General features: G+C 45.1%; 5 protein-coding genes and 1 non-coding gene across 16 annotated transcripts in view; 1 reads left to right on the forward strand and 5 right to left on the reverse strand.

Annotated features, from left to right (window-relative positions):
• The window catches only part of ATF6 (activating transcription factor 6), a 199461-nt gene extending 174505 nt beyond the window's left edge, over positions 1 to 24956 (reverse strand). For 2 of the 4 annotated variants that reach the window (XM_047839838.1, XM_047839837.1), the window contains exons 1-7: positions 24810 to 24952; positions 24016 to 24330; positions 13835 to 13911; positions 10433 to 10520; positions 8379 to 8479; positions 5566 to 5695; positions 4067 to 4270 (exon numbers count right to left, since the gene is read on the reverse strand). In XM_047839838.1, coding sequence (XP_047695794.1) covers positions 4067 to 4270; positions 5566 to 5695; positions 8379 to 8479; positions 10433 to 10520; positions 13835 to 13911; positions 24016 to 24067 — 652 coding nt within the window. In that variant the 5' untranslated portion in view covers positions 24068 to 24330; positions 24810 to 24952. Of the gene's footprint in view, positions 1 to 4066; positions 4271 to 5565; positions 5696 to 8378; positions 8480 to 10432; positions 10521 to 13834; positions 13912 to 24015; positions 24331 to 24809 lie in introns of all 4 variants that reach the window. The other 2 variants (XM_047839839.1, XM_047839840.1) reach the window with 2 other exon arrangements.
• Positions 11266 to 11350, forward strand: TRNAQ-UUG (transfer RNA glutamine (anticodon UUG)). The gene has a single exon. It is a non-coding gene; the product is annotated as a tRNA-Gln (tRNA).
• A 7441-nt stretch (positions 24957 to 32397) lies between the features above and the next one.
• On the reverse strand, positions 32398 to 37798 carry DUSP12 (dual specificity phosphatase 12). The gene is made up of 6 exons (XM_047840405.1): positions 37428 to 37798; positions 36009 to 36122; positions 35800 to 35918; positions 35313 to 35409; positions 34460 to 34646; positions 32398 to 32789 (listed from the first exon to the last, which is right to left on the reverse strand). Exons 1-6 carry the CDS (start codon positions 37769 to 37771, stop codon positions 32628 to 32630), a joined length of 1023 nt encoding a protein of 340 aa, XP_047696361.1. The 5' UTR covers positions 37772 to 37798; the 3' UTR covers positions 32398 to 32627.
• A 19187-nt stretch (positions 37799 to 56985) lies between these two features.
• On the reverse strand, positions 56986 to 63455 carry FCRLB (Fc receptor like B). 6 transcript variants are annotated; one of them, XM_047840402.1, is made up of 7 exons: positions 63202 to 63454; positions 61622 to 61684; positions 61284 to 61304; positions 60681 to 60935; positions 59163 to 59429; positions 58344 to 58622; positions 56986 to 57549 (listed from the first exon to the last, which is right to left on the reverse strand). In XM_047840402.1, exons 2-7 carry the CDS (start codon positions 61650 to 61652, stop codon positions 57128 to 57130), a joined length of 1275 nt encoding a protein of 424 aa, XP_047696358.1. In that variant the 5' UTR covers positions 61653 to 61684; positions 63202 to 63454; the 3' UTR covers positions 56986 to 57127. The 6 variants fall into 6 exon arrangements, with proteins under 6 accessions (XP_047696358.1, XP_047696354.1, XP_047696357.1 ...); XM_047840398.1 differs by having other exon boundaries at positions 61622 to 61792; XM_047840401.1 differs by having other exon boundaries at positions 61622 to 61871.
• Positions 63456 to 69168: 5713 nt separating this feature from the next.
• On the reverse strand, positions 69169 to 76886 carry FCRLA (Fc receptor like A). Its single transcript, XM_047840404.1, has 6 exons — positions 76748 to 76886; positions 73890 to 73937; positions 73482 to 73634; positions 72444 to 72710; positions 71578 to 71862; positions 69169 to 70711 (listed from the first exon to the last, which is right to left on the reverse strand). The coding sequence occupies exons 1-6, from the start codon at positions 76824 to 76826 to the stop codon at positions 70419 to 70421; spliced, it is 1125 nt and encodes a 374-aa protein (XP_047696360.1). The 5' UTR covers positions 76827 to 76886; the 3' UTR covers positions 69169 to 70418.
• Positions 76887 to 93467: 16581 nt separating this feature from the next.
• Positions 93468 to 109267, reverse strand: LOC125155527 (low affinity immunoglobulin gamma Fc region receptor II-like). Of its 3 annotated transcripts, XM_047840948.1 has the most exons (8): positions 109034 to 109267; positions 104090 to 104110; positions 102318 to 102572; positions 98849 to 99103; positions 98022 to 98144; positions 96096 to 96143; positions 94152 to 94189; positions 93468 to 94072 (listed from the first exon to the last, which is right to left on the reverse strand). In XM_047840948.1, the coding sequence occupies exons 1-8, from the start codon at positions 109143 to 109145 to the stop codon at positions 93983 to 93985; spliced, it is 942 nt and encodes a 313-aa protein (XP_047696904.1). In that variant the 5' UTR covers positions 109146 to 109267; the 3' UTR covers positions 93468 to 93982. The 3 variants fall into 3 exon arrangements, with proteins under 3 accessions (XP_047696904.1, XP_047696905.1, XP_047696906.1); XM_047840949.1 differs by lacking the exon at positions 96096 to 96143 and having other exon boundaries at positions 109034 to 109263; XM_047840950.1 differs by lacking the exons at positions 96096 to 96143; positions 98022 to 98144 and having other exon boundaries at positions 109034 to 109266.
• Positions 109268 to 141885: the final 32618 nt, after the last annotated feature.

A 141885-nucleotide genomic window follows, 5' to 3' on the forward strand; every position in this document is an offset into this window, starting at 1 on the left:
TAAGTGTAAAGCGTTAAGTCATTTCAAAGACAGGGATCATACTTCTAGTTCCAGCTAACACATGCAGGAGGCTTCGGGATATTTCTTCAACTCAGAAGAATAACCCAAGTCTGTCCTGTCTGTGGCCTAGCTGGCAGCATCCCCTTGCTGAGAGAACCACATCATGGAGTGAGGGAGACAGAGCACCACTGAGGCAAGGTCTGTGGACCGAATGTGGCTCCGAGTCCAACCAGGCCACCGCCGCCTCCTGTTTTCTGTAACGCACGTCAAGCCCTCTCATCCCAGGGTACACAACTATCCCCAAATCAGCTAGCATCTAAACCGAGGATCCTCTAAGTACTCCAGGCCTGCTTGGGTCTCAAGACTGAATGGGGAGAAATTTCTAATACAACGTGTTCAAGAAAAACTCAGAGTGACTTGCTAAACAGGGACCCGAAGGTGCTCACAGATCGTAAAATGTAATGCAAAGAACTGTTCTGGGCCTCAGTTAGCAGCTGAACATAGTGACGGCTGTTCCTAGCGTGGAAACGGTCCAAAAGGACATACCAAAAGGCTGTTTATCCCTTTCAGCCTGCTCAAAATCCTCTTAGGCATTACACGCAAATCCCCCTTAACAGAACATGGCTAGATTCAATGCTAAATGCTTCTATGTATGACTCATCGATTGTAATAGTTCTTTCTTGTCAATCTTCTTCAAAGGCTTCAAACTATGGATCCAGCATTGCTGAATGCCTACCTTGTCTAAAATAGGACAGCTATGCGACCTGGGGTAAATAATTTCTCTGTGTCTTAATTTTCTCCTCTGTGAAATGAAGATAATAATAGTCCCTATCCTCACAGAGCTGATGTAAGGATTCAACAAGATAATGCACTGAAACACTTATAACAGTGTCTGCCACACAGAAAGAACCTCAATGTTGGCTGTTATTAACTGCCATTTCTGTATAATAATAGCTTCCACGAAGGGTACTGCATGTATTATTAATTCATTAGTTCTCATAGTGGCTGCTATTTAACTGTTTACATAAATGTGTTAACTCCCAATTAGAATTGTTGAGATCAAGGGGCACATCTCTGCGTTCTTTTAGCGGCAACAAAGTAGTATGGTGACTAATTACAGGCCGTGAGCCAGACCCCCTGGGCCCAGGTTCTGACTCTACCTCTCCTGAGCAGAATGACCTGGGGCAAGTTATATCACTTCCATCGTCCGTTTCAATGACTTGCGCTATCATCCACTCAAAAAGCCCAAGACAGGGGGTGCTTGGGTGGCTCAGTCGGTTGAGCGTCCGACTTCAGCCCACGTCATGATCTCGCAGTTCGTGGGTTCGAGCCCCGCATCGGGCTCTGCGCTGACAGCTCAGAGCCTGGAGCCTGCTTCGGATTCTGTGTCTCCCTCTCTCTCTGCGCCTCCCCTGCTTGCACTCTATCAAAAATGAATAAACATTAAAAAATTTAAAAAAAAAAAAAAAAAGCCCAAAACAGGATACATTCCGCTCTATCCTTCATTCCCCTTCCAAACCATCCAACCACCAAGCCTGTGATTCTGCACTTTTCCATACTCGCACTCTCTATCCTGGATCTCCATTCTCACTGATACAGCAGGCTTTCACCAGCCCTCACCTGCACTCCTCCTAACAGTCTTAGCGGACTTAGGGGCAGAAACTGTTCCAGGCAGACAGAACGGTCTGAGCCAAGAAACTAGGGAAAACATGAGAATTCAAGGGACAGCGGCCAGATTCATCGGGCTAGAAGAGGAAGTTGGGTTTATAAAAAGGAGTGATTATAATGTAAAGTTAGAAAACGAAACTAGAGCCAAACCATGGTGCGCTTAACTTCCAAGTGAGAGAATTTGAACTTGATCCTGTAGGAATTCCTTCTCTTTTAATAGTAAAATATTTACTGCTGATACTTATGTTGATTACCTGTAAAATGCCTTTCCTGTATCTCCCCTCTACCTATTTCAAATAAATGGAAGACATACTTAAATCTGTATGTTTTAATAATACCAACTCTCTAGACTGTACTACAAAAACAGACAAGCACCTTATATTAGCACCTGCTCCCCAAACGTAAGTACTATCTTCAGATAATGGGAAGGCACTGACATTCTGAATAATGTGTGATTCAGGTTTCTGAACCTGATAACCTGCTCAGAAAAGAACAGTTTGTCTTCTATCACTCAAGCATGATCTGCTAAGAGCAAATTCTTAGCAATACCCTTTGCTTTACACACTTGTCATAATAATGTCAAGTGTTGCTTTGTATACTTGTGTTTTAATACATTACAGGAACTATAACGAGGTTCTTCACAAGTTTAAATTCTTAGCCTTTGGGAAGATACAGACCCTTCTGAAATCCCGATAAAAGTTTTGGAGACTACTCCTTAAAAAATGCACATATACAATAAATCTTACATCTTATTTCAAGGAGTTCATGAACACTTTACATCCATTCACAGACCACAAGCACACCCATTCTGTAGGACCACTATTTTTCCCACGATAAAGGCAGCAGTTCTGACCCTGCACTGAAAGCACAGGTATCTCAGGTTTGTCGGAGGGGGGGGGGGGGGGGGGGTGGTAGAGATTGATGGATTTTTCACTGGCTTGTCCAGTCTCCCACCTGGTTCTCCTCTTTGTCAATGTCCTATTGTTCACGACCTTGGAATAGAACAAAACTAACAAATTAACTAGAAATCAAATTTATGACCTTTGCTCTCATTAAAACTTGCTCTTCTTGCTCCAAAGAAGTGAATGAACAACCCAGAACCGGGAACAGCGCCATAAAGACAAGTGTAACAATGGTGGTTTGTTTATAACCCATGCCCCATTAAGACCTAGTCCTAAATTCAGGGAAAGAACGATAAACAAGTTTTCCTTTACTCTTGTGTGCACATAGCAATATGAAGAGAGTGATAGGCAATCTGCCTAAGACATCTCCATGTGCAAATGATTCCTATATCTGCACAGTTACCAAATCCTCAAACATGAACTTCTCTCAATAACTTCTTGCAATGCTAGATGTAATTCCTGCAGAATCAAGTATGTGAGGCCATCTGGTGGATAAAATATAGAAACACACACATTCTTAACTACATGAAGACAAGCATTCAGATTCTTGTCTTTTTTTCTTATTTTATTTTATTTTTTTACATTTATTTATTTTTGATAGAGACAGAGGACAAGTGGGGGAGGGGCAGAGAGAGGAGAAGACACAGAATCCAAAGCAGGCTCCAGGCTCCAGGCTCCGAGCTGTCAGCACCGAGCCCGATGCGGGGCTCAAACTCACAAACCATGAGACCACGACCTGAGCCAAAGTCCGACACCCAAGCGACTGAGCCACCCAGGCGCCCCCAGATTCCTTTCTAATGTCCCTACTCACAATCATGTTTACCAAACCATGTTGCCTCTGCAGAGACTAAGAGCCTGATCCTTTTGCCAAAACTCACCTATTAGACCTGTAATGTTATTTTACATGCTGACCTGTTCTTAAAAACAAGAGTTCAGGGGCGTCTGGGTGGCTCAGTCGGTTAAGCATCTGACTTCATGACCTCATGGTTTGTGAGTTCAAGTCCCACATCGGGCTCTCTGCTGCCAGCGCAGAGCCTGATCTGGATCCTCTGTCCCTCTTTCTCTCTGTCCCTCCCCTGCTCGTGTGCACTTTTTCTGTCCCTCTCTCTCAAAAATAAATAAACGTTAAAAAAAAGTTTAAAACAAAAAACAAGAGTTCATAGACACAAAAACCTCAAGATGAAATGATACCAAGGAAGTTTCCCAGATCTTCTTCTTCATTACAAGTGGCTATACAAAATCACAAGCCTGACAGTTATTTTCCTAACTAAAACTGTAAGAAAAAAGACGTATCAAACATAACTCATCTGGAGAGCTATCTCCCTTGTTACGATAGGAACCACGTATTAGTTATCTCTGCGAATCCTCAAAACCAAGGACAATTCCTGGCACTCAGCGTGTGCTCAGAAATTATAACCCAAGATAAAACAAACAACATGACGCAACCTTAGTGCCCATCACTTAAACACACGCAGCCTCGGATTCTACTCAGGTACCTTTAGCGGGTGCAGGATGTATGCTGATAATTGGTTGCTGCTTTGCCAATGGCATCAGTGTTGGCAGTGTCTGAATTATGATGGTTTTTGCTGGAACGCTGGAGTTTGTCTGAGTCTTGGGTGCTGCTGGAAGTATTAAAGGCTTGGGCTGAATTGAAGGTTTTGAAGTCATCTGAATTTTTTTCTTTGGAGTCATTCCATTTGCTGGAGAAAATCCAAACAAATCACAAATCAATCTGAAAGCAATTCCCAGAACACAGCTTCCATTATACACCTTTTTCTACACATTATCTTGACTTCTTAGTAAGTATCCTCAACTGGAGTTTAAGCATAGCCACTCTAGATCTTACTGGACTCAAGAAAGGTCCTTAATCTGAGGTCTTCCCCTTTTCTTTTCAGGTACAATTGATATATAACCTTATATTAATTTCAGGTGTACGACATGATTCGGTATTTGTATCATGTAATGATCATCACAGTAAGTCGAATTACCACGTTAGCACAGTTACAATTTTTAGGATGATAATTCTTAAGATGTAATCTCTTAGCAATTTTCTAATATGCAACACAGTATTATTAACTACAGTCACCATGCTATACACGACATCTCCATGACTTATTTATTTTATAAATAGTGAGAGGGGCGCCTGGGTGGCTCAGTTGGTTGAGCGACCAACCTCGGCTCGGGTCATGATCTCAGAGTTTGTGAGTTTGAGCCCCGCGTCGGGGTCTGTGCTGACAGCTCGGAGCCTGGAGCCTGCTTCAGATTGTTTCCCTCTCCCTCTCTCTCTCTCTGCCCCTCCCCCCACTCATGCTCTGTCTCTATCTCAGAAATAAATAAACATTAAAAAAAAAAAAGAATTAGGGGCGCCTGGGTGGCTCAGTCGGTTAAGTGGCCGACTTCGGCTCAGGTCACGATCTCGCGGTCCGTGAGTTCGAGCCCCGCGTCGGGCTCTGTGCTGACAGCTCAGAGCCTGGAGCCTGTTTCAGATTCTGTGTCTCTCTCTCTCTCTGCCCCTCCCCTGTTCATGCTCTGTCTCTCTCTGTCTCAAAAATAAATAAACGTTAAAAAAAAATATATATATATATATATATAAGTAGTGAGATCTTCCTTTGTGACCAAGCTGCAGCGTTGGGAAGGGGATATATGAACTGGTAAAGGAGAACAGCTAAAATCACTGAATAAAGCCTAAAGATTAAGAGGTAATAAATGTCACAACTAAATGGCCCTCACAATCAATATCTAACCGAATCTTTGCATTCTCTCTTGAAAATGATGAGGCCTACTTCTACTTCAAAGCATTTTTCACCTATAAAGACAAAACAACCAAAGAAGATGATTCCCTGCCTTTCCTCTCCACATTAACTAACCATAACAAACAAAACAGGTCCACTCTTTTAAAACCAAAAACCCAGCTTACTAAACATGAACTTAATCCAACGTTTTCTTTTTAAAAACGGAACCTAAGCTCAGTCCAAGTTAGGACATGGAGTCATACCAACTCTGCTCCTAGGGCCAATGATGGGCTTATCTTCTTTCAGTGGCTCTGCTGAGGAGGGACTATGAGAGCTTTCACCGTACAAGGAAAGGGGAGACATCTGGGAAGCAGAAGACAAATCCAACTCCTCCTGTAGCAACATGAAACACAAACAGATTCATGCAGAAGCATACAGTCCTTGAGCAGAAATTGCTTAGAGGGGCAAGATCCATACATAAACAGATAAACGCTTCAGGACAACTTCAAGGCAAAGGTGTAATATATTTGAAACTTTGTATACTAAGTACTAAGAGTCTGGATAAATAAGCATTATCCATCAATACTAGGGAAAAATAACCCGAACTGCAGAGTATTCTATGTTATTCCTCTCATATTAAAGATGGGAATCACTGATCTGCTTCTTCGTTTCCTCCCACAAGCTTGGTATATATTTGGTTCCTAGCTATACAAACATTTAGTATATGATAAGTCTATGGTGAAAATGCCAATATCCTTTTCCCCCAATCTCCTATTCAGTCTTACAAGAAACTCAAAACAAATAGTTCTTACTAATTTTTATTCTTTATTTATTAATGCCGTCTTTGTCCCACATGTTTTGAAAGAAAGACAAACACTAAAAGGAACAGGGCTATTTTATTTAATGGATGAATTGGTAATACAGAGATGTACAAAGATAACATTTTCCAAGTCTTAACATTTAGCGGATCTGTCTCATTTTGTTGGCATACGGAAATTTAACATAGGATAAAAGTAGCATTTCTATTTTGAGAGAAAAAGATGTTACATATAATAATAGAATAGACATACATAAATACATCATACCATCTTCAAAATACTCTGTAAGAGTATTAAAAGGAAAATTGAGAGGGGCGCCTGGGTGGCTCAGCAGGTTGAGCACCTGACTTGATTTCGGCTTGGGTCATGATTTCACAGTTCGTGGGTTCGAGCTCCACACTGGGCTCTACACTGGTGGCGTGGAGTCTGCTTGGGATATTCCCTCTCTCTCTCTCTCTCAAAAATAAATAAATAAACTTAAAAAAATATTTTTTTTTAATTAAGAGAATATTCGTTTACTCTAAGTGTAACGTAGGCTCCCTTAATTTAAAACAACAACAACAACAAAAACCCAGAAGCCATAAAGGAAGAAGAAATTTGAACAAACAGTAATTAAAATATTTTATAATAAAAAATAGACCAGGGGCGCCTGGGGGGCTCAGTCCGTTGAGTGCCTGACTTCGGCTCGGGTCATGATCTCCCAGTTTGTGGGTTCGAGCCCCACATCGGGCTCTGTGCTGACAGCTCGGAGCCTGGAGCCTGTTTCAGATTCTGTGTCTCCCTCTCTCTCTGCCCCTCACTCGCACTCCCTCTGTCTCAAAAATAAATAAACATTAAAAAAAATTTTTTTTAATAAATAGATAATAAAAAAAAAAAAATAGACCATAAGTAAAGTTAAAAGATAAATACTGGGGCACATATCTGCCCAAGATAGACAAGGACAGGAACAGCCACTTCAATGAAAAAAATGCAAATGGCAGCTAAAGGCACGTTTTTTTTAAAAATCTTTTTTTTTTGTTTTGTTATTTTTCGATCAGAAGAAAAGAAGTTAAAATGACCTGGAGAAAATAGGGGAGAAATGGTCATTCCCAGTCATGCCGGTGAGAATGAGAGCTGTGTCGCTCACTGATCCTCAACAACTACTCAGCCCCAGCCACACACTGGGCTCTATGAACCTTACAGTACTTCAGAGTGTATCTGGGAGAAACCAAAGAGTACAAGATAACAACACAAGAGGATACGATTATCTTCATGGCCTTAGATGCTTAAAAGGTTATCGCCTAACATTCAGCAAGTATTCCTCATAAAAGTCCTAAAACACAAGAATTAGAGGGATACTTTCTTAACATCAAAAAAAAACCAAAAAAACAAAAAAACAAAAACTATGGGGCACCTGGGGGGCTCAGTCGGCTGAGTGTCGGACTTCGGCTCAGGTTATGATCTCACGGTTTTTGAGTTCGAGCCCCACGTCGGGCTCTGTGCTAACAGCTCAGAGCCTGGAGCCTGCTTCGGATTCTGTGTCTCCCTCTGTCTGCCCCTCACCTGCTTGATTGCTCGCTCTCTATCTTTCTCTCTCAAAAATAAAACATTAAAAAAAAAATTTAAAAAAAAAATCCATTCTAGGTTCTATGACCAAAGCATTACAAAAACAGACCATCTTAGAGCCTTCCCTGTCCTCAAAGAATGTATATTCTAACAGGCAGGAGAGAGGGCACCAGGGAGAAAAGACAGTAAGCCAATAAACAAAACAAAAAAAAAATACTGGATACTGGTAAAGTGCAAAGAAAATGAAATCATGAAGGCAAGAACATAGGGGAAGGAGGGCAAAACCAAAGAGACAAAGAATTTATTGCCCTCCCAAGGCCCTTCCTCAAGACTCCATTCCCTCAGGATTAAAGGAGATAATAAGATTCACAGTAGCATTTAATAAATGTTAACTGCCTCTTCCACATGCAGAATTCCCAGACAGCATTATAATCAAGATCACTGTAAAATCACCATAAAAGGGGGCGCCTGGGGTGGCTCAGTCGGTTAAGCGTCTGACTTCAGCTTAGGTCATGATCTCGCGGTGTGTGAGTTCGAGCCCCGCGTCAGGCTCTGTGCTGACAGCTCAGAGCCTGAAGCCTGCTTCAGATTCTGTGTCTCCCTCTCTCTGCCCCTCCCCCACGTGCACTCTGTCTCTGTCTCTCAAAAATAAATTTTAAAAAAACTTCAAAAAAATTTTTTTAAAAAATCACAGTAAAAGACTGGCTACTTACAGGAACGTGCTGGGTTGAAGAACAAGAGTCCACGGACTGAGGAGAGGAGACTGAACAACTCGAAGAGGCTGGAGAAGGTGGCTGAGGCTCTGCCTTAATGCCTTTAACGGAGAAACATGGAGTAAAAATTTTCCCGCTGCACCATACAAACTCAGAATACAGTTAGGAGGAAAGAAGGTAAAATCTACTCTTAAAATCCAATCACATTGAAGCCAAGGTCACCAAAACACATCATCGAATGTAAATTCAAGATGCAGAAAACAGTGAATCGAGTAGGCTACCATTTGTATAATAAATGATATACGTGCATATGTATGTATTTTCCCTCAGGTGCACTAGTTCTCTGGAAGGATAAACATGAACACATCGGTAACTGTGGTTGTCTCTGGGGAAAACGTGCTGGCTGAGGAACGGCAGCTGAAGGAGACATCTTTCTACCATACAGACTTGTTGGACCTTCGGAATATTATACCATATGCAAAACATTACAGGTTCGTCCAAAAATCACTTTTCGAAGTATAGGAAATCGGCAACAAGTATTTTGGAAAACACTCGTGGCAGTACGATTAAATCGCACGTACTGTTCACATCTTTCGAGCAACTACAGCCGAGGCCACGTTCCTGGGTGTCAAGTCTGCGACAGGGTGGGAATGAGAGAGGGCACATCCCTGCAACAGACTGCACTGTCCAGAGTTAGCTGCAAAATCTCTACCATCCCTCCTAATCTGTAATGTGATCTTGCCCTTCCCCAGTGAGAAGCAGCATCTGTTTCCCTCCGTTTGAAGCAAGGGGGTCTTAGGACTCCTTCCATCAACAGAGTATAGAAGTCACGCTCCATGGATTCCAAGGCCGGGAGACGTTAGGCAAACGCAGCTTCTACTCTGCGTGCTGGAACACTTAGATCGGAGCCTCTGAAGGCTGACTGCGTGAGACCACCAAGCTGAGAGCAAGCTCAGCCGCACAGAAAGACCAGGTGCAGGTGCTCTGACACTCCTGGGCATCAAGCCATTCGGGCCAGGCAAGAGATAACGTGAGTGAAGAGATATTAAGGTAATTCTAGCCCCCAACTTTCAAGCTACTCCAGCCTTTCAATCTTCCCAGTTGCGGTCTGGACATCACACGGCGGAAAAAAGCCACCCTTGGCGTACCCTGTCCTGACTCACTGATCCTGGGAGCATAATAAAACGGTTGTTGTTTTAAGCCACAAAGTTCTAGAGTAGTTTGCTACCTGACAATAGTAACCAGAACACCGGCCTTGGGTGGCCCATATTCTTTGAGGGAAGACAGGTATTGAGCAAGACACAGGAATATATAAAATGAGGGACTGGGACATGCAGGGGTGGGGAGGACTGCAATTTGGATGGGAGGATGTGCGGGTGACTGACTGACTCACTATCTCTCCGCGCTAAGTCTACCTCCTATTTATAGTCTGCGACGCACATTATTAAGACATGTCCCAGCTGGCTCCCTTTTAGGCCCCATCAGTGGGAGATACCCGAAGGACGCTAAAGGGAAGAGAGGGGAGAAGGGGGTTTCTTCCTCCTCCCGTCAGCTTCATCCCAGAAGTGACCGTTTCCTCCAGGTCCCAGCCTCTCTGAGCACATCCCAAACGTACTTTCACAGGGTTCCTTAAAGATACTAGCATCAGCCAGGGGGGGTGCCCCTTCCACAGAAGCATGTGTATCAGACGCATGGGACCCCTACACCAACTTCCCAAGTTCGGGTAACCCCAAGCTTCTTCTCTTTGATTCCCTAAATTCTGTCTGGTTCTCAGAGAGGCTAACCTCTTACAGAGATATTGTATATAATTCAAAATCAAGATTTTGGGTATGAATTCTCAATTCACTATGTGACTAAAACATAACATGAAATTCTTTATATCCATTCTGGCAAGAAACTTATATGTGCCCTGCCACATCAAAAGTAGAATATATAGTCCCTGGAATTTTTGACCCATCAAAGTAGCCCAGTAACCCCACCTAGTATTGACTGTTACCAAACTACAAAATAAAATGGATCTGTTTAAAATATTTACCAGTGAAATACACCATTACCTGTACAGAACTGGTTGTTGATGTCCAAAATGCCTGTCTCCCAAGGCATCAAATCCAAGTCAAAATCAAGAGTATCAAAATTATTTTCCTGTAGGTTTCAGGAAAAGGATATCAGCAAAAGGATATTAGAAGAATAAAAAGATCTAGAAATCAAACCTCAGACACAATTGGCCATAAATAATATAACTGCTACTACCCAACTTCATAACGAGACTTCAGCTGAATCTTCAATTATATCAAATATTAAAATGGTTATGTAAGCAAGAAGAGATCCACAGAAAAATGGACAATTTTCTTTTTTCTACTATACAGTACCTTTTCAAACTTCTAAAATAAAATTTCTAATTTTTTTTTTAATCCTAGAAGATAAAACTAGGTTTCTCAAAATAGAAGTCAATACACTTCTTAGAGGGACTCTTAAAGTTTTTTTTTTTCATTCAGATGACAATGTTTCTTACTTAAATATAAGCATATTCTGGATCATCTGAATAGCCATCTTATATTATTATACATAAAGAACTGTCACATGATTTCAGAGCCCTCACAGGTGTTTGAGATCAAGACAGTACTATTATCTTAAGTGTCTAGGGTTATGGAGACAAAAACAGAAGTAAGCAATATATAAATAGTACTACAAAGTTCAAGGCAGTTAATATTAACTTAATGTGACAGATAATAAAACCGCAACAGTAAAGAAAGTAAGCCTCAGGCAAAAAATAAAGATTAATCTCTTAATTAACAACCATTTGGTAACAATTTCTAAAATCATAGTATTTCACAACGTCTACTTTGTGGTTTATTTTTATTGAGAACAAAAGGAGAGAAGGTGGGGTGCCTGACTGGCTCAGTTGGTTGAGCATCTGACTTTGGCTCAGGTCATGATCTCCCGGTTCATGGGTTCGAGCCCCACGTTGGGCTCTGTGCTGACAGCTCAGGGCCTGGAGCCTGCTTTGGATTCTGTGTCTCCCTCTCTCTGCTCCACCCCGCTCACGTTGTCTCTCTCTCTCTCTCTCTCTCTCTCTCTCTCTCTCTCTCTCTCAAAAATGAGTAAACGTTAAAAAAAACAAATTTTTTTTTAAAAAAGAGAGAAGGAAAACAGTTTTATCACACTGCCCTTAACTAAGTGAATATTGGTGCAAGTTATATAAAAAGAATGTATGGAAGTTCATGTGAAAAGAAAGAAAAAGCTACTTAAGTCATGAAACAATCATTTTTTAAATCAATCCCCTTTGCTTTTTTTTCTCTTATTTGAATCTACACATCATGAAACTAAGCAACCTCATACTTTCAGCAACCAAAAACATCCTTAAACTTTGTTGGCATAAGTAAATTAAACAACAAAGCCTACCTGAGTGCTATAGTAGTTTTTAAACATATAATAGTTTTTAAACATATAATAGTGGACGTGACCTACTTCGGAGATGCTTCTCTCAGTCTTCAGCCAAAAAAGTCAAATACTTTTTACAGCCTAAGAATTCTATCTGGTTGCAAACTTAACAGGCCTATTTTATGTAAAGTGAAACATATCTATACCTCTCTATTCTGGCTTTTCAATGACTTCTCATGGAAAAATCTACTAATGTGTGAAAGAAAAATGACACAATTTTAAAGGTAGAAAGGGCCCTCAGAAACCATCTAATCCAACCCCTTCACATGATACTAGAAATACCATGGAACTGAAAGACTGAATGCCTTGTGGAAGGTAAGAATGGTATAAAATGAGAACCATATATCCCTGAACCTTTCAAATTTACGACAGTGTTTCTTGATGGTTTTAGCTGTAGAGGCTGTAAAAGACTATCAGTTGCTTTGGCAACCGCCCAATATTTAAAGCCAATTTAGGGGCTCCTGGGTGGCTCAGTCAGTTGGGTGACCAACTCTTGATTTAGGCTCAGGTGATGATCTCACAGTTCATGAGTTCAAGCCCCACGTCGGGGTCTGCACTGACAGCATGAAGCCTGCTTGGGATTCTTTCTCCCTCTCCCTCTCTCTGCCCATCCCCCTCTTGCTCTGTCTCAAAAATAAATAAATTTTTAAAAACAAATAAAGCCAATGTAATCAAGAGACCAAATTCTAATTTTTTTTAATGTTTATTTATCTTCAAGAGAGAGAGAAAGGATCTGAAGCAGGCTCTGTGCTGACAGCAGAAAGCCCAATATGAGGCTTGAACTCACGAGCTGTGAGATCATGACCTGAGCTGAAGTCAGATGCTTAACCAACTGAGCCACCAAGGCACCACCAAGAGACCACATTCTAAAACACCTCACAAAGTAAGCAAAGCCATTAAAATTTCATGTACTGAGGGCACATTGGAATTCTCTCTCCCCTTCTTTCTGCCCCTCCCTGACTCATGCTCTCTCTCTCAAAATAAATAGCTTAAAAAAAAGTTCACATACTGATTTTTAAAAATCTATCCTGGGGGCACCTGGGTGGCTCGGTCAGTTAAGCGTCTGACTTAAGCGTGAGCACGAGCTCACGGTTCATGAGTTCGAGCCCCACACCGGCTCTGTGCTAACAGCTCAGAGCCTGGAGCCTGCTTCAGATTCTGTGTCTCCTCTCTCTCTCTGCCCCTCCCCTACTCACACTCTGTCTGTCTGTCTGTCTCTCTCTCTCTCTCTCTCAAAAAAAAACAAAAAAAAAATTGTTTTAATCAATTCTATATCCTACTCTCTTCTACTTATTCATACTAAAACAACTGCTAAATTATTCTTTGAGAAATGTCTGAGAAACTCACTAAGTAAGCACTACGTATTTTTATACTCAGGTTAATAAGGGCTTAAAACGTAAGTAACAAATCTCCAACCTCACTGATGTACATATAAAATCACTCTGTTCACTTTCCAAGTGAACAGCACCTCATCCATTAAAGAATAAGACAAAATAAGAGCTCCATGGGCCAACGTACTATGTATGAACACAAAAAAGACCAAAAAAAAAATACTTTTGAGGATTCAACGTGCTCTGATAGCTTTTATACAGACTTCTAAGGATGTGTCTGAGTTTGAGAGCTTTCTACACTAAGGATACATAACTTTTAAAAAGGAAGTTAGTAAGTTCTACTTGAGTGGACCCACGACTCACGTACACCCTTTAACATCATCATTTCCCTTATGCAGCAAAGTATCTATAGAAGCCAAAAAGTAGGCAGTGAACTGACTTTTCCAAGTCACCCAACCCTGGGGCCAAAGTAAACTTAGAACACAGGTCTTCTCACGCCAAGATCGATGCAATTTCTACAATCCTGAATTTACTGGGTAAAAAATGGCTGCTGATTTTCATACTTAACACTAAGTTATTTAAACTTTAAATCACTGGCCTAAACCTGTCATCCCGAAACCATCTTGCAGTGATTAAAGATTAAATATCACGTTACTCAGTCATTCCCCTCTAGTGAATACTTACGTAAGTTTCCTTTGTCGTGTCCAACTGCAGGCCATCAGTGTCTGTGAAATAGCCAAATTCAGCAAACAGAGTAGAATCTTCGCACAAAAGAATAGAGATTAACTGTCAGTTCAACGTTTCAACAAAAGAACTAAGCGCTGTAACCCAGCTCTGTTGGGGTCCTCATCAGCCATTACTATTACTGATAAACTCTAGCCGTGTGAATGACAACCAATTCAAAGCTGTTTCTAATTTATGTGTTGTTCCCGCATAATTATTATCTTGCGATCGAAGTCCTTACACCAGGGATTAACAAGTTTTATGTCGGGTCACAATGGACTAAATGGTAGTAACTTTCTGGAACATTACTAACACGGATTCTGAGGCCACAGCTGGACTCAGCATGAAAACGCACTGTGGCTGATCAGCAGCGACGGTAAGAGAGGACTACGGCAGCGGCAGCGTATGTACTATGTATCTGTCATCCAAGCCTTAAGTGGCGGGGGCAACCAACTTTCTATCTAAACAATCAAGGACTCACTTGTCTAAACCGTTAAATTTATTTCAGCAAATCTAACTAATTCTAATTTCCTAGTAAGATTTCATCATAGGGGCGCCTGTCTGATTCAGTCAGTGGAGCATGTGACTCTTGCTCTTGGGGTCATGAGTTCAAGCCCCATATGGGGTGTAGAGATTACTTAAAAACAAAATCTTTTTTTAAAAGACTGCAATAAATTAAAAAAGATTTCATTATAAGCCAAGCAACTTATGGACATAGAAAATATTCTTCAATAAACGAAGTTGCAACTTCTTATAGACAAAGGTCAAGGCGCTGACAAGGCCAAAGGCAGCTGATTACCACACAACCTGTCAAGTGTCCACTTTCTCTAACATTTTTGGAATCTCAAGAACTTCAGTTTTCCAAATCGCAGTTTGCTTTTATACCCCCTAGGGGGCGCCTGGGTGGCTCAGTTAGTTAAGTGTTCAACTCTTGATTTCAGCTCAGGTCATGATCTCACGGTTCATGGGATACAGCGCCACATCAGGCTCTGTGATGCAGCTTGGGATTCTCTTTTCTCCCTCTTTCCCTCCTCTGCTTGCATGCTCCCTCTCTCACTCTCTCTCTCTCTCTCATTATAAATAAACTGAAAAAATTCAAAACAAAAACAAACTTATCCTCCCCAGTATCATGCCACTGAAACTGCTCTGGGGATTTCCTCACTTATAACATGTACAGGAGCAACACTGCCCGTCTGTCATTAACTCGGCCAATGACACAATCGTTTCACCAACCTACACCCAAATAATGCCTAGCAACAAATTTTGTGTGTAGTGATAGTGAAAGGTTATTCGCACAACTCTCACAAAAGGACTGCCTCGCACTCAGCGGCAGAGCGGCAAACACAGAAGTAGGTAACTGTGGCCGTGAGCCTTACACGGCGCTTGAAACCCTGGAAAGAGTCCTCTCTACCTGCCGTCTCTCATTTTCCTCTCCCACTCTTTCTGGAGGCTACATTAACCAAGCTCCTCTCCCACACACAAATGGTTATTAACGTCACCAATGATCTCCATATTGCTAAATTCAACGGCAGGTTTAAGGTCATCGTCTTGACCTATCGGCAACATTTGACAGAGTTGATGCTTTCATATTAACTGAAACATCTGCTTCACTTGGCTTCCAAATCACCACAATCACCTGGTTTTCCTTCCACTTCACTGCTTGACCCTACCTTGCCGGTTCCTCCTCATCTCCTAGTGTGAAATTGTCCCTGGGGGCTTAGCATAAACTCTTCCATCTATTCCGCTCCCTCTGTGATCTCAGCTGAGTTCACGGCTTTAAATGGAGTCTACATGCCAAGGATTCCCAAATATACATGTCCAGCCCATACGTCAAGATGCATGTACACACACAATACACCTCTTGGGTCATCTCCTCTTGGAGGTCTCAAACTTAGCACATCCAAGACTTAGTTCCTGATCACCACCACCACCACCCCACCCCACCCCCCCCACCCCCACCCCCCACCCCCCCCGCCAAATCCCCTATTGCTTTGTCCTCATCTCAGTCAACGACAATTCAATTCTCCTGGGAGCTCAAGTCAAAAACCCTGCTCGGAGTCACTGTTCAGCTTCTCTTCTTCACTCTCCATATTCAAACCGCCAGCAACTCCCATCAGTTCTGTCTTAAAACTGTATACCCATAATCTGGCTTCCTACCTTTCCTTCCCATTCTTCCTTCCCCTCCCATCTTTCCTCTTCTTCTGTACCCTTCCCAACACTGAGATATCAGCTTCTGAGGAAGCAGGGCAACGAGCGTGATGGGGCTCTATGTGTCATCATCTGTGGCAACGTGCCCGGCGTCCAAGGAAATGGGATGGTGTGACAGAGGGGGCGGCCCAGTGTCGGTGGCAGCATGCTGGGGCTGCCAAGGAAATGGGGCAGGAGGTGGGAGAACAAAGAGGCAGATGGAAGAGGCAGCCTGAGTGTTTAAGAGAATGACGACACTGAACAAATACCTTCATCACCTGAACAAGTGATCAAATACATCTAAAATAACCAGGGCCAGGTTTCTCACTATCTAAGAAAGAATTCACAAACATGGAAAGGAAAGAGCCTTAAAGAACCCTAAGATGTTGGACTGGCAGGGGAAGTATTAGTATGAACCCATGTCTAAAACATCTATGTACACAGAAGACTTGCAGATGTTTTTATACGTGTGTGTGCACGCGCGCACATACACACACATTTCCTAGTTCTGTGGGCTGAAAGTCAGAACAGTGATATCTCAGTAGCAATGAACATACTGTGTGCTCAGATCTTGGACGCTAAATGCCATCCTCCACTAAATGGAAGTCCACTAAAGGGCTCCTTGGAGAAATGGCTGATGCCAAAGCTGAAGCAGGGAAAGTGCAAGATAAGAATGGAAGATGCTGTGATGCCAGAAAATAAGGAAACTCTCAGAGAATGATTGGAGTAAGTCAAAAGAGTAAAAGAGCTAATACGAATGGACTCCCGCTGGTCAAACTGGGGAAAATGTGAGCACCAAAATAAAAAGGGAGTATCAGATTTTAACCCACTGAATCAAAGAGAGGAGTCATAATGAAATAAATACATATATATACACGCATACATACCTAGAGAAAGTCCTTACTTACACTGCAATGTCAATTAGTAAATGCAGACAAAACCACCATTTGGCTGACACAGGCAGGGACTAGGGCTGGCAGGTGGAGGTTTAACAAGGAAAAGGAGATTGGTGTCACGGCCGATTAGCTCCCCCAAAACAGCAATCAAATACAAAAGGGAAAGTAGTGACTTTACAGCGGTGAAACCCGGCAGACACCAACTTGACCATGTGATCAAGGAGAACTTCGCCTTGGGACAAGTCAACATGGTGGGCCTCCAAATGTGATTCACTGAGAAGAGCACAGCATCACTCTCCCGGCATTCCTGCCATGGGTGCATGACCTGATTCTGGTGATGAGGAACGGCGGACAGACCCAGGTTTAGAGTCCTCTTAGAGAATAGAAAACCTGTAGTCTTTAAGACTGTCAAGGACACAAGAGACAGAAAAAGACTAAAAAACCATTATGGACTGGAGGACATTAAGGAGACCTGACAAGTAAAAGTGATGTGTGTTTACAGGTAGGATCCCAGTCAAGAAAGGAAAAAGCCATTATTAAGACAGACGGCAGGGTGCCTGTGTGGCTCAGTTGGTTAAGCGTCTGACTTTGGCTCAGGTCAGGATCTCACGGTTCGTGGGTTCGAGCCCTGCATTGGGCTCTGTCCTGACAGTTCAGAGCCTGCCACCTGCTTCGGATTCTGGGTCTCCCCGCCTCTCTCTCTCTCTGCCCCTCTCCCACTTGTGCATGCTCTCTCTCTCTCTCTCTCTCAAAAATAAATAAACATTAAAAAAATTTTTTTTAAAAAGACAGATGGCAAAATCTGAATGGCGTCCGTGAGATGGATGATAATGTGGCAATGTTTATTTCCTGACTGGAAGGAGTACGTGGTAGTAATACAGGAGGTATATCCTTGTTTTGCGAGGAGGGGATACACACTGTAGCCTTTAAAGATAATGGGTCAACACATCTCTCTCTCGTTCTTTCTAGGGAAAGAAATGGGGCAAACACAGTAAAATTTAACAGAGTCTGTGTGAAGGGCATGCAAAAGTTCTTTGTACTGTTTTTACAATTTTTCTTTAAGTTTGAAACTATCTGAAAACTAAAATCTAAACAAAAAATACGTGTGTATTCAGAAGTATACGTAAGTATATTTGTATATCTTATGTACATTTATCTTATGTATATTTATGTAATATATTATTTGTATACTTATGTGTTCATAAATATATACAAGTATATTTGTACATACGTAAGTATATTTGCACATCTCCATAATCCAACCACTCCCATACCTGCACGCTACCACAATTCACCTGCATTGCTGTAACAGCCTCCAAATGGTCTCCCTGCTTCCGCCCTGGCCCCACCCTTCAGGCCATTCTCAACAGCACAGCTAAAGCGAGATTAAAAACAGGATATTACTGGGAATCCGGAGTTTTACAGAAGAAAAGAAATACAAGTGTATAACGTAAGAAGGTGAGCAAGAACCCTGTGGTACTGGCTTTGAACTGTGGGTATTGGTACGAATCCATGCTGTTTAAAAAAAAATACCTGTTTCCTTGTTCTTAGGAGGTACATGATGAAGTGTTTATGAGTTTCATATTATCTGTAGCCTACTTTCAGATGATGAAAGAAGAGGGAAGTGTGGGTAATAAAGAATGTTCACAGTTGGTAAATCTAGATAAGGGAAATACAAGGCATCACTAGAGCAACCTTTTAATTTTCTGTAGTTTTTGAACAAAAACTTTTCTGTGGTTTAAAAAAAAAATGTTGCAAGTAGGGTGATAAATACATTCGTATACCTACAGAATATCCCTGTAGTATCCCTAAGAAAGTGCTGGTCACCTCTAAGGAATCTCTAAAATCCACTGCCCATTCCTACATCCTTTTCACCAATCCCACACGACCAGCAGTTAGATGTCCCTTCACAGTAGTAAACTATGGTAGCTATGACCTCGACTTTGACCTCTTAGGTATTCATTTACTTCTTGTAAGTTTAGCAAGATGACAAACGGCCACCTGGCGTCACATAATGGAAATCAGGGATGACATCAGTAAGAACAGCTTTGGTGGTGTGGCGGAGCCTGGCTGCGGTGAGAGCAAGAGACGAGGAGAAACCGGAGTCGGTGGACATGTTTTGTTTTGTTTTCTTAAGAATTCTGCCGTAACATAAAGAAAAATGCAGAAGCGGCTAGAGGGGAAGTAACCTCTAAAGAGAGTTTGGAGGGGTTTTTTCTTTACTCTAAATGGGAGCAACAACTCTGTTTACTGACTAGCACAGATGATCTAGCACAGAGGGAAATGAAGAAGGCAACAGAGGGAAGAAGGCTTGAGCAAGGCTCTTGGCTAAAGAGGAGGGATCTACAGCACACGGGAGAAGCCATTCGTTCTCAACGAGAGAAGAGAAGGCAAGTATGCTGGCAGGTGGGTAGATGAGTTAGTGGGAGATTCTGGAAGTTCTCTTCTGATTCAAGGGAGGGGCAGGGGGTGACAGAGGTTCGAAGAGAGAAGACACTTCATAAAAACAAACATCTAAGTGGAGAATGAGAGGACCAGGCAGATCCGATCAGCCAGCCGACGGCCTCGAGGCCTGGTTCAGCTTACTAAGCCAGTTAGATTTAACCGAGGTTGTGGTTCACCAGAGAGACAGGGAGAGAGAACGAACTACAAAACAAGACACAGACCAGGGTATGGAGGGTATGAGCAAGGGAGCGGTTACGACTGCCCATGGAACTGAACCGGGTAAGGGGGAAGTGACGACAGAGAGGAAACGGGGGACAGTGAAAAGATGGCGTGTCCGTAGGGTCGCAGGAACTGGTGGAGTGCCACGGGGAGTGAGCTGGTAAGACAGGAGGTGGTGGTCGGAGCGCGGGGTGTTGAAACGGAGACGGTTCTCAGTGCTGACAAGGTTTCGGCCTATGATGGGGGAGCAAATGGCTGAGACAGGGTGGAAGGCAAGATCCCTGGTGGAGAGGAGGCCCAGAAATGAGAGCTCAGGGTATCTGAAGTACCTCCTCTGAGAATCTGAAATCATCCAAGGAAGGAATATTCGAGAAGAGTGACAGTGAGCGAGGAGCTAAAATTTCTCAACAAGGGAGGGAGGGAGAATAAACTCGGAAGCAGCAGATGCCTGACTGTGACAGAGACAGAGGACGGCATATTGTGACACGAGATTTAAACGGGATTTATCTCAGGGAGGATGAAAGGAGAGCTAGCCGAAAGCAGCAGTGAAAACCAAGGTGCTTATCCCACCTTTAGAGGCCCGAATGGCAAAAAGGTTTTGAGAATGAAAATGGCAGCCATTCCCCAAGCCTTCAGAGAAAGCAGCTGTAACCAAGGGGAGGGTCAGGCTGCGGTCAGTGCCGGAAAGCCAACTTTCACAGAGGAGACTGAAGACGTAAAAGAAACCACAGAAGCAGATAGAAGCTTCTGGTCTTGGTACATGCACCTTACATGCGGCAAAGAGGTGGTTTCTGCACAAAGCCCAGACACGGAGGGAAAGAAGAGAAGGAGGGGACATGCAAGTGACAAGCATATGAAGAAATGCGCCACATCGAATGGGATCAGGCAGCTGAGCATTAAAACGAGATACCACACCCACCTACTAGAATGGCTAAAATCCAAAACACCGGCCACATCAAATGCTGTGGAGGACCAGGAACATTCATTCACTGCTAGTGGGAGAGCAAAACAGGTACAGCCGCTTCGGAAGGTTCCTCCAAAACTAAATGTGCTCTTACCGTGTGATCCCAGCAATTGTGCCTCTTGGTATTTACCCAAATGATTTGAAAACTTGTCCACACAAAAAGCTGTGTGTGAACATATAACTGCCGATATGTGAAAGCAACCAAGATGTCCTTCAGTAGGTAAATGGATAAGCAAACTGTGCTATGGACTGAATTGCGTCCCCCCAAAATTTGTATCTTGAAGCCACACCTCCCAGTGTGACTATGTCCGGAGAGAGACAAGGTGGCCTTTAAGGGGTAATCAAGATTAAATGACAATATAAGAGAGAAGAGCAGGGCCCTAATCTGATAGGACTGTGGCCTTCTAGGAAGAGGGAGAGAGATCCTTCCCCACCCCCTTTCTCTCTTGCCCTTCTCTCTTCTCCCCTCTCCCTCTCTTTTGCCTCTCGTGCCCCTGCCTTGTGAAGATGCAGTGAAACGGCGGCCATCCACAAGCCAGAAAGAGAGCCCTCACCGGAACGTGACCTTACTGGCACCTGATCTCAGACTTCCAGCCTCCAGAACCGTCAGTAAATAAATTTCTGTTGTTTAAGCCACCCAGTCTATGGTAGTTTGTTACGGCAGGCTGAGCGACTAACACACGGTAGTACGTCCATACAGTGGAATATTACTCAGTGCTTAAAAGACAAAAAAAAAAAAAGAGCTTCCAAGTCATGAAAAATTATAGGTCTTAAATGCATGTTGCTAAGTGGAGGAAGCTACAGACTGTATGATTCCAACTATATGACATTCTGAAAAGGCAAAACTGGGGAGATGGTGAAAAGATCAGTGGTTGCCTGGGGCTTGGGAGGGAGGAAGAAACGAATAGGTGGAGTACGGGGGATTTTTTAGGTACATGAAGCTATTCTGTAGGACACTGTACATGCATGACATTAGGCATCTGTCAAAACCCACAAAATGTACAACACAGAGGGAATCTTAATGTAAACCACGGACTTTCGTTAATAATATTGGATCAATACTGGCTCATCAATTGTAACAAATTCACTCCACTAACGCAAGATGTTGCCAATATGGAAAATGGCGGTGGGGGTGTATATAGAACTCTGTGTACTATCTGCTCAGTTATTTTGTAAATGTAAAACTGTACCCCCAAAAAGCCTATTAAGCATTAAAAATAATTATGTGAAATTCAGATTTCGTGTCCATAAATAAAAAGTTGTATGGAAGCACAGTGATAACTCATTTACACGTTCAGTTTACATTGCCCCTGGCTGCTTTTGCACCATTAACAGCAGAGCTGAGTAGTTGCAACAGAGACCACAAGACCACAAAGACTAAAATACTTACTATCTGGACCTTTACAGAAAATAAATGTTGGCAAACCCCTGCTCTAAATTCCATTACCCAGGTTAAAGGGAAAAAGCACATGCCACCATAGGCAGTTCTGAGCGAACCACTTTATTATTCAAAGTTGTTAGGGTCACAAGTTCTAATCACATAAGCTGAATTTAAAAATTTAACTGGCCACCTTCTAATATTAAAAAAAAAAATCAAATAAATCAGTGAGGTATCTGAATACTCAAAATGGCAACTCCCAGAAAAAGAATGCACAGTCTACTGAAAAACCCCAGCAGACAACAGCGTTTCACTTTAGTGCCTGCAAAATCCACTCCACTTACTGAACCCCTAATGAATCAGAATTGAAGTGTTCAACTAAGAGAAGACCGTTAACAGTGTGAAAAGAGAAGCCTGGAAAACAATGGGAAATGCGCACATTCAGGGAGGGACAGGGCAGGATACCTGAGTTGAGTCAGTGAACCGACTACAAAGAATTGAACGCTCTGTAAAAGAACACTAGGACTGGGAGTCAATTTATCAGATCAATCACCACAATGCAGGCTGGAAAGAGAAAATAACGCAATGAGGAAGAGCCCCACAGTTATAGTTTAAGAGATATCACAAAAATATAATAGCTAGCTGAGAAAAACCATAACTACCTGATATTCTAGATTTATTAATAACTGATGGAGGGGCTGGATCTTGGGAAGAATCAAATCTGTAGAAATAATTTAGGAAAAGCATTCTGGAATAGTGACTAAGAGCACAGGCTTTGGAGGTAAACAAACCTCCTGATCCTGCTTGCTCCCCTCACTTGCTACAACACTGAACATTCGCACGCTCTCTCTCAGCCTGTTTTTTCATCTGTGAGTTAATAATACCTCCTCCTTATGCTGTAGGGAGGATTAAAGAAGTCAATGCATGTTAAGAGCCTAGCAGGACACCTGACACAAATGAAGGGCTAGATAAATGGTAATTATCCCTATTACCACTATATTTGGCTCAGGAAAACACACTTGGAATCGACAGTCTCAAGTTTCTTCCAGCAGCTCCTAGGAAATCTACCCAAGGACTGAAATAAAGCTCCCACTGCACATAATCTAAGAGGAGTTCTGTCCTTAGAAAATCAAATGAGGACTTCAGTTCAATACATAGAATTGAGATTACGCTCTTGCTACCGAGAATGGTGGCCCAAGGAGGAAAGATGAAGATCAGTCTGGATTCCCCCCGGATTCCCCCCAAATTCCAAAGTAGGTGAAAGGCGTAGGCTCACTACAGGGCCCACTCAGAGACCTAACGCAATCCCAAATTCTCGCTGGAGCCGGAGAACAGCATTAGTCCTATGTCCCAAAACGAAGAGAAGAATACAAGTTTCCTCTAAACACCTAGATGACAAAGTTTCCCCACCGTCATTCCCACTGCATTCCATTCCACTCTTCCCGATCACAAAACCAAACCAAAGACACACGAAACAACTTCAAAACAAATTGGCGCTGTTTCTGAAGGGCAGTCAGGATTACATCCACTTTTAAGCGTTAGGTCTAGGCAGTCAGGGACCCAAGGTCAGGTGCTTTGGTTCTCTGCCAAGATGGACATCAAGTCTAGACCAACAATGGCAGCTGCGACATGAAGATCTTTGCATACATTCCCCTTCTGTCACACAAACACGTACAGACACACTCCACGGCAATCACCGCCCACATCCCACACGGAGAAAACAGCTTCCAGCCTTTTTGGTGATCCCAGCCATCCTGCCCTCTGCTTCTTACCGACGCCCTTTCCGCTCCCACATCCTGACCCCCTGGTACTTTCCCAGCGCAAATGGCGAAAAACGATAACAATTCCAATCAGGCAACATTTTACGCTGCCGGGTGCCAGGGCAGAAACCGCCCGGTTCTGCTAGACTCTTCCAGGCAGGTCCACGGACGGAAGCGACGAGTTAGCCCCGGCTCCCGGGGCAGAGTTCGCCCACACCTGTCTCCACAAGTGGGCGGAAGGAGGGAGGAAGAACCCCGCGGCCAGCGCTGGCACGTTCTCGGCCGCCACTCACCCCAATCCTCGTTCGCTCGGTGAGAAAGGCCCGGGCTAAGAGGCGACTCCATGGTGCCGGCAACGCCAGCCGGCTCTCGCACACCCCACGCTCCCGCGGCCTGGAACTCGGTGACTAACAGCTCGGACGGCGGCGGCAGGCGGACAAAATACCCCGTCCCGGCGCGGGGACGGTGGCCGAGCGAAGTCAAACTTACGCCCGCTGCCCGGGGAGCTTGCGCAAATCAGAAAGGAGAAACGTCAGAGACCGAGCTCCTTTTCAGCGGATCTCCGAGTAACTATTTCCCTTTGGGAGTTTGCGGCACTTTCTGTCCCGCTGTTTTAAGGAAAAAAAGAAAAAAAGGCACATAAGCCCTACTTTCGTTAAATAAAATGTATCGATAATAGTCAAAATGAAAAGTAAAAGCCCCTTCTGGATAGACCGGCTCGTTCCTCGCATATCCTTGTTAATACCACCGTGTAGCTATCTCAGAACAAAGGCAGAGACCCATAAAGTAAATGTGATTTAATTTTTTTGCAATCGCTGGCCGTCATTGTAAAAATTCTGCGTACACACGAGTGTGTGAAAGAAAAACTCAACTCTTGTGCCGCGTTCGTTAGACCCGCCTCCCTTCACGGGCACAGTACCCGAGGTAAACAACAGCACGTCCGTCGTACTTCCAGAAAGCCCCCTTCTATTTAAACAAATTTAAGCAAGGCAAACATAAAAGAGGGAACTCCTCGTCCTCACACCTATCTCCTAGATACGCGTTTCTAACGCACAGTACTTCGTAGTGGAAATCCGAGCGACCTTACCCTACAACCTAGAATAAGGTAGATTCGTAATCTTTTTATTGCTGGAACCGGAGAGTCGGGTTTGTTCCGAAGCAATTCACATCACGAACTGCCACTGAGAGGTTGGATTGAGATTGACGGAACAATTTCAAGAACGCTACGTAATAGAACTCCTTCCTACAGCGTTTCAGCCGCGAGTTGTTTCAAATACCCTAAGAACCCGGATCCCTCTAGGACCGAGTGGAATCCTTCCCATGGTTACTAAACCAAACAAACGCTTCCCAGAATCCAGCGAACTCCTCGTGGCTGCGGGGTTACTACAGATTGCATAATCCACAGTCTTCAATACAGTCCTGGGACCCCAAACCGGAAACATTTTCCCGAAATGATTCCTTGTGTCATGAGGTAACTAAACAGTTTTCATGGATAGTGGAATAAATGTCGCTTCTATTCAAAAACGGACCATAAAAAGAAAGCCCTAAAATAAAACCACCAAGAGTCTTTTATTCTGCATCCACCAGATACCTTGGTCTTTTTTTTTTTTTTTTTAATCACCATGACTGAACTCCAGCCATTTTTTTTTCAAAGTTTTTATTTTTATCCGAAAAGCGCAGATGACAATGACACAAGCATTTGCGTCCCTATCACCAAAAATTAACAAATATTAACATTTTCTATTTTTCTTTCAGATTTTTCATACTGTAAGAAATTAAACATGACAGATAAAGCCCAACTCTGCTTCTCTCCTGCTTCTTCCCCCCCCCCCCACATAGGCAACTTCTATTATGAATTTTATGGGAATCAAGTCCATTTTTATTTTTACTTGTCTCATGTTTAAATATGTTTGTAGATACATATATTTAGTGTTGTGTTGGGTTTTTAAATTTACATAAATGTATCATACTCCTGTTCTCCAAGTCACTTTTCTTATTCAACATTACTTTTTGATGATCTATTCATGTTTGAACTGTTATGTGGTATTTCCTTGAAAAAATCTATATATCACAATTTCATTTTTCATTTCTCTACTAACGGACATTTGGATTGTTTTAAATTTTTACTGTTACATACATCCTTCTATGAGTCTCTTCATGCATATATGCAAAAATGTCTTTAAGATATATGCTGGGTCATAGAGTATGAATGTTAATATCTGCCAAATTATACCAATTTACGTCCTTTCTACCAGTGATGAGCTCTTTACTCCTCCACATTCTCACCAACACTAGATATGGTCACTTTCACATTTTTTGCCCCGTGAAGGGTGTGACTAGAATTTACATTTCCCTGACAATTAAATATGGGGTAGATCTTTTCGCGTTTATTAAACCTTATTTCCTCTTCTGTGAATTGCCTATTCTTATAAAATTTGCTATTGTATTTTCTTTCTCTCAATGGTATGCACGTCTTTAGCTAGCCTACTCTATTCATTTAACTGGTATATATGTTGCCAATACCTTCTCTTAAGTTTACACTTGTTTTTTTGTTTATGGGGTTTTTGTCTTTAGGTTTCAACTTCAATGTAGTCAAATTTGCCAATCTTCTGTTTATGATCTGTGCTATTTGTAACTTGCTTAAGAAATCCTTCCCTCTCCTCAGGTCACAGAGATGTTTTAAATTTTCTTTCCATAGTTTTATAGTTTTGTTTTTCACATTCTTTTTTTTTTCTCCTTATTTGGTTATTGCTGGGGTGTAGTAGCACTATTGATTTTTATACAGCAATCCTGTATCCAAAAACCTTGCTGGATGGGGCGCCTGGGTGGCCGTCGGTTAAGCATCCGACTTCGGTTAAGCATCTGACTTCAGCTCACGTCATAATCTCATAGCTCATGAGTTCAAGCCCCGCATTGGGCTCTGTGCTGACAGCTCAGAGCCTGGAGCCTGCTTCCGATTCTGTGTCTCCCTCTCTCTCTGCCCCTCCCCTCTTCACGCTCTCTCTTCCTCTCTCTCTCTCTCTCTCTCTCAAAAATAAATAAACATTAAAAAAAATTTAAAAACCTTGCTGAATTATGTGATTGTAATATTTTGTCTGTAAATCTCCAGGATTTTCTATGTAGAAAAACTTGTATGCAAATACGAATATTTTATTTTATTTTATTTTTAATTTTTTTAATGTTTATTTATTTTTGAGACAGAGAGAGACAGAGCATGAGCAGGGAAGGGGCAGAGAGAGAGGGAGACACAGAATCTGAAACAGGCTCCAGGCTCTGAGCTGTCAGCACAGAGACCGACGCGGGGCTCGAACTCACGAACTGTGAGATCATGACCTGAGCTGAAGTCAGACGCTTAACTGACTGAGCCACCCAGGAGCCCCAAATACGAATATTTTAAAATTTATTTCAGCATGTAACTTCTTTTTAAAATGTATTTATTTTGAGTGAGAGAGAGCACATGTGAACATGTGAGCAGGGGAAGAGGGGCAGAGGGAGAGAGAGAGAGGGAGAGAGAGAGAGAGAGAGAGAGAGAGAGAGAGAGAGAGAGAGAATCCCAAGCAGGCTCTATGCCCAGTGCGGAGCCCGATACAGCTTGCTCTCAAGAACCACGAGGTCATGACCTGAGCCAAGATCAAGAGTCAGACCCTTAACCAACTGACCCACCCAGGTGCCCCCATTGTAACCTTTTTTAAATTGTCCGCTCTGTGCTGACAGCAGAGAACCCCATGCAGGGCTCGAACTCCTGAGCCATGAGATCATGACCTGAGTTGAAGTCGGACACCTAACAAACTGAGCCACCCAAGCCAAGCGCCCCTTAAATTGACCTTTATTTTTTTTTAATTTTTTTTTAACGTTTATTTATTTTTTGAGACAGAGAGTGACAGAGCATGAACGGGGGAGGGTCAGAGAGAGAGGGAGACACAGAATCCGAAACAGGCTCCAGGCTCTGAGCTGTCAGCACAGAGCCCGACGCGGGGCTCGAACTCACGGACCGCGAGATCGTGACCTGAGCCGAAGTCGGACGCTTAACCGACTGAGCCACCCAGGCTCCCCTTAAGTTGACCTTTAATGTGGAAAATTTCAAACACAAAGAAAAGGTAGTGAAGACTCATTCTTAGCACCCAACTTCAACAATTTCCCATTCTTGTTTTATCTACCCTCTCTCCCCACAACACTTACTTTTTCTTTTGCTTTGTTTTTTCCCCTGGGGTGTTTTAAAGAAAATCCCAGAGAGCGTGTTATTTCACCTATAAATACTTTAATGGATATCCTGACAAGGCTTTTTTCAAATTTTTAAAAACATGACTACAACACTGTTACGATACCCACCGAAATTAACAATTCCTTAATATTATCTACTACCTGTTCCATGTTCAGTTTTCGCTCAGAAATGCCTTTCTACAGTTGGTTTGTACAGTTGTTTCCTCTCCTATGTTGTTGCAATGGCAAGGACCTCTCCTACCACGCTGAAGGCAGATGCACGAGTGTACATCTTTTAACTTGTTCCCAACTTTCATGCGAAAGGTTTCCTTTAAAGGATTTTTTTTTTTTTTTTTCAACATTTATTTATTTTTGGGACAGAGAGAGACAGAGCATGAACGGGGGAGGGGCAGAGAGAGAGGGAGACACAGAATTGGAAACAGGCTCCAGGCTCCGAGCCATCAGCCCAGAGCCTGACGCGGGGCTCGAACTCACGGACCGCGAGATCGTGACCTGGCTGAAGTCGGACGCTTAACCGACTGCGCCACCCAGGCGCCCCTCCTTTAAAGGATTTTTAAAAACGCCTTATTTAGGGGCGCCTGGGTGGCTCAGTCGGTTAAGCGTCCGACTTCAGCTCAGGTCACAATATCGGGGTCCGTGAGTTCGAGTCATGCTCTTGTCTCTCTGTCTCAAAAATAAATAAACGTTAAAAACAATGTTTTATTTATTTTTGAGAGAGAGAGACAGAGCATGAGCAGGGGAGGGGCAGAGAGAGAGGGAGACACAGAATCGGAAGCAGGCTCCAGGCTCTGAGCCGTGAGCCGTGAGCCCAGCGCAGGGCTCGAACTCATGAACCACAAGTTCCTGACCTGAGCCAAGGTCGGACACTTAACCGACTGAGCCCACAGGTGCCCCCGATGTGAAAGTTTTAAAAAGTTTTACTAGTGATAAGATTTGTTTTTTTCCTGTAGTTTCTTAACACAAGGAAAATTTCTTTTCATTTTTCATCAAGAAATTTGCCGTGGTTAGGGGTTTTTTTACACACACTTTTGGTTATATACTCCCTCCATCCTAGTTACCATGCTTTTTAAAAAAAATTTTAATGATAAATGTTAAATGTTACTACATCCTTTTTATTCACTTGTTTTCAATTTAAACCCTTGGAAGAGAAATGAAATTTGAAAGAGTTTTGTCTAGGGGCGCCTGGGTGACTCAGTCGGTTGAGCGTCTGACGTCAGCTGGGGTCATGATCTCACAGTTTGTGGGTTCAAACCCCGCATCGGGCTCTGTGCTGACAGCTCAGAGCCTGGAGCCTGCTTCCGATTCTGCGTCGCCCTCTCTCTCTGTCCCTCCCCTGCTTGTGTTGTCTCTCTCTCTCTCTCTCAAAAATAAATATTAAAAAAAAAAAAATGAGAGTTTTGTCTAGAGACATAAAGGAGACCCTTGCCTAGATCCATACTTCTGAGGACTCTACTCCAGCGTCTGGCAGTGTCTCTTCCTGCAGGGGGACAATCCATGGTACCAAGGTGAGATGCCCAACTGGAACACATGCCTCCTTCTAGACACACTTTTTATGCCCAAATAGCTCCACACCTGCTTCTGAAGCTTGCTTAGGTTTCTGACTCCTAAGGGTGAACTGTGCCAATGCTGTATGCCAGGGGTGTAAACAGAGCTTAGAAATGTGAGGTGGAAAGTCCACATCCGCACATGCACGGGCCATATAAACAAACCCAGGGGTGGGGAAAGGGGGCAGTCTGTAGGTCAGGGGCCAACTCTCCTACACTGTCATGTTTTGGCAAGGAATCCATAAAGTCAGAGAATTTTAAACTCTGACCTTGTCTTCCAGGTCTTTAGGAAGGCATGTTTGTCAAGATAGAGAATAACAGTTTGGTAGCTTGATTTGTAACTTTCAAATACTAAGACAAATAGCACATGGGCCTCAATTTGCACTCGTCAGGATGCTGCAAATGTTGGTGGGGTACCTGACCAGTGAATTTATAACTTGCTTAAAAATTGTATTTCAGGGCGCCTGGGTGGCTCAGTCGGTTAAGCGTCCGACTTCGGTTCAGGTCATGATCTCGCAGCTTGCGGGTTCGAGCCCCGCATCAGGCTCTGTGCTGACAGCTCAGAGCCTGGAGCCTACTTCAGATTCTGTGTCTCCGTCTCTCTCTGTTCCTCCCCTGCTCACGCTCTGTCTCTCTGTCTCTCAAAAATAAATAAAGATTAAAAAAAATTTTGTTTTAATTGTATTTCATCAGTTCTATATTTTTACCATCTGGTATTTCCATCATGACATCTTCTAGATCACCCTAAACAGTGAATCCAAACATTAGAATACAGAGGTTAAAAGCTCAGATCTTGGGGGAGCCTGGGTGGCTTAGTTGGTTGGGTGTCCGACTTCAGATCGGGTCATGATCTCGCAGCTTGTGGGTTTGAGCTGTGTCAGGCTCTGTGCTGACAGCTTGGAGCCTGCTTCGGATTCTGTGTCTCCCTGTCTCTCTGCCTCTCCCCTATTCGTGCTCTGTTTCTCTGTCGCTCAAAAATAAATAAACATTAAAAAAAAAACCACCTCAGATTTTGGAATAAGCCAAATCTTGATTCAAATCTAGGTTCAACCATTTTCTACCAATGTAACTTTGATCAAGTGACATAGTCTTTCTGAGCCTCAATTTTATGTGTGAAAAGGGAATAACAGGAGCTATCTCGTAGGGTTTGGGGGGAGGATTAAATTCGATAATACACATTAAACGATTGGTGTGCTAATTAGCCCCTGGTAAATTTTCAAAAAACTGTAGCTATTTTAAGGAACAACGTTGAATGCTACTAGCTAGGCACTGCATTATATCACCCAAATCCCCATAAAAACCCAGATTGAATCCTATTATTATCTCTCCGTTTTATATAAGGAATTAAGGCTTATGCAAATGACCTTTAAAATAATGCTTTTAAGGAAGGCAGAGCGTGTATTATTCCCATTTCATGAAAGAAAACTGACGTTCAACTTTCAAAGGACCTTCCAAGGGGGCGCCTGGGTGGCTCGGTCAGTTAAACATCTGGCTCCTGGTTTCGGCTCAGGTCATGATCTCAGGGTTCGGAGTTCCAGCCCAACGTAGTTCGAGCCTGCTTGGGATTCTCTCTCTCCTTCTTTCTCTACCCCTACCCCACTTGCACTGTCTCTTTCTCAAAATAAGTTAAAAACAATTTTGAAATCAAAATAAATAAATAAACAAACACAAGCCAGGAAGTTGGGGACAGGTGAAACCAGAATTCTCAGAGCCCACTCTAGTCCTTCAGTACTAGTTTAACTGCACCAGAAACACTGCTGTGAAAGAGAGTTAAAATTGCTATTTTCCACAGATCTGTCAGCCCATCATGTTGTAAATGGATACTCTTAAACATTAAAAAGCGTTCCATTTGTTTGTTTGTTCTTGAGAATGAAGGCATAATGGATTTTCTATTTACCACCCAAAATGTTTTAACAATAATGGATTTGAAATCGGAAACTTTCGCTTAGTGGATGTTTCACAAAATTTCAAAATTTACATAAAGTCAATTCCCCCAAATTAATTTTCCACTGGCAAATACCAATTATCTTCCCCCAAAAAAGCTATTTTGTCTCTTACTCCTGGCTGGAATGTAAATTGCAAGAAGACGGGTTTTTATCTAGTGTGCTCACTGCATCATCTAGAATTGTGCACAGAATAGTTGCTCAGTAAATTATTTACGGAATTGACAATTGCAGATCCAAATAAAATCTATGCAATTTTCCCCATGCTAGATGCTACAGCGTGGGATTGATAGGTATTAACTCAAGCCATACAAAACTCTTATTACTTGTTACCTACAAAAGGCAAAATTCGTGTGTTTCAGCCTAATTGTTTTTAAGTTTTCTAGAGTATAGTATGAAGCAAAGTGAACAGATATTACAAAAGCTAAGATAAAAATGGGAGAAATTTTTCTCATAAGAAAAAATTATTTTATAAAAGTTACCAAAGGCTTCAAGTCCTATGTTAAGATATTCTCACAAATCACAACACTCCCACCATTTCAAAAGTTAAACTAGGGGCCACGCCTGGGTGGCTCAGTTGGTTGAGCAACCAAATCTTGATTTCGTCTCAGGTCATGATCTCACAGTTCGTGGGTTCAAGCCCCGTATCAGACTCTGTCCTGACCGCTCAGAGCCTGGAGTCTGCTTTGGATTCTGTGCCTCCCTCTCTCTCTGACCTTCCCCTGCTCACCCTCTGTCTCTCTCAAAAACAAATAAGACGTTAAAAAAAAAAAAAAAAAGGTTTTTAGAAAAGAAAGAGAAGTTTCAAAATATGTCCAAACAAATCTGCTTTGCATTTCTAGAAATAAATCTATTTAAACACAATCATTTCCAATTTTTGTACATTATTTTGTCCATCCAGACCTTAAGATCACTTAACATTCCAAAAATCAGAACTCTTTAAAATATACGAAACAAGGAACGAATCTGGGTTATACGAAATTTTAATATCAAATAAAGTATAATTTACATGATTAAAAGTTTTGATTTCCACACAAAGTATTCTACTGAAATAAGAGACTAACAAAGCACAGTTTCCAAGTCACCGTAAATGAAATGTTGACGGTCTAAAAACTAGACAATCGGCCGTGAATGACAACAAGCAAGGGAAGCATGTATCAGCAAGTTTCTTTCCAAGCTATCAAAAATGTCACAAGTTCAAATTTTTCTTGTCTGTGATCCCAAAACCGGCAGCGTCTTCATTTCATCCACTCTATTCTTATGTATTTGAAAAGCAGGTGTTATCCATCTACCACAGGAGCACTGTTCACCATACCAATTGAAAGAACCCAACTTGGCATTGCATTTGGGACAAAGAAGCTGAAATAAAGCAACTGTGTTACTTCATTCACTCACCTGTATATAAAACAAATAATGACCACTGGCAATACAGATATAAAACAGGTAAGACGCAGCTCCTACCTCCATGGAGTTTACGATCTAATCAGCAAGATGAAAGGCTATGGCAATTCGCCATACTAAAATGGAGGGCTATGATAATTGTGCAAGCAGCATGTTGTGTCCTGGGAGTTTGGCAAAGGACCAGATGAATCCACGCATGAGGGGAGAAAGGTGACGGCGGAGACAGGAAACCCAAGGTTGCAGGATGTGGCACGTGCTGGCTTTTAAATCAGCCTGCGGTTTAGTATCTCAAACTAAGATCATCACGGCTACAGAACAGGAAGGCATGTTAGGAGTCTCACGTTCTATTAGTGATATTGACGGCATGTAAGTTAGGTCTCAGCTTCCTGGCTATTTTAAAACAAATAAACAGGGGCCCCTGGGTGGCTCAGCCAGTTAAGCATCAGACTCTTAATTTCGGCTCAGGTCATGATCTCCCTGGGGTTCATGGGATAAGGTCCCATGGTCGGGCTCTACACTGTCAGTGAGGGATTCTCTCTCTCCCTCTCTTTCTGTCCCTCTTCCCCAGTCACACTCTCTCTTTCTCCAAATAAATAAATAAACATTTAAAAATAATAAAGGGATGCCTGGGTAGCTCAGTTTGTTGAGCATCTAATCTTGGCTCAGGTCATGATCTCGCAGTTTGTGAGATTGAGCCCCGCGTGGGGCTCACTGCTGTCAGCACAGAGCCCACCTCGGATTCTGTGTGGCCCTCTCTCTCTGCCCCTCCCCTGCTTGTGCGCTCTCTCTCTCTCTCTCTCTCAAAAATAAACATTAAAAAAAATAAAAAATAAAAATAAAGAGATTAAAAACAAAAGACTATATCTTAGATTAAGATTAAGAATATCTTTAGGGGCACCTGGGTGGCTCAGTCTGTTGAGCATCTGACTTCAGCTCAGGTCATGATCCCACAGTTTGTGGGTTCAAGCCCCACATTGGGCTCTGTGCTGACAGTGCAAAGCCTGCTTCAGATCCTGTGTCTCTCCCTCTCTGTCTGTCCCTCCCCTACTTGTGCGCACTCTCTCTCTCAAAAATGAATGAATAAACTAAAAAAAAAAAAAAAAAAAAGGTATCTTTAGATTAATATTAAGCAAACCTAAATGAGAAATGTGGCCGTCACAATGCTCATATGAGCTGCATTCTTAAGAATTAACAGGAAATGAAAACAAATCTCTCAGCAAACATACAAACTGAAAGATCAGGAAAAAAGAGAGACGTTATGGAGCCAAAAGAAAAAAAAAGAGAGGGAAGAAAAACTTTAAATATAATTTTAAAATCCTTATTTGCCCTTACTTGTTACTAAGTTTGCGTTTTGTTAAAATACATTCTAATTGGCTTATATTAGTCTTCTACTTGAAGAAACATAAATAGCCTTGAAAGGAATTAACTTAGACCAACAGCCCCCAACTAGAAGTGGTTCACTATTTTAGATCAGCTGGGTTTTATTTAATTAATATATTTGATAGAGTCTTATCTACACTAGAAAGATATAATCTTCATCAAGAAGGTAGTTATGATGGTTTAAAGTCCGAGAGAGAACAAAATATAGATGATATAATGAAACTGCAGAAAATATAATGTGTTCCTACCTGTCCATCCATCACGCCCAGCAAGGCAGATTCCATCCACTGTACAGGTTCAATGAAATACGATGTACATTGAGCCTGACCCTCCGTGGTGAGCATCAAAGATGGCGTCACTCTCTTGTGGGCAAAGGCTATAGGACCACTTCCTTCATTATGATCCAAAATGCTAGAACTTCGAAATAAAGATCGCCTGCAAGCCCCAAACAAAAACATTAATGGCTTTCAAAACAATGAAAAAATAGATGCAATGTGCAGTATTTCTTAGCAAAATAAAATTGATTATGCTACTGTAATTTTCAATAACCTCTACAAATAATCTGATTTATTTTCACTCTTAAGAACTTATTCTCTTCTTAAAAGCAGATTTGAAGGGGCGCCTGGGTGGCTTAGTTGGTTAAGTGTCCGACTCTTGATTTCAGCTCAGGTCACGATCTCACAGTTGTGCAATTCAGCGTCCGGTCGGATTCCATGCTGAATGGGGAGCCTGCTTGGAATTTTCTTTCTCCTCTCTCTCTGCCCCTCCCCCCACTTGCATATGTGCGCGCGCGCGCGCACACACACACACACACACACACACACACACACACACACACACGAGAAAGGAAGAGAGAGAGAGAATCCCAAGCAGGCTCCACACTCAGCATGGGCTCCATTCCACAACCCTGGGATCATGACCTGACCTGAAATCAAGAGTTGGGCGCTTAACCCACTGAACCACCCAGGCACCCCTGATTTTGACATTTCTACGTTACTCAATTAAACAAGTTCTCCCTACAGATTTTAAGAAAACGAAACTTTCAATACTTTTCAGCTACTGAGACAAGGCAAAATCTCCAGAGGATAGAAAATATTTTACCTGCACTTTCTACATTTGTAGAGAACCTCGTCTTTCAATCCTTGTGCAATGGTCGTTGGGTCGACAGCAAAGAGTTCTTGAGGTAAGTTCTGTAATTCTACAGGACATAATTAAAATGTATCTAATTGTTGAAGTTAACTCTGCATTGTCAGGCAAAGTTCAGCTAATGTCAAACTAAGGCAAAGTGCTAACCTTAGAAATTAGAAAAGAAAAAAAAAAAATCTCCAGTGAGGAGAAATCAGGGGGAGGTAGGAGAGCATAGTGAAGCCCTTGGATTCTGGGCCAGACTGCCTGAGTTCAAATCCCAGCCCACCACTGACAAACCATGTGACCTGGAACAAGTTATTTCTTGCTAAATCACAGTTTCAAAAGGAAATAATAGTACCCGTCTCAAGAGATGGCTGGAAAAGTGAGATAATGCACCTGAAGCCTTTCGTGTCAGAGCAAAGAACATCTAAAAAGGGCCCAATAAGCAATTATCACTTACCTGGATACTTTTCTGTAACCTTTTGTAAACGATACTGCTTATAAACTGCACTCGAAGTATCTACTTCATATCCCATTGCCTGGTATAATTTTAGTTGCCACTCAAATCCCTCATTCATCCTGTAAGGACAAGCAAATTTAAAGTTAAGTTTTCATTAAGTGAGTAAAATCACACTGCAAAAACAATTATTACTATAACAAAGAACTCACTTAGCCTCTGGTTTGATGGTCTGGAGATTTTCATAGGCTTTTTCAAAGGTAAGCTGGTCAGTCTTCATCAGAAAAGCAGTTATTATAGCCGCACTTCGACTGACTCCTGCATGACTGAAAAAGAGACCTTTAAAATAAAATAGCAAACAACAGCAATTAAAAAAACAAAAAAGCCCAGCTCCCTATCAGTGGTAAAGTTCAGGCCCACTGCACGTCTGCTTCTACCCAAGATAAACTCTTTGTCTCTGAAATACTAACGACATACAAAAGAATTATTCCCCTTTTTTTTTTTTAATTTCTTTAACATTTATTTTTGAGAGAGAGAGAGAGAGAGAGAGAATGAGTGAGCAGAGGAAGGGGCAGAGAGGGAGACACACACAGAATCCAAAGCAGGCTCCAGGCTCCCACCCATCAGAGCTCGAGGCAGGGCTCGAACCCGCAAACCGTGAGATCATGACCTGAGTCAGACGCTAAACAACCGAGACACCCAGGCACCCCTATTTATTTCCTTTTTGTTTTTGAATTCTGAACTATGTGAATGTATTACCTTTTCAAAAGGTAATACACTAATCTTACACTAATTAAAAAAAAAATTTATAATGGCTTTGGAAAAAATCCAAGCTCCCTTGCTCTTGGCATTAAGGGGCCTGGAAACTCGGTCCCAGGCTTCTCTCCATTTTACCACTACTTTATGTAAATATTTAGAACAAGAGCTGGCACACAGTAAAAGTGCTGGCTCAATAAACCGAAACTCCTGTTACTACACTCCAATCCAACTAAAAAGGACTACTAAGAATTCCCAAATACCTATCAAGATTTTCTTTTTGGCATTGCTACGACGTAACTCCATCTTTCCCGTGGGCGTGGCTTAGGGATCCTTCGTGTCCTAACCAATTTTTCTCTCCCCATTTCTCCCCTTCATCAACCACCCTCTGCCCCAAACAAAAACACTGAAAAGAATCTACTTTTCCTCTGAAGGTTGAATAACTTTTGTTCATCTCCTTTGGCACATGACTCGCATCACAGTCTGCATTACAATCATCGGGGTACGTGCCTGGCTTCTTCTGAAGAGCTTTAAACTCTTCTAGGTGCAGGGACTTGGCCGTTTATCAGCCCCCCCCCCCCACCCCCGCTAAAAAACAACTCCGGGTTGGGAGGGGGGCTGCAGGATGAATCAAAATACACAAGTGTGAATCATCAAAACAGGAATGAATGAGAGCCAGCACGCCTTCAAGGGCCCCGCCCCCTGCCCCCTCCTCTCTCCCGGACACCCGCCAGCCACGGGAGGGAGGGAGGGAGGGAGAGGAGGTTCTGGTGGTCTGACAGCCCCTTCGCCCTCCCCTAGGATCCTCGGAGGAAGGGGGGCGGCGGCAGGCTGGAAGCGAAGCGGGGCTGCACCCCCTCGTGCGGGCCGCTCACCAGTGCACCAACGTCGCGCGGCCCTCGTCGCGGGCCTGGCCGATGAAGGCCACACACCGGTCCAGATGGCTGAGCAGGTCAGTTTCGGGCTTGTCCAGCGCCGGCACAAACAGGCGCCGTAGACCCTCGATCCCGGCGCCCGACCTGAAGTCGGGCTCCTCCGAGTCCACCGTCAGCACGGCCGTGATGCCCGCCTCCCTCAGGTGGTCCGGCTCCGCCGCGGCCGCGGCTCCACCCAGGTACAGCCCCGGCCGCACCTCCAGCATCTGCCCGGCGGAGCTGGCCCCGCTCCGACTGTCACCCGGCCGCGGGCAGCCATGACTCCCTCCCTGCGCCTCCAACATGGCGGCGGCCAGAGGCCGAGCGGCCAGGGGCCCTACCATCGAGTAGGCGGCCGGCTAGAACGCCCTTCCTCTGGGACGAGCCGGCCTTAGATGCGCAGCCGCTCCCTCGGAGGACCGCGGCCGTGGCAGGAATGCGTACCTCTGGGGCAAGGTGATGCTGTGGCTGAGGCAGAGCAGCCTTTAAAACCCGAGTCTGGCCCCAGCCTCCCTAGATTGGTGGTAGAGGATAAACTTGCCCATATACAGGGTTTCTCGGGCTTATAGGGTTGAGACTTCATGGAAAGGGGCGATGAGAGCAGCTGGACTCAAATTTGAAATAATGGTCCCACCAACCGAATCAACTCTCATTTTATCCAACTGGGGTAAAACCGTTTTTTCAACGTTTATGAAGCCTCCTGTTTGTGTTTTTTCTCTTGTGATTAATTTTTCTTTTTTTTTTTTTCTTTCTTTGCCCAGTTTTTTATTGGTATGTGAATCTCTTTCTTGTTGATGTACACTGTCCTATATACTTTTAAGATACTAATCTCATATTTTTGTGTGTCAGTACCCTCCAACCCAAGAACATCGGGAACCTATCTCACTTTCTTATCATTTGCATGTTCCCTGAAGTAGCATTTTTAATTGCTTTTAAGAATTTTTCCGTTGCATTCACATGTTAGCTGTTGGGTGCAAAAGGCCTAGTTTTCAGCCTATTTTGGCTTTTGGCATGATCATTTCTAGCTTTTGATTTAAAGAGAGAGACCTGTGATTCTTCCTTTCACTTGGACATCTAGATCATTGTAGGTTTATTAATTGGCCTAATTACAATATGGTTGCATCTCATGGACTAGGAAGGCCTGAAAAGAGGAAGCCAGATGGGGGGAACATCTGGTCTGTGGAGCAGTCAGAACATATATCATGTTGGGGCACCTGGGTGGCTCAGTTGGTTAAGCATCTAACTCTTGATTTAGGCTCAGGTCATGACTCACAGTCCATGAGATCTATCTCCTCATCAAGCTCCACATCAGGCTCTGCTCAGAGCCTGCTTGGGATTCTCTCTCTCTCTCTCTCTCTCTCTCTCTCTCCCTCTCACTGCCCCTCCTCCCTCTCTCTTTTTCTCCCTTTCTCAAAATAAGTAAGTAAACATTAAATATATATATACACACATTTATTAAGTTTGTCATCTTATATGGGTATGATTTGTGGCACCCCAAAACAATCACAATAGTAACGTCAAAGATCACTGATCACAGATCACCATAACAATTATAATAATAATAATAAATTTGGAATATTGGGGCGCCTGGGTGGCTCAGTCGGTTGAACGGCTGACTTTGGCTCAGCTCATGATCTCATGGTTCATGAGTTCAAGCCCTGCGTTGGGTTCTGTGCTGACAGCTCAGAGCCTGGAGCCTGTTTCAGATTCTGTGTCTCCCTGTCTCTCTGCCCCTCCCCTGGTCGTGCTCTGTCTTGCTCTCTCTGTCTCAAAAATAAATTAACATTAAAGAAAAAAAGTTTTTTAAACAGGTTAATTGTGACATCAAAAAACAAAAAGGGGGAGAGGGCTAAATGGGTTGAGCTTTTGTATGTATTGAAGTTATTATCAGCGCAAAATAGACTGTTATAGCTATAAGATGTTTTATGTAAGCCTTATAGTAACCACAAAACAAAACCTACAGTAGATGCAATACACATGAGATGAAGAGTAGGGAATCAAAGCATAACACTGTGGAAAATCATCACTTCAGTAATGAAGGAAGCAAGAAAGGGAGAAGGGAACAAGAGTGCTGGAGACCAGCTCCAGCAACCAGGGGTTCCCGAAGGAAGAACAGCGTCAGTGAAAATAAAACAAAACTAAAGTAAAAAACTAAAACTAAAATAAAAATGGACACAGACAACAGCAGTGTGTTGAACTGGCCGATTTATTATAGTAAATGTGGCATTATATTTGCTAGTGATTTCCTTGTAACATATGTCATCTATGTTTTTCTAACATTACCTAATTTTGAAAATGTTCCTATGTGTAAACAACCTTTAAGAAATAATATGGTGATTTTCCCCTAAGTTTCCCGCATACACTTTGATTATTGATTAATTTCTTACATTATTCCATTATGCATCTGCGTTTATCTATAATCTACAGAGCATTTGCTTTGCTTTGCTTTGCTTTGCTTTGCTTTGCTTTGCTTTGCTTTGCTGGAGCCTGCTTTGGATTTTATGTCTCCCTCTCTGCTCCTCCCCCACTCACGCTCTGTCTCTTTCTCTCTCAAAAATAAATAAACATTTAAAAATTTTTAAAAAAAGGAATAAAGAAGATCTGAAATGAATAACCTAACTTCATACCTCAAGGAACTAGGGAAAAAAAAAAAAAAAAAAAAAAGCAAACTGGGCCCAAAGTTAGCAGAAGGAAGGAAATGACAAAATGATATGGAGACCAGAAAAACAATCAAAAAGAGCAATGAAAGGAATATGTGGTGTTTTGAAAAGATGAACAGAATTGACAAAGCTCTAGCCAGACTCACTAAGCATGAAGGATGGAAGATTAAAAACAAAATCAGAAAGAGGAGACATTACAACAGACACCACAGAAATATAGAGGATCATGAGAGACTAGGATGAGCAATTATCTGCTGACAGATTGGATAACCTAGAAGAAAAGGATACAGTCTAGGAAACATGTAACCTACCAAGACTGAATCATGAAGAAACAGAGAATCTGTTCAGACCAATAATGAGTAAGCAAATTAAATCAGTAATCAAAAATTTTCCAAAAAAAAAAAAAAAGAAGAAGAAGAATCCCAGAGCCAGGTGGTATCACTGTGAATTCTACCAAACATTTAAGAAAAACTTAATGTCAATCCTTCTCAAAGTCTTCCAAAAAATTGAAGAGCAGGGTACACTTCCCAGACCAATTTTACAGGGCCAGCATTACCATGATTACAAAGCCAGATAAGGACACTATGAGGAAAGAAAACTACAGGCCAATATCCCTGATGAATACGGATGCAAAAATTCTCAGGGGCACCTGGGTGGCTCAGTTGGTTAGGTGTCCAATTTCAGCTCAGGTCAAGATCTCACAGGCTGTGAGTTTGAACCCCATGTGGGGCTCTGTGCTGACAGCTCAGAGCCTGGAGTCTGCTTTGGATTCTCTGTCTCCCCCTCTCTCTGCCCTTCCCCCACTCATGCCCTGTCTGACTCTCAAAAATAAATAAACACTAAAAAAGATTTTTTAATTCTCAACAAAATATTAGTAAGCAGAATTCAACAGCAAATTAAAGGATCATACACCATGATCAAGTGGGATTTATCCCTGGGATGTAAGGATGATTTAACATCCACAAATCAATAAATGTGATATACCGCATGAACAGAGTGAAGGATAAAAATCACATGATCATCTCAATAGATGCATAAAAAGCATCTAACAATATACAACATCTTTTCATGATGAAAAAAAAAACCTCAAGGGGCGCCTGGGTGGCGCAGTTGGTTAAGCGTCCGACTTCAGCCAGGTCACGATCTCGCGGTCCGTGAGTTCGAGCCCCGCGTCGGGCTCTGGGCTGATGGCTCAGAGCCTGGAGCCTGTTTCCGATTCTGTGTCTCCCTCTCTCTCTGCCCCTCCCCTGTTCATGCTCTGTCTCTCTCTGTCCCAAAAATAAATAAACGTTGAAAAAAAAAATTAAAAAAAAAAAAAACAAAAAACCTCAACAATTGGGTATGAAGGGACATGTCTCAACATAATAAACAATTTTCTAGGTAAAGAATCTGGCTTCTATGCTGAGAATGATGACGGAGGTTTCAGAAGAATAGCCAGTTTGAGGGAAATTTGCCTGAAGAGAGTAGAGAACATGCGTGGAAGCTGACCTGTGGGATCAGGCAGCCCAGGGCCTGGTTAGTGTTTGCATCATAAATGTAAAACTCTTGGGGCACCTGGGCGGCTCAGTTCCTTGAGCGTCTGACTCTTGATTTCACCTCAGGCCATGATCCTAGGGTCATAGGATTGAGCCCCATGTCTGGCTCCGTACTTAGTGCTGAGTGTGGAGCCTGCTTGGGATTCTCTCTCTCTCTCTCTCTCTCTCCCTCTGCCCCTCTGCCCATTCATGCTCTCTCTCTCTCTCTCAAATAATAAATAAATAAATAAATACGCTTCTGTGCAGTAAAGGGTTAATTCAGTAGGCCTTGGTGGCTCACGCTCAAGCCTGAGGGTAGTCTTGGTGACCCCTGATATAGAATCTATTGTCTAGAATCATGAAAAACTGGAAATACTAAATGACTATAAGTAATGGATTTGTTTCACAAGTGGTTGTATCCAGCCAATGAAATACTAACCAACTATTTCAAAGATAACAAAGGAAGTGGTCCGTGCTAGTATTTTTTTAACGTTTATTTATTTTTGAGACAGAGAGAGACAGAGCATGAATGGGGGAGGGTCAGAAAAAGGGAGACACAGAATCTGAAACAGGCTCCAGGCTCTGAGCTGTCAGCACAGAGCCCTACGCGGGGCTCGAACTCATGGACCGAGAGATCATGACCTGAGCCAAAGTCGCCGCTTAACCGACTGAGCCACCCACGCGCCCCTAAGTTTTGCTTTTTTTTTTTTTTTGAAGCTGGTTTGCAAATAGAAAATACATCTTGGCCATATATATGTATACACATAGATAGATATAGATTATATAGATACAGATATAGATATAGATGTGAAAAATATTGAAAGATACATGTCAAACATAACAGTGGTTATTTCTGGGAGCTGGCTTAAGAGACTTACAGGATAGCCTTCATACACTTCTTTCTATGTAGTTTTTATTTTTTTTCTGACTACTACCATTAAAATTATTCACTGCAAACAATTATAGCTATTTATATTCTGGAAAAGGGGGAAAACACTATTAGCGGTTCATCTCCTGAACATTTTATGAAGTTACCTTAATCATTCCCGCAGCCTTATTAGTTTTCTGTTGGAAGCGAGCTTTCTTTCTTCAACTCCCTAAAATGACTATCATCTCCTTCAAGGCCGGGGGTAGGAGACACCTCTGAATTGTTACTAACTACCCACAGAGTCTAGTCCAGTAAATGTCTGTAACTGGATAAATAAAAATACCCAGATTCCTGCCGCTGAAGATCTTTTCCAGTTTCTGCATTTGTATTTGTGGCCACTAGGTGACACAATTTACCCTCTGGCAAGGTACATTTCCTGTCCCACCCTCACGATAGGGTTAAAGGAATATGGCAGCCTGTGAGAAAAGTAAGATGTTAGGGTTAGGAATGGAATGCTGTCTTTAGGGAGGGAGCCGGATTGTTTTCTGTCAAGGAGAAAGGAGCTCTGTCCTAGGATTGGGAGTCCCCACCCCACCCCGCAGACACAAAGGCAATTTATCTGTTCACTGTATCACCAGAAAACCTGCAACCTTGATAAATATTAAGCAAAAATTCTTATCATTGTTAAGCGATCGTCACATATGTGGTGGGCCGCATGTTAAGAAGACAGCCGTTTTATGTAACGCGACCCAGTTGTACGAGAATACGCATTACCCTAGCCTTCCTCTTCTTTGGTTGTTTCTCAGAAATGTTTGGCTACAGTCACATGTATCATGTATCGCTTTCATTTTTAAAAATGTTTTCTGTAAGTGGATATCTGTGCTGAGCCCTGAGCAAGGAAATTTCCCCTCTTCTGCCCCATCCTCTCCCCAGCAAAGTCCCAAGAGGAACTTCCTCTTTCTGTTCCTGGCACATTTCCCAGGGCCCCCCTACACCCAGCGCGTTATCAGGAAATGTTTGTCAGTGATGTTCTCAGTGGGGCTTAAAGACAGTCGTGAAGATACACATGAAATGTACTTTGAGGCCAAGTAAAAATGAACAAAAATATAGATGACAACATAACTCTATTATTTGGCCTGTGTTTGTGGGTGGGAAGTGGACACCTAGAAAGTGACGAGCTGGGACTTGGTGTTGCTTTTGAGGGGCACGGTCTGAAGCCAGAGGAACACCTAGGTGTGATCCTGAGCTGCACAGGCCCCTGCTACCCACCAGCGTGTGGTCCCGTGCCTTTAGAAAGTTCTATGATTCCGCGAAGTCTCAGTCTCTTTATCTGCAAAATGGGAGTAGTTAGAGCCATGTTGCAGAGTTCTGATAAGGATTAACTTGTTGGTGTGTGTCACTAGGTGGCGACAGAGAGATCTGCCATGCTAAGCTGTGCCCCTGGAGGGAAAGCTGTGCACCTGGAGGGAACAGCTGGAAGGGGCTCTGAGAGGGTTGCTGAGCTGGGGGGGAAGAGGGGGGGGTGCAGCTGAAGCTGTTGAACAGAGATGAACCATGGGGTGTGCTGAGTCCAGGAATTCATCGGTCATGAGGATTAGGAAAAGTGGATCCTAACCACCTACCGTGCTGCAACCACAACCCTAAACTCACTTAGTCATTGGGATTCTGGGTCTTTGTAGAGGTGCGTCCTCTTGACAAAGGGGCACCTACTGTTGAGATTCTGAGGAAGAAGCATCAGCTCTACCTACAGACCCTGGGAGCAGAGACGACTGAATGGAGTGGGAGCACCCGCATTGTGTCCGCTGACCCAACAACTGCCCTGCCTTACTCCCAGGCCCTCCCCACCCTCCACCATTTGCCAACTTAGCACCCTGTAGGGTTGAGTTGCAGGTGAAGGAGGTGAGAAGAAGGGGCTGGCAAGGTGGGGTGGGGGGTAGCTGTGAGCAGGAAACACTGAGGTCTGAGGGCTAAGACCCCAGACCGTCTCATTCATGGTGCCCAACGTGGCTAACTAAAGGGACGATTTGTTGTCAGACGTCACAAGCTGTCCTGGGACGTGTGTTCAGTCACACTGGCCACATCCAGCCCTAACAGTGGCTGCATGGAGCTGAGCCTCCGTGGAGGGAAAGGGCTCCTACATGATGAGGGAGCGTGGGGCAAGCTGAGAGCAAAGTACAAGCTGGCACCCCTGCCCCCTGCACCCCAGGTGGGATATGTGTGATTGACACTTCCCAAGAACAGACGAAAGGGGTTTGAGTGCTTGCCATGGTGATGTGGGAAACTAAGGCAAAAGAAAAATTAAATTCCATTACTGCCTACAGCCCCCATTACAAGTCTTTGAAACTGGCAGAGTGACCTCTCTCCAGGAACTCAGCCGCCTCCATGATGACACTTTGCTAGGGGCAAAAGAGAATCTTGGCTTCACATTATCCTGACCGTACACCCCACCCCCCGCCCCGCCCAGCCCCGGGATCCTATAAGTCTACTTTAACATGTAAAAATTCCTTTGGAACCTTCCTTTATCTCAACTCCCCCAAGATATATGCTGGCAATCAGACTCCAAGCTTATGGCCCCTTGATATACATCTGAAGGGTCTCATGACCGAGATTTTACTAAACGGTAATAGCACGGCACTTTCCTAACAGCAGCTAGCCCCTCAAGGTCCTGGAAATCTTGCTTCCAAAATTCCTTAGAGACTTATGCTGTCCCTAACCTCCTCCCAACCTGAAGGTATATAATCAGTTACCTGTCACAATCCCGGTATTGCTCTTCTGCACCTGGGTCCTGTCCCCGTGTTTTAATAAAATCACCTTTTTGCACCAAAGACATCCTCAAGAATTCTTTCCCCAGCCATCGGCTCCAGACCACCCCCACCATCACCCCCAAAAACCTCATCACTACGTGTCCCTCACTCACTAGCCTCATGTATCTAAGCACCCTTTCACAGAGGGTCTCAGCGTCCCTTGGCAGTCCACCCGGTGCTAAGTGGATAGCCCCCCTCTCCATATATATCTTTAAGCCGTCAAAACAGTAAGATTGCCTGGTATCCTGGTTACGGCAGGAATGGTCCATTAGCACTTACAGAAATAAGCAGCTATATTAACCACAGTGTTATTAACGACAGTGATGAGGGAGCAGAAGGCAAGCTGAGGGCAAAACACAAGCCAACAAGACCCGCCGCCCCCCCACACACCTAGGTGGGATATGTGTGTTGTTCCTCAGGTACCCCTGGCTGCCCAAGAACAAAGACAAAGAAAGAAAACAAAAGGTTAACATACAGGACACACGGGAGATCCCAGTCATACGATTTGTGAGTCTCCGTCAGTTTACAGATGTCTTCGTAAATTACAAAAGGCAATGTTATCAACAGCTTAATCTCCAGAAACCTCTGGGCTGTTGTCTGGAGCCCCAACATCACTTTCCCCTCCACAGTGATGTGGGAACAAAGGCAAGGAGGAAATGGCAGGTAAAATTAAATTTCTTTATGGCCTGCAGTCCATTGACAAATACTCGAGGCAGATAAGGTGTATGACATTTCTCCGGGAACCCCCTGCTGTGGTAATGTTAATGCCTTCCTAGGGGGAGAACAACCTTAGCTTGACAATAGCAAGGCCCCTGGCATCCTAGGAGTCCTCTTTAGCATATGAAAGTCCTTCCGGAGGCTTCCCCTCGGTCTTTCCCTCCCCCAACTCCGTAGTACAGAAGCAGTCACTCTTTACAAGCCCAGTGCAGCCCTTCCTGCCCCCGGGTCCTGTCCCAGTAGTTTACTAAAATCACCTTTTTGCACCAAAGGCATCTCAGGAATTCTTTCTTGGACCTCCACCATTCCAAGACCCCATCAGTAGCATGGTTATTAACTATAGTTAATAGTTGTATTAACTATATATGGTGGGCATAGTGATTTTAGTTAATAATACTGTATTGCGTATTTAAAACTTGCCAAGAGAGTAGATCTTAAAAGTTCTCATCACGAGAAAAACATTATATAACTATGTGTGGTGATGGGTGTTAACTAGACTTATGGAGGGGATCATTCACAATACATATAAATATCGAATCATCATTCCATTGCCCGCCTGAAAGCAATACAACGTTATGGGGCTAGTAGACCTCGATTTAGAAGCAGAAGCAGCGTCCACTAGGGGGCAGTATGAGCTTACCAGGATGAGTCTTGCCCTGATAAACCCGTTCATTCCCTGACAGAATGACTTCATAGGCAGGTTAGAGAAGCTGCCCACCAACCGAATCCGTCCTTCTGCAGGCTTTGGGACACATCTCAAGTACACAATTCAAAAGAGATAAATGCAAGGTTCTACACTTTGATCTCCCAAATGGACTGCACAGACACCAGTTGGGGTGCAAAGAGGTAGACCTTAGACAGAAGCTATCTTGTCGGTGGGTCTGCAGGCAGGCAGCCAGCTTAATGAGGCTGGACAATATCACCGGTCCCCTGGAAAAGCTGCTGTCCTCCAGGCCACCCGGAACCCCGTGTATGTTTCTACCCCACCACTAACAAGTCCGTTAGTCTCCGGGTCTCCACCTCTTGGTTTCTAAATCAACAAATTGGGTTAAGTCTCTAGGTCCTTTACAGCAGTAAATTCTAGGACTGCAGCCTTTACCATCGGTGGATATGGGGTCAACATTCGTTCCACTACCTTCTCAAGTGCCTTACTGAGCTGCAGCTCCTGGGAAGCTGAAAGGGACCCAGATTCCCTTGTGGCCGGGTGGGGGGCTCAGTTGAGGTCTGGCCACTCAGAAGCCTTTGGATAACACATGGAAGGTGAAAGTGCATTTCTGCGGCTTCCCTGGAGAGTGGAGAGTTCTGGGGTGTTCCGTGGCAGCCACGGCAGAGATCCCAGTGTCCGCGATCTCAGGGCCCTGAGCATCTATTTCTTGGACTACAGCAGACAAGGTTCTATCCCGGTGCCCCAGAAATAGTAGCTTCTTTCTTATCGTGGCTCTTTCTCCGATTGTAGCAGTTGTCTGAGTGGTCCTCGACTGGGGATTTTATGATCACAAAAGGGGCAGTGACTCCCGCAGCGGCCTGATACTGAGAGGCTTTGCTGAAAACGCAGACCTGAATCTGTTTCTTTACCTTTCCCAACTATTCTGTAGGCTGCGAAATCGCGTATAACAAATTCCACCCTACTTAAACCAGCTACAATGGATTCTGTTTTCTGACACTGAATTCTGGTCAATATGACAATACACTTTGTTTTTTTACGGTGACCTCCGAAACCACGGAGCAAGTGAGAAGGTGGCCTCTGAAAGTCAACTTGAACCTTTCTTCATACACTGTGACTTTCTTTCAAATACAGAGAATATATTGCGTCGCGACGCTATGTTTAAAAAGTCAAATAAAGCAGATGAATTGTATATTGAAAGCACAATTCACGCACGGCAGGATCCAAATGCGGCTTTCTAATCTCTTTTCCGTAATCCATTTAAAATGTATTCCCATGGGGTAATCTTTCCCTGCCCCCAGCATTATGCTGCTCAGAGCGTGGCCCAAGAATCAGCACGATGGGCGTGGACTGGGAATTTGTTAGAAAGGCAGGCCCTCAGACGCCTTGCCGGACCACCTGAGTCATAACCTGCATCTGAGGAGGAGCCCCTGGGTGGTTCCCGTGTTCATTAATATTTGAGATAAGCCATGATTTTTTCTGCCTCTCCTGGTCATGGATAGTCCTATAATGGCTGTAGGTTGCCAGCGTAGTTTGAATTTATAAATGAGAACGCCCAGATCTCAATCTGAATTGAAAGGTAAGTCTTTGTCCTCCTACTTAATTACCCAGCTGAGGTCCTGACTTGGGGAAGGAGCTAGACCGGTCTCCCTCCCCCTTTCCTCTGTCTCTTCCCCTTCCGCCAGCCTCCCCACCTCTCTCAGTGGGCGGTTTCCCCCTGTTTCTTACTTGAGCCAAAGTTGCTGGGAAGAGAGAAGGGAGGGAGGACGGGTAAGGAAACAGAAAGCTCTTAGATACCCTGGCAGGTGTCTGCTCTCTGAACTTGGCAGGTCACTAAAGCCCATTCGTTCTCCCACGGGCACTCCTGTGGACTCTTTGGAGATGTTTCTTTTGGAGCGCTGCGCTCCTCTGTGGTCCTGAACTCACCGCAGATGCAGCATGCCTCCAGGTGTCCCTTTGTTCCTCTTCCCTCAGCCCCTGGAATACAGATTCACCTTCAGCTTTTTGGTGCCTTTGACAACCCTTCCCGGTGGCCTGACTGTACAGGAGCCAAGACGGCTACTTTGACATCAGATACACAGCAAGGAAAAGGTTTATTGCAGAGGCAGCCAAAGGAGGAGACAGGAGGGCAAGCCGAAAATCTGCCTCCCCCAGGAGGAGAGTCAGGAATATTTAAAGGCAAATGAAAAGCACAGTCGCCTCCTTCAGGAGCTGGGATTCGTCCCACGGCCGGTTGTCTTTCAGGAACCATGGAAATAACACAGACGACTTTGCTCCAGGATATTTTGTAGCACAGACTGATCCCCCCAAAAGGCTCTTATAACCTACAGCCACAGCTCACCTGAACCTTCTCGGGTGTCAGCCAGGCCAGGTTCCTTGTGTCTCCCAACCACAGGCGACACATTTCAGACCTCCCTGGGCGACTCCATGGCCATCTTCCTTGTTAAGCTTGAGGGAGATGTCCGGGCTTCCCACACCTTCCCACTATGACGAAGAATTGTGATGGGATCTCACATCACGGCAAAGGAGTCTCTGCCCAGACCTTCTCCATACTCTGATCTCTTTTTATCTCCTTCGTGGGACTTCAGAGTCCAAAAGTCAGGGAACAGATCCTCAACCATTCCCTGTGTAAGTTCTGCATGTGACCGTCTGGCTGCAGATGGTCACGTCTGTCGTGTCGTGAAATATCACTTTTGACACCCTGTCATGAGTGCGATTGCTTAATTGTCAACAATAAAACTAAAATCCTGCCTTCCTGCCTTGTTCTCCCCAGACACAGCCACCTGAGGGACCGTAGTCTGTTGTGGCTCCCACATTTAAAAAAAAATTTTTTTAAGGTTTATTCATTTCTCAGAGACAGAGAGTGAGTGGGGGAGGGGCAGAGAGAGAGAGGGAGACACAGAATCGGAAACAGGCTGCAGGCTCTGAGCTGTCAGCACAGGTCCTGATGCAGGGCTTGAACTCGTGGATCACAAGATCATGACCTGAGCCGAAGTCGGACGCCCAACTGAATGAGCCACCCAGGTGCCCCATGGGTCCCACATTTTAAAACAAACATACAGCAGCTGGAGATGTGCTCAGAAAAGCCGGGATGGAGAAGAAACTCCAAATTAGGGACAGTTGAAAACACTGAAAAAAAACAAACAAGAAATAGAGTGTCTCTCTCTCTCTCTCTTTTTGCCCCGCCCCAAAAAGGCTCTCTTTAATAAAACCTAAACATGACCTAACCAGTGTCTTTAAAGTATTTGAAAAGCTAACGAGAGGATCAGGAATTAGTTCTGTGTACCCCTAGGAGGTACAGTGACTAAAAGTTATAACAAAACCATTTTGCCCCTTATCTATAAGGAAGAACTTTCTAAATGCCAGAACTGTCCGATGGTAGAGTAGGCTGTCCTTGGGAGGAAACAAGGACACATCTTCGCAAAAAGGACTGGCGTAAGGATCGGGCCAAGCTTGGCTGCATACATGGCCCAGTGGCAGAAATATAGAAAGGAAAAGTCTTGGTTGAACCAAACAGTCTTTAAATTCCATTCCGCTTCTTGAAGTCCTGCAATACAGCTCAAAAAGATGTCCACATTTAGTTTCTGGCTACATGTAGGGTCATATGTGGCTTATTTTCTAAGGCGTTTTGAAATTTGCTTTCCTACATTTCCTTTCAGGGTGCATTTTGTATTTTATTAATTTTAAGACATTAAGAAAAATTTTTTTAATGTTTATTTATTTTTGAGAGAGACAGAGACAGAATGCGAATGGGTTAGCGGCAGAGAGAGAGGGAGACACAGAATCCGAAGCAGGCTGCAGGCTCCGAGCTGTCAGCACAGAGCCTGACGTGGGGCTCGAACTCACAGGGTGTGAGATCATGACCTGAGCCAAAGTCGGATGCTCCACCAACTGAGCCAGCCACCCAAGCGCCCCAAGACGTTTTTTTTTTGAAACTACATTTTAGGGGTGCCTGGCTGGTTCAGTCAGTGGGGCATGTGACTCTCGATCTCGGAATTGTGAGTTCAAGCCCCACATTGGGTGTAAAGATACTTAAAGATAAAAACTGTTTTTATGAAAATAAAATACAATCTTAAAAAATATTAAAAACTAAAAACAATTTAAAACTCCATTTTAACATCTGTGAAGTCGTGATGCATCGTATCATTGCTAACTCGTCAGTTTTCATTACTTCCATAAATGTGAACATTAAAGGGCCAGCATCAGAATTTACAGAATGAGTATGAGCAGCTTGGAAGAAATTTCCAGAGACAACAGTGAACCAATTGTAGGTTGTGGGGAGAGGTGAAGTGCGTGCTTAATCAGACATGTTTAGCAACATTCCTGAAGCAGAAGTCAAAAGTAAGCTCTTCCTAGTAATTGCTGACTGTTACTCTTTTTCAGGGTTCTTCTTCTTCTTTTTAAGTTTAATTATTTATTTTGAGAGAGAGAGAGAGAGAGAGAGGAGAGAGAGAGAGAGAGAGAGAGAGAGAGAGAACGGGGGAGGGGTAGAGAGAAAGGGAGACAGAGAATCCCAAGCAGTCTCTGTGCTGTCAGGGTGTTGCATCCACACGACTCCTGAAACAGAATGCTACGGGCACCAGTGACAGTCACAACAAAGTTTATTACAACGAGAGGCAAGGCCGACCGATCGGGACCAACACTCTTGATAAGAGTGAGGCCCCTAACAGCCGGGGCACAGAGTTTTTAAAGCCGACCACATCGTTTTATCATTACCTGGGAACAGAACAGAGAAACAGTTCCCAGATGAGTTAGAAACAGTTGCCGAATGAGGTGATTATTTTAGACTTTCTTCGGCCAAGTTGCAACCAGTGGATCTCCTTGACCTTGCCTCTGATGCTCTTTTCTTTGAGCTTTTGTTTCCTTCATTGGTAAAGCCTGATTTACAAGAGTACGGAGCGTAATTTACAAGAGTAAAGCAAGGCTGTTATCTCTTGACCTTCAGTGTCAGAACAAAGCTGTTATTTTTCAAGCTACCCGTTAGCCCTACACTACAGTTTAACCCTTACAAGGGCACAACACAATGCAGGCACCGGGACTGTGAGATCATGACCTCGGCTGAAGTAGAGTCACAAGCTCAACTGAGTCACCCAGAGGCCCCCAGGCTTCTTTTTAAAGAATTACTAATGCTCTTCATAGGAAAGTTGTCAGAGTGGGAAAATATGGACGTTGATAAATCTAACTCAAAAAGTGATTTAGAAAAGTCACACTCTGTGCATGTGAACCACACTGGAATTAAAATAAAAACTTAAAAGAAAGAAAAGTCCGATTCTGAAAATGCAAACGTTTTAGGAATACCTTGCCCAATTTATTTCCCTTATATTTTCCTTTTTTTGTGCGTGTATAAGAGGGATTCATGATACTTAAAATTTCTAATTAAACTTCAGAGACAACGTGTGGTTACTTGGCCACGATTTCCTTCGTTAGTATTCTCTTTACTGGTGCATCCTGCAATCAATGTCCTTTTGGATTCACTGAATTACAGTCATAATAACAATTTACTGCTTCCTATGTATTATGTTACTTGCATAATCTCTTTTAATACTTCTAGCAATTCTGTAAGGCAGATACTATTACTGTTTTGCTTTACAGGTGAGGAAACAGAACTTCAGAAACAAAGTATCTTGCCCAAGACTACACACAGCTGGTAAGTAATAAAAATTACATTTGAACCCAAGTCTGAACTCCTGAGCCAGGGCTCTTAACCTCTGTAGTCTGCCACCTCTAGGTCCAAAGCTAATTAGCCTGGCTATTACAACATGCTACATTAGGGGCATATTTACTTAAAGAGATAGGAGCATGGTTATCTCCCACATCACTGTAATGAGACTGGCTCCTCTGAACTGAAAAAGACAAGAGTGTATTTCACCTATTCTTCTGCCTTAGATGTGAGCTGAATCAGGGACATACGATTATAGGAAGCTTCTTACGATGAGGAGGATGTCAAGCATTGAAACCAATTATCTTTGCAGGTGTTGTGACTGGGGAATAAACTAAACCAATATGGGATAACTGTAGTATATGTTGGGATTAAGAGCTCTACTTGGCAGAAAGTCTGCACTTAATAAGTACAGTCCGGGGTGCATTTTCCTTTAACCGTGGACCAGCCAGCAAGTAATTCAGAAGACGGGATGGGGTAGCATTACAAATAGGGGACATTGACTCAGGGGGACTCCACTGGTAGGCTGCGACATGACACAAGATGTATGGTGCAGGATCCAATGGTTCAGGATACAACTGGGAACATTCTAGATCCAGTGGTTCAGGATCCAATTGGGAACATTCTAGAGTGGATAAAGAGTCAAGAGGTTCTCTGGGTCCAATTAAGACATAAAAGTATGATGATGTGCTCTCTTGACTAGGGTTGGGGAGACAAACTCTCTTATGCATAACTAGGGTTAAGTTCAAATGGCTACAATCTCTTTGAAGGATAACTTGACAATATCTATTAAAATACAAAAGACCTATCTCCTTCAACCCAGCAATTCTACTTCTAAGAGTTTATCCCACAGATTAAGTCAAATACACGCATAAAGGGGCACCTGGCTGGCTCAGTCTGGTTAAGTGTCTGACTTTGGCTCAGGCCATGATCTCTTGGTTCGGGAGTTCAAGCCCTGCGTCGGGCTATCTGTCTTAGCACCACCTCGCTTCGGATCCTCTGCCTCCCTCTGTCTCTGGCCCTCCCCTGATTGTGTTCTTCCTCTCTCTCAAAAATAAATATACATTAAGAAAAAAAAATCTTTTTTAACACAAAGGCAAAAAAACAAATACATGCATAAAGATGTAGGGGTAAGGATATTCACTGTTGCATAATGTAAAACAGCAAACGTTTAGAAATAATCTAATACTCCGTCAGTAGGCACGGGCAGATGTCATTTCTCCAGGAAATGATGTGTGAACCTCCACTCTGGGCTTAGCGTCCCTCCTGTGTGCTTCTAAGCACCTTAACATCTTCTGTCTTAAAACTTCCAGTAAGGAAAGAATCTATTTACTTGTCTGTCTCCCCCGTGTAAGGTTACTCTATTTGCAGATGAGGAAGCTTGGGCTCTGAAGGCCTGTGCGGCCCCCCATCGGGGTTGAGGCGAGGGTACGTGCCAAGGCACAGACATGGGAAAGGTGCTGGCATGTTGGGGACAGAGCAAGTGGTCAGTGTGACTGCTCTACAGGGTGAATGGGCTCCATAGGGAGGGCGTTTGGACTTTAACCCAGAGGATGTGCTTCAACCTCTGAGGGAAAGAGTCCTAAATGTAGAACCCAGAGTTCCCTCTTTCCAGGGAGTTAAGTCCGGCTCAGAAACTCAGACTCAGGCAGGACAGAGTAAGTGAGTAAGGCTGAGATCCGAATGCAACAGGATCCTCTCTGCTCTCTGCTCTCTGCCTGCAGACATTTGATTTCCTTGTCTGGAATCTGGAATGGACCCCTGCAGGTTTAGGGTCTGAGCCCGGAGGCTCCAAACTGATCTGAGAACCAGAGAGAAGCGGCTTCCTCCCCGGGCTTCTCCAGTATTTTGCTGCTGTCCCTGCTGCTTGGGAATGAGCTCTGAGCTCTCCTTGTGCGCGGCCGGGCTAGCCAGCCTTCTGTTTCCCTAAATGCATGTTGGAATCTCAAAGAGAAGCTGGATGGGGACTTTTTTTTTTTTTTTAGCCTAAGGGGCATGGACAATAAGTTGCCTGTCTGATATTTCCTTCTCTTTTCATAGTGTAGGCCTTCCTGGAAATCATTAAGGTGCTGCGGGGGATGATCTATGAAAGCTGGGGGGTTCAAACAGTGGTCTGGAGGGTATACGTGTCAATCCCTCCTGCCCCGTGACACACACACACCACACTCAGAGAGAGAAGTCACGAGTGACTTCCATTCTCCCCCTTAAATCTTTTTCCTCCCCAGCCCCACATTTCTAGTGCAAACAGGACAGGAAGAAGGGTATTAAGGCTGCTACCTTCATGAGTGAAGGAGATTCTGCCATTCTGGCTCTCCTGTGAGAGGCTATTTCACTCCCCCCCCCCCCCCCGCCCCGCCTTGAAAAATGACCAGTTGGTTGTTTGTTTTGTTTTGTTTCGGGGGGGGGGGGGGTTCTGACTTGAGATCCGTTGATTACTAAGCTTCTTGGCACTAATATTGGTCACTTCCTATCTAATTCAGAGATGGCAGAAACTTCAGGGGAACAAAACTCAGGAGGAGGAGGAGGAGCCTTGTCCGGCAAGTGGGTTTAAGGGGAAGTCGTGCTGGGGAGGAGAGTTCTGAGAAGAGATAGCCTATTTTAGAAAGCTGGAAGTTCGAGCCCCAAGACTCTTGTACACCACAACCCAGTACCGGATTTAGGGGCCTGGACATATCTTCTCAGAAATAAGCAAATGTCCACTGAGATCAGTTTGAGTGTTTCTTCACTTCTAATTTTAAATTGGCATCTCCACCACTAAGGCTCATGGATGCTTTCAGTAAAGAATGTTTCCAAAGACGCATCCCCAATGTCCAACAGGCTGGAGGACTTCTTAACAAGACTTTCACGTTCTGGTGCCCTTTTACTTCTTTATGTTCGTCTCCTGCCACCTTGCCCCTAAAATTCACCTCCCCGCACGGAAACACACACAATTCTCCAACCACTCTCAATGGTTTGCAGTTCTACAGACACACTCGGGCCTTTCAAATCTCCATGCCTTTCCTTGCCCAGCCTACACACCCACTCTCACTCTTTTTCCCATCTCCACTTGCATTCTCACTCTTCTTAAAGATTCAGCTTCCTTCTCTGGATTTCCATTGTGTTTCAGAGAGCACTTACCACATTGCATTGGAACTTACGCGTGAGCCTGCCTGCCTCTCTCCCTGTATAATTTCGGTGACTTTGTAATAATACGGCGAAGAATAATACTAAGAGGAATATGAGGAAGCATGTTGGTTAATCACTCAAAAAGAAAGGAGAAATTGGGTTGTGGCAAGGTCAAGTAGAAGTAAGAGATGGGAGGGTAGAGTTGTTACCGGTCCTTAACCTTTGTCGGTGCCCCTTAAATGTTGTGAGGTATGAACTCAATGACCTTCTGGGAAGAAGTCACATCAGCCCTGCAGAGAACAAATGACTCTAGCAGGCAGGTGAAGGACTCAGGAAATAAGACTTATAGTGAACATATCCCTGAGATGATCATATGGTCTCTTGCTTTCTTCCTTCAAGTAACATAAAATCACCGTGCAGGGCGGGATCTGGATCTGGTCATGTGTGTCTAGATGTGTTAGGGTTGGAGCGGCTCTTAGGGGAGTTAAAAAAAAAAATGCTAAAAACTAAAATTCTGCATTTTTAAGGATTTGTCTTAAACTTCCTCCAAAGAAATTTCTGGATGGTAGATTTACCATCTGGATGGTAAATAGTATCACTTGTTTAAGTTATGGCTAAAGCGAGCATGGCCTGCCTGCTGCTACCAAAGTCCATCAGTCTGTCCAGCTATACTGGGGCAGGGGGAGCATCTGGGTGAGTCTCATAGAACTCTGACCCTTATAGCCTGGAATGAGGGCCACACAAGTACCATTCCCTGTAAAACCAAATAGAATTGGAGCACCTGGGTGGCTCACTCAGTTAAGCATCTGACTTCCGCCCAAGTCATGATCTCATGGTTGGTGAGTTCGAGCCCCGCCTCTGCGCTGTGCTGACAGCTCAGAGCCTGGAGCCTGCTTTGGATTCTGTGTCTGCCACTTCCTCTGTTCTTCCCTTCCCCATGTTCTAGCTCTCTGTCTCTCAAAAATAAGTAAACATTAAAACTAAATAGGTTCTGGGACTTTGGGGTATACACTCGTCAGAAATGGGACTGAAAGCCTTTTTAAAAATCAACCTTAAAAATTCATTATGAATAATTACAACTTGACCCTAGAAGGTTCCAAAGGGCTCATTACCTCAATGACCTTAAGTACCAAAATAATATTGCTTGTGCTAAGCTGAGGGTGGGGCACCTGGGTGGCTCAGTCGGTGCAGCGTCAGACTTCGGCTCAGGTCATGATCTCTGTCTGTGAGTTCAAGCCCCGCGTCGGGCTCTGTGCTGACAACTCAGAGCCTGGAGGCTGCTTCCGATTCTGTGTCTCCTTCTCTCCCTGCCCCTCCCCAACTTGTACTCTATGTCTATGTCTCTCAAAAAATAAGACTTTTTTTTTTTTAAAGAAAAGCTAAGTGTGACCTAATTCACTTCCAAACATCATCTCCGGGGTAGAGAGTAACAGGAGGGAGGTCTTGAGAGGGGAAGGACGAGCTCAGAGGACTGGAGTGTGATGAGAACGGCTCAAACATGCTGCGCGACCCGGAAATGGTCAGCCACCACACTTTATGGCGCTTCTTGGAAACCACCGCCAAAGGACCGCAGGCAAGCAGAGGTGGCTTCCCGAGGTCTCTGCGGGTGACAAGCGGGAGGGGCTGCAGGTGCAGGAGCCCGGGGAGGGGACAGTGGCGCCCCGGCTCCCTCAGCTCTCCACGACAGCGGTGGCCTGCGTTGCCGGGCGCACAGCCAAGTGGGAAGTGGGGGGCCCGGGGGGGTCCCCGTGCTCTGGGAAGGCCTGCGGCTCCTTCAGTTCCAGCACCAGCCGGCTCAGGAGGCCTTTGAGCAGCTGCATTTCCCGCAGCAGAAGGTCCACGTCGGGTTTCAGGGCTGCGGCGGCCGATGGCTCCCAGGGCGTCGGCGGCGGGGCGCAGGCCGGGGGCCCAGCAGTGGGGGCTCTGCCCGCGGGGAACCGCAGCCCCGGAGAGGTGATGTTCGGGACGGAGGTGACCGGAGCGGCCGATCGGGACACAGGGGGCTTTCTGAAGGAAAGCGGCTGGTTGCCGGGCGCCAAGGCTGCGGCCTGTGGGACTGGGGCGGTGGTGGACGCCGAGTCCGGGGCGGCACCTGCGAACGCAACACGCGAGAACCGCGCGGCTGCTCTCACCCTCCCGCGGCCTGGGCGCTCGCGTGGGCACGCGGGGTACGCGGGCCGGAGGGGGGTAAGGAGGGACGGCGTGGGGTGGAGGGAAGGGAGGAGGGGGGGGCGTTGAGGAAGGCATCGTGGATGGAGCGGAGAGGACGAAGGGAGGGTAGCAGTGAGGAGGGTGGAGAGGATGGGGTGAAGAGGAGGGAGGGAGGGGAGGGCTGGAAAGGGGAGGGGGTGCGGGGGAGGGGACAGGGAGGAGGGGAGGGATGGGGAGGAGAGGGGGGATGCGGAGGGCAGGGATGGGGACGGGGTGGAGAGGAGGGAGGAAGGAGATGCTGCGCAGAGAACAGAAGAGAGGGGGAGTAGTGAAAAGGGGAAGGAGGTGCAGAGGAGGGAGGGAGGGGAGGAGTAAGGAGGGCAGAGGGGGTGAGGTGGAGAAGAAGAGATAGGAGGGGTAGTGAGGAGGGGTGGGGAGGACGCAGCGGGTAGGGTGGAGAGAAGGGAGGGGAGGAGTGAGGAAGACGGGGTAGAGATGGGGAGGAGAGGAGGGGGAAGGGTGAGGAGGGCGGGGGGGGGCGGGGGGGGGACTGGGGTGGGAAATGCGGAAGAGAGGGGAGCAGTGAAGAGGAGGGGTGAGGTGGAGAGGAGGGAGGGCGGGCGAGAACGGCGAGCTGGAGGGGTGGGGTGGCTCGAGGGAGACTCGGGGCGCGGAGGCGGCGGCGGGGCTGCGCGCCCGGGGTCGGGGGGCGTCCCCGGGGGTGCGGTCACTCACCGCGCCCGGGGAGCTGCAGCCAAGGGCTGCGTTTCCGGACGCTCCGCGTGGCGGTGGCGGCCTCGCACCAGTACGATTCGAGCTCCTCGACCTCGGGCTCGGGGACCGTGTACTCGGCGCCCCAGTCGAAGCGGCGCACGGGGCGGCTGTACTTGTAGAAGGCGAACTGCAGCGGCGTGTCGCGCTTCTGCGGGTGCAGGCGGGTGTCGCAGCGCACCGCCACCCCGCCGCGGGCCTCCGCCCGGCCGGCCACCCTGAGCACCGGCGCCGGGAACAGCTCTGCAGAGAGGAGTTCCAGGGGCTGAGCGTGCACGGCGGGCCGGCGCAGGGGCCCCAGGGGACGAGGTCCTCGCGGACGCGGAGAAGGGGTGGGAGGAGGCTGGGTGCGCGCCGAGGAGGGAGGAAGCCTCCCGAAAGGCGGGGCGGGGGGCTCGAGGGACGGGGAAAGCTTGCAAGGGGGAAGGACCCGGCCTGACGCTTCCTGTCACATCCCGATGACCTCCAGTTGGGGTCCCGCGGCCTAGAGGGGTGGCTGCGCCTTCTGCCTGGGGCTGTGGACTGAGCCGCCGCCTATTGGAGTCCCCACCCCGAGTGAGAAGCCAGAGCGTGCTGGAAGGAAGTGACACCCGCCCCCGCGCAGGCTGTGCCTCGGTGTCGCCTTCACTGCGCAGGGGAGGAGAGGCGAGAGCGTGCGTGGCCGGCGGGAGAAATCCGCCGCGTGGCAGCTACCTGACCCCCGCCCCCCCTGCCCGCCCGGTGCCCGTCCCCGAATTTCCCGGGACTCGCTCGCCTCCCTCCCGGGCCCCCGGTGTCCCCCACCTTGCACGGTCACGGCCACCTTGGCGGAGAACATGGGCGCGCTCTCCACCGGGATGCGCATGGTGCCCGAGCACTGGTAGCGGCCGCTGTCGCTGGCGCGCGCCTGTGGCACCGTGTAGTTGGCGCTGGAGTGGAAGTAGCGCACCGCCTTGCCGTCGTGGTAGTAGTGAAGCTTATACACCACCTTGTCGTACCAGCCGCGGCAGCGCACGACCAGCGGCTCGCCCTCGAACACCGCGGCGTAGGGCACTTGCAGGATCAGCCAGTCTACGACAGTCCCCACAGACAGGCCTGACTCCGAGAGAACTCCAGCCCTGGGAGTCTCCCTTCTTCTCCGCCTCCCCGCCGCCCTCCCCGCACGGTTGCTCTCCTCGTCCTCGCCAGCTCCCTCCCTGCTCCCGAAGCAGCCCGCGCGCGAGAAGACTCCCCCGCCCCCACCCCCAGACACACGCGTTTTAGTTGAGACCTGCTTGTCCCCTAGAGCTGGGTTTAGAGGTTTCCCCAACCCCGGCAGGACAGTCTTAGGTACCTCCCACCCTACCCTGTATTTATGGGTCACCGTCACCATCATCACCATCACAGCTAATGCTTATGCAGCCCTAACATGTTCTGGATGCCATTTTAGGAGTTTTACGTTGAGAAAGAATTCTGGAGTAACAGCCACAGTCCCTATGCTCCTCTGTTCCACAAGCAGTAGTCACCTTCTCTCGTGGCCAGTATTTTGTCTGTATCACCAACTTCCAAAACACAGAGTGTGGACATGAAATGTATGTAAATGCTAAGTAATGATATTTGACTTCTGAATACAAGTTGTGGCCCGTCGAGCTAAGGGGACATAATACTCCCTACAAAATAGCCGATCCGGTGCCCTAAAGAAGGGATTATTGCTATTTTCTCATCCTGCTTTGGAAACCCTTTACGTATCCCCAGGAAGTCAGCCTCCGAATTGGCCCCAATGCGCACACGGGCACGTCCATAATAGCTTTCAAGCGCTTTCTTCAACTGCTGCTTCCGCCGCCCCCTTAACAACAAGTCATCTTTCGTTTCTCGTCTGCGCAACAGCCAAAGGCACAGATACAATTATTTGGCTGCTGGGAAGCACAGAGAAGCACCTCGTTGCTCAGCCGGGAGTGATTCTCCCAGCTGCACGCAGCCTGCACGGGACTCTCGCTTTCCGGGCTTGGCTCTGCCCTTTCCCTGGCTGAGCCCTCCCCCAAAGCTCCCCGTCCAGTATTACAGGTCCTCAGAGCCTCTCCCCTTCTGAGCTAGTCCCAGAAACAAACACAAATGTTTATTTGCCTCCCACTACGGCAGAGGGGTGCGGGGACCTTTGGGGCCAGGCAAGCCTTACTGCGTGTCTCACGTCTTAGTGCCAGGCAGGACCCTGCCTGCTCCAAAGACTCCAGACAGCCCCCATTTCCTGCCCCAATGGGAGTGGCCCAGTGTCCCCTCTCATAGGAGGGCCAGTACGGCCAGAGGAGATGTGCGCAGTCCCTGCCCTCGTGTTCAAACACTCACCATTGGAAACAGACAGGTGGATGGGGTCACTGACGGGCGCCCCCCGGGTCTGGCATCGATACACGCCTGGTGTCTGCACCTCGATGCTCTTCTTGTGAGAGGGCAGAAGCAGGTGGCCCGAATACCAGAGAGTGCTGATGGGCCGAAGCTCCAGGAGCGGAGGGTGGTACCCATCACATCGCAGGGTCACCCGCTCCCCCTTGAAGATTGTGGTCCAGGGCGGGTGTAGAGACAATACGGGCTTCTCCAGAGTAGCTGGGGAGGGATGCGGGAGGGGGCAAGGTGGAAAAGAGAATCAAGATGAGGTGCCCAAAATGTGGTCTGGGGTTGGCAAATCTGAGAAAACTCCAGCTCCCAGGACCCAACCCGCGTTACTAAACCAGTCCGATTGTGGAGACACCCCGCTGGGTTACAAACTACCAGTCCCTTGATCTGTAGCCGTTTCTCGGTGCTTGGAGGCAAACTGAGTCACAGGGACTGAGGAGGCGTGGGAAGCGACACTGTCCCACGGCCGCCAGGAAGTGGGGAGTGCCCGGGGAGCTCCCTTAGGGGGATTGGTGTGGCGGGTGTAGAAAATTGGGCTCAGGGATGTGGAGGACTCACCAGCTTGCCCGCCGCTTGGAACTGCGACACAGGAATTGAAGAAGAAGAAGAAGAAGAACGTTGGAGGTGAGAGGAAAGCAAGGGCCCTCTTGACCGTAGGAAACCCCCCATGGGTCTCAAGACCTGTTTTGCTTCTGCTTTTAGTTTCCCCAGCCCCGAGAAAGCCCCCTCCTCTTTATCCTCCCGAAATAGACAATGAACTGCTGTTTGGAATAGAGGAATATTCCCCAACACACACACAGACACACACACACACACACACACACACACACACCTTGGCCCATACCCTCCCCCACAGCCAAAGTGCTTGGGTCCCTGCTGATGCACTGAGGACTCACCCAGGAGCAGAAGGGCTGTCAGAGACCACATGACGGACCTGCCTCCAGAACGGTGCAGGTGCCCTGGCGTAGGGTGGGGGAGGAGGGAGAGAAGGTGGCCAGTGCTGCCGCCTGAGTCCTGGGAGGCATTGCGGCTTCGCTCACCCATTCCTGATTCCTGAAGATGGCCGACTGGAGACAGCGGGACGTGGGCTGGGTAAGCGCAGCCCTCCGGTGTCCCAGGCACCAGGCGCTGTCCCACCTGCCAGCCCTACAGCCACGGCACATCTCAGGCCAGCGCCAGCCTCTATAGAGAAGGCGTGCTGAGCAGAACCCATGTCGTCCGCGGCCCGAGGAAGCCACAGAGAACCCCAGGCGTTGGCAGGCGACCCTACCACCTTCGGGCTCCCGTTGACGTCCCCCTCCCATTCTCTCTCCTCCCCACCTTCCAGCTGGCCCTGTAAGCCTCAGTTGAGGAAATACCTCTTCATGTCCTCGGGGTCTACCCAGGGCCTTTATAATGCTGGCTCCCTGGTGACAGACATCGGTGTGAGGCCTAGTGAGGCTGACACTGGGTTCCCTGCACCCGGAGCTCACAGCTGCCCACAGATGAGTGGATGGAAAGGTCTGATTCGCCAACCACCTTCTATGTCGCTGTCTTCCAAAGTTCCAGTTAAGAATAGAAATGGGGGGGGGGGGTGGCGCCTGGGTGGCTCAGTCAGGGAAGCATCCGACTTCCTCTCAGGTCACGATCTCACGGTTCATGGGTTCGAGCCCCGTGTGGGGCTCTGTGCTGACAGCTCAGAGCCTGGAGCCTGCTTCGGATTCTGTGTCTCCCTCTCCCTCTGTCCCTCCTCCACCCCACTCTGTCTCTCTCTCAAAAATAAATACACATTAAAAATGTTTTTTTTTAATTAAAAAAGAAGAAATATGGGGCACCTAGGTGGCTCAATCAGTTAAGCAGCCAACTCTGGATCTTGGCTCAGGTTATGATCTCACGATTTGTGAGTTCGAGCCCTGTGTCAGGCTCTGCACTGAGTGTGGGGTTACTTGGGATTCTCTCTTTCCCTCTCTCTCTCTCTCTGCCCCTACCCCACTCATGCTCTCTCACTCTCTCTTTCAGATATCATGAGCCCAAAACGGTATTGTGTTTTAGGTATTATTTTTCTCTTATTTTTAAACGGTTTATTATTTATTTTTGAGAAATAAACTTAAAAAAAAAAGAATAGAAATGCAATGTGTTTCCCCTTCTTCCTCCCTTCTGGAAAACTTAAACCCTCAAAAATGCAAAAATTCTTTACTACCCACCCCAGTGATCTCGCCCTATGTCGTCTCCACTCACTTGTGCCTTCCTTCCTTCTAACCGTGCCTACATGCCTCCCCCAACCATTCCCCTGTTCCGGGACTCCTTACCTGTGGCAGAGAAGTCACCACATCAGCCCCTCGGAAGCTTCTCAGGTCCAACCTCCCAGCTCTACTTCTCGAGCTTTCTGAGCTATGTGATCATACCCTGAGCAAATGGGCACCTGAATTCTCATGTAAATACTTAATGAAGTTTCCAACCTGATTGTATGTCTCTTTGGACTGTCTCCTGTCCTCACCTGTAGTGCACTGGGGCACCTCCTTCTTCTGGAACTCTGGCAAGAAGGAAAAGGATTGTCAGATGCTGTCACCTCTTAACCACAGTCTCTCCCCTCTTGCTGGCTGACAGCCGGCCTCAGCTCCGGGCTGAGAGTTCCCTCAAGTTTCTCTTAAGGTGTCAGTTTTTGTTAAAAATGCAAATGCCTCTTAGGGAAATGTGATTGGCCATTTAAGTTTTGATGGCCACTTTAGATCCTGTATAAGAGCAGGTTTTGATAAAAGACAGGTAGTCATATGGGTCTGAAAAAGAGGGAGGAACCTGATAAGGACTCAGGGGTGAGGGAGGGAGAGAAGAATTCGATACTGGGAACAGAGATTATAAACTGCCTGCTTTAGGGGTGCCCCGGCTAGACAAGGCTCCCAAACACCCTGCCTGACTCTTCCTCTAGGGCCAGTGTGGGCCTCACCACATCCTGACTCAGGGGTCTGACTTCTGCACCAGGCCACTGCCCCCGTGGTCAGGATGTAATGCACCTGTCAGCTGTCCTTGCTCTCCGCAAGCAGCCTCTCTTGGGGCTTCTTATCACTCAGAACACAGATCTCAGCCTCTTTACCAGATTCCACAAGAAACCTGATCACCCCACATATTCATGAGCCGTATCTTCTCCCTGAAAATCTCTAGACCTATCCATACGGTCCCCATCACACACTGCTCAGAATTGGACTTGAAGAATCTCCCACGCAACATTTCGGTTTTGTTGTGGTTCATTTATTTATTTATTTTGAGAGACAGAAAGAGAGAGACAGTGCATGCGGGAGAGGGGCAGAGAGAGAGGGAGAGAGAAAGAATCCCAAGGAGCCTCCTCACTGTCAGTGCAGAGCCCGATGTAGGGCTCAAACTCATGAACCTAACCATGAGATCGTGACCAGAGCCGAGGTCAAGAGTCCGAAATCAAGAGTCAGATGCTTAACCGACTGAGCCACTTGGGGGCCCCCAACATTTCTTTACAGGAGGCTTTTTTTTTTGCATTTTCCCCAACTTGGATCTTTTTCTCCATGCCAGACTTTCCCCTGCAGAATTTCCAATTCTTCACCCCTTTGCTATATGGAGATATGTAGCAATTATCATTTTGTTACCTGAGCAATTCTTTGGAGCTTATCATGACCTAATTTCTGGGCAAGATATGCCACCTTCTGATAAGAATTCTGATGACTAAAATGCTTTCAATGATGATGATGACAAGGCTGCTGTTGCTGACAGTAAGGGCACCAGCCCGCTCTCAGGGAGCACTGAAGGGTGAGCATCCTGTCTGCGGCCGACACCATATTACTCACACATTTCATCCTCGCAAGGGGCCTTTCAGAAAGGATCATTATTACCTCTATCCACACGACCCTTCTCTCCTCCCCACGCGCATCCATTCATGCATATGTTTACCTGTGAGAAATATCTCGTTACTGATTTACATACATGGTATTGTGTTTTAGGTATTATTTTTCTCTCATTTTTAAACGGTTTATTATCTATTTTTGAGAAAGAGAGAGTGCGAGCAGGGGGAGGGGCAGAGACAGAGAGGGAGAATCTCCAGCAGGATCTGCACTGACAGCAGAGAGCCCCACACGGGGCTGAACTCAGGAACCAGGAGATCATGTCGGGTGCTTAACTCACTGAGCCACCCAGCCACCCCAACCACCATTTCCACCCTGCCCCCCGCCCCCTGCATCTATGATTGAGCTGGGAAATCTTCTAGTCTCTGGCCCTTGGACTGGGATTTACATCATCAGCTCTCTTGGTTCTCAGGCCTTCGGATTAGGACTGAATTATACTTTCCTGCGTCTCCAGCTTGCAGATGCCAGGTCATGGGACTTCTCAGCCTCCATGATCTCGCAAACTGATTCCTCATCCTCATTCTCTCTCTCTCTCTCTCTCTCTCTCTCTCTCTCCCTCTCTCTTTCCTAGCCTCTGACAGCCACCATTCTAGTCGCTGCTTTACGAGTTTGACGACTTCAGATTCCACACATAATGAGATCACACACGATTTGTCTTTCTGTCTCTGGCTTATTTCACTTAGCCTAACGTCTTCCAAGTTCATCCATGTTGTTGGGGACGGCAGGACTTTTTTTAAGGCTGGATACTATTCCATTGTGGGCGTGTGTATGTGTGTGTGTGAGTGTGTGTGAGTGTGTACACATACACACATAAATCTCACACTTTCTTCATCCGTTCATCTTTCGATACACGTTGAGCACTGTTTAGGTTGTTTCCATGCTTTGGCTATTGTGAGAAGGGCTGCAGTGAACACAGAAGAGCAGATATCTCTTTGACATACGGATTCTACTTCCTTTACACATATACCCGGAAGTGGGGTTCCTGTTCATAAGGAATATTTTTAATTTTTTTTAATTTTTAAAAATTTAAAAATTTTTAATTTTTTTTTTTGAAGAACCCCACTGTCTTCCATAGTGGCTGCACCAGTTTACATTCCCACCAGCAGTGCACAGGGCTCTCTTTCCTCTACGTGCTCATCAATACTTGTTACTTGTCGTTTTTGTTGTTGTCTTGAGAGAGAGAGAGAGAGAGAGAGAGAACAAGAGAGTGAGCGCATGGGCACAAGCAGGAGAGAGGGGAAGAGAGAGAATCTTTTTTTTTTAATTTTTAAAAAATGTTCATGCATTTATTTTGAGAGAGAGAGAGAGAGAGAGAGAAGGGAGGGGCAGAGAGGGAGGGAGAGAGAGAATTCCGAGCAGGCTCTGTGACATTAGCACAGAGCCCCACATGGAGCTCGAACCCATGAATCATGAGATCATGACCTCAGCTGAAGTCGGACACTCAACCGACTGAGCCACTCAGGCGCCTCTTAACTTCTTTTTTTTTTAATGTCCATTTAGTTTTGAGAGACAGAGACAGAGACAGAGCATGAGTGGGGGAGGGGCAGAGAGAGAGGGAGACACAGAATCCAAAGCGGGCTCCAGGCTTCGAGCTGTCAGCACAGAGCCCGACATGGGGCTCGAACCCACGAACCGTGAGATCACGACCTGAGCCTAAGTCGGACGCTCAACCAACTAGCCTTTCAGGTGCTCCGAGAGAGAATCTTAAGCAGGCTCCATGCTCATCACAGAGCCCAGCAGACTGATCCCACGACATTGGGATCATGAGCCCAAATCAAGAGTCAGTCGCTCAACCAACTGAAACACCCAGACAGACACCCCACTTCTTGTCTTTTTGATAGTGGCCATTCTAACAGGTGCGAGGGGATATCTCCTAGTGGGTTAGATTTGCATTTCTCTGGTGACCGGTGATGTCGAGCACCTCTTCAGATACCTGATGGCCATTTGTAGGTTTTATTTCGAGAAGTGTCTATTCAAGTCCTTTGCCCATTTTTAAATCAAGTTATTTGGTTTTTTGCTATTTAGTTGTATGAGTTCCTTATATATTTTGGATGTGAATGCCTTACGAGATACGTGGTTTGCAAATATTTTCTCCCACTTCAGAGGTTCCCCTTTCACTCTGTTTACTGTTTCCTGTGCAGAGGCTGTTGTTTGTTTCCCCACAGATGTATAAAGGAATAAAGGAACATATAGTGTGATCAACTTACACTTTACAAACTTCAAGGGAACTCTTTTTTTTTTAAGTTTATTTATTGATTTTGAGAAAGAGAGAGAGAGAGAGAGAAACCCAACGTGGGGCTCAACATGGAGTGCGAGATTATGACCGGAGCCCAAATCAAGAGTCGGTCACTTAACCAACTGAGCCATCCAGCTGCCCCAAGTAAATTCTTCTTTGAGAGCAGAGATCATGTTAAATTTATATTCTTTCCCCCTATATAGCGGCTTCTTTTTTTTTTCTAAGAGCACAATACTCTGTACATAAATGTTAGATTAAGTGAAGTTTCTTCAGTACTGCAAAAAAAAAAAAATGAGCTAGTTTGTCTGACTTGATTGAGGCTGGGGAAAATGCATGAAACATATATAGTCATGACTATAAGGTCAACAAACAAACAAAGGTTCACCAAATCCAGCAATACCGAGGGTACGTGGGACAGTCTTTAATAGGGTGGTATGGTTCCTTGAGGAGCGATAAAGGAAGGAGCAACTCCACATTGTAAGAGGTAAACTTGGCTTCTTATCACCTCTAAGGAAAGCTAAAGGCAGAAAACACGTAGGAATTTGAAGATGATGTACGGAGAGATATATATTTAAAGGAGACTTAAATTTCTACTCAGAGAAGATTTTTTAAATCACTAATAATTTGTATTTACCTATGCATTTCTCCCTCATGATCTCCCTAGTCAACCCTCAAAGATAACTATCTTGATCTTGGTATTTCCATTTTCATGCCTTTTTAAAAGGTTTATCCTACGTATGTGTGAATGCCTAAACAATATATTCTTTTGTTTTACTTGTTCTTAAGCTTTGTATAAAGGGCATCACACTGTGTGGTATCTTCTGGGACTTGTTTTTTTTCACTCAAAGTTATATCCCCGATATTTTTTATGTTGCTTCATTTTAACTATGGTTTGTTAATTTTGACTGTCGTACTGTATTCCATTCTGTGAAAGTTGCACAATTTGTCCATTTTTCTGTTGGTGGACAACTGAATTGATTCCAAAATTTTGCTTTTACTATCTGTAAGAATTATGAACATTGGGGCGCCTGGGTGGCGCAGTCGGTTAAGCGTCCGACTTCAGCCAGGTCACGATCTCGCGGTCCGTGAGTTCGAGCCCCGCGTCAGGCTCTGGGCTGATGGCTCGGAGCCTGGAGCCTGTTTCCGATTCTGTGTCTCCCTCTCTCTCTGCCCCTCCCCCGTTCATGCTCTGTCTCTCTCTGTCCCAAAAATAAATAAACGTTGAAAAAAAAAAATTTAAAAAAAAAAAAAAAGAATTATGAACATTATTATACCTGTCTTCTGATACACATATGCTGAAATCTACTTGGGGCATATACACCCGGGCATTGGATTCTGGGTTATAGTATATGCAAGTATTCAATTTTCCAGGATAATGGAGGTGCTTGTTACCTAATGTTGATTCCAGAGGCAGCCTCTAGCATAGCCGCATTGGGACCTCTGTGGGTTACAGAACCCTAAACTGCACATGCCGTAACCCAGACCCAGTGTAACAATTCCTCTTTTCCACCCCCTCCCAAACTCTCCAGCCTAGAAGGGCAGATGGAGACAGGTAAGAGCCCCTCGCCCCCATCCTTTCAGCTCTTGTCTTGCCTTCCTCATCCCTGATGATAGGAGATCCTCTCCCCGAGGCTTCCAACTTCCAAGTAGGCTGGGTCCCATGGGCAGAGTCTGGAGATTTTTCTGATGCCAGACAAACCACTCATTCCCATCTTCTTCAAGACATATTCCCTTGTGCTGGTTCAACTCAATTCAACTAAACAGAATTTTAGAGCTTAACTATGCCTCATTAAACTAGACAGCAAAGAGTCAATGAAGAACAAAGAGCTCCAGGAGCTCTCAAAGAGCTCACCCTCCAACGAATAGAAATAATAAGGATAATAACAAATTCAAATGCAGCGTGATGACAGAGGTGCACATAGACCCACGGTTGAGGAGCGTGACACCCATCTCAGCCAGCTGTATCCATTTCTTCCTTCTCCGATCTCTGATAGCTCTTATTATCTGTACGTGAATCCCTTGTTTAGCATGAGAGCTTGCAGGATGCGTTCATGAAAATGATACCATTAGCTGAGATAAACTCCAAGTAGGATGGTTATAACATAGTATCTTTGGAGGTACATCCAGCACCGTCCTTTGGCAATTGAACTTCCCTGTTTTCAAAGCCACCAAAGTCATGGAATATCTCTGGTCATCATTTCTTGCAACTCCCATTCACAGTTGTGAGTTGATCCTCCCACTGCAGAGATGTTTATGGGCTTTTACCAATTCCCAATTGCCTCCTGATCCTTCACCCTGAAGGTGTCAAGAACCACCAGAGAACATGAATTTTAGAGTACGAAGAACCACCATAAAACGCGTATTTAAGAACCACCACAAAACTCAAGTTTTAATATCCAGCACGATTCTATTCCTTTGTTTCTTTGTGGCATGTCTGGAGAGATCACAAATCATTGTGGGTCAAAACTGCACAGAGTAAATGGCACAAAGAAAGAATCGAGCAGATAACATCGTACCACATGATTTAGGATAACATGGGAAAATGCGTGCTGGCTGAGGTCGTTGTTAAATGGTGTGCTAACCCACCGACCAAAGGTTATCGTAAAAGCTGTCAAGCTATCTTTCATTGGCTGTGAATGCACAATAGCAGTCCAAATGTAGAAAAAAAAGTCTTATTATGGTACCAAAATAGACATATGTATTTTTTTTAAAGAAAAACGTTTCAGACACAAGTGTATTAAAACCCACAATTACTGTTCTGGCAATGTTATGCTCAATCACATATTTCTGAGTCCAGTAAGATCCTGCAGGAAATTTTCCAATACCCTGCGTTAATTGTTTGATGGGAAAGGGTATCACTGCTTCTCTATCCCAAAGTCTAAACCCTCTACAGGCAGGGACACTATCTTATGAGTATACTTAACAGAGAACAAACTTTGGTATGTGGTGGAGGCCAACATAATACCAGCATGTAATCAATATTTGCTGAACGATGCTGGAGGGGGGCAGCCAGCAAAGAGGTAAAGTCCCACCCCAGAGCCTAACACCTAGCTTCCACTAGGTTGAAGTTTCTCAATCTCAGCACTACTGACATTTTGAGCCAGATAATCCTTTGCTGTGGGGGCTTGTCCAGTGTGTGTTACCTGATGTGTAGCAGTATCCTTGGCTTCTACTCACTAGATGCCAGTAGCACACCCCCCCCCCCCCGCCTCCGCAATGTGAAGACCAAAAATATCTCCAGACATTGCCAAATATCCCCTTGGTTGGGGGTCGGGTTTGCCTCCGACTGAGACCGCTGCACTAAATCCATACCATTGATTTTCTTTCAATCACCAGATTCTGGTCTGGGCAGCAGAAGGCAACTCCTGGTTTAGAGACAACAGGATTATGTTGTCACATTGTGAGAGAATACACAATTCTAGTTAGACTCCAATGATCGCCTTGTGCAAATTTACGTCTACTCATCTGTCTCTGTTACTCTACCGTAACACTGGGCAATTTGTGAAGTTATTTGTGGGTATTATGTGTAGGTATAGGACAGAAAGAGGAAAGGTAGAAAAAGTTGTGTTTATCGGGAGTAGTTGGGCAAAACTGGGAGCGGATTGTTTACTCCTATTTGGCATGACTCTTTGTGGTCTCAAGCTTCAGATGGCCAGATAAGTCCCTCAGCTCCATGACCAGGTGACCAAGGAGAGCTCTCATATCCTGCATTTGTTTGAGAAGAATGCCCATCTGGTGATTCAGATGGGGGTCTGGCACCCGCAGAGGAGAGGAGAAGCCTGGATTCTTAGAAGGAGTGGACAGTGGAGGGTGAGGTCCAGGCGACTCAGTTGTAGTAGATTCTGGAACAGTCGATTTCTGAGGAGCTGGACTCAAGGTGGGGGCTGCAGTAGAGCTGGAGGGTCCTGCATTATGGGGTAGGAGGCACATGTAAGAGTGAAGTCTGGCTGTGTCCCTAGACTCATATTCATGGTCAATCTTTCTTGTTTTCTGAAAGTGGCTTTCTTGTTTTGTGTGTGTGGGCAAGGGGGGGGGGGAGGTCTAATGACAACAGAGGTTTGAGGACCCCCTCATGGTCAAAGTTTGAATCTGACACTTGGCTACCTCAGTTTGAAACTCTTCAGTGATGAGGCATCAACATTACGGGCACACGCATATCAGCCTACTCTCAGAACCTAATTCCCTACAGCATGGATGTGGTACCTGGTCCTAGGTCAACCTCTTCACTATATGTGACCTTAGTGCAACTCCTCATCTTTGTGCCAGCCTTCAGTGTTTGGAGGACACCTCTGCTGGCCGCTTGGATCACATCCTCTTCAAGATGAACATCTTCCACCCCTCCCCATTATTTTTCTTACGACGTGGCTTTAAGCCCAGTCATTGCCCTCGTTACCTCCTCTGGGTATATTATATCAGGCCCAATGCAACCTTCTTAATTGGGGGTCCCAGAACTGAACACAAACCCCAGACGACCTCATCTTCATTCTAGATACTATGTTCCTGCTGATGCCCAGAGTTCAGGTAGGGAGCACAAGGCCTCTGAGGCAGCAGCTGTGGAGCTGGCTCAGGTCTTGGTTTGGTGAAGTGTGCACCATGGTGTGAGGGAGAGGTTCCCTGTCTGTGCTCTCTTCCATCTCTGGAAGACTCTGGATTATTGCTCCTGCCTCCTTTGTGTCCTTTCTTAACCTGCTCACACCAAACGCCGGCTCATGGGTCCAGTCTTCCTTTCCCTCACTTTTCACAAAGGCCAGACAAATACCTACTAACTTACCCTGCACCCGGATCTCCAGCTTGGAGCTCTGTTTCCAAACTTGGTTGTCCTCAGTGGCTGCTTCACACCAGTAGGACCCAGAGTGTGCCTCTGAAGCTCTGGGGATCTGGAATTCTGAGGAGAGACCCCTGCCGCGCACTGTCCTGCCGTCCTTGTAGAAGGAGAAGAAGAGGCGGGCAGTTGACCTATGCAGGGGCAGCTTTGTCTGACAGCTCAGGGTCACTGGACCCCCCTCTTGGGGCTCAGCTGAGGGGGTGGCTCTGAGAAGTGGGGTTGGAAACAGTTCTGGAGGAGAGATGGGGGGAAAGAAGCACTCAGCCATCTTGCATTCATGCTAGACAAAGAAAGAATACAGCAGATAACATTGTACCACATGATTTAGGATACCATGGTAGAATGCATGCTGGCTGAGGTCATTATTAAATGCTGTGCTAACCTACTAGCCAAAGGTTATTGTACACAAAGAACCCAGTCACACGTTCCTCTCCTTATTTCCATCAGCAATGAGCACTCTTAGAAAAGTTTCATTTGAACATTTGGAATCTTCTCTCTCTTCAAGTAGATGAGATTAGAAAAGGCCCAGAGGTGGGCAAATCTGACAATGGTCCAGATGCCCAAACAGTGAACACTGGGGAACGTGGATCTGTAGGCTAGAGCTGCAGGAAATGGGCAGAGCTTGGAGAGTGCTGGGTGACTTGCGAACACAATGCTGAGATGATGCCCCTCCTGACGCCTAACAGGTTGCATTTGCCAGCAACCTGTTCCTTAGCCTCCAGTAATCTCGCCACATCCAATGAAAGACAGTCTTGGTCCCTCTGTGTCTCCCTACCTGCCTCTGCTACAATATTATTCCCTCCAGGTCTCACCTTGGACCTTGATAGCCACGGAAGATGCTGTTTCTGGGCTCCCGGGACCAGGGCTCCTGAAGATCCCACTGCAGTGATAGTGCCCGCTGTCAGTCTGTTGTACCACGGCGATGGAGAATTCCTTATTAGGTCCAGGGGGTCCCAGAGCTGAGCCATCTCGGTAGAAGGTGATCTGGGTCAGTGGCCAGTCTTGCCAGGCCTGGCAGCGTAGAATTAGTGGGTCTCCTTCAAATATAGGGCTGACTGGACCTTGGAGAATCAGCCAGTCTGCGACCCAAAGCAAGAGCTGAGTGTGACCCCCTGCCTTCCTTGGGATTTCCCCCAGTGCTGCCCACACAGACCGCCCCCCGACCCCGTCTAAAGTTTCTCAGGGACCCAACCCCTGGTTGGGATTGTGGAACAACTTCTCTAGGAGCTAAGACTGAGGAAACCCTCACTTTTGTGGGCTGAATATAGGGAAGGTAGAGTAGTCTCCCCTTAACCACAGTTTGGCTTTCCATAGTCAACTGCAGTCCAGAAGCAAATGATTGTCCTTCTGACATGTCATCAGAAGGTCAACAGTAGCCTAACGCTATATCACAATGCTCATGTCATTCACTCTCTTCATCTCATCACATAGGCGCTTTATCACCTCACATCATCACGAGAAGGATGAGTATTAGTACTATAAGATATTTTGAGAGAGGGAGAAGCCACATTCACATAACTCTTATCACAGTATATTGTTATAACTATTCTATATTATTAGCTATTGTCATTAATCTCTTTTTGGTCCCTTACTGTGCCTAGTTTACACTTTATCACAGGTATGTATGTATAGAGAAAACATAGTATGTTTAGGTACTATCCCCAGTTCCAGGCACTCACTGGGGGTTTTGGGACATATCTCCCATGGATAAGGGCGAGGGGTACTCTGTCCTATCCCATGGCCAATTTCCTGGGGGCACCCTCCTGAGCGGGCCGTCAGGCTGAAAGGACAGGGTTGGAAAATGGGAGAAAGAACAGGTCTGCACTGGTCAGTCCCTCCCAAGACCTCACCGTAGGACACAATCAGATGGAAGGGTTTACTGAAAGTGTAGCCTTTGAACTGGAAGTCAACTTCCCTTGGGCTCGTCAAGTCCTCCTCAGTATCGCAGCTGCTGTCCTGGGTGCTGACAGGTCCTTCACACTGCAGTGTCTCAAAACTGGCAGCTGGGGAGAGCATGGTTTGAGACCAGAAAACAACGCTGTGACTTGGAAGAAGAAGACAGAAAACTGCCCTCCACAAGGAGCCCTCCCTCTCTGGGGGAATCATCCTCTTCACAGTGAGAAGGGGGAGACGCCAAAACCCATATGTGTCTCTTGACCCATACTTCTGACTTGATTCACTGGCTTCCAGGTGCTCTTAGTGAACGGACTATGGTTTGGGGAAGAGGGTGGGGAGGGGATGGAGGCATGTGAACTCACCAGCAGGACATCCAGCCGCTGGTGCATGAAACCAGAAGCCAAAGACAACTATGACCCCAGAGCAGGCAGATGCAAGACAAAAGGGAAAGGGAGATGGTCAGATTCTGACACTTACTGGGTGGGCACTTTTACACATTATTTTACTTAATCTTCACAAGATTTGTAGGTATGTGATTTCACTCTCATTTATAACTCAAAAAGAAATAGGCTTAGAATAGTTAACTAACTTATTCAAAATTTCGAAAAAGAGAATGGAGCAAGAAAGTAAGGTATACCTGAGTCCAAAATCAGTGTTCTTTTTACTTCACTGTTTAGACTTGATCTACTGCAATCCTCGGACCTTCCTTGGGGGGGTGGGGGTTCTTCCATATTTTCATTTTCTTAACATTCCCCTGGCTCTTCATCCTTGAATATATCATCTACCCAAGAGCTTTCAGTATCTAGCTGTGTCTCCTTCTTCCTTGCTCTTCCTTTTGGGAGAGCTCTCCCATCTCTACCTTGATGTCCTCTGGACTTGAACTTTCCATGGCAACTCTAGAGCCCTCCCTATGTCCTTCTCTCTATCGCAAGCCTCTCCTCCCAGGCTGTACTGGTGACTATGGAACAATTCTTTCTTTATTTTCAGGTTAACACAGTTAAGGATTTCTCACTGCATCTCTTCAACCATGGTTGACTCAGGCAAAGTAAATTCCATTTTCCCCATGTTCATGACTGCTTCTTGTCCCGTAATCCCTCTCCCCTTCTTCTGCCTCCACAGCCGTTCACATATATTCAAGTCTTCAATCTGTTCTTTCCTGACCCACTTGCCTTTGCTCCCTTCCACTCCCAGAGTCCCAGTACTCTTCTTTGACCCTGTAACTTCTCCTAGCGAGGCCCTCTCCACTTCCTAATTCTCATTACATCGGTACCAGGTGTTTTCTTTAGCTCCGCTCTCAGGTCCCTTCACCACCCTGATGCTACCTTTTTCAGTTCCTCTGCTGTCACTCAACTGGACTCCGCCGCCATTCCTTTTTGAAAATGAACTTGTGGGCTGCCAGGCACTTTCACTCAAAAAACTGTGGTAGGTATTCGTCTCATTTTATGCATAAGAAAATGGAATTCAGAGATACAAAAAGTGAATTTTCCAAGGTGACATAGAGCTAGTAAGAACAGCTTGAAACCAGAATGTCTGGAGTTCTCGCCATAAGGCCGGCGTTGTATCGTCATATGGTCACCCAGTCCTGTTTCTATGAGTTTAATAAAATGATTCAACAAAATTGTTGTGCAGGGACAGTGTAGATGTTAAAAATTCAAGCATGAACACGACAAGGTTAAAAAACAAAACCAATAAAGCATTGTCCCTATCTACAAATAACTCAGTTTGGTGGACGGCACAGGCACATGAAGAGATTCTTTCAGCATGAGGAGGAAATTAATGACAAAGAGGTATGACAGGCAGCAACTGGGGCAGAAAGGAGGGTTCAAAGAAGGTTCCCTGGTGAAGATGTCACCTAGGCTGAATCTTTAGGGAGACCAGGAAGTTTGTGAGTGAAGGGAAGAGACCATTTCAGGCAGTATAAGTAAAGCTTGGAGATAGGTAAGAGTCCAGTGTGTGAATGAATTAATATAAGCAGGTTGGGGTTTATTACAGCATAATTTACAGGGCTCACAGGTAAGGGTAGAGGCTGAAGAGGTGAAATGGGGGCCGGCTATGGTGGGCCTTGTGTGCATTGGTTGCAGAGTGCAAAATCCATTTTAAGGACACAAGGCTGAGACACAGGGATTACTTAGGAAGTTATTGGACTATCCAAAGTCAGAAATGATGACAGCTTGTCCTAGGATACTATTAGTTCTGTTTCAAAGAAGGCACTGGCTCTAAGAACAGTTTAGAAAGTTCATTTTGCCAAACTTGCTGATGGATCCTATGCAGAGGACGGAGAGGAAGGTGTCTAGGTTATCTCCCCAATTTTTGGCCTGGATGTCTGGGCGGATGCCATGAGCCAAGGTCAGAAATAGCGAAAGACGCAATCAGGAGAGAGAGGTGGAAGCCAAGAAAACAGGTGAGTTTGGCTCTGGTCATATTGTGCTGAGATGCCTGTGAAACATGCAGGTAGATATGTCTCGTGCAAAATTTGATCTTGGACTGTGAAACTCAGAAGCACAATTAGGGGTGGAGATCGGGCTGTGGACTCTTAAATAGATAGTTGTAGTGGTAATAACTATAGAGATAAATGAGCTCACTAAGGAGATTGTGAGAAGAGAGAGGAGTAGGGTGGCAGGAATGCAACCGTAGAAAACACCAGTCTATAAGGGGAAGAGAGGAGAAGACACCAAAGGGACAAAGACAGGTACATGGAGTACAAGGAGAAAATGGTGAGTGGAACCCAGCTGAGTAGAGAATGCCAAGAAAGAATAAGTGACCAACGCTGCCCAATGCGGCAGAGAAGTCCAGCAGGATAAGAACTAAAAAATGGAAAATGGTGCAGTCAACACAGAAGTCACTGCACCCTGGGCAAAGCTGATTCCAGTGGAAGCCAGACTGGGAGCACTGAGGCATGAGTGAGTGAAAAGTGAGGAAGTGGAGAAAGTAAGTGCAAACTACTCTTTCAAGAAATTTTTGAGAAAAAGAAGGAAAAGAATTGAGATGATAGCTAAATAGAGAGCATCATAGTCAAGGGGACTTTTAGAATGGGAAAGGCTTGCAGATTTTTATATTCAGAAAGAGCCATTCAAGCCAGCACACCGGACTTTGTAACGTCTTTCCTTCATCTCCCACCTGAACATTGCTTCTTTGGGCCAAAGTCAGTCCATGTTTCTTTCCCTTGATCAAACTCAGGCATATCTCTGTTCCCACACCAGCATTCAAACATTTCACTTACCCAGCAGCATCGGGCCTGCCCAGAGCATAATAGGAGAAAAGTGGAAGGGCCCAGCCGTGCAGACACAGCCCAGCTTCATGGTGACTGTGTTTGGTCTCCTGCAGCCTCTAACGCACTGATTTTCTTCAACATGAAACCTCTCAAATTAGAAAAGAGGAAGTTAATCTAACTGTCTCATCTCCTTGCATCTGGGGTCTATTTTCAACTTTGTGATTGGCTTTCATCATTCAGATTCGGCTAGGTTGGCTCCAGCATCATTTACAACCAAAGGGTTATGGATGAAATAGCAACACTCTCAGTTGTTCAAGAATTCCCCCATAGAGCTCAGAGACCTTCCAAAGCACCTAACTGTCTGATCTCCTTTTGGCCTTCGTGGCATTCTGGCAAGGGTCAGTGCACTAACCCTTCATCTCACTAGTGCAACAACAGGCAAGAAGCAGGAAATTGCTTGAAGGCAACACAGACATTCACTGGGAGAGCAATGATGAGAATTCACATGTCCTGCCCTATCCTGCCGCAAGCCTTACGTGTTTCTAGTGACCAGAGTGACAGAGCGGGAAGATCAGTAATGGCACCCAATCAGATATCAGGTTAGTCCCTTGTAGGCTCCAACCATCCAAAGCCCACACAGATTTGTGCACAAATTTCTCTAGTCTCATGTCTCTGCTGGCTTTTTCTGTGGCACGATTAAAGCTGGATATTCAGGGGCACTTGGGTGGCTGAGTCGGTTGAGCGTCTGACTTCAGCACAGGTCACGATCTCACAGCTTGTGAGTTCGAGCCCCACGTCGGGCTCTGTGCTGACAGCTCGGAGGTTGGAGCCTGCTTCGGATTCTGTGTCCCCCTCTCTCTCTGCCCCTCCCCTGCTCATGCTCTGTCTCTCTCTCTCTCTGTGTCAAAAATAAATAAACATTAAAAAAATTTTTTTTAACTGAATATCCAGTCTCAGAGGAAATCTGAGTATTCAGCAGAGAGAGCCCCCTGGGAAAGAGGAGAGGAAAGAAGGACATTGACTGGGCTCAGGCCCAGGGCCAAAGCTTGAGCCACTGATCCTGAGGAAATCAGAGATAGGAGGCATCTGATAGCTTGAGAAACCTAAGGAGACGCAGGAATAAGGGCAATAGGGAGGCCCTAGCATCTCTCTTCAGCTCCAGGTGGCCTCATGGGAACCGTTGTCCTTGCCTCCGAATGTTTGCTGTTTGTTCAAGGCCTACTTAATGGCAGGGCCCAGGCCTCTGGTCACAGGGACGGCATTCCTCACCCCTCCCCAGCATAACACCCACGTTGAGATGAAACAAATCATCAGAAATGGGAGAATGCAGTCCTGCTTGAAGTCAGAGGGAGGGCCAGCGTGCCCCTTCAGCTGTGCAAAAACCACAGATCAGAGCAGACCTGTTGGCAACATGGCCATGAGAGAACGGATACTTCTCAATCTAAAATAAGCATTTAGAATAGATTTTCCATTATCTGAGAGACATGTATTTTTGTGCAGGTGGCCCCAGGGACTCCAGTGGGGGTTGAAAATATGGGCGTGGGGAGAGTCAGTGAGGCAGTGAGCCCTGCAGCTGACGTGATGTGAAAGACTCTGAAGCCTCAGAAGAGGAAGAAAATTCTTGGCCGGATCTAATAAAAATTAAGAAAATGAAATGCGTTTAGATGGACCTCCACTCCTAACACTCCCTAAAACAGAGTCCCGGGGTTAGATAGGTCTTTAAGGGGCTTCTAAACCAACCACAAAGATCTTTCCCTCTCTTTGGCATCCTTTCAACTTAACTGCCCTTGCCACAGTGTCATGACTGGATAGAGACCCTCCTCTGTACCGTCTGCATCAACTCACGAGACCTCAATATGGGAGACGAGATGGCCTCTGAAGATGTGGGGCGAAGCTATCGTATTCTCCGCACTTAAATTCCTACGACGGTCTCTGGGAAATTTTACTCCCTTGAAGCCTAATCAATGAACTAGTTAGTGGGGAAAAGCCACCTCGGGCCTTGCGATGCGCTTATGAAGACTGAAATCCAGTTCACGGAGGGAGCCCTGGCACCAAGATCATCCCAGAACCCTCACAGGGAACCGGGACAAGTCCCTGCCTTCACCCCATCCCAACACCAGTTGGGATGCCATTCCCAGCTGCACCTGGCTTGTCACTAGTGGGCTGGTGCTTCTTTTTTTCTTTTTTCTTTTTTTATTGAGTAGATAAAAATATTTATAAAGATGTGAAGGTCTAAAGACTAATGATGCAATATGCAGTTTTGTGCCCTCACCCAGCGGAAGAAATAGAATATTGCCATTATCCATGAAGTACGGTGTGGGTCCCTTCTGATGACACTTCCTGCCCCATGATCATCACCCACAATCCGGATGGTGTATCTGTCACTCCCTTTTTTTTATAGTTGCAATAACTTTGTACTTTTGAACCTTTAATAAATAGAATCACATTATGTTGATTGTTCTGAGACTTGCTTTCTTCTTTTTTTTTTTTTTTTCTTGTGAATTTCTTTTATTAGCCTTTTGCTGGGCTTGGACAAGAGGTCCTTAATTCCTCATCTGCCATCCTTCAGGTCAGGTGTGTGTGTGTGTGTGTGTGTGTGTGTGTGTGTGTGAGTGTATGTGCATAGGATGTTAAACAGGATTTTTTAAGAGTAGTTTTAGATTCACAACAAAATTGAGGGTAAGGTGCAGAGGGTACGCCTCTGTCCCCGGCCCATGCACAGACTCCCTCATTAGCAACATTCTCCCAAAAGTGGTACATTAGTTACAGTTGATGAACCTACATTGATACATTACCATCACTCAAAATCCATAGTTGACATTAGGGTTTACTCTTGGGGTTATCCATTCTATGGGTTTGGACAAATGTGTAATGACTTATATCCATTATTATAGTATCATACAGAGTATTTTCACTGCTCTAACCACCTTCTGTGTTCTGTCTATTCATCCTAAACCCTGGTAACCACTGGTCTTTTTATACTGTCTCCATAATTTTGCCTTTTCCAGAATGTCAGAGTTGGACTTCTACTGTGTGTAACCTTTCAGATTGGCTTCTTTCACTTAGCATTGTGTTTTTGGGTTTCCTCCATGTCTCTTTCTGGCTGGATAGTGCAAATATCTTTAGTCCCCAATAAAATAAATAAAACTGTTATGGACATTCATGTACAGGTTGTCACATGCACACTGGCTTTCTTAATTACTTAATTAATCAATTATTTATAGTGAGATATCATTGACATATAGCATATTAATTTTAGGTATATAACACAATAATTAAATATTTGCATATATCACAGAATAATCACCACCTTAAGTCTCATTAACATCCATCAGCACACATAATTACAAATTTTTTCTTCTGGTGATGAGAACTTTTAAGATCTACTCTCTTAGCCACTTTAAAATATACAATCCAGCATTATTAGCTCTAGTCACCACGCTGTAGTTCTTTTTTTTTAATGTTTTATTTATTTTTGAGAGAGAGAGAGAGAGAGAGAGAGACAAACGGAGCGTGAGTGGGGGAGGGGCAGAGAGAGACGGAGACACAGAATCCAAAACAGGCTCCAGGCTCTGAGTTGTCAGCACAGAGCCCGACGCGGGGCTCAAACTCACAAACTGTGAGATCATGACCTGAGCCCAAATCAGACATTTAACCAACTGAGCCACCCAGGCGCCCCCACCATGCTGTCGTTCTATCCCCAGGACTTAGTAGCTTTCGTTTGTATTGAGTAATTAGGAGTAGACTGGCTGGCTCATGAGGTGTAGGTGTATGTTTAACATTTTTATTTCTAAATTTTTACTCTTTTATGTAAGTAAAAGGTAAAAAAGCGTGTATTTGTATAATTTGCATGATTTTTTTATTGTCGTAAAATACGCCATCTTGATAAAATCGACCATCTTAACTATTTTTAAGTACACAGTTCAGTGGTATTAAATACGTTCATCCATCCCCATAAGGCTTTCATCTTGTGAAGTTGAAACTCTGTCCCCATTAAACAAGAACTCTTCATCTTCCCAGTAGAAGGGTGATCACCTTTCGACCTTCTGTCTCTGTAATCCTGACTACTCTAAGTACCTCACATCAGTAGAATCACTTATTTTCTGTTGGTTTTTCTGAGAGTAGCCATCCTAATGAGTGGGAGGCAGTATCTTATTATAGTTTTGATTTGCATTTCCCTAATGATTAGTGATATTGAGCATCTTTTTTATGTGCTTATTGCCCATTTGTTTATCTTCTTTAGAAAAATGTCTATTCAGGGGCTCTTGGGGGGGGGTGGCTCAGTCGGTTGAGCATCCAACTTCAGCTCAGGCTATCATCTCACAGTTTGAGAGTTCCAGCCCTGCATTGGGCTCGCTGTCAGCTCAAAGCCCAGTTCGGATCCTTTGTCCCCCACCCCCACCCCCTGCCCCTGCCCCTTCCCACTTACACTATCTCACTCCCTCTCAAAAATAAATAAGCATAACAAAATAAAAAGAAATGTCTATTCAAATTCTGTGCCTATTTTAAAATCTGATTTTTTTTTTTTGTTGAGTTTTAGGAGTTCTCTGTATGTTCTGGACATCAACCCCTCATCAGATTTATGACTTGCAAATGTTTTCACTCATTCGGGGGGTTGTCTTTTCATTATGTGGATGTTTTTTGATGCACAACATTTTTAACTTTTAGAAAGTCCAATTTGTCTATTTTTTCTTTTGTTGCTGGTAATTTTGGTGTCACACCCAAGAAATCAATGCTAAATTCAATGCCATGAAACTTCTGCCCTATGGTTTTTTCCTACGCGTTTTGTAGTTTCAAGTCTATATGTTTAACTATTTAAGAAACCGTCAAACTGTTTTCTCAAAGTCACCGAGCCATTTTACAATCCTACCAGCAGTATAGAATTCCACTGTTTGTTCATTTCTTATAAAAGAAAGACAGAAGAAATAAAGGGAGGGAAGGAGAGGAGGAGGGGGAAAAGGGAAGGAAGGAGGAAAAAAAGGAGGAAGGGAGAAAAGGAGGGAGGCAGGGGGAGGGGGAAAAAAAGAATACTCTCAGGTCTATTTCCGGTTGTGCAGGTAGAAGCTGGAAGTGTCCGGATAAGCCAGACATCAACTGACATGCCCCAGATGCGTGTTTTTTTGTTTGTGTTTTTTTTTAATGTTTCTTTCTTTATTTTAAGAGAGTGAGAGGCAGAGGGGGAGGGAGAGAGAATCCCCAGCAGGGTCCATGCTCGGCCCCACAAGGGACTCGATCTCACAACCGTGAGATCATGACCTGAGCCGAAATCAAGAGGCAGACGCTCAACCGACTGAGCCACCCATGCACCCCACAGGCATAGAGTTTAGAACATACATTCAGAAACCAAGCACAAGGATGCTCTGAGTCTCCCATGCACCAAGCCTCTCGCTCGATTGTTTCCCTCTCAGCGAGTGGTTCCAGTTCCTCAAGCAAGCCGATCCCTTGTCCCCAGGACACTAGAAGTATGAGAAACTCATTCTGCTGCCAGGTGGGCCTCAGTTTCATGAGGAAAACACACATCTTCCTGGAAGATCGTGTCCTGAGTTTTTCCTTTAACTTGACTGCCGGCAGCAAATGAAAGAATTAAGGCTATTTCACGGAGGATAGTGTCTTGAGCTTTTTCTTCCTGGAGAAATTAATACTGGTTGAGGTTCTTGGGCCACAGAGGATTAAAAAAATACGTATGCGTGTATTTTTTTCTTACTCCTTTTGTGATGGGTCTGCAGGCTGATCCAGCAAAACAGAGGAATTCTGAGCTGACTCCTTTCATGATGCATCGATCTGCAGATTCATCCAGCAAAACAGAGGAATTCTGAGCTGCCTAGAGGTGCATCACAGAGGCAGGCAGGCTCCTGCTGGGGCCCAAGATGACAGTCTACCTCCCTTCTCTTGGCTGCTTTATTTGGGCCTGTCTTCAGTTGTCAGTTGCCCTGTCTATTGGTTAATGAAATTTGTTAGTTGAAATACATCTCTCAATTTCTTTGTTGAAGTAATAGTTCTAGCAGAACCACAGGCTTTCCCCCCACAACACACACACACATGAAAAAAACTCAAGGGTCAATAGAGCAATTTTACAAGTATTTATTCTGTGCAGGAATACAGAGATGTCAACTACCACATTACTGCCCAGGCAACAAAGTAAAAAATAAGATAACCAGATAGAATTATGGGTTTCCTTTTGAAGGGTCATTTTCGCCGAACATGGCCATCTTTCAAGAAGTTCTTCCACAAGCCCCCCCTTAGTCACATTTTACTTCCATAACTAGAATCTAAAAAAAAAATTTGCAAAAGAAAAAAAAAATTAAAAACTTGATTAAAAGAAAAAGCAAAAAAAAAAAGTTTTACTTCCAAAGACAGGTTGATATTAACAGAAGTTGGTAAACAATTAGGAATATTCACACAAGTCTCTTTTTCCGCTCAAGATAACGGGATTGATAGTCCCATAAGAAGTCTTTACTTCGACACCTTCTCGAGTTGGATTCTTTGGGCCAGGTTTATGATACAGAAGGATCATGCTCCCTCTATTGATTCAGAAGAGAAGGGACATTTGTTTCATTTCTTTTAAGGCTCCTTTTAACAGTTATGAAATCTTGCATTTTTTTTTTTAAGGTTAAAGCCTGCAATTTTTTTTGGTTATCACTGTAAGCAAAAAGAAGGCTTGCAAAACTCTGTTTTACTGGCAGAAATGATGTAGAAATGATTAAGATTTTTCTTCACCCAGCTAGTAATCTTATTATTGTGACTCTAAATTCTGGTTCAGACATCTCACTTGTATCTGTGTTGACCAAATCTCTGGCTGTCATTCCTTCCTGTTCTTTCTTTTGGGGTGAATTGTTTCGTTTCATCATTTTGAAGGAGGAAAAGGAATGAATAAAGCAAAAAAAAATTTAAAAATTAAAAGCAACACAAAAAATCAAATAAAGGATGCTAGATCCTAGATGTCATTTGGTCTGGTTGTTGAAAGAAGTTTGATAGAGAAAAAAGGGAAAGAAAAGAAAAGGGGGAAATAAAGGGGAAAAAAAGGAAAATGATTGAAAATTGGAAAACAATGAATACAATCAAATGAAATGAAAATAAAATCGAATTTTAAAAAATCACAATAAAGTAAAAAATATAGTTGAAAAAATTAAAGGAATTTTTTTTATAAAGACGGAAAATAAAAATAAAATTTTTCCCTTTCTGCTAAGCTCTGTAGTACAAGTTGTGCAGATTGCTGTGTTAGTCCCCAGATCAGTTTTCTAGGTGTGCAAGATGGTTTGGTGTTGATCTGGCCACATTTCAGGGATGAGAGATAAAAACAAAAAACTAAAAAAAAAACCTTCCATGCTATTCCAGATCTTTCTTAATAATATAACAGCATAAGGCACATAGGACATCAAGCTTCCAAATGTTATTTGCAATGATACATGCTAATTGTAGGAAGTGAAGAAAATACAGAAAAATAAAATAAAGAAATAAAAATCATCTGTATTTCTTTTACCTAGAGACTTTTCCTATTGATAGTTTGGTTTATTTTCTTCTTAGGTGTTCCCCCCACCCAACAAGCTCAGGAATATAGACCATGATTAATCTTATGTACTGGTAAAAAACATAAGATTAAAAATGTATACTAAAAATATAAAGCTCTAATATATATGTATATATATATATATATACATGTACACATACACACACACACACACACACACACATATATATATAGCGCTAGATGTCTAAAGTAGGGAATACACAATACAGGCACTCTTCCTTATTCTCCTACTAAATACAACTAAAACTTCTGCACATTACATATAAAAATAAGATCTTTAAAACCTTTAAAAAGAAGGGGAGCCTGGGCAGCTCAGTCTGTGAAGCATCTGACTCTTGATTTCAGCTCAGGTCATGATCCCAGGATGGTGGCATCGAGCCCTGTGTCAGGATTCTGTGAGCTCTGTGGGATTCTCTCTCCTTCTCCTTTCAGCCCCTCCCTCCCCCTTCTCTCTCTAAAATAAATAAATACATAAATAAGTAAATAAATAAATAGAAGAAAGCAAACCAGCTAGGGATCTTGGAACCCAAGGAACAAATGAAGATAAGTTCCCTGGATCTTTTTTTTTTTTTTTGCTTAAAATTTTTTTTTACGTTTATTTATTTCTGAGAGAGAGAGGTAGAGTGCAAGCAGGGGAGGGGCAGAGAGGGAGACACAGAATCCCAAGCAGGCTCCAGGCTCTGAGCCGTCAGCACAGAGCCTGACGCGGGGCTTGAACTCACCAACTGCAGGATCATGATCTGAGCCAAAGCTGGGCGCTTTTAACTGAGACACCCAGGCTCCCTTTTTTTTGCTTTATATATGCCAGACTCGGAGCCGAAAAAGCCAGCAACCCAGAAATGCAATGGCACAGTGTGGGGGGGGGGGGGGAGCCCCAGCAAAAGTCTGCTCTCTTTAGCCAAAGGACTGGGAAAGGAACAGTTTAACATGACAGAAAACGTTTAGACAATAAATGTTCCACTTCAGCAACATCACAGGAAAAAACTATGGCCCCACCACTACCCACAAAAGCATTAGAAAACTGGGGCCCCTGGCCGGTTCAGCCGGAAGAGCATGTGACTCTTCCTCTCAGGGTCGTGAGCTTGACCCCCATGTTAAGTGTAGAGATTACAAAACACAAACAAACTTAAAGAACAGAAGCAAAAGCGTTGGAGAAAGCATCAGTAGACTTCGGAGCAGAGGAAATTGCCACAGACTGAGAGGGACATTATGTATTAATAAAACGATCAATCCATAAAAGACATCTCACATGTATATGGACCAAACAGCAGAGCTGAAAAACACGTGGAACAAAAACGATAGACTAGAAAAGTTGACAGATCCACAGTTACGGGTGGAGTCTTCACCTGTCCTCTCAACAACTGTAAAAGCAACTGGATAGAAAATCAACAAAGATATGGAAGAAGGTACCACACCATCAACCAACAAGACCGAACCGATGCTTGTAGAATACTCCACTCAGTAAGAGGAGAACACACATTCTCTGTAAGTGTCCACAGAGTATATACTAAAATAGACCAGAGCCTGGGCCAAAAAAACTGCTCAACAAATTTTCAAATTTAAAACCATACAGGGGCACCTGGGTGGCTCAGCTGGTTGATCGTCTGACTCAGGTCATGATCCCAAGGTCGTGGGCTCAAGCTCTGCATCCGGCTCTGCGCTGAGCATAGAGCCTGCTCGGGATTCTCTCTCTTTCCCTCTGTCCGTCTCCACTGCTCGTGTGATCTCTCTCTCTCTTTAAAATAAAATTAACAACAAAGTTAAAAACATACAGAATGTGTTTTCCAGCCACAATGGAATCAAACTAGAAATCAATAACAGAAAGAGAACAGAAAAATCTCTACACAGTTGAAAACGAAGCAACATACTTCCAAATAGTCCATGAGTCGACAAAATTTTAAAAAAGATACACTGAACTGAATGAAAATGAAGATACAATATATCAAAATTTGTGGGACATGGTTAAAGCAGAGTTGAGAGGGAAATGTAAATTTTTATTAACATTTATTTATTTTTTGAGAGAGAGCAACAGAGCATGAGCAGGGGAGGGGCAGAGAGAGAGGGAGTCACAGAATCCAAAGCAGGCTCCAGGCTCTGAGCTGTCAGCACAGAGCCCGACGCGGGGCTCAAACCCACAAACCACAAGACCATGACCTGAGCCAAAGTCAGATGCTTAACTGACTGAGCCCCCCAGGCACCCCTGACAAGGAAATATATAGCGATAACTGCATGTATTAGAAAACAGAAGGGGCGCCTGGGTGGCGCAGTCGGTTAAGCGTCCGACTTCAGCCAGGTCACGATCTCGTGGTCCGCGAGTTCGAGCCCCGCGTCAGGCTCTGGGCTGATGGCTTGAAGCCTGGAGCCTGTTTCCGATTCTGTGTCTCCCTCTCTCTCTGCCCCTCCCCCGTTCATGCTCTGTCTCTCTCTGTCCCAAAAATAAAATAAACGTTGAAAAAAAAAATTAAAAAAAAAAAGAAAACAGAAAAATCTTAAACCAATAGTCTAAGCTCCCTAAAAAAAGAATAGTAAAATAGTAAAATAAATCCAAACAAGAAGAAGAAAGGAAGCACAAAGAGCAGAAAAACAATAAAACTGAAAATGGAAAAGCAATAGAGAAAATCAATGAAGTTAAGAAATGAGAAAATCAATCTTTCTTGGAAAGATTAGTACAATGGACAAACCTCTAGCAAGACTGGAAAAGAAAAACCAGAGAAAGAAGACATACAATACCAATATCTAGGTGCAACTGAGGATATCACTACAGAAACTGCAGATATCAAGAAGACAATAAGGAAAAACTATAAATAATTTAATACATATAAATGTGACAACTTAGGTAAAATGGGCCAATTCCTTGCAAAGTCCGCCCTATAATTATAAAGGAAATTGAATTCATAATTTTAAAACTCCCCCAAAAGAAATCTCTAGGCCCAGAGAGTTTTCTTGGAGACTTCTACCAAAAATTTAAAAAATTAACCTCAGGGGCACCTGGGTGGCTCAGTTGGTTGAGCGTCCAACTTTGGCTCAGGTCATGATCTGACTTTCATTGGGTATGTGGAAATCATAAATTGATGGGTTTAATGTATTTGACTCACATAGTTACAGAAATGTATGTAACAAGGTGTTTGATGAAGTCTTAAGCCATCTCGTTGTATAAACCATAGTATAAACATAATTTATACCATAAGTTATATGTATATTATGTGTAGTATAAACTATAAACTCTGTCAAAATTATGCTTTTTGCAAAAATAAAAGACGAGAAATAAGGAATTTTTAATTCAAGCGGACACAGGAGTACAGCAAGCAGAATACATTAGTGGGGTAAATATCTTAGATGATTTCAAAAATATGTATATTCCTTGGTATTTAAAAATATAAAAGTATTAGAAATAAGAAAGGGGATATTATTAAGACTAAAAATTCAGGCTAAAAAAGAAGAGACTGTAGTGTGCAAGGTAGAAGAAACAAGACAGAAGACTTGATCAAAACATCAAAAGTTAATTCCGCGAAAGCCATAGGCCTTTGACTAGTCTGATTAAGATGAACTGAAGTGTGAGGATGTCTAGGGGCACCTGGGTGACTCAGTGAAGCATCTGACTTCGGCTCAAGTCATGATCTCATGGCTTGTCAGTTCGAGCTCCGCTGTGCTGACAGCTCGGAGCCTGGAGCCTGCTTCGGATTCTGTGTCTCCCTCTCTCTCTGCCCCACCCCTGCTTGCACTTTGTCTCTCTCTCTCTCAAAAAAAAAAAAAATTGAGTAAATGTTAAAAAAAATTTTTTTAAGTGTGAAGATATCTCTAATATTCAACCATTAAACAACAATATTTTGTTTAATATCTATGAAGTAAAGTGATGACCACTAATCTTGGTCCTGTTGTTATAGAAAATTGGGTTGTAGACTGGAGAGTGTGATGCTAAGTGAAATAAGCCATACAGAGAAAGACAGATACCATATGGTTTCACTCTTATGTGGATCCTGAGAAACTTAACAGGAACCCATGGGGGAGGGGAAGGAAAAAAAAAAAAAGAGGTTAGAGTGGGAGAGAGCCAAAGCATAGGAGACTGTTAAAAACTGAGAACACACTGAGGGTTGATGGGGGGTGGGAGGGAGGGGAGGGTGGGTGATGGGTATTGAGGAGGGCACCTTTTGGGATGAGCACTGGGTGTTGTATGGAAACCAATTTGACAATAAATTTCATATATTGAAGAAAAAAAAAAGAAAATTGGGTTGTAGGGAATCGAGTTTATTTCCCTAATGAGGAAAATACCAATGAGAAGCAAGATGATTTTCCTGAAAGTTTCAGGAATAGGAGGAATTAGGTACAACACAATATATAGATCAGGAATGATTTTGAAAATGAAAGGCTAGCTGGAAAGTCTACACTAGGAGAAATTAGACTCTTAGAGCCTCTCTTCCATCCAAGGAGGGGTGGGAGTTTCCAGGAGACTAATTTTTCCCCCACCGAAGTTAAACGCTCAGGAGAAATTAAACCCATTAGCAAGTGCAGATGAACTCAGGTGAGCTCAATAGGTCGACAGCTGGGGCATCACTGGCACCTGGCATACCACCCAGACGCTCTTTTTCTTTGCCCTGGCGAAGGTGCTTCAGCCAAGCAAGGAAGTAAATGAAAAAAAAAGGAAGACATAAGATTCAGGAAAAAAAGAGGTTTAACACAAAAGACAGATGCAGGGAAATCCCAGGACAGCAGCATGGCAGGGGGCCTAGAGATCCGACAATCCAAATTAGTGCCAAAGACCCGTGGATCTCAGGGGACACTTTTTGCTGATGAAAATCAAATAAATAAAGAAAGAAAGAAGAAAAAGAAACCGAAAAACTTCTTGGTGCTTTTACCCATGTGGGAAATAGTATTAAGTGGCTTCAGAATGTTTTTCAAAACTTTGGGGGAAAGCTAATAATAGGCACATAGAAAACTAACCAAATGACAAAAATGAAGCAGCTATTATCTCTAGAGAGGAAAAGATTGTTCGGGAAAGGAAACGTAATCAGCGAACACTGTGTCTCTCAGTAACGAGCAACAGCCATAAATTGTGATAAAGCTGCATCGGAGCGGTGGCTAAGGAAAGAGGGAAGTTACTAATGATGGTCTGATAAGAGCAATCTTCATATTCTATGGTAGGAGTTCAAATGGATAATATCGAATGTTGAAAAAAAGTCAAGAAATAGCAGCATATTACATACCGAGGTAAAGTAACAGAAGACGTAGCTAAAATTGTTGAAAATTATTATTATTTAACTGCCTCTGGGGAACAGGGCTGAGGGGTGTGAGGAGAGGGCCAATAAACAGCTATCTTCTTACATGCGTTGCATTCTATTATACAATTCAAATCGTGTGTGTGTTCCTTTAACTGAAAAAAAAAATCATTTAAAAAGGAAAGAAAGCAAAAAAGAAAAAATAGAAAATAAAGAAAAATGAAAGAAAGCGTTGTCTTCCCACATACATTTAAAGATATTTCCATGGGAAAAAAATCACACAGGCCACATCACTGTGCAGCGAAAGTGGAAAATTACAACAAAGGAGATAATGCTTATTCCTCTTGGAAAGAAAACCACAAAGAAAATAAAACAGGCTTCTATATCAACCGTGAGTTAAGAAGGGAGTGAAACTGAAGTTATAGATTATTTAGAAATAAGGAACAAAGACAGGAATACATACAAAAGTCTAATGAATGTGGCCAAGATAACAATAAGAGGAAAAGTGATAGCCTTTGTGAGTTTGTGTGAAAACATAAGCTTAGGGGCACCGGGGTGGCTCAGTAGGTTAAACATCTGACTTCGGCTCAGGTCATGACTTCATTTGTGAGTTGGAGCCCTGAATCGAGCTCTCTGCTGTCAGCACAGGGGTTGCTTGAGATTCCCTTGCCCCCCCCCCCACCCTCCGCCCCTGCACTGCACTCTCTCTCTCTCTCTCTCTGAAAAACAAATAGACATTAAAAAAAAGAGAAGTTTAGAAATAAATGAATAATGAGGTAAATCTAAAGTGGAGGAAGGAAATAATGCATGAGGAAATAAAAGGCAAAGACCTGATCAATAAGACAAAATCTATGACAGGACTAAGAAGACAGACGAACCTTTGGCAAGTCTGATTAAAACAGATAGAGTGGTCAAGGGGGTTGCCTCCCCAACAGTCATTCCACCTCAGAATGGGTAAGCTGAGGAAGTTATGGTGGCCAATCTCATTCCCCTTTCTAGTGATTGACTTAGAAATGGGCAGGTTACCCCGTCCTGACCAATATGATATGGCAAGATTGCTGGAGAAAGTTTCGACACTCAAGAAAGAGACATGTAGAAGAGGTACTTGGTCCGTTTCTTTCTCTATATCTTTGGGTCTGATGCTTGGAGCTGCTAGAATCATCTTGCTGCTAGCCCAAAGGCCATGCCCAGAGAATTGCAGAAAACTGGGTCCAGAGTCCTGATGTACTGGAGACATCCTGTCTCTAGACTTTTTGTTGTGTGAGATAATACATTTCCTCACTGTTTAAGCCAATTTGAATCATGCTTTCCTGTTATTTCCAGCTGAAATCATCTTGCTGATAAAAGAAAGAGAGCTCCAAAGCAAGGTATGAGAGGGGGACGATTTATGTGGACAGACACATAAATTATTACCAAAAAATAGAAGAAAATGTGTACAACCGCATACCAGTAAAATGGATGATTCTTCAAACTTGACTCCAAAGGAGATAGACAAGCCTGATGAGACCAATAATAACAGGGAACAAAAGTTTGTCAAAGATGTATCCCAAAAAAGGGTATCGAGTCCGTGTGATATTATAGGAGAAATCTATGAAACCTAAATTGCCTATCCTAAGAGGAAGATGACTGACTTTAGAAAGTACAAGAAACAGGGCAGGTTCGAGGATGTAGGAAGTTGGTCTCATCCAGGCAGCGTCACTGGGATGAATGAACCTCACCTACCTTCCATCATGGTCTAATCTGTTCCAGATTTTTTTTTTATGTTTATTTTTGAGAGAGAGAAAGAGAGAGAGAAAGAGAGAGAGAAAGAGAGAGAGAGAGAGAGAGAGAGAGAATCCCAAGCAATCTCCAAGCTCTAAGCTGTCAGCACAGAGCCCAACGAGGGGCTCAAACCCACAAACCATGAGATCATGACGTGAGCCAAAGTCGGGTGCTTCACCCACTGAGCCACCCAGGCACCCCTAATCTCCAGAATTTAACTTCCAGGGAGATGGCACCTGCTCGACCCGCTGGGGTGCATGCTGTCCTCTGGGATCCGATAGGTATACAGTGAGCCTACCTACCCACATGGACTGACAGAGGCAGCAGAATCGTGCCAAAGCAAAATCAGTCTGTTACGAAAATTGGAGGGAAATTCATGCTGGGTCGGGAACAGTAACATAGTCCATTATAATCAGATTGGCACAAATGTAAAAATTTAAATGCCCACCATGGACAAGGGCGTCAGGAATTGGGCACCCTAATATACTCCGGGGGGGTGGGGTGGGGCACGGAGGTGCTTTCTTAGAGACAATATGAAAGTATCTTTGAGCCAATGATGCTACATTTAGGACTTTATCTTTCAGAAACAGTCACACGTGCAGTCAAAAATATCCCCCCCCAAAGCATTGTTTATTGCAGCATTGTATGTAACAATGAAAAATTGGTAACATTTAAAGTGTTGGGTAAACAAAATGTGGTATAGTACTTGCACTGTGGAACACTATATAATCCTTAAAAAAGAAAAAAGTCCCGTGGAAAGAACTCCATAATATGCGGTCAATCGAAATAAACCAGCTGCATAAGCATTTGTAAAATATGGTCCCACTTCCGGTCTTAAAAAGACCGTAAATATGTGTTAGATGCATACCAAACAATTCAGAAATACACACATGGTCAAGAGCAGTTACCCACAGAAAGGGGAACAATATGGGGATGGTTAAAGGGAGCATTTGCTTTTACCTGATGTATTCCTGTATTATTTGAGCTACGTACTTACAGTGAGCATGAATTTCTGTCTATGTGCACTTATGCACATGTGACAATACGATGTGATCCGATGTTTAAAATACACATACCTATCGCTACAGATGGGAACACGGATTGGCACCCTTTGAATGTCGGCGTTGACTGTTTCCGGTTACTAGGCGTATAGGTGATTTTAACGATCTCTTTTGCTTACCTGTATTTTAATTTTATGCAAAGAATATTAGTAAAATAATTTACATAGCCATCTTGATTTCCTTTTGGAAATAAGTCGCTACCAGGAAATTTATAAATAGATATACATTATTCCCATAAAAATGAGCATGTGAACAGGAAGAAGAAATGTGAATGGCTAATACTCTGAAACTAACTCTAAAGCACCTAGTCTGGGATAAAGTAAGCCCTCAATAACCTAGTAATTAGGTTATTGCATTACTATTCCTTATTATTATAACACTATGTGCGTGTGAAATCTGATTGTGGGACTATAAGATGTATCCTAGAAAGCTATGGAAACTATACTGAGAAGGAAGCTGCTAAATCCCAAATGCAAGGATGCTGTTCAAGGAGGCTGTGTTAGCGTCCCAGGAAAATGAGGCCGCTCCAAGGGCACCCACCAAACCCTCAGGGGAGCTGTCAGTCGTGTTTCGAACCTGCCAGGATGGCTTCTCTGAGGGGGTCACGTCCTGCTGGTAAATATAGGAGGACCTCAGCAGCAGGAAGTCAGCAATCTCTCCTGAGGATTCATCTGAAGCTTGGCTTCCTGAGAACAAGTGTTACAAAACAAAGTGATTGTTTTCTTTGCCATCGGAGGAAAAGAAAGAAGACATGGAAACCAGAAGACGTGTTTGCTGAGAGTAGTCAGGTTTTTTAAAATTTTTTTTTAATGTTTATTTATTTTTGAGAGAGACAGAGACAGAATGCAAGTGGGTTAGGGGCAGGGAGGGAGACACAGAATCAGAAGCAGGCTCCAGGCTCTGAGCTGTCAGCACAGAGCCCGACGCGGGGCTCGAACTCACGAGCCGTGAGATCATGACCTGAGCCGAAGTCGGACGCTCAACCGACTGAGCCACCCAGGTGCCCCAAGAGTAGTCAGTTTTAAGTGGGACACTCACCCTATACTCCAAATCTTCCCTCTCCTCCACCTCCTTCCCATCACCACCTGCCCAAGATTTGTATCGCTGGAAAGAAATAGACCTGTCTACACTCCAACCAATACGGCCTTTAAAAGGTAAAGGGAAAGTTGTTTTTATAGTATTTTATTGTAAAAGGAACACACGGTCCGTGTAGAAAAATAAGGAAGGAAAATGGAAAGCACCCATCATTAACGCCATGACCCTGAAACAACCACTTTTAATGTGTTGGCCAATGTTAGTCTGTTTCATCATTTCTGAAATTGTACATACTTCCGTAATGTTTCTCATGTGCCTGTGACATAAATATTTCCCATGTTGCTACAATCTCTTAATAAATGTAATTTTTTATCTGCTGTGTGGATGTATGCAGAAGAGTCTCGATGGTGAGAAGGACAGAGACGCAGAAGGACTCACTACAGTCAGTTGTCTGGGGCCGTATTGTCTTTGAGGACAGGGAGCTTCAGGATTCACACAGGTCGCTCGGGAAGAGTCCTTCTCCTTCTTTGGAACCGCAGCATCCTCTTGTCCTCCCCAAGGGGAGTTCAGGCCAGGCAAGAATTCTGATTCTCTGATTCTGGCCCCTCTGATTCTCCTCCCCGGATCTCAGGCAAGACAATGGAGATTAAATGTGGTTCTGGTAATCCGGGTCCTCTGCTTCTTCCTCTATGGCTTCCGGGTGCAAGAGAAGTGAATAGGTGATGGCATTCTCAGCCTAGAGAAAGCAGAAAGGAGAGTCACAGGGATGGAGGCAGCAGAAGAGGGGGGAGAAGGAGATGGCTGGGACGGCTCACCTCAACTTTGGCGGCATCTTCAGCATCCGTGAGATTGGCTGTGGGCAACAAGAACAGAGATCAGCCAGGGCACTGTTGCAGAAGAGGACCTACCACACTGCCGCAGAGGCTGCAAAGACAAAGCCCGAACCAGACCTGCAAGAAGGACCTGTAGGCCAAGAGCTTCGTTCACCACCCAGGCTCCCCACCCTGGCCAAGCTGGCAGAAGGAGGCAGTCTGTGCTGCGTGCGTTTCAGAGAGTGGCTGACTTTTTCTAGAGGCAAACGAGCCAGCTCGGGGGATCTGAGAACCGGGGAAGAGCTGGGAGCTGTTCAGTATCACAGGGAAGTCAAGTCCAGATTTTTGCCAACCCCAGGAGACCGGGGGTGGGGGTGGGGGGCGTCTGGGCATCGGCCAGATGCCCTGCATCTTGCTGGGAACTCTCAGGAGAAGGTGATGCTCCCTGACGTTAAAAGGAAAGAAAGCGCAACGGTGAAAGCGAGGGAGGGAAAGAGGGAAGCAAGCAAATCAGGCCAGTGGGCTCCCTGGTAAATCGCTGAAACACACCAAATTCCCACATGTGTTTTGCCAAAAAGCTCACTTCGCCAGGGCGGGAAGTAGCCTCAGTATCTGCGAAGCAGCATTCCTCAGGAAGGGGCTGGAGGGTCTGGGACAATACGTTTAGTGTCTCCACTCCCCCTCTGAACACAAAGAGTCTCTTTTCGCCATGCTGCAAATTCTGGGGCAAACCTCTTCCCCAATTCTCCTTCCAATACATTTCTCAATAATCCCAGCAACCTCGCCAGCTGATGGGAAACAACCAGCCCCAGTGCCTGGCTTTGAAATAAATACTTGTGGAATATATTTATGCCAGTGTGGACGGAGCCAAACCTCCAGGTGGCTGTCCCAGTTGTGCTGGGGCTTTATTCTACATCTGCTTTGGCCTGGTGTGGGCTCAGGCCCCGCGTCCCCGCGTGACCTGGCCAAGAACGCAAGGGCCTTGCTCAAAGCACAGCGGGACGAACGCCATTTTGCTCAAGCTCTCGAATCTGTTGGTCCTTTTCTGAGTCACACTCCTGCCGTCTGACCCAGAGTCCTCGAGGGCCTCCTGTTCTTCTCTTGCTGCTGCTGGGGAGCCCCTCGAGAATGTCTTGGGTTCCCTCATGCTCCAGCTAAACTACAGTCGGGAGGTCGCCCGGAATACTCCTGTCCCTACCTCAGCCGGGGGTTGAATGGTCACTGACTCTCAGAGTGTCAGGCCTGCAAGGGCTTCAAGGTCATCCAGGCCACTCCACTCCTGTCCTCAGGGAGGTCCCTGCACCCCCATAGTGGGGAACATTCGAGATTCCACCTGATGACGATGACAGAGCTAGGACCACGTCCATGTTTAATAAACTTACTCAAGTGGGCATCGGACCCAAGCTTTGCCCACGAGTGAAGCTCACTGATGAATGCACCCAGTCCTCTAGAACTTTCTCAAGCCCAGATCTCCTCCTGATGCCCCACCCTTACCCCATCACTCCCAGAGACTCCTCACCATGTCCTGGGAGTATTCCCTAGGTCTCCCCCTCCTTTCCTCTCAATCCTGTTTGTCTCAGTCTTACCATTTCTAACCTCTGTCTCGTGCCAGCTTGGCCAACCCCCACAGAGAGGCCCAGATATCTCTTATTTCCTGCTCTGGAAACGTTCCCAGCGTTCCTGGCTCCGGAATTCGGACACGGCCCTCCCCTCTCTATCTGGGACAGGTGGGTGGTCTTCTGCCCCTCATCCCCAGTGAGGTCCTCTTGAGGCCCAGGAGTTAGTCTCAGAACTGACCAAGCGATTGAGCCCCTGTCCTCCTCCCACCGCCCCCTCCCTCTCCTGCGCTCCCAGCTGAACTCACACAAGCCGCTTCCTGCTGACTCCAATCCACCTGGCAGCCCCAGGCAGGGCACCTCAGGCCCCCAGGCGGGGAGCTGCACTCACCTGGTTCCTCAGGGAGGGTCTCTCCCATTTCCCTGTGCTCAGGGTATCCTAGGAGAGCCATGGGGGAGGGGGGGTGCACACAGAAGGTTAGTAGGACTGTGGGCTGGGGCCTGAGTCCTGGGACAAGGACCCAGGGCAGGAATGGATTAGAACCAACACAGACCCCTCCCCCACAGAGACTCCTCCCCACGCCCTGGCTCTCCTGCCCAGGCCCTGCCTGTAAGAGGGCTGGTCCAGAGAGACAGGTTGGGCGCTTGGGTTAACCGTGGCGTCTCCTGGGACCGCCAGAAAGGCCCCTCCGAGGCATCTTTCTCGGGCTCGTTCTGCCTTTTAAAAAAGCACTACTTTCTCCCACTCAGTGTCTCTGCATCTCCGCATTTGCTTGTCATCAGTGACTGAGGTGCAGGCTTGCAAAGCGCTTTAAGAGGTATTAGTAACAGTCTTTCCTCCTCTCAATGGCTCTGAGTCATTTTCCGCCTTCTTCCCCTGGGTGGCTTCCGAGTTTCTCTCCAGCAAGCCGGCTTTTCCACGTGAGGAACAGCGACGATTTGCCTATTAGATCTCTATGGCACCTGCCCTCCTCTCTCAGCTCCTTTGCGTTAGTGCTAAGCGGGAAGGAACTGGTTTCCAAGGGCCCAGAATCTTCAGCGCGCCCATCAGTGAACGGAAGGCTGCCTGGCAAACTGTGCTGGGTGGTGCAGAGGGGAAGTGAGCGAGGAGTTACGGTTACTTCCCTCCTGTGGTCTTGCCATCCTCTTTGGAACACAGTTTCGTTCTTTAATGTGGCCTCTGTGGTCTGCGTGACCCGGCCCTTGTCCATTTGCCTGCCTGACTCACGCCTCCTTCCTTCGTGCCTTGCAGTTCATGGCCTCAGTGCCTCCAACTGCCTCCAGCACCCTCCCTGCCCTTCCCTCAAGTCCCAGCCCAGCTGCAGTGTTCCCCACTTCCATGTCTAGAATGCTCTTCCGGCCCACTTGGCCTGGCTACCTGCTCCCCTCACGTACGGCCTCTTCCATAATGACAACGGCTCTTACTTGCGTGCGGTTGGCTAGGTACTCGGCACTGTCGTGCGAGCTCAGCCTTGTTTATCCTCCTACAATCCTGCGAGGTGGGCTCGATTAGCGTCCTCACTTTCCAGATGAAGACACGGAGGCCCAGAGATGGTGAATAACTCACCCAAGCTCACAAAGCGGGGGAGCCGTGGAGCCGAGATCTAAACTCGGGTGGTCTGGCCCCACCACGTGTGCGTGGGTCACTACATGCGCCACAGCGTCGCGAGAAAGCTTCTCGGATGGCTCGCCGCGCGCTGCATCGTGTGGGCTCTCGTGTCCTCTGACCCCATAGCCTTTGCAACTCTCCACCATTGCTGTCATCCCACCCAGTTATAACGATTTACTTGGACTTCTGCCGTTCCCACATCTGTCGTTCCCACTGCACCGTGAGCTCCCTGAGAGCGGAGATCGGACTTAGCCTCCGCTGCCTAGCACAGTGCTGTGCACGTACACAAGTTTGTTCGAGCCTTGTTGAATGAATGAATGAATGAATGAATGAATGAATAAAACGTGGGTTGTGGGGGCACCTGGGTAGCTCAGGAGGTTAAGCATCTGACTCTTGATTTCAGCGCTCATCATGATCTCACGGTTCGTGGGCTCGAGCTCCGCATTGGGCTCTGCACTGACAGCAAGGAGCCTGCTTGGGATCCTCTCTCTCCCTCTCTCTCTGCCCCTCTCTCTCTCTTTCTCTCTTCCTCTCCCTCTCTCTCAAAATAAATAAGTAAACTAAAAACAAAAACAAAACAAAACAAGGGGCTATGTCTGAATTATAAGGATTCTCTTAGCCCCAAGAGAAGGGTTCTGGAAATGTTTGGGGTTAGGGCGTTGGCCAAGTAGGAACTGATAACAAGAGGAACCAAGAGAAGCCACAAACCTGAAGTCTGCTTTTGCCTGTGGCGGAACCAGGCCACAACGGCAGCAAGGATGGCCACGGCAGCAACGCCAGCGACCGTGACCGCAATCATCACTGTCACTGAGGAGTCGCTCCAACTGGACCCTGAAGAGGAGAGACTTCAGGACAGGCGGTACCCTCCCACCTCCCACAGTGCTCAGTGCTTCTCCCCGGGAGCTGCTTTGTGTCTGGGTCCCTTGCAGATGCTACACTCACTTCCTCCCCCACCTCCCCTGAATGGGGTTGCTGTGGCTGGATGTGTGCCTCCCCCACACCAGGTGCCTCCTAGGGGCACACGAGGGCCTGTGTGGGGGCAGAGGGAAGGGCTCCTGTCAGCTTCAGGGAGAGAAGGGAGGGGGGCCTGAAGCCTTCCTTGATGGAAAGCACCACCACTGGACCCAGCAAGACCTTGAACTGTCGGGGACACGCCATGCCTTGGGGAGCAAGCCAATGTACATGGCACGAGAACTAAGAAGAACCGAAACCCTCAGTTCTTGGGGACGTCCAGGAGCTCAAGGAACCTCTGCACCAATGAGGGAGCTCTGTGCCATCGCTGTCCTTAGTAGGGGCCTGCATTTTCAGCGGCACACAGCCTTTTCAGCTGGGACCTGAGGCTGAGGGCTCTGAACCATAGCCCCTACTGCTGCCCCTTGGCCAATATTTATCAAGCCCCCCCCCTTCCTCCCCCCTTTGCCTCAGTGCCCAACTGTTTCGGCTGTGGCATTTCTCAGGCCTCCAAGTAGGCCGGTAGGACCTCGGCCATGACTGTCCAGCCCCCAGTCCTCTCTCCATCCTGATGGGGTTCCCACCTTGGACGGTGATGGCCACGGGCTGTGACGCCTGCAGACTCTTCCCTATCAGTCCCGTGCAATGGTACTCGCCGCTGTGACTGAGGTTTGCCCGTGGGATGGAGAAGGTGGAATTCATGGGGGAAAACTGCTTGGATTTTCCATTCTGGAAGAACGTGATCTTGTATAGAGGCTTGTTCCTCCAGCTGTGGCACCTCAGCACGATGGGCTCCCCCTTCTGGAACACCAGGCTAGGGGTCTGGAGCACCAGCCAGTCTGAAAGACACAAAGGGACCCCAGGACCCAGCAGGTCTTGACTCAACTCTGAGACCCACCCTGTCCTTACTGGTGGGACACAGTGTGTGGAGGGAAGAGCTTGAGATCGCAATCCAGCGGCCCTGGTCTCCAAAGCTGGCTCCATCATTTGGGAGCTCGGCAATCTTGGGCCTCTTCTGGGCCGTGGATTCCTCAGCTGTGAAAATGGATGACGTAATACCACGCATCTACAATAGTTTCTGGCACGTAGTAGGTGTTCAGGATATGCCCGTCTTCTCTTTCCTGTCCTGAGAGAGGGCAGCTACAGCCCCGTCCTGCCCAGGAGGCCCTTGTGAGAAGGATACAAGAGACAGCACCCAAAAAAGGGGGGGCGCCTGGGTGGCTCAGTCAGGTAAGCTGTCGACTGCGGCTCAGGTCATGATCCCACAGTCTGTGAGCCCCGCGTCGGGCTCTGTGCTGACAGCTCAGAGCCTGGAGCCTGCTTCAGAGTCTGTGTCTCCCTCTCTCTCTGCCCCTTTCCTGCTCACGCTCTGTCTCTCTCTCTCTCAAAATAAATAAACATTAAAAAAAGAAAAAACAAAACACCAAAAAAAAGACCCCAGGATGCGGTCCCTTCCTTGGGGGAGCGATGGGAGAGATCCAGTCTGACCTAGGAGGTAACATGTGAGGGGACACGGCAGCGACACGCGTCTTCCGGGAGAGTACGAAATCATGGACGTGAAACAAATATTAGTTTATTTGACGTATGTTGGTAACGTGGAGTTTTACTTCAGCGGGGTCTTTGCCTGAAGGCAGCAGTGTCATGGGCGGGGCACTAGCCTGCTGCGTACCCCCTCCCCCCCAATTTTCATCCTTTTACCGAGGAAGAAAAAAATATTTAGTAATTTTGTTGTATAGGGAACAGAGCCTATGAGGGATATTTGTACTCCTGACCTCAGCCCAGGTACTCCTTTTCTTTTCTTTTCTTTTCTTTTCTTTTCTTTTCTTTCTTTAATTTTTATTTTTGAGAGGGAGAGAGAGAAAGAGAGACAGAGCATGAGCATGAGCAGGGGAGGGGCAGAGCGAGACGGAGACAGAGAATCCCAAGCAGGCTCCAGGCTCCAAGCTGTCAGCACAGAGGCCGACGCGGGGCTTGAACCCACGAGCCACGAAGGTCATGACCTGAGCCGAAGTCGGATGCTCAACCAACTGAGCCACCAGGCACCCCACTCCTTTTCTCTAAAGCCGGAGGACAGAGCTGAGCACGAATTGGAAAGAGAGGTGGAAGAAGAGAGCAGAATTAGAGGGAGGTAGGGGCGGAGGGGGGGGGGAAGAATGACCACAGCCAGGCGCGGGCTGGCCCCAACCAGAATGAGGCCAACCAAGTCTCTACACTGGCTGGTGACCCTGCCGCGGTTACAGGAAGAGATACTCAGGACCCAGGGGGTGCCCCAGCTACAGCGGGAAATCTGGGTGCAGAGGATGACACCAGATCCTGCCACTTGGGTCCCACCAGCTAGAAAAAGCCTACCCCTCCTGCTGGGGAGACACGTGCCACCCACTTCCTCCCCTCTGCAGATTCCTCCTCTCAGAGAACCGGACCCCGGCTGGACACTGCCCTCCAGGGTGAGGCCAAGCGGCCCTGGTCCCCTGGACTGACTGCCTCTTTCAGAAGATGGGACGAGGGTAGGCAGGAATGCTGAGACTGTCAAGCTTTTAAAAACTAAAGTAGAGGGGCGCCCGGGTGGCTCAGTCTGAGGAGCATCCGATTCTTGGTTTCAGCTCAGGTCACGGTCTCGCGGTTTGTGGGATCCTGCCCCGCGTCGAGTCAGGTTCTGCGCTGACAGCTCAGAACCGGCTTGGGATTCTCTCCCTACTACGTCTCTCTCTGCCCCTCTCCTGCTCACGTGCTCTGTTTCTCTCTCTCTCTGTCAAAATAAATAAACTTAAAAAAGTAGTAATAATAAAGTAGAGCCCAGAGAAAAAGCCAAAGCTGCTGCCACGTGGCCCCAGCAACGGATTCCTGCACATCTCTTCCCTGTCTAGGTGACTGGCCCTTCCTTCCCTGCCAAGTCTGTGATCGCACCAGGTTTGGACCTGAATACTGGGGAGTGTCCGCCTCAGGCTGGGTTGCGAGCGGGCCACCTGAGGTCTCCTTGAGCCCATGGGTCTTGGGGCAGATCTTGAGAGCAGGGCCCAGTTTCGTGTTCGCGGCCCCCATATGTTCTTCGGGTAGTCCAAGGGCCTTTCTGTCAATCTGGGAATGAAAGTCCTCTGCAATCTTCTGGAAGCCTCGCAGAGAAGGCGCACACAGCCCCTCCCTGCTCCAATGGCTGGCTGCGGACGCACTCTGGGGCGGGAGGGGGGGGCGGCTGGGGGGGCTTGGTTGAGGGGGACGCTCTCACCTCCTTCCCTTCCTGGAGGGACAGGGACACACAGGTCAAGGCCCTGCCGGCCTCAGAGCTTTCCCTCCAGGCCTGTCACTTCCTGCTGGGCTGAGAGTGGGCCGTGGGGGTGGGGTGGGCAGCAGGCCCCGTGCTTTTGAGGAAAATTCGGGAATCAGGTGAGGGAAAGGGACGACAGGAAGAGTGACAGTGACGGGTATGCATCTCAATGGCCTGGTGGCTTTTCTTCCGGGAGAAACGACTGTTTTGCCCGGAGCTTTGTATAACCGGTCCTCTGTTTAGCAAACATCCTTTAAGACCTGCCCTCGTCAGGGGCTGGAAATGCAAAGTTAGTTAAAACACAATTTTCAGGTCAAGTTGCCTGGAGGGCAGGGGGCAGGGAAATGCTGGTACCACCAGGACCTGGGGAAGGAGGCATAATTAGCCCCCAGGAGCAGATGAGGAAACAGGCCCGAGGGCAGACGGTAGCTCGGTGTTTACACGGCTGGTAATGTCCAGGCCAGGGACGCAGCTGTGGTCCGTCTGCGCTCCGTGACCTCTACAAAAATGGGTTTCTATGCAGTCAGAATTTCCTTCTGCTTCTCTCACACCCCGGGGCTGCTTGTTTGCAGCCCTCGTAAGGTTCTCGCTCAATCAGGAATCTCTTAGGAACACACACCGAGCAAAGGGGGGTGGGTGAAAAGGGAAACAAGTGGAGAAAACAACTTCAAACAGCTCACTGACGATGCTTCCCAGTAAACAGGCCACCTCGCTTCCCTAAAAAACCTCTGTAAGCAGATTCCGTCTCTCCTTGCCCTCCCGGACCGTCCCCGGGGCTTTCCTCCACTGACCGGAAAACACATCCAGATACACGGGGTCACTGAGGCTGGTCTGGTCCGTCTGGCACGCGTACTCCCCTCTATCCTTCTCGGTGGCCTTAAAGCTGTAGTTGGGCCGGACCTGCGTGGGGATGGAGCTCCCATTATGGAACCACCGGATGGAGTGGTCCCCGGCTGTGTGGGCCCCCTGGCACTTCAGAGTCACATTGTCCTCCCGGAGCACGAGGATCCACGGGGGCTCCAGGTCCACCACAGCCTTCGGGAGACCTGCTCCGGGGCAGAGAGAAGGGGAAGCATGAGGAAAAGGGGCCCCAAGAGCCTCAGCGGGCCCCGAATTTCAAGCACCTGAGGTCCCGCTGGGGACATCAAGCGTGGAACCCGGCCCAGAACCGTTCCGCAAATGTAGGCAGCTCCTTGTACTCGTACAAGGGCCCCACCGCAGGGGCCCCTGGGAAGCCAGGTCCCCTCAGAGAGTGTCGCCACCGTTCCTCAGAAAGACAGGGCAAGAGGTAAGAGAAAGGGAGAAGGGGCAAGGCAAACATTCTGGAAGTATATCTCACCGGGGGCCATCCGAAGCAGGTCTTTCTTTCTTTCTTTCTTTCTTTCTTTTCTTTCTTTCCTCTCTTTTTCTTTCTTTCCTCTTTCTTCCTTTCCTCTCTTTCTTCTTTCTTTCTTTTTCTTTCCTTCCTTTCTTTTCTTTCTTTTTCTCTGTCTTTCTTTCCTCTTTCTTTCCTTCTTTTCTTTCTTTCTTTCCTCTCTTTCCTCTGTGTCTTTCTTTCTTCCCTCTTTCTTTTCTTTCTTTCTTTCTTCCTTTTCTCTCTTTCTTTCTTTCCTCACTTTCTTTCTTTCTTTCCTCTCTTCTCTTTCTTTCTCTTCTTTCTTTCTTTCTTTCTTTCTCCTTCCTTCCTTCCTTCCTCTCTCTCTCTCTTTCACACACACACACACTACACATGCACGCCCTTTTGGAACTCACTTTCCTCCCCTGTAACCTGAGGCATGTGAACACTGTGGATAAACTCTCTGCAGAGCTGGACGAAGACCGTGGGAGCATCTGGTGAACGTGTCAGGCATGAGGCAGACATCAGGTTTCCGTTCTGACCTGACGTCAATCTTTATCCCTTAGACTAGACCTATCCTCACCCAAGTACAGTGGAGGCTCTGTGGCCTCAAAAGGATAAAGAAAGAGAGAGAAAGGCTGGGGTTGGGGGGCAGTCTAGGGATCCTGGGTTCAGTGCCCCAGGGAGAACCTCCGCCTCCCCCCCCTGGGGGGCCTGGGACCTGGGGAGCTTAGTGGCAGAGAGAAAGAAGGCCCTGCAGAGTTTGCTTCAGCAAGCTGCACCCAGGGGTCTCTCCTCCTATTTCTATGCAGGGAAACAGGCCCCGAAGCCCTCAGATACACCCAAAGTGGAAAATTTATCAACACACGGAGACATCCCAGGCAGATGATGGGATTTTGTGTGCAGCTGAAACTAAAATTGTCTGGGCTCTTGATTTTACTTGGGGAGAGGAAGGTGCGAGAGAGACGACGAGTTATGTTCTGTGACGGTATCTGTGACAGCTCACCAGCAGGGAACCGGAAGGGCTGAAGCCACCTATGCCCCCAAGGCTCCCCTGCTTCCCTGGGAGAAGGGGAAAGAGAAAGGAGGGGAGGGGGCGGGGCACCTTCCGGGAGACTCCGCTTCAGTATGGGGTTACTGGTGCATTCAGGGCCCCTCCAGATGGGGTGCTGGGAGTAGAGGAAGAAGGTGGCTGGGGGAGGGAGAGGATGTGGGGGGAGCACTTACCAGGTGTCCCAAGGACTGGACCTGTAAGAGAGAAAAGCAAAGATCAGCCTGGAGTTTGGATCTGATGATTCATCATTACAAAGCATCCCCTCAAAAAAAAAAAAAAAAAAAGCCCCCTATGCAAATCCCCTTAACTTCCTTACCCCTGGCTGTCTCTGTATTGTCCCTGTCTTTACTGGTTCAGCTGTGTGTTACTAAAATCACCTACACAAGCAGGCAGATGGATGTTTCTATACATTTGCGGTCACCATATTCAAAAGGACACTGAACTGTCATTCTGAAAAATTTTTTTTAATTTTCTTTTTTAATGTTTATTTTTTTATTTTTTTAAATTTTTTTTTAACGTTTTTATTTATTTTTGAGACAGAGAGAGACACGGCATGAACGGGGGAGGGGCAGAGAGAGAGCGAGACACAGAATCGGAAGCAGGCTCCAGGCTCTGAGCCATCAGCCCAGAGCCCGACGTGGGGCCCGAACTCGCGGACCGCGAGATCGTGACCTGAGCTGAAGTCGGACGCTCAACCGACTGAGCCACCCAGGCGCCCCAATGTTTATTTATTTTTGAGAGAGAGAGAGACAGAGACAGAGACAGAGACAGAGCCTGCGCAGGGGAGGGGCGGAGAGAGAGAGACACAGAATTGAAGCAGGCTCCAGGCTCTGAGCTGTCGGCACAGAGCCCGACGCGGGGCTCGAACCCATGAACCCCATGAACCGCGAGATCACCACCTGAGCCAAAGTAGGGCGCTTAACCAACTGAGCCACCCAGGCGCCCCTCTGACAATTTTCTCCAGTAAATTTGCTCTGCTGCCCAGTAACACTCATCTTTTCTCGCTGCCAAAACTTCCCTGCCCTCTGCCTTGGAACCCTTCTCTCCTAAAGCCCGACTCCTTCCTCCGTAATTCACAGAAAACACAAGCTGGTAGGAAACCTCACGCCTTCCCCCAGCTCAGTCTGCACCTCTGTCCAACTTCCTTTCTCCCTGTTCTCTGGGCAAAGCCTCCCTGCGTCTCTCCCTGGTCCGTCTCCAGGCTGTGTTGTTATCTCTGTCACCCTGGCAAGCATTTCCCTCTCTCTGTTACTCCCATCCTCTTCTGCATCATCAATTTCTCCTTCTCAGCCGGGTCTGGCCCGTCAACGTAAACATATCCCAGGATCTTTCATTAAAAGAAAAAAAAAAAAAAAAGCTTCTCGCTTGATCCCACAGGCAATTCTAAAAGCGTTGCTCTGCTCCCTTTCAGAGCCAGATTTCTCAAAAATGTTTTTTTTTTCCCCCCGTGGGCCACCCTCGTTTCTACTTCCATTCACTGTTTCGTTCGCCGCAGTTGGGACTCTGCCGTGGCCGGTTCCCTCTAACGTCTCTCTCCCGTTCTTCCCCGCGAAAGTGTACGTCTTCACTATCTAGCCAGTTAGCCAAGCCTGGAAACTGCAACTCACCTCTATTCCCCTCCTTCTCCCAAGCCCCCCACCCCCTTTCACATCAGTGAATCTTGTTGATTCTGCTTCCCGCTTAGGCCTGGAGTCTGTCAGCTTCACTCCGTGCCCGTGACTGCCGTGCAGGTTTAGGTCACCACCAGCTTTTTTCCACCTCCTAACTCCTCTCCTCACTCCTGTGTCCCCCTACAATCCACTTCCCACAGAAAGGCCGGAGTTATTTTTAAAATATCACATCAGGGGCGCCTGGGTGGCTCAGTGGGTTAAGCGTCCGACTTCGGCTCAGGTCACGCTCTCGCGGTCTGTGGGTTCGAGCCCCGCGTCGGGCTCTGTGCTGACGGCTCAGAGCCTGGAGCCTGCTTCCGATTCTGTGTCTCCCTCCTTCCCTGCCCCTCCCCAACTCATACTCTGTCCCTCTCTCTCTCCCTCAAGAATAAACAAACATTAAGAAAAATTTTTAATATCAGATCACAGGGGCGCCTGGGTGGCTCAGTTGGTTGAGCATCTGGCTTTGGCTCAGGTCATGATCTCACGGTTTATGAGTTCAAGCCCCATGCTGGGCTCTCCACAGACAGCTCGGAGCCCAGAGCCTACTTCGAATTCTGTGTCTCCCTCTCTCTCTGCCCCTCCCCTGCTCGTGCTCTCTTTCTCTCTCTCAAAAATAAATAAACATTAAAAAATAATAATAAAAGTATCAGATCGTATAACATCACTCCCCTGCTTGCAAGCCTTCAAGGGCCTTCCTTTGCTCTTGAAATAAAGTGTACATCTTTATGAGGCCACACAGGGCGAGGGCTCTGCTCCCCTCTCCCCTCCCATCTTGAGGCCCTCTTCCCCTACTCACTGAGCTCCTTTTTAGATTCCTGACACTTGGGGCTTTTGTGTAAGCTCATCCCTCTTCTCTAGACCTGCTTCCTTTTTCTCTTCCAATGGCTAGATCCTTGCTATGCTCAAAGTCTCAGCTCAAGGTCACCTCCTCAGAAAATACTTGCCCTATCATCCTGTTTAAGTGGGCCGCCCTCTCTTCTTCCCCACAAGGATTTCTCTTATAAGAGTCTCCTGTTTACATCTTCACGGCCCTTTCCAATTTATATTTACGCCTCTGTGTTTGCTTACTTGTTGTTTATATCCCCCAGGAGAATGTAAGCTCAAAGAGGGCAGTAGCCGTATCAATTGTATTGGCCAAGGCTCTGGAAATCGCGTATTGAATGAGTCTAGGTGGGAAATAAGAGGGGCCACGGTCGTACTGACAATGGGAAGTGAAGAAGATACACACACGAGAGAAATTTAAGAGGCAGAACCGGGGACGGTGGTAATGTAAGCGGATGGCTAGGAGAAAGTTACTCCCGCTCGCACAGGTCTATGTGTTAGGAGGAGGTGTGCATTCGTAAGGCGAAGATGTTGAGTTTGAATATGTTTTGTTTCTGAGCTGGCATATCAACGTGGAGGCGTCCAACCGGCAGGTGGAAATACGCCATTGCAGTTGATGCAAACAAGAGGGATAGGTTTGGAAGCTGTTGACGTAGAGGTGAGAGCTAAAAACCAGCGTGGGACTGGTGAGAGGGACAGTGCGGCACAGGAGAGCAGATAAAGAAGTAGAGACTACGAGGAGGGGAAGAGGAGAAACAAGAAAAAGATGAGAAAAGCAGAGAGAAGTCACCGGCCATTTATTCATTCCACACTCAACAAATGGTAGGGAACACACCCTCGGTAGAATCATTGTAAGGGAGACAAAGACCGCGTGCTTTAGGTCAGGAAGGCCGGTCAGGAAGGCCGTCTGTCTTATTCATTGGTAAATCCCCAAGTCGTAGAACAGGGCCTGTACATAGCATTTATTTAATGTTTCAACAGGGCAGTTTGTGGAATCTGTAGAAATTCTGCAGGAAACGCAACGTACACATTGCCTGGCTGTAGAGGAAGACCCACTTGGGGCAATGGGAACATGGTTAAGAGGGTAGAATTGGGGCTTTACTGGGGCGCCTGGGTGGCTCAGTCGCTTGGGCGTCCGACTTGGGCTCAGGTCATGATCTCACCGTTGGTGGGTTTGAGCCCCGCGTCAGGCGCTGTGCTGACAGCCTAGAGACTGGGGCCTGCTTCAGATTCGTGTCTCTCTCTCTCTCTCTCTGCCCCTCCCCTGCTGGGTGCTCTGTCTCTATCTCTCTCAAAAATAAATACACATTAAAAAAACAAAGAAAAAAAAAAGAAGGGAGGCTTTATTCAGTAGAGCAGCACTGGAGGCGTTTCTGAAGTGCCGTGACTCAGCTGTGGCTGTACTTGAAGAGGTCATGGCCTCAGTGTAAAGCATGGATTCAGAGTAGAGGAGACAAGAGATTCGAGGTGGGGTCAGAGGCCGTTCTAAAAGTTGAGTTATCGAGCGACGAAGACCTAAATGTGGTGGCCCAAGGAAGAACGGGAAAAGTGGACCAAACCCTAGGTGACTTAGCAAAAGGGCAAACGGGAGAAAACATCAAGTGTCGCCCAGGTGACCTGCACGACAGTAGCACTGTCAGCAGAGAAGCATAGCCCCTCTCCAGGCCTGAGCTTCCCCCTGTGAAAAAGGAGACCGCCCAGCGCCTATGCCCCTTCCGTCCATTTTATCCTGCTCCCGAGGGCACACCCTCTCTTTCTCACCTCCACCCCCTGTCCCAGTATCATTCAGCACTGAGGGCCGAGGGCTCCCGGAGATGCCCAGATTTCATTATCAGTCAGAGTCCCTGACTTGCGGGGTCTGGGGCCATCCTGAGGTGTATTTGAGGCTGGAAACTCTAGCAGTTGAGCTTGGAGAGACAATCCCGGCAACAGAGCTCCCCTAGTTGGTCTCCCCCGACTTCTGCCCAGCCGGCACCATCAGTCTTCGGCTCTCCATCTTGGCCTAGGACTCTGGCTTTCTCCACATCAGACCCAGGACCTAGCCCCGCGCGCGCGCGCGTGTGCAGTACAAAGAGGCCTGCGTGGTTTCTCCGGTCCTACGACGGGCGATTCCAGAATTGTCCAGGTCGGGTGTTCTCTGAGCCCCTGTTCCCTGGACAACCCTCTTGTGCTCCTTCCCAGGGGAATCTGACACATGAACAGAAGAGGTTTCTGCTGCCTGAAGTGGTTTCAGGGGCACAGAGAATGGCTATTGCTTCCTCCCTACCCCTTGTCTCAGACAGCCTTAGCCCTCCCGCCTGAGATCTGGTCCCTGGGAAACACAAATTTCTAAGGAAGGGAAACGTGCTGGCCACTCATTAGTCACTCAAATCTAGGTCACTGGACTTTTCGGGTGTAGTGAGTGGCAGAGCACCAGTGACCTGACTGCCCCGGGATCCTGGGCAAAAGACACTAGAAGCAACCACCGAAACTGCCAAGGCCGGCTGGGTTGTCCGAGTTTGCTCTTCATCAGCGGGCCTTCACCCTCCTCGTTTCCTTGATGTGCTTCCTGTGCCATCCCTCGTCCTCGCCCGACCTCTGCCCAACCAGGGTGGCAGCAGCTGAGGTAAGAAAGTGCACCTGCCTCTGGGGACCCAGACTCACCCAAGAAGAGCAGAGCTGTCCACAGTAGCATGTCGCCCAAAGGGGGGCAGGGCACGCACTCGGCTCGGTCACTACGGGCAGCAGGGAGGGGGCGGGTTGAAGGGATCTGCATCAATTCCTGGCACACGGTGGCCCTGGCAGCACCGGCGTGGCCGTCCCAGACTTCTCTCGAGGCCTGACCGATTCCACCCCGGGGGAGGACAGACCAATTCTGAAGTCCCGAAGAGGAAGTGAAAAGAAATGTTGTTTTACCATAGGCCCCTCCCCTTCCACCCTTTTTCCTCTCAACTGTTCCCTCCCGGAAGATTCGGAGCTTCCCAGAATGGATCTGGCCCAGCCCAATTCCAAATTCACAGAAATTTCAGCAACTGGGAAACAACTTCTGTGTCTTTTGGGACACAGCCGGGCTCAGCCTCTGGGAGCAAGAGGGGAATGGCCACCCAAGCTCAGCTCAGACCCTCCTATCTGTTCCCAGGTCTTTAGAAAAAGCAGTGGAAAAGAATGTGGAGTCAGTCTTCTCCGACTTCTAGTTCCATTTGGAGGCCCAGGCGCCCACCATCATTCAATTTTCTTTATTATCCAATCCCTGACTCACTCCTGGATGGTGAAACACGAACAAAGAGGTGTGTCAGGTGGAATCAGGATGATGATCCCCGTCCCCTTATTCCCCTTGGACATGCATTCTTTTGCTCGTTCCTTCAACAGGGATCTTTTGAGCACCAAGCTGTGCCCTGGTTCTTTATCTTCGCCACCCTCGTTCCCATCCCTGTCCCTGTCACTATGGCGAAGCAGCACGGGCCTTGGAGCTAGATAAGTCTAGTTTTGAGTGCTAGGTAGCTTCTCAGAACCTCAGATAGCTCGTCTGTAAAAACGAAGGTAATCAGGGACACCCGGGTGGCTCAGTCGGTTAAGCGTCCGACTTCGGCTCAGGTCACGATCTCCCGGTTCGTGAGTTCGAGCCCCACATCAGGCCCTGTGCTCACAGCTCAGAGCCTGGAGCCTGTTTCGGATTCTGTGTCTCCCTCTCACTCTCTGCCCCTCCTCTGCTTGCACTGTCTCTCTCAAAAATAATAAATAAACATTAAAAAAAGAAGAAGAAGGTAATCAGGACTACCCTTCAAGCAGAATTTCCCAGCCTCAGTACTCTTGATATTTGGGGCCAAACGGTTCTCACGGGGAGGGCCTGTCCTATACATTGTAGAATAATTAAGAGCACCTCTGGCCTCTACCAGCGAGATGCCAGGGGCCACCCTAGTTGTGAAAATCAAAATGTCTCTAGACTTGGACAAATGTTCTCTCAGAGGCAGAGTTGCCCTGGGTTGAGAACCACTGCATCCAAGGTTCTTTTGGAAGAGAAATGAAAATTGGAGGGCTAGCCAAGTGCCTGGTGCATCATGGGTACTCAATGAAGGCTAGTTTCCTTTTCTTGCTTTCTATCACCATCCTCATCACCGTTTCATCCCCAGAACATAAGATTCTCTTCTCAGGGCCCTTTCCTGGGGCCTCTTTCCCAAATGCCCTCACAGGAAGCAAGCTTTAATACTCAAGGAAGTAACACCGTCACACCTCTTCTCACACCCATAATTTTCAGAAACCTCAACAGCCTCAGCCCATCAGCTGCAGGCTTTTACTACTGGCTTCATTCAATGCTCCTAACCCCAATCTATTTCCAGCCCTTATCTGATTTTCAGGTGAATTTCTTCCCCTGTGACAAGACACCAATGATCGGACATCAATACTTGAAACATATCATTAGAAACCAATCAGGTTAATTGGTATCTCGAGACTCACAAAATGGAAGCCCCCCTGCCAGTGGCCTGGCCCACATCACAAAATCTAAATCTAAGTCAGCCTGTGCTTACAGGAAACACCTGTCAAGGAAACCTCATGTACACCAATCACGATCTATCTACGTGGCTTTGGCTAGCTTTCCATATCCTAGAAAAGAGGGAACTGCCAGCCTTATAGGGAAATCTCCAACCTTCCAGCTGATCAGGCCATTTCCTAGTTGCCTCTTCCAATGATCTATAAAACTCACTGTTCCCCCAAATCCCTCAGGAAGAGTACTCTACTGCTTGTGAGGTCCTGTACTCCCCCAACCCATGGAATGTTTTCCCTTAAATAAAGGGCATTGAACTTGTTATTAATTGTTTTAGTTTTGTCATTTGGCAGTCTTGCCAATGAGGATGGGAGCCCAAGACCGTTACTAAGAATCTGGGGTTGGTGCCTAGATGCAGGCGAAGGTCTCCACAGAGCTGTTTTCATTCCCTGACTCTTTGGCGGCTTTCTGGGATCTCCGGCAAACTTCCGTCCAGTTGAGCTCTGCCTGTTTCATACGCTGAGTTCTTCAAGTGTGTTTGTTCTACTCCTTCCAGGAGGAAAATCAGGGTGTGAGAGACCGGATTTTTCACGGTGAGACATAGTGAGCCACCATATTTGGGTTTGGAGTCCACCTCATCTCCAAGGGAAGTGTCTTTCGGAGGTGCTGATAGGTCTCAGGGACGGTGCTCAGGCAGCCTGAGACAGCAAGTCTGGTTGAATTAAGGAGGATTATTTCAACAAGGGAAAATAGTGGGTCTTCTTCAATCAAAGAAAAGTGTGATGGGAGCCATTAGGGGGACGCGCAAAGCCTCAAGGCAAGTCCACAGCATAAAGAGTTGGAGGACTTAAGGAAATAAACAAAGACCAAAAATGTGGACCTTTCTGGTGGACAGCACATCAAAATCTAAGAAGACACAAGCAGACCACTGAAATTCATTAGAGGGGCACCTGGCTGACTCAGTGGGTAGAACATGTGACTTTTGATCTTGGGGTTGTAAGTTCGAGTCCCCCATTGGGTGTAGAGAACACTTAAAAATAAAATTAAAGGGCGCCTGGGTGGCGCAGTCGGTTAAGCGTCCGACTTCAGCCAGGTCACGATCTCGCGGTCCGTGAGTTCGAGCCCCGCGTCGGGCTCTGGGCTGATGGCTCGGAGCCTGGAGCCTGTTTCCGATTCTGTGTCTCCCTCTCTCTCTGACCCTCCCCCGTTCATGCTCTGTCTCTCTCTGTCCCAAAAATAAATAAAAAAAAAAAAAATAAATAAATAAATAAATAAATAAATAAAATTAAAAAAAAAATAAAATCCATTTGAGTGTCTGCCACTATAAAGAAATATTCTAGGGGGTGAAGGTGGGGGGATAATCTTTGTAAAAAGGATAAGAGATCTATTGCTAATGAGAATCTTTGAAGCCAAAGCCACAAAATTAGTAAGCATGGGTCAAGGTCTTAAAAGCCACTTACCGCCCAAATCTAAGGTTCCCATGCTAGCAGAAGTTTGGTCATGGAACAGTTTAGACCAACACTAGGTCACCTGCTAACCCAAGAAAATTCCCAAGCACTGATGTCTGCTGGACAACACTACACAGCCCTCAACCCAGTGGCACATCCCTCTCGGTTATTAATTTGGCTCCGAGAGACCCACGCCTTGGCTAACGAAATGGGATCCTCAATTTTCAAAGAATCAAGCATTGTCACCTGCCAGCACACCTGCGTCTTTGACGTCTGAGAACCACGGTCCTAGAAGCTGTAGACATCTATAAATAATGGCGAAATCTTACTAAAACACACGAGAAGGACCACAGCTATTCCGGGAAACATTCTAATAAGGCAAGATCATTCATTTAAGAAGTGCACTTGAGGGGCACCTGGGTGGCTCCGTCAGTTAAGCGTTGGACTTCAGCTCAGGTCATGATCTCACGGTTCATGTGTTTGAGCCTGGAGCCTGGTTTGGATTCTGAGTCTCCCTCTCTTTCTGCCCCTCCCCAGCTCCCTCTCTCAAAAATAAATAAACATTAAAAAAAAAAAAAGAAAAAAAGAAAGAAAACAAGAAGTACACTTAAAAGTAAGGTTTCCAACTCAAACAAACAGTGAGCTACCTATTTTTTAATTAATCAATTTATTTATTTATTTATTTATTTACTGAAAACTAGATATTACAGTTCATTCCATCTTCATAATTACAGACCTTACAAGGCAAATAAAGCAAACTCTTCTCCCGTTTAACCAGGTGCAGCATTTGGGCACTTTTCTGATAACACAGGTTGGCCTAATTAATCAGCCTGGGTTGAAAGCTGGCAACCACAAATCTTTGCAACGTAGGATGTTCCTCCACAGTGACTCCAAGGATCTTAACTCCTCAGCTACACTGTGAGCTCTGAAATGGTTTTCACTGCAACATTTTTCAAGCTTTCACATCTTAACCTGAAATCTGACCCCTCGTCTTACGGCAGGGAACTCTGTTCAAGCGGTCTTCCTGTTGGCCAACCCAGTCCGCCAGCGATCTTAACAGTTATTATGTACAAATACAGCCGTGCTCCTGAGCGCTGATTAAAACTTGTGCTGGGATCCCATTTCAGAGCATCAGCTCCCCGAGGGAAAAGAGAGATCCAACCAATTGCTTCCATGAGTCATAACCCCGGTACCGTGTACCTAATGTCCTTTGCAGCAAAACTCAAGAGGTCAGGCAATCTTCATCATCCTGACAAGTTTATCAGTGTTTCCATACAAAGGACATTCGGAGCTGATCCCAGACCAAGCACTGCAACCACAATCCCAAGAAATTATTCCGTTTTAGCACAAAGAGTGCCTGCAAGATGCCAGAGTACGTGAGAAATCATCTCGAAGCAAAGAGTGATGGTTCACCCTCTTACAAGCGAGAGGAAATCCAGGAGGAAAGAAACCTCCTCCCTCCTAAACTCCTCATTCACACTGATGGCTACTTTCACAGCCTTAACTGACGAAACCCAGTGCCCTCTACTTCCTGATTCAAGGAGTCCATTTTTAAGGTGACCGCCAAGGTCAAGAAGAACTGTGATCTATGAATTCTAGTTCTTCAATGGGAAGCTCCTTCTCCATTATCGCTTTCTGAACACATTGCTGGTAGCTCTTGAAGAGGTTGGTGCTCGGGTCCCCAGAGCCGTCCCTGTTGAGGAACCTCTTGGCAAACCAGTGATTATCTTACGGGTGCTTCCTGTCCGTGCAGGCCTCCCCTGCGCTGTTCATGGTGATGGCGATGGAAGTGCTGGGCTACCTATTTTAATTGGCGTGAAGAAGCTTCCAAAAGTCTTCAAGATTGGAAAATAACTTCGTTGAGAGATTCACTGCAAAAGGCCAATGAAAAGTTAAGGACATAAGAGGCATCTAAAACAAAAGACTGTGAGACTAGCATGACTCCCCTTTTTCACTCGAGTATTCACACCCTATTCGTTCCTTATCTGAATTGCCTTCCACTCTGAAAAGACTACAAGGCCATAAACACGAGCCTGACAAGGTAGTGACCTTATGGACACCTCCCGTATCTATCCTCAGAGGAATTCTCCAGTAAATTGCTATCAGTTATTCCCTTAAATAGCCGAGGGGAAACTAAAATTAAAATTAGGAGTGTCTGGGTGGCTCAGTAGGTTAAGCATCTGACTTGGGCTCAGGTCATGATCTCAGGGTTTGTGAGTTCGAGCCCCGCGTCGGGCTCTGTGCTGACAGCTCAGAGCCTGGAGCCTGCTTCCGATTCTGTGTCTCCCTCTCTGTCTGCCCCTGCCCTGCTCACACTCGTTCTCTCTCTCTCTCTCTCTCTCTCTCTCTCTCTCTCTCTCTCAAAATAGTAAGTAAACATTAAAAAAAATTTCTTTAAGCTATTTTTAAAACATTAGTGGAGAGGCACCTGGGTGGCTTAGTCAGTTGAAAGTCTGACTCTTGGTTTTGGCTCAGGTCATGATCTCATGGTTCATAGGATCGAGCCCTATGTCAGACCCTGTGCAGACAGCTCGGAACCTCCTTGGGATTCTCTCTCATTCTCTCTCTCTGCCAAAATAAACAAACTTTTTTTTTTTAATTAGTGGAAAACCTTTCCAAATTCAGATAGATAATGGAGCTACCCTTCACTTTAGATCCCTCTCAGTCTAGAATCTGCAGATGGGATCTTGGGGAAACTGGCAAAAACTGGCCAAGAGTAAGAATTTTTTTTTTTTTTTTTTTTTTTAGAGAGAGATGCAGGGGCTTGATCCCACGACCCTGGGACCATGACCTGAGCCAAAATCAAAAGCCAGATGTTCAACTGATGGAGATACCCAGGCGCCCCGAAGAGTGAGAATTCTTATCCGAGTCAGCTCTCCTCCATCTCTGTAGTGCCTGGCCAAGAGAAGAAAATACAATTTCGCATTGTCTTTTCCTTTCTAAATTCAGGCTCCTGTGACTTTGGCTTGGGGGTATCCATTACTTCCCAAATCTTTCTTTCTCAGGAGCATCTACTGCCTTCTTGTTTGTTTTGTGTCCTGAGAACTTCATGTGGCAACTGTGAGCTTGGAGGCCCCCAAAATACGGCTAGACAGAAACGTGGGTTGCCCCTGGCTCTAGCTGGAGTCTTTCCAACTGCTGCCAGCTCTCAGAAAATTGTCTAAGTCCTTCTTTTGGCTGTCTTTGGGAGTGGCTCTGGATCTTGGGAGGATTAATACCTTTTGCACCCTCTTTGGGGGTGCCTCTTAGGTCCATGGGATTGTTTAATATTGCAGGAACAATGGGGTGCCTAGGTGGATCAGTTGGTTAACCTTCCAACGCTTGATTTTGGCTCGGGTCGTGATCTCAACAGTTTGTGAGTTTGAACCCCATGTCAAGCTCCACACTGGCAATGGGGAGCCTGCTTGGGATTTTCTGCCTCCCTCTCTCTCTATCCCTGTCCTGCTCACTCTTTATCTCTCTCTCTCTCTCTCTCTCAAAATAAATAAACATAAAAAAAATACTGCAGGAACATTTACAGTTTGTCCTAGCTGAAACCGGACAAGATATTTGAAATGATTTTTTAAGTAGCTCTATGATCAGAAGTTGACTAAATTTGAAGCGGATAATCAGAGCCCAGTAGAAACTTTGTTTTTTTCCTAAAGATGATGGATTTATTTTGAGGGAGACAGAGAGACTGTGAGCGGGGCAGGGGTAGAGAAAGAGGAAGAATTCCAAGCAGGATCCCTGCTGTCAGCACAGAGTCCATGCACGGCTCCAACTCACGAACTGTGAGATCATGACCTGAGCTGAACTCAAGAGTCGGATGCTTAACCCACTGAGCCACCCAGGTGCCCCCAATAGAAACTTTACATACTCAGAGGAGAAGAAAAACATTCCACAACAAAGAACTGTAAATCTAGAACATAGGTTCTTCTGATTTCTAAATTAGTTGACATCTTTTTCCTGATATAAAGAAGCAAATTGAAGAAAATGTAGTTGGCCTAGTGGGCCAGCCCTTTAAATGTCATTCAGGTTGCAACCCAATTCTCTGAGGAATTAAAAACAGCTCTTTTTGTCTTGTTGAATCTTTCAAGAACAGAAATTCAGCTCTATGAGCAATTCAAAGCCCACCTACCCTTTTGCTGATTCCAAAACTTCCTCTATTTATTTCAAAAGGTTTGTGGGTATTGTCGAATTCTGATTTACGGAATGGAAGTCATTCTTGAAGAAACTTGCATTCTTTCCCTGTGCTTTCAAGATAGAAAATTCTACCCACTCTTCTCTAGGAACCCTTATCTGGGCTAGCTCTGTGAAATGTAAGGTTTAGGAAAGCAATTCTTATCAGAAAAAAAAAAAAGAAAAGAAAAGAAAAGAGAAGAAAAGAAAAGAAAGAAAGAAAGAAAAGGAAAGGCTGTTTGGAAACTAAGCAAATGAAAAATCTTTAAAGTTTTCACAAATATTAAGGAAAAGTTTAGGGGCGCCTGGGTGGCTCAGTGGGTTAAATGTTCGATCGTAATCTCACGGTTCCTGGGTTTGAACCCCACATGGGGCTCTGCGCTGACATTTCGGAGCCTGCTAGAGATTCTCTTTTCCTCTCTCTCTGCCCCTCCCATGCATGTTCTCTCTCTCTCTCTTTCAAAATAAATAAATAAACTTAAAAAAAAAAGTTTCCAGGGGCGCCTGGATGGCTCAGTCAGTTAAGCATCCGACTTTGGCTCAGGTCATGATCTCACAGTTTGTGAGTTGGAGCCCTGCATCGGGCTCTGTGCTGACAGCTCAGAGCCTGGAGCCTGCTTTGGATTCTGTGTCTCCTTCTATCTCTGCCCCTCCCCCACTTGTGCTCTGTCTCTCTGTCTCTAAAAAATAAATACATGTAAAAAAAATTTTTCCAAAATCTTTTCGGTAACTTGAAATCTTAATGTCGTACTAAGATAAGTTAAATGATGGGTATCTGTTGCCTATCCAGATCATTTCTAAATAAACTACTGAAACGTTACTTCCTGAACAGAGGTTTATCCACTTTTGGCTTCCTTTTACAGAGTAAGTAAAGGTGTCTGGGTGTATTAGTAAACGTGGTTGGTGCCACATTGAGTGAGGAAGAAAATGCTAGAAATTATGAAATGTGTTTGTAAATTTGCCAGTGCAAAGATGCTAGCCTAAAAGTCCACGATTGTTTACCTCTTAGTTTTCACTAAGAATTAAGGATTCTGAGGGTTAAGAATTCTAATTAATATATGTAATTAAATCTACAAGAAATAATAAGGGAAACGTCTCTAAGCAAGCAAAGTAGTATGTGTTTTTGGTAAGAAGAGGTATGAGAGACGGAGATCTTTTTGTTAAGGGAAAAAGAGAGTAAGCTTGTCCTAATTAAAATAATTGTTCCAAAATGAGAAAGAGGAACAAACAGGACACACTTTAAATGGAGATAAAAAATGTATAGAAGACTTATGGAAAATGAATCTTGGGAAAGCAATTTTAGGTGTGGTCAAGCCGGCTAAGATTGGAATGGGTCTATTTAAGTTTTGTTTTGTTTTTGTGTTTTAAGAATTTTAACGTAGGAACACCTGGGGGCTCAGCAGGTTAATCGTGTGACTCTCGGTTTCGGCTCAGGTCATGATCTCACGGTTTGTGAGTTGGAGCCCCACGTTGGGCTCTGGGTGGATGGTGCAAAGCCTGCTTGGGATTCTCTCTCCCTCTCTGTGCCCCTCCCCGGCTCTCTCCATCTCTCTCTCTCAAAATAAATAAATAAAGTTTAAAAAAGAATTTTAATATAAAAAATACACCGATCCAAAATTAGAATTTGGCTTTCTCTTTGTCGAAAATGTAGCTGGGGTGCAGGTGTACAAGAACAGCAGGCTCTGGGAGTCCCAGACAGACCAGATCCGGCCACCCGCCCCTGACAAAATCCAAAGGCAGAGAGTTGAGTAGTGGCAAAAGAAGAAAAAGAATTTATTTCACTGAAGCCACCACCAGGAAGACAGCAGAGGAACAGCTCGAAGACGGTCTCCAAAGTGCTGAAAATACTTCCAGGTTTATATAAGGAAAATGTAGGACAAAGATGGGGGAGTACATGCATGTGGGCAGTCAAGGTCAGGTGCATCATTGTCTTAGGTTCAATCTCAAGCTGCGTCTTGCTGGCTCAGGGCACTCCTGATTGCTTGAGGGGTAGTTTCAGTTCCCATCACGGGAAGCTTTGCCCGCAAGGTCTTTTGCCAGAGTTCAGTTGAAGAAGCATTTCATCAATTAGAAAGTTTGAGGTCAAAGTGAAGGCAGTTGAAGTCCTCTTTCAAAAGGACAAAGTTTCCTTGGACTCTTGGTCAGCTCCCTTTTTTTTTTTGATGGAAGTATAGTTGACACACAATGTTACATTAGTTTCAGGTGTACAACATAGTGATTGGACAAGTCTACACTACGCTATGCTCAGGCAGGTGTAAATACCATCAGCGGCCATACAACACTATTGACTATATTCCCTGGGCTGTATCTTTCATCCACATGACTTATTCATTCCATAGCTGGAAGTCTGTACCTCCCATTTCCTTTCACCGATTTTGCCCTTCCCCCCACTCCCTCCCCTCCGGCCACCAGCAGTTTGCTCTCTATTTATGGGGTCTGTTACTACTGTTTGTTCATTTGTTTTGCCTTTTAGATTCCACTTATAATTGAAATCATCTGATATTTTTGTTTGACTTATTTCACTTAGGATATTCTCTAGGTCCAACCATATTGGTCTATTCTTGGTAAGAGCTGTGAAAGATTTTTTTTTTTTTTTTAGTTTTGTTATTCTATTTGAGAGAGAGAGAGAGAGAGAGAGAGAGAGAGAGAGAAAATCTTAAGCAGGCTCCATGCTCAGCACAGACTCTGACAAGGCTCCATCCCACAACCCCAGGATCATGACTTGAGCCGAAAGCAAGGATCAGATGTTCAACCCACTGAGCCACCCACGCTCCTGAAAGTTGTTTGTTTTTTTAACCTTTTGGGTAATCTACCTGGAAAGCAATGATTTTGTGTCTTACCAAAATAATTTCCTGTGCTTCATGTTGTCTTTTTCAGGTCTTTGATTACTTAAGAAAATTCAGTCTTCTCAATATTAAAAGAGCTAAGTATTAGCTCATATTAAAAGAGCTAAGTATTAGCTCTTTTATTATTTTATTAAGCTCAATAATATTTTATTAAGAGCTCATAACTATGTAACCTTCCATATTTGCCTTTAAAATCTTTTATTGTCACTTTCATTAAATAGGTAATTATGTATTATTTCATAATGATCTGTGATTTTATTTAGTCAAATGTTCAAACCCTTTGCCATTTTGACAACTTTTCTAAATCATTCTAAATAGAGTCTTTGTGATTTGAGATTTCCTACAGGGTCCCTGGAAACCTCAAAGGACTTATCACCTCTGTGAAGGAGAGATATTAAACTAATTAGGCTTATTTGGTATGTTAAGTTATATGGGAAGCATTGAAAAATAAGAAGTGATGTTAAACCTTCTTAGGTTATACGCATGTGGATCTATTTACTGATTTAGGTATTCCAGAAATTGTTTAAAGGTTCTAGAAATTTGTCAGTAGTCTCATTGTTCAGTTATTACCCTAAATTATTTTTTGCCACAGAAATAACTACACTTGCTTGTGAAATGAACTCTCATCAGATCTTTACCCACGGGCATTTTTAAGTTTTTTGGTCATTTACAGGCAATTACTGTTCCAGTCTGATGCTTTTGTTACTGAACAATCTATCACAGCCACTAACTCAGGAAATGAATGAGTAAGCCCCGGTGCACTGCCCTGGCCAACTGCTCCAACTAGGGGAATGAATCCCAAGGGCCCTGGACAAATCAAGGTCACCTCTCCTGTCTGGGTTTGCCAAGACTGTGGCCTAACAAGCAGCCAAACTCATCACTCAAGAAGACAATAATGCAACAGATGAGGTTTGGGAAGAGAAAGGGGAAAATTGGTTTTGGTGCCAGCAGCCCGGGGAGTTGACAGACAATCACGCCTTCCCAACCAACTGCTTCACCTACAAGATGGACACCTAGAATTTCATAAGGAGAGGTGGGGGGGGGGGGAGGGGCAGTACATACAAGAGAGCAGGCCAAGAGCACATGATCATGGGTGGGGGTCAGTATGTGTTCTTGATCGTTGACCAGGAAAGGGGTGTATGGGGGTGGTCTTCTAGGCATCTCTTGCTATCAGGGCTTTTCTGGCCTGATGGTTGGAATGTTCTCTGGTCCTTGCAAATACTTTCATCAATGCCTCAAGAAAGTGCAGTAAGAAATGAGCACAGTGGGGGGCACCTGGCTGGCTCAGTCAGTGAAGCATATGACTCTTGATATCAGGGTCCTGAGTTCAAGCCCCACACTGGGAATGGAGCCGACTAAAGAAACAAACAAACAAACAAACAAACAAAAAATGAGCACCATGGGTTTCAGATAGAGCATGAATTAAGTGGTCTTATTTGTTTCTGTTTTTAAATGTTGGGATCTACTTTTGAGCAAGAGAGTCCCTAACGCTTTTACAAAAGTGAGACTCATAGAAAGAACCCTACTAAGAATTCTTGACTACTTATGATGGGATTTTGGGGTAGTGGGCGTCCAGAGCTGATGGCCAAGAAAAAAGACGTCTTTGGTGCAAAAAGGTGATTTTATTAAAGCACAGGGACAGGACCCACGGGCAGGAAGAGGGACACTGGGGTAGTGAGGAGTGACTCATTATATACTAGGGAGTTGGGGGAGGTAAAGGCCAAAGGGAAGCGTCTACAAGGACTTTCATATGCTAAAGAAGACTCAAAAGATGCCAGGGGTTTTGCTATCCTCAAGCTAAGGTTGTTTTCCCTCTAGGAAGGCATTAACATTACCGCAGTAGGGGGTTCCTGGAGAAATGTTCTACTCTGTTTTTGCCTCAAGTATTTGTCACTGGGCTGCCAGTTATAAGGAAACTTAATTTCACCTGCCATTTCCTTCTTGCCTTGGTTCCCCATATCACGACGGAAGGGTGAGGTTGGGGCTCCAAGAAACCGAGTCTACAGGTTTCTGGAGATTAGGCGATTGATAAGATCACCTTTTTCTTGTAATTTACCAAGATATTTGTAAACTGATGGAGACCCCAGTGCTCCGTGACTGTGATCTCTGATCAGTTAACCATGTTTTCCCCTTTCCTTTGTTCCTGGGCAGCCAGGAGAGCCTGAGGAATGTCACACCTGGGGTGGGGGGCCCTGTGTTTGCGGGTGACAGCTTGCCTGAGGCTCCCTCCTCGCTGCCACTGTTGCCAAATGACAAAGTGTTGAAATTTGAGTGTATATTTCACAACTGAGGGAGGCCCCACCTGACATCTGGTCCTCTACAAATGCCAGAGACATCAAAATCAAGCTCATTAGAATGAGAACATGCTGACACCACGACAGGGACTTCTTCCGCCCAAGACACTGGCATTAGAATCCCGGTGCCTCCCCCCCTCATCACGACCCCCTTTCACCCTTTCACACCTGCTTTGCCATTCTTCTTTCTCATTCTGCCACTCGGAAATGTAATGCTGTTGCAGGATTTTCTTTACCTCAATACCCAGGGTTGGTTGTCCCGCGGCTTCGAAGACTACCGAGATGGACACATAATGAGCAGCAGGCAAAAGCTTATTAGAGTGTAAGGTCAGAAAGTAAGAGTAGAAGAAAAGCTCCCTTTACAGTGTGGACATTAGAAAGTGAATGCCGGAGGATCACAGGCCATGGGCCTCCTTTTGGAAGGTTCTGGTCACAACCCCCTTCCCTTCCCCCTTGTGCCTTCTCAGCGCCTACCCTTATTGGCTGGATAACTCTGGGTGCTGGGTTGTCCATTCCTGATTGACTGGTTTCCACGGTAGGAGGAGTGACCTATGGCCATACTTAGGTCCTTCAGTCAAATTCCTGAAGGAAACCTAAGGGTGAGTAGGTGGGGTCTGTTACATTCTTTTTTATTTTTTTTAATTTAGCTTTTTTATTTTTTAAAATTTCCATCCAAATTAGTTAGCATGTAGTGCAACAATGATTTCAGGAGGAGATTCCTTAGTGCCCCTCCCCCATTTAGCCCCTCCCCCCTCCCCCCACCCCTCCCGTAACTTTTATTCTCTATATTTATAAGTCTCTTCTGTTTTGTCCCCCTCCCTGTTTTTATATTATTTTTGTTTCCCTTCCCTCATGTTCATCTGTTTTGTCTCTTAAAGTCCTCATATGAGTGAGGTCATATGATTTTTGTCTTTCTCTGACTCATTTCGCTTAGCATGATACCCTCCAGTTCCATCCATGTCGTTGCAAATGGCAAGATTTCATTCTTTTTGATTGCCGAGTAATACTCCGTTGTATCTATATACCACATCTTCTTTATCCATTCATCCATCGGTGGACATTTGAGCTCTTTCCATACTTTGGCTATTGTTGAAACTGCTGCTATAAACATGGGGGTGCATGCGTCCCTTTGAAACAGCACACCTGTATCCGTGGATAAATCCCTAGTGGTGCAATTGCTGGGTCGTAGGGTAGCTCTATTTTTAGTTTTTTGAGGAACCTCCATACTGTTTTCCAGAGTGGCTGCACCAGCTTGCATTCCCATAGGGGCCTGTTACATTCTTAAGAGGAACCTTAAGCCTGAGGGAGTCAGACACTCCCAGCATTGTTCCAAAATAAGTGTTTTTCCCCACCCAGGGACCTCAAATCCTAATCCTTCCCTCTCTGCCTATTTCATCCTATCTTTTCCTATCATAATGCTATCGTGTGTATTTCTGGAGCTCTAGCAAAGGGGGTAACCTATATGATTTTTGGGCTTGCCACCAAAGACCACACTTGGTCCACGATGCTGCGGATCCTGTCATTCTGCCCATTAAAAACTTCTCCCTGATTTCCAGTGCTTCAGTTTAATGGACCAAATGAAGCCCCTTCTCTGATGACTGAGCATGAGGCATGCTGAGGGGCCAAAGCACAAACTAGCACCCCACCCCACCCCCACCCCTGGTGGGATCTGTGTGATGGGACACTCCTGCTACCCAAGAACAAAGGAAAGGGGTTTAAGTGCTTGCCATGGTGATGTGGGAAACTAAGGCAAATGAAAAATTAAATTCCCTTACTGTCTATATTCCATTGACAAGTCCTTGAAACAGACAGAGTGACCTCCCTCTAGGAGCTCAGCTGCAAAAAGGATGACACTTTGCTAGTGGCAGAAGAAAACCTTGGCTTAATACTGTCCCAACCTTGAGGATCCTGTAATTCACTTCCTTTATCTCAACTGCCCCAGGTTATATGCTGGCAATCATGCTCCAAGCTTATGCCCCCCTCCCCCACCCCACCTCCCCTCATATGCATCTGAAGGGTCTCAAGACTGAGGTTTCATTAAAGGTGATAAATAGTGTTTCTCCACCAACAGCTAGCCCCTCAAGGTCCTGCAATCCTTGCTTCCAAAATTCCTTAGACTTAATCTATCCCTGACCCTCTCCCAACCTGAAGGCATATAATGAGTTACTGTCACAACCTCAGTGCAGCTCTTCCTGTCCACGGGTCCTGTCCCCGTGCTTTAATAAAATCACCTTTTTGCACCAAAGACATCTTCAAGAATTCTTTCTTGGTCGTTGGCTCTGGACCAGCCCACCATCACTCCAAAACTTCATTATTGTCTATCATGTTGTTATGCCCAGAATTCGTGATTCCCAAAGACCACTAGGGAGCCGAGTCCGATGCAAAAGCAAAGAGCCTTTATTCGAGCTAGCTTGAGCTCAATCCCCTACCTGCACTGAGGCAGAGGTGAGATACCAGGGAAAGAGAGCGAGTTTCAAAAGGACAAAGGTTTTATTGGGGCCTGGGGGCAGTTGGTGAGGTAATGGCTATGGCCTCAGCCAATTGGCTGGGGAAGGGTCCTGGGGAAGGGTCCGAGTCCAGTTAGGCAGGTGAGGGAGGGTTTACTCAAGGGGAGGAGGTGTGGTCAAGGTGAAGGACACAGAACAAGATGGAGTCGGCTGGCGTAGGCCCGCCCTTTCAATGTCAGACTCCCTAAAATAAAGGACATCAAACTTGTTCCTTCATTGTCATTTGACAAAACAAAAGCATAGAGTAATATATAGTTAACACATTAAGAGACCAAAACTAATAGTTATGTAAGCATATGAATGCTTACCGGGGAGGGGGTATTTTATACATATTATCCTTAACACAACAATTTCAGAAGGTAAAGTATATCATCCTCTGCACATGAAGAAACAGTTAAAGGATAAACCGAGGCATATTAAAATGTCTTAGTTTATTTGAGCAAAAATCAATTCCTGTTGGGAATCTGGACGTGTTTTGGAGCAGTCCACCGACAGAAGCTTGGGGAAAGACTTCTATAGAGAAAAGGTGATGGCAAAGCAAGGTAATCATTTTATTGGCTCTCGCTTAAGCAGTTGCATTATTTGCAAAAGCCTAGTTGGCTGTTGTTGATTTTTTGTGAAGGGGAGCAGAATATGCAGCCCCAAAACATGCCTCTTTAGCATAAAGATTATCTTGAGCTGGTTATTTTTAAGTAAGAGCAGACACAAGAGAAGGTCTGAAAACCAAGTAGGAGTTAACTTTACATTTACATTTATAAGCGAATCTCCACTTTTTAAGGGTGTCTCTCTCTGTACCAAGATGAAAAGGATGACTCTGAATCCCAAGAAACCCTTATCAATGGAGAGGGCACAGACTTAAGTCTCTGTAAAAACTTTATATATTTTCCTGTGCTTTTGCCAGTAACTTCCTATAACTGGTTCCCCCTTCCAATTTTTTATTCTTTTGTCTTTAGCTGAAGATAACACTTAAAGTGATGGCTTGGGCCATCTTGGGGAGTCACTCAGTTTTCCTGGATGTTTCCCTTGTTTTTTTGTTTTTTTTTTTTAATTTTTTTTATGTTTATTTCTGAGACAGGGAGAGACAGAGCGTGAGCGGGGGAGGGGCAGAGAAAGAGGGAGACACAGAATCCAAAGCAGGCTCCAGGCTCTGAGCTGTCAGCACAGAGATGATTTAAAAATCAGGAAGTCCCCCCCCCACCTCCTCCCACCAAAAAGTCAAGAAATTCCAGTGATTACAAGCATGGATTTTGGAGACAGACAAACCCAGATGATCAAAAATCTCACCCTTGCTAGCTGTGTAATCTGTAAAAAAAAAAAAATTTTTTTTTACACTTTATTTATTTTTGAGAGAGAGAGAGAGCACAAGTGGAGGAGGAACATAGAGAGAGAGACAGAGACAGAGACAGAATCCGAAGCAAGCTCCAGGCTCTGAGCTGTCAGTACAGAGCCCGATGCAGGGCTCAAACTCACAAACTGTGAGATCACGACCTGAGCCAAAATCGGACGCTTAACCGACTGAGCCACCCAGGGTTCCCGAGCTGTGTGATCTTTGATATGTTATCTGATGAGGGAGCAGAAGGCAAGCTGAGGGCCAAGCACAAGCTAACAACCCCCCACCTCCAGGTAGGATATGTGTGATAGTCCTCTGGCACTCCTGGCTGCCCAAGGACAAAGGAAAGGGACAGAAAACCAATGGTTAACTGATAGAGCTCACAGTCCTTCGGGACGTGAGACTCCTTCAGTTTATAAATATCTTAGTAATATTACAAGAAAAGGGCAATCGTATCAATAGCCTAATCTCCAGGAACTCCTACTGTGTTAACGATAATGCTTTGCTAGAAGAAAGACAACCTTAGCTTGACAATAGTAAGGTCCCTGGCATTTTATGAGTCCTCTTTAGCATATGAAAGTCCCTCTGGAGGTTTCCCTTTGGCCTTTACCTCCCCTAACTCCATAGTATATAACCAGTCACTGTTCACAACCTCAGGGCAACTCTTTCTGTCCGGTCCCCATGCTTTAATAAAATCACCATTTTTGCACCCCAAAGACTTCTCAAGAATTCTTTCCTGGCTGTCAGCTCTGGATGCCCATCACTCCAAAATCCCATCAGTCATAACGGTCATTAAAGGACCGGGAGAGTCTAGTCTACTGCTTCCAGTGGGGAACATTATGGACCCCCTTTGGAAAGGGCCAATTAATGCTATAAACTCCAAGGACCCCAGTGCCAGACACTCTCCGATTCTGGCCGCTTGATACAGAAGGTGCTCTTTGCTCTTCGCTGCTTGGCTGGGTTTTGTTTCTCTTCCTCTTAATACTCTGACCACCCTTTTAGTGGATCCCCGTGATTGTTTTATCAGTTCTCTCTAGGGTTTCCTCATTACAGCCACTTCCTTAAGAACTAAGCCACCCTATGCAGCACTACAATCAGCTGCTGATCCAAAAGAAGAGAAAGCCTGGGAAGAAAGACAGCCAGAAGGGAAGAAAGGAGAAAGAATGACTGAGTTATGGAGACTCTGGTTTGAGGTATCTCGGCCAGGTCCCCGCACTAACCTCACCAGTCTACCCCAGAAACTTCCTCTGAGAATTCATGTCTTTGTGCTAAAACATTGTCATCTTTAACAACCTCTTAGAAATGCAAATGCCCTAAGCTAAGTGGGTCATTAACTTCAGAGTATGCATTTGTTTACTGTTTCCCAAGGCAGCAAGGTACAGAAGAATTTTGATGACAGGAGAAGGAACTACTACGACAGAAAGGCTATTTCCCAGGAAGCTGAGAGCCATGACAAAGTGGCGGGGGGGGGGGGGGGGGGGCTTAGACAACAAAAGGCTATCCCTGGGGACCTAAGTTAGAAAGGAAGAGATGAGACCTGATTTTAGACCTACCTTTCCCACTCAGTGGTCTTGGACAAGGCATTTTGCTTCTCTGGACCTCAGCAGAATGAAGGGAATGGACAGGATGCTCTTTATCAGATAAGACTTTTGCAAATATTCTCTTCCAGTCTGTGACTTGTCTTCTGATTCTCTTGACAACATCGTCTGTAGAGCAGATGTTGCTAATTTTAATAAAATCCATCTTGTAGATTCTTTCTCTAATGGAGCATACTGCTGTGTTACACGTAAAAAAGTTATTATCATATCCAAGGTCATCTAGATTTTCTCCTTTGTTGTCTTCCAGGAGTTTTAAAGTTTTGCATTTTACATTCAGGTATATGGTCCATTTCATGGGCAGGAGACACAAAAAAACTTCCATGTTGTTCCGCCATCTTGGCTCCTCTCAGGTCAATGGTCCATTTTGAGTTACTTTGTGTGAAGGGTTTTAGGTTGGGGGCTAGATTCACTTCTTTGTAGGTGGGTGTCCAGTTAGTTGTTCCAGCACCATTTGTTGAAGAGACTCTTTTTTTCTCCATTGGATGGCTTTTGCTTCTTTGTCAAACATCGGTTGAGTGTATTTATGGGTCTATTTCTGGGCTCTCTATTCTGTTCCATTGATCTATTTGTCTATTCTTTTGCCAATAACCAGATGTCCCTTAAGAGTTCTTGTTCTAACCAGTTCTTCCTACTCATTGACCTATATGTTAATGAAGATAAACTCGGACTTATATTGGGCAGGAAACGTTTCCTCTACCCTACAATATTCTTTTGGTTAGTCTAAGAATTAATTTGACGTGCAACAGATTAACAGGGGAAAATCAATTTAATTGCATTCATACAGGGGCTCCATCAGGATAGGAGGCCCCCAGTCAGTCAGGCAATTAAGTCTTATATGCCATCCAGAGCTAAGGAGAAAGAGATAAGGGCCTGGAACTTCATTTAAAAAAAATTTTTTTTAACGTTTATTTATTTTTTTTGACACAGAGAAAGACAGAGTATGAATAGGGGAGGGTCAGAGAGAGAGGGAGACACAGAATCAGAAACAGGCTCCAGGCTCTGAGCTGTCAGCACAGAGCCCGACACGGGGCTCGAACTCACGGACCGTGAGATCATGACCTGAGCCGAAGTCGGACGCTTAACCGACTGAGCCACCCAGGCGCCCCAGGTCAATTCATAAGGGAAGGAAGTCAATTCATAAGAAGATGAAAAAGAGTACATGTTTTGTAAACAAATATCTGCTGGACCATACAGAAACAATGGAACGTAACTTCCTCCCTGTGTACCCCTAAATCACATCGTACTGTAATCCTCTATGGTGATATGGTGGTAGCTCCCTTTCTGGAGAAGATCCTTGGTCTAAGTTCCTTTAGGCAGTTACTGTAAGATCAAAAGTTCTTCTTGAGCCTCTGGTTTCTTAAAAGTAATTAACCTACAATTATCCACATGCCAAAGAGACTCATTTTGGGGCGGTGAATTTTGCTCCTTTGAAACTTCTCCAAAAAGTTTCTTAGTCCAGAGGCTAAGCTGGTAGATGATTTCATCTTACTGACAACAGTCTCTTAGTCCTGACAACAAGTCAGTTCAGTTAAACTCATTTCAGAAGGCAGCGGTGCAGGTATGCTCCCAAAGTTAGGCCAATGGTTCAAGTAATCAGGTATTAAATAAGAGACGTTTTTATGGGGATAAAAGAAAAAAAAAACATTAGTTAATGATTGGAGCAAATTATCAATTCAGCTTCTGAGTGCTGAAGGCAGCCAGTTGAGATGACTTTTAAGCGTCCATCTTGAAACACCTCTAGACAGAGTGAGAGCAGCCGTGTCACTGGCATGAAGATTATCCATACATGAGCTGTTGTGGTGATTTCTCTAAACTTTATGTTAAGTCATTCATATTTCATTGGTAGGGCTTCAGGTAAAAGAGTAGCTTCATTTCCCGATGATTTCAAGTCAGATGGGTGAGACAAAAATTGAAAGCATTAGTTTGGAGAGTTGTCAACAGACATTAGAGGCCCCTGGTAGAGTCAGGATCTAGTCCAGTTTACAATGAACAGAATCAGAATCTAGTAATCCCAAAGGTGTGCTACTGAAACATTTTTCCCCTCCATAATCACCTCAATTTCTGGCAAAGATAAACAAAGTAAGACCAATCTATTTGCAACATAAGTCTAGTTTCAGCAAAGTTGGCCTTTATTATTTGCATAATTTTATGATTTGCATAATGCTTTATTATTTGCAACAAGAATGGCAGTTAATCATATAGGCTGCAACTTCTCATAAGGAACCTCCAAATTAAACTTCTGATCTCGAGACCAAGAAGCCAAGCCAAATACTTGCCATCAGACTTCACCTGCAAAATTTATAGATTTGGTTCCATTCCTCTCTTCTCAAGGTCCCTGAAATATCCTGAGATTCCTGCACCTGCCAGGAAGTGGCATTCTTTACTCACCTGGTAAGCTGCTGGGAACCCTGTAAGCAAGGTATCAGGCCAGTATTTCCAAAGGACTTCACTGGCTCCATAAAGTCAATCTTAGTTCCTTAAAGCTCTCTGACCACATCTGGGTCTATAGACATCTCTCTCAAAGAAGACATTCCAGTCAAAGCCTTGGTAATATAAGCAGTATTTCCTGTTCCAAGGAGAATAGATTCTCATATGCAAATAAATATATTGGCATAAAAATAAGAATATTCACTAGGTTTTCCAATTCTGGAGGGGTCCAGAGGGAAGAAAAAGATAAATGTTTCCATTCTGCTTACAATTTGCCAAATTGCTATAAGTCATAGTTAGTTTAAGAAGAAAAGTTTTGTTATATCTGAAAAAACAAAAAATTAAAGAACCAGCGATATTTGAAACAAAAAGTCATAAAAGTTATAATCATCCTCAGTCTATTCAGTCCCATGTAATTAATTCTTGTTCTCCTGAAATTCATTTTCCCCCCATTATTCCATTTTCTGGAATACTCAGTTCAGTTTCAAGATCTTTTTTTTTTAAATGTTTGTTTGTTTATTTATTTATTTATTTATTTATTTAGAGAGAGAAAGAGAGTGTGGGGGAGGGGCAGAGAGAGAGGGTGAAAGAGAATCCCAAGCAGGCTCTGCACTGTCAGCCTCACAAACTGTTAGATCATGACCCGAACCAAAATCAAGAGTTGGATGCTTCACCCACTCAGCCACCCAGGTGCCCCCAGTTTCATAATCTTAAAGGTGTTTTCTAGCAATCCTTATCAAAATAACACCAGCATTCTTCACAGAGCTACAACAAACAATCCTAAAATTAGTATGGAACCAAAAAAGGCCCCGAATAGCCAAAGCAATCTTGAAAAAGAAAACCAAAGCTGGAGGCATCACAATCCTGGATTTCAAGATATATTACAAAACTGTAATCATCAAGACACTGGCACAAAAACAGACACTCAAAACAACGGAACAGAATGGAGAACCCAGAAATGGACCCACAAACGTATGCCCAACTAATCTTTGACAAAGCAGGAAAGAATATCCAATGGAATAAAGACAGTCTCTTCAGCAAATGGTGCTGGGAAAACTGGGCAGCAACATACAGAAAAATGAACCTGGACCACTTTTGTACACCATACACAAAAATAAACTCAAACTGGATGAAAGACCTAAACATAAGACTGGAAGCCATCAAAATCCTCCAGGAGAAAGCAGGTAAAAACATCTTTGATCTTGGCTGCAGCAACTTCCTACTCAACACGTCTCCAGAGGCAAAGGTAACAAAAGCAAAAGTGAACTATGGGGACCACATCAAGATAAAAAGCTTCTGCATAGCGAAGGAAACAATCAGCAAAACTAAAAGGCAACCGACAGAATGGGAGAAGATATTTGCAAACGACATATCAGATAAAGGGTTAGTATCCGAAATCTATAAAGAACTTATCAAATTCAACACCCAAAAAACAAATAATCCAGTGAAGAAATGGGCAAAAGACATGAATAGACACTTCTCCAAAGAAGACATCCAGATGGCCATCCAACACGTGAAAAAATGCTCAACAACACTCATCATCAGGGAAATACAAATCAAACCCACAATGAGATACCACCTCACACCTGTCAGAATGGCTCACATTAAAAACTCAGGCAACAACAGGTGTTGGGAAGGATGCAGAGAAAGAGAAAGAGGATCTCTTTTGCACTGCTGGTGGGAATGCAAACTGGTGAAACCACTCTGGAAAACAGTATGGAGGTTCCTCAAAAAATTAAAAATGGAACTACTCCATGACCCAGCCATTACACTACTAGACATTTATCCATGGGATACAGGTGTGCTGTTTCAAAGGGACACATGCACCCCCATGTTTATAGCAGCCCTATCGACAGTAGCCAAAGTATGGAAAGAGCCCAAATGTCCATTGATGGATGAATGGATAAAGGAAATGTGGTATATATATATACAATGAAGTATTACTTGGCAATCAAAAAGAATGAAATCTTGCCATTTGCAACTATATAGATGGAACTAGAGGGTGTTATGCTAAGCAAAATGAGTCAGAGAAAGACAAATACCATACGACTTCACTCATGAGGACTTTAAGAGACAAAACAGATGAACACAAGGAAGGGAAACAAAAATAAAAACAGGGAGGGGGACAAAGCATAAGAGACTCATAAATATGGAGAACAAACAGAAGGTTACTGGAGGGGTTGTAGGTGGGGAAATGGGCTAAATGGGTAAGGGGCATTAAGGAATCTACTCCTGAAATCATTGTTGCACTATATGCTAACTAACTTGGATGTACATTTAAAAAGTAATTAGTTAATTAATTAAAAAATAAAAAAATTAAAAAGAATAAAAAATTTAAAAAAGGTGTTTTCTAGGGGTGCCTGGGTGGCTCAGTCAGTTGAGCGTCTGGCTTCAGCTCAGGTCATGATCTCATGGTTTGGGAGTTTGGGCCCCGTGTTGTCGGTCTCTGTGTTGACAGCCCAGAGCCTGGGGCCTGCTTTGGATTGTGTCTCCCTCTGTCGCTGCCCCTCCCCCGCTCAAGCTCTGTCTCTCTCTCTCTCTCTCTTTCAACAATAAACATTAAAAAAAAATTTTTAAAGGTGTTTTCTAGGTTCCATTTCATGAGTCTCCCTTAAGATGAAGCACTTTTTCAGGAATTCTTTTGTAAAATCATCTGAGTAAAAAAGTAAACATACGATATTTTCAGACAATAACTAGATTTATGACTGATAATGTTATACATATCACATATCATAATTTTAGGAATTTTATAGAATATCTAGAACATTTATATTGATAATATTTACCCACACAGCATAATCTAAGAAGGTTTTACGTCACTTATTTGACAATGTTTCCCATGTAATGTAACATATCAAATAAGCCTACTTAGTTTAATAGCTTTCTTCTATAAAGAGAGAGAACAAATGTTTTGTTTTTTTTTGCAAGGACCCTCTGAAACAAGTTATTCTGAGGTTTAAGAAAAAAAAAGCTTCGTTTAGGATTTGATTTTTTGGAACTTTGTGAAAAATATTAAAAAGTTGGGGTGCCTGGCTGGCTCAGTTAAAAGGGCGTAAGATGCTTGATCTTGGGGTCATGAGTTCAAGTTCCACACTGGGTGTAGAGATTACTTAAAGATAGATAGATAGATAGATATAAATAAGTAAGTAAATGAACTTAAATAAAAATGTGTGTGTGTGTATAAAAGTTTTAAAAACACTTAATCAAATAGGATCATAAGTTACTATGTAGTACTAATGATAGTTAGTTATCCATTTAACCATGGTGACAAAGATTTTGCAGGCAAACACAGAACATTAAATGGCTGTAAGAAGGGAAAAACGTAGGTCTTATAATATTTAGAAGATTCAGTTTTCTTAAGTAATCAAAGACCTGATTAAGACCACATGAAGCACCAAATATTATTTTGATAAACACAATTTTTTTTTTGTTTTCTGGGCACACTACTTTAAAGGCAAAGAAAAACCCTTCATAATCTCTTGATATTAAGAGCAGGCCAATAGTCCAAGAAAAGTTTGTCCTCCTAACCCATAGAAAAACCAAATTTGGAGGTGCCTGCTGGTTCAGTGATAGAGAATGCAACTCTTGATCTTGGGGTTGTGACTTCGAGCCTCATGCTAGGTGTAGAGATTCCTTAAAAATGAAATCTTAAAGCCAAATTTTAATTTTGTACCAGCTTACTTTTGACATTAAAAATCATTACTTAATTAAATTCATTCCAATATTAGCCAGTCTTCGAATTTTATGACCATACATAAAATTTACCTTCAAAGATTTCTTGCCCATAAACCTTCTACAACTTTTTTTTTTTTTTTTTTTGACATTCAGATTTTGTCTTTTCTCTTTCCCATAACCAGTTTTACTTTAGGACAAGTTTTCTTTCTTTTCCCTCGACAAAACAAATCCATATCTTTTTCTTATCCTACTTTAATTGTACTATTATTTCTAGTAGTTTTAACTACATATATTAATTAAAATTAACCCTTAAAACTGTTTTTAGGTATGTATACTGGTGGGGAGAACAAAGGCAAAACAAATACAGAAAAAGTTAAGGTTTCTTATAACTTACAGCCTAGTGGCGAGTACTTGAGACAGAGTGACCTTCCTCTGGGACTTCAGCTGCCTCAATGTGAATACTTCCCTAAAAGCAAAAGACAACCTTAGCTTGATCTTAGCCCAACCTCCAGGATCCGGTAAGTCTACTTTAACATATGAAAATCCATTTGGAAACTTCATCTCTACCCCCCAAGATATATATTGGTCATCATCCTCCAAGCATAGGGTCCCCTGACACACATCTGAAGGGTCTCATGACCAAGGGTTTACCAGACAGTAGGAAATGACCTTATCCTAACAACAGCTTGCCCCTCAAGGGGGGGAAACCTGGCTTCCAAATTCCTCAGAGACTCAAGCGTCCCTAACCTCCTCCCAGCGTGAAGGTATATAATCAGCCACTCCTCACAACCTCAGTACCTCTCTTTCTGCTCTGGATCCTGTTCCCGTGAATTTTCTTTCCCCAAAGAAATATGATTTTTAATTGTACTCAGTTTTCATCGTACTCATTTGTTGTGTGTATATTAAGTTCTATAAAATTGTATAACCAGTCTAGTTTCATGCATCCACCACTGCCATCAAAGTACTAAACAGTTCCAACATTAATCGAATCTCTCGTGTTCCCCTTTTGTGACCACACTCATTTTCCTCCTCTGTTCTGCAAGCCATAAACCCCAGCAACTCTTACTCTGTCCTTTTTCCAGAATTTTTTCATTTCAAGAATGTTATATAAATGGAATCATACAGCATGTAACTTTTTGGGATTGGCTTTTTTCATTCAGCAGGATTCTTGGAGATTCATCCAAGCAGTGGCCTACACGGATAGTTTTTCCTGTGGGTAGGATTCCATGGTATGTATTCACTTGTTGAAGGATCTCTGGGCTGATTCCGGTTTTTGGCTATTATAAACAAAGCTTCTGCGAACATTTGTGTACAAGTTTTCGTGTGAAGATACGTCTTCATTTCTCTGGCATAAATGTCTAAGGTGCGATTGCTGGCTCATCATATAGTTGCGTGTTTAGTTTTATCAGAAACTAGATTTGGCTATACTATTTTGTCTTTCGACCAGCCACAGATGAGCGATCCAGTCTTTTCATATCTCTACAACCGTTTGATCTTGTCATTATATTTTGTTTTAGTCATTCTGGTAAGTGTGTAGTGATATCTCATTGTAGTTTTTTTTAATTTATTTTTTTAATTTACATCCAAGTTAGTTATCATATAGTGCAACAATGATCTCAGGAGTAGATTCCTTAATGCCTCTTACCCATACAGCCCATCCCCCTCCTACAACCCCTCCCATCAACCCTCTGTTGGTTCTCCATATTTAAGAGTCTCTTATGTCTCATCCCCCTCCTTGTTTTTAATTATGTTTGCTTCCCTTCCCTTATGTTCATCTGTTTGGTATCTTAAAGTCCTCATATGAAAGAAGTCATATGATATTTGTCTTTCTCTGACTGACTACTTTCGCTTAGCATGATACCCTCTAGTTCCATCCATGTAGTTGCAAATGGCGAGATTTCGTTCTTTTTGATTGCCGAGCAATACTCCATTGTATATATATATATATATATATATATATATATATACCACATCTTCTTTTCCATTCATCCATCAGTGGACATTTGGGCTCTTTCCATACTTTGGCTATTATTGAAAGGGCTGCTATAAACATGGGGGTGCATGTGTCCCTTCGAAACAGCACACCTGTATCCCTTGGATAAATACCTAGTAGTGCAATGGCTGGGTCGTAGAGTAGTTCTATTTCTAATTTTTTGAGGAATCTCCATACTGTTTTCCAGAGTGGCTGCACCAGTTTGTTTGTATTCTCATCCCGTGCTTTAATAAAACCACCTTTTTTGTGCTAAAGAGTTCTCAAGAATTCTTTCTTGACCGTTCCCTCCCAAACTCCAAGATTTTACATCATATGCCATAACATATAATTATTGCTAGAAATGTTCATCTAAAATCTTGTTCTCCTTACATCTATTCAATGTACTGGTTATCAATAATTATCCCTAAATTACCCATGAAGGGGCACCTGAGTGGCTGAGTTAGTTAAGCGTCTAGACTCTTGGTTTCGGATCAGGTTATGATCTCGGTGGCTCATGAGTTCAAGTCCTGTGTTGGGCTCCACTCTCACAGTGCAGAGCCTGCTTGGGATTCTCTCTCCCTCTCTCTCTGTCCCTCCCTGCTTGTGCTCTCTCCCTTTCTCTCAAAAATAAATAAATAGACTTAAAAATTTTTTTTAAATAAATTACCCATGAAAACTTCATGAAACATTAGACAAAATCAGCCATTGTTTTTTGCTTTATTTTTGGCCGACAATTTTGTAACAGAGATAATGTAAACTTGTAACTGAAGCAATGTGAGTTCACTCCTTGGTGAGTTAGAAACTGCAAGTTGAGGTGTCCCACAAAGAAAGCTTTCATTTGCCACAACTAAGGAGATCACAGGGAATGGTTTCCAAAGCTATGACCTTGAGAGAGGGTGAATGGATTCCTTTGTTTGGAGTTAAGATGAATATTTAGATAGGAAGCTTTTGTCAGAAGGTTGCCCGTGTGCCTTAAAATAATCCTAGATCCTAGAACTTGAATGCATCTGGGTTAGTTTCTAAGTATTGTTAAGATTTAGAAATGCCTAATTTATAAGGTCAATTAAATAGAACTCTTTTAGAATTAATTTTAGCAATACCATCCAGTGGTTTAAAAAAACAACAAAAACCTTGTGGCACCTGGGGTTGCCAACTTAGCAGTTGGCTAAGCTCAGGTCATGATCTCATAGCTGGTGAGTTCAAGTCCCATATGTCTCTGCTGTCAGCAGGGAGCCTGCTTTGGCTCCTCTGTCTCCCTCCTCCACTAATGTGCCCACACATGCTACATACTCTCTCTCTCTCTCTCTCTCTCAAAAATAAACATTTAAAAACATTGAAAAAAAACAACAATCCATATCTATAATGTACATACATATAGACACATACAGAGTTCTTATAGCTTCTGTTTCAAAACAATATAAAACACACTAGCTTATAAGTACTAGTTGGAATAAACATAATTTTACTCACTCAGATGGCTGGTCTTTTACTTTTTGTAGAGAAGACTTTTAAGATTTATATTTGTGTGTGTAAATAATCTTAAGGAGGCTTTGGTGTAAAGTTTGGGCACAACAACCCTTTATACAGTTTGTAGTTTTGAAAATAACTTTTTTCCTTTCCTTTCCTTTTTTTAAATTTAGTCTTAGGTGAGTATGGGCATTGTTTTAGATACTTCTGTCATCAAAATCTAACCTTTATGCTTTGGAGCCAAAATATAAAGCAAAGACAGAGAATGGGTATAAAGAAGGAAGATAGGGACGTCTGGGTGGCTCAGCCGGTTAAGCGCCCGACTTTGGTTCAGGTCATGATCTCACGGTTCGTGAGTTTGAGCCCCGCATCAGGCTCTCTGCTATCAGCACAGAGCCTGCTTCAGATCCCCTGCACCCCCCTCTCTCTGCACCTCCTCCGTCATTCTCTCTTTCTCTCTCTTGAAAAAATAAATAAACTTGAAAGAAATAAAAAAATAAAGAAAGAAGAGGGGCGCCTGGGTGGCTCAGTCGGTTGGGCGTCTGACTTCGGCTCAGGTGATGAACTCACTTTCGTGGGTTTGAGCCCCGCGTGGGGCTCTGTGCTGACAGATCAGAGCCTGGAGCCTGCTTCGGAGTCTGTGTCTCCCTCTCTCTCTGCTCCTCCCCTGCTCATGCTCTGTCTCTCTCTCAAAAGTAAATAAAGATTTTTAAACATAGTAATAAAGAAGGAAGATAGTAGGTTGCTTTGCTGGGCAAAGCAGTTTATAGCAGGCTAAGACTGCTGGAGGGAGGGACTGGGGTTGGGAGGTTTAGAGGGAAATACAGGATCTAGCTGGCTTCAACAGGAATTGTGTGTGTGCTGTTAACCTCCTTGGTCGTTTTCAGGGTGATACTGGGTTCCTGAGACAAAAAGTAAGAGAAGAGGAGGGGAGGCCTGCAGAAGAGAGGGTAAAGTTTACACTAAAACCGTCTTCACTGAAGGATTCATGCAGCCATTTTGATTTTTGTTCAGCTTTGTGTTTTAAGTGAGAAGGAAAGCTGGTAAATGCGAATAAAAAGGGCCAGCCAGATGTCTGAGGCTTCTGCAATCTTGCTTGTCTCTTGCATAGCCAGCAGCCAGGAACCAGAAGCTTGACTATACTAGTCCCGCCCAACGTGGAAACACATATGTATAAAAGGTCAGTAAAACCCAAGCCAGATGCTCAGCCTTTGGAGGTGACTCTGCTGGGCCGGAACCAGTGCAAAATAAACAGTCTTTTCTGATTCCCCGAGTGCTTGTCGCTTGTCTCTTCCTGGGCACCAAGTATTTGCTATAATATAAGTGGTTTCACCTTCTGGAGTGTTTACATTTCAAAGGTATGGTAACATTTTATATGTTCAAGGACAGAAAAAGAACATAAGTCCCTCCAAGAAGTACTTTGGTTTCCTAAGGTCATTGATTTACAAATCCTTGTGATGAAGTTTTGGGTGATGGTGCGGTTCGTGGGGTCCAGAGCCGAAGGCCAAGAAAGAATTCTTGAAGACATCTTTGGTGCAAAAAAGTTGATTTTATTAAAGCATGGGGACAGCACCCAAGGGCAGGAAGAGCTTCACTGTAAGTGTGGGGGGTAACCAATTTATGGAGTCCAGGGAGATAAAGTCAAAAGGGAGTTTCCAAAAAGACTTTCACATGCTAAAGACTTACTGGAGGCCTTGGCTAAGGTCAAGCTAAGGTTGTTTTTCCCCTCTAGCAAAGCATTAACATTAAGACAGTAGGGAGTTCCTGGACTTTAGGCTCTGAGGGGATTGCCTTTTTCTGGTACCCTGGTGGAGACTTTTATCAGTTTGACCATTTGTTTTTTTGTCCTTTCCCCTTTGGACACTTAGTCGGGAGTGTCCAAGGAGTATCATGCATGGCCCTCCTGGTGGGGCAGCAGGGCGGGGGTCGCTACCTTTCGCTTCGCCCCTCAGCCTGCCAGATGTTGGACTGCCTCTAGGGCTGCCTTTGTTTTTTGTTTTGTTTTTGTTTTTGTTTTTTTAGTTTTGCACAGCTTTGTAAGATCAGGACAGGTGCTCTCAAATTTCTTTTTTTTTCTTCTTTAGTGCAGGGCAAATTGTAGTTCCAATGCCCTGATTTTTTTTTTTTTTTTTTTTTTACAATATCTGCAAATGTCTGAAAGCCAAGAGGAAGGGGTCTGAGTGGACTTCAATTTTTGTTCTATGCCTAATTTCTGTTTTCCATCTTGTTAAGGGAGTCCCTAAGCCCAGCTGTTACACAAATAAGACAATAGTTTAGAACGAGAGCTCTCCAAAAATTTTTTTTTCTTTCAAATACAGCTAATTTAAAGGATTCATCGTCTGGCCATTGGTGAGTAGGATCTTATATCAATCTCAACAAGCCTTTTTATGGCTTAACCAAAGGTATCCTCCAAGAGAAGGCAAAAATGCCGACTTCACAAGATCCGGAAAGTTCACACCCAAAGATAGTCTAAGAAAGTACAGACAGTAACTATGAAAGGCCCTATTCTAAACAACTGTTTCAAAACACAGGAAATCATGTGTTTTCCCTCCTTTTGAACAGAATAGAGTGACTAACCAAGTCAAAAGTTCACCACTCCCCCCCCCCTTTTTTGATTCCCTAAACTTGGGTCCACAGCCTATTCCGCTGCCTGCCAGCTGATGGAGACCAGAGAAGATTCTCACTAATCATAAAGTAGACTAAAGAAACCAATGACCAACCCTGGGAGAAAGATCAATAGATAGATCTTGTAGAAAGATCAATAGATAGATGTTGTAAATAGAAAATATTTACAACAAATTTTTACCAAAGTTGCTGTACCCAAGGAACCAGTTTCAGAAATATTTTCTCTTCCTAATCTAAATTTAGATTTTAAAAAATGTACTCCTACCACTGTCACTTCGATTAGACCCTGCAGGCAAATTTTCAGAAGAGGGCCTTGTAAGAAGTCTCACCTGAGCAGGTTTTATCAGAAGTCCCAGGATCTCTCAGCTGTAGGAATCCTGGGGCAAACAGTGTCCAGTCAAAGTTTATCCTGGCAACTACACTAACTTTGGGGTAAGGAAAAATAGTCCCCTACTCTACGGTAGTCTTTTGATTGGCCTCAGAGTTACATTGATATGCGACCGATTAACGGGAGAAAATCAATGTAATTACATAAATACAGGGGCTTCATCAGAATAGGTGGACCCCAGGCAGTCAAGAAATTGAGGCTATCCAGAGCTAAGGAGAAGGGGGTAAGGGCCTGGGACTTCAAAGAGAAGGAAGTCAATTCATAGCGAGATGAAAAAGAGTAAATGTTTTGTAGACAAGTGTCTGCTGGACCACACAGAAACAATGAGACATAGGAATTTTAAAAAACAAGCTTTGCTAATTTCCTCCCAGTCTACCACCTCTAGTTCATATTATATTGTAGCTCTTTATGGTGATAGGGTGATAGCTCCCTTCTCCAAGAAAATCCTCCGTCTAAATCCCTTTTAGGCAGTTAGTGTGAGATCAAAGGTTCTTCCTGAGCATTCTGTTTATTTTTTTTTCAAGCTTATTTATTTATTTTGAGAGAGAGAGAGAGAGAGAGCATGCAAGTGGGGAAGGGGCAGAGAGAGAGAGAGGGAAAGAGAGAATCACAAGCAAGCTCCACATGGTCAGTGTGGAGCTGAGATCCCATGAACCATGAGATCATGACCTGAGCCAAAAACAAGAGTTGGGTGCTCAACCAACTGAGCCACCCAGGGCACCCTGAGCCTTCTGTTTCTTAAGATTTGCTAGCATAATCCACATGCCAAAGAGGCACATTTTAGGATATAAATTTCATTCTCCTATGATTATTTCCAATTTTACCCAGTACAGATTCCAGACTCAACTTTCTCTTTAATGTTGATTCCTAATTTTCCATAACCTGTCAGGAACAAGAGAGAGCTGGAATCCTAGATCACACCCAGGCAGGCTGCCTTCTGGGGCAACAAACAGAAGGATGGGAACTAAGATATAGTATACTCTAAGTGCTAAATAGGGTGTTGTGCCAGGAGGGAAGATGTATACCACCACCTGGACAGAAAGCAGAAAAGTCAGTAGCTAGAGAGGCCCACTCATGAGGTTTCTAGAGCAGAAGTACTGGAGCATGAAGAATCAGAGACAGATGGAGGTGTGGTGGGTCTAGACTCCGTTTGGAACAAATCTTATCAACACTAAGGCCCCACCATTCATTTTTCTTGTGCATTGACTAGAAGATTGCTAGGAAAGGACAAATCTTCAAAGGACAGGAATGTAAATGAAAGAGATCTCTCCTGACTATAGCAGTTGAGGGAAGTTGCAAATATAAAACGTATGTTGGGGGCACCTGGGTGGCTCAGTCGGCTGAACATCTGTTGATTTTGGCTCAGGTCATGATCCTAGGGTCATGGGATCAAGCCCCACATGGAGCTCCATGCTAGTGTGAAGCCTGCTTAATATTCTCTCTCTCTCCCTCTGCTCCTTTCCCCAACTTGTGTGTTCTCTCTAAAGTAAATAAAATAAAAGGTACGTTGTTGCTCATTGGAGACACTTAAGAAAAAGTCCCTCTAGGGAGTCTCAGTTTATTAGTCTAGAAACCGAGAAAAGTCATTTTGTACAAAAAGATAGTGGGAGTTGCCTGCTTAGCACCTGTGCTTTCCTGTGGCCCCTAGTCTCAGCAGAAGCCCCAGAAGAAGAGTTTACCCTGGTAAAGGTACAGAGCAGGTGGAAAGGGTAGAGGGAACTTGTGCCCTGGCAAAATTGCAGAAGTGAAGCTGGTCTTCTGGAACCACTGGAGGGAAATGATACTGAGGCTAGCAATAACACCAAATGCTGAGCAAGGGATAACTTGCCCAAGGGGAAGGGGTTAACTAGAAACTGAGTGACTCAGTTAATACCCAGTACTCAAGCCCTATGATTCTATGCTCATAAAAGAGGTGCAGGAAGGGTGGGAGGGGAAAATGAAGGAATAAAAAAAGACAAGAGTCTCTGTCCTGAGGAATTCTCAGTATAATGGGGAAGAGCTAATACATGCCAGACACAGATATAAAAACAGCAAAAATACATCCTTTCTTTTACCCGTACTAGCAGAATACAAGGGAACTTTGAGTTTATGACAAAATCAAAAATTGAGGAAAAATATGAGTAATTAGAAAAAAACATGATTATTGATTGTACAGCCAAAGAATTTCATCCAAAGGGTTTTGATTTTGGACACATCTGCAGGTTAGCTGCAAGGTAGGTCTGAGTATCAAGCAGTAATAACATAAATGTGAGTAACACTGAAGAACATGGTAGCTAAGAGAATGGCTTGTGCCATAAA

Source organism: Prionailurus viverrinus, chromosome F1 (assembly GCF_022837055.1).
Source record: "Prionailurus viverrinus isolate Anna chromosome F1, UM_Priviv_1.0, whole genome shotgun sequence".
Taxonomy (NCBI): domain Eukaryota; kingdom Metazoa; phylum Chordata; class Mammalia; order Carnivora; family Felidae; genus Prionailurus; species Prionailurus viverrinus.

Bases quoted from the DNA above. Each gene is read 5' to 3' on its own strand.
- DUSP12 (XM_047840405.1), bottom strand. From the start codon at position 37,771: ATGTTGGAGGCGCAGGGAGGGAGTCATGGCTGCCCGCGGCCGGGTGAC. The intron at 35,410-35,799 runs GTAAGTGATAAT...TATGTCCTGTAG, and splicing joins GGTTACAGAAAAGTATCCAG to AATTACAGAACTTACCTCAA. The intron at 34,647-35,312 runs GTAAAATATTTT...TGGGGCTTGCAG, and splicing joins TACAAATGTAGAAAGTGCAG to GCGATCTTTATTTCGAAGTT.
- FCRLB (XM_047840398.1), bottom strand. From the start codon at position 61,769: ATGGGTGAGCGAAGCCGCAATGCCTCCCAGGACTCAGGCGGCAGCACT. The intron at 61,305-61,621 runs GTGAGTCCTCAG...CCTGTGTCGCAG, and splicing joins GACAGCCCTTCTGCTCCTGG to TTCCAAGCGGCGGGCAAGCT. The intron at 60,936-61,283 runs GTGAGTCCTCCA...ATCCCTCCCCAG, and splicing joins TCCAAGCGGCGGGCAAGCTG to CTACTCTGGAGAAGCCCGTA.
- FCRLA (XM_047840404.1), bottom strand. From the start codon at position 76,826: ATGAAGCTGGGCTGTGTCTGCACGGCTGGGCCCTTCCACTTTTCTCCT. The intron at 72,711-73,481 runs GTGAGGTCTTGG...TTTGGGTCGCAG, and splicing joins CCATCTGATTGTGTCCTACG to ACTGGCTGATTCTCCAAGGT. The intron at 70,712-71,577 runs GTAAGTTAGTAG...CCCATAATGCAG, and splicing joins GCTGGAGATCCGGGTGCAGG to GACCCTCCAGCTCTACTGCA.
- LOC125155527 (XM_047840948.1), bottom strand. From the start codon at position 109,145: ATGCAGATCCCTTCAACCCGCCCCCTCCCTGCTGCCCGTAGTGACCGA. The intron at 104,111-109,033 runs GTGAGTCTGGGT...TCTCTCTTACAG, and splicing joins GACAGCTCTGCTCTTCTTGG to GTCCAGTCCTTGGGACACCT. The intron at 94,073-94,151 runs GTGAGCCGTCCC...TGCTTTCTCTAG, and splicing joins AAGATGCCGCCAAAGTTGAG to GCTGAGAATGCCATCACCTA.